General features: G+C 41.5%; 2 protein-coding genes and 1 long non-coding RNA gene across 8 annotated transcripts in view; 2 read left to right on the forward strand and 1 right to left on the reverse strand.

Moving 5' to 3' along the window:
• Positions 1–34,213: 34,213 nt before the first annotated feature.
• LOC116376539 (hepatocyte cell adhesion molecule-like) lies at positions 34,214–97,593 on the forward strand. Of its 3 annotated transcripts, XR_004211967.1 has the most exons (5): positions 68,005–68,134; positions 82,869–83,034; positions 95,815–96,147; positions 96,541–96,816; positions 96,959–97,593. XR_004211967.1 is itself a non-coding variant. In XM_031837658.1 (4 exons), exons 1-4 carry the CDS (start codon positions 34,287–34,289, stop codon positions 97,069–97,071), a joined length of 774 nt encoding a protein of 257 aa, XP_031693518.1. In that variant the 5' UTR covers positions 34,214–34,286; the 3' UTR covers positions 97,072–97,593. The 3 variants fall into 3 exon arrangements, 2 of the variants coding, with proteins under 2 accessions (XP_031693518.1, XP_031693519.1); XM_031837658.1 differs by lacking the exons at positions 68,005–68,134; positions 82,869–83,034 and adding an exon at positions 34,214–34,338; XM_031837659.1 differs by lacking the exon at positions 82,869–83,034 and having other exon boundaries at positions 67,999–68,134.
• Positions 42,177–44,424, forward strand: LOC109900349 (uncharacterized). The gene is made up of 3 exons (XR_002256589.2): positions 42,177–42,265; positions 42,684–42,754; positions 43,649–44,424. It is a non-coding gene; the product is annotated as an uncharacterized LOC109900349 (long non-coding RNA).
• Positions 97,594–131,053: 33,460 nt separating the features above from the next.
• Positions 131,054–144,179, reverse strand: part of LOC109901082 (leucine-rich repeats and immunoglobulin-like domains protein 1) — a 14,134-nt gene continuing 1,008 nt past the window's right edge. The window contains exons 2-6 of one of the 4 annotated variants that reach the window (XM_020497106.2): positions 135,196–135,513; positions 134,823–135,104; positions 134,591–134,707; positions 133,492–133,562; positions 131,054–133,031 (exon numbers count right to left, since the gene is read on the reverse strand). In XM_020497106.2, the coding sequence (XP_020352695.1) occupies positions 132,912–133,031; positions 133,492–133,562; positions 134,591–134,707; positions 134,823–135,104; positions 135,196–135,513 (908 nt within the window). In that variant the 3' untranslated portion in view covers positions 131,054–132,911. Of the gene's footprint in view, positions 133,032–133,491; positions 133,563–134,586; positions 134,708–134,822; positions 135,105–135,195; positions 135,514–144,179 lie in introns of all 4 variants that reach the window. The other 3 variants (XM_031837662.1, XM_031837661.1, XM_031837660.1) reach the window with 3 other exon arrangements.

Raw genomic sequence — 144,179 nt, forward strand, 5'->3', positions numbered from 1 at the left:
AATGTCCACGGACTGGCGGAGATGGGCGCCGCGAGGCGTCCGGTAACGCAACCGATCCAGGAGAAGCTGGCGGGAGCCCCGGGGAGAGTTCCCTTTTCTTTGTGAGGGGCAGGGAGCTCTGGAATGGGTTCGCCCTGAGAAAGGGGCCTAAGCCTTGGAAAGCATTGCGGTTTCGGCAGCGTCCGGTGAGCTCTCGCTGGCCCTTGAAACCCCGGGAGAGAGTGTGTAAATCTCGTGCCAGGCCATACCCATATCCACAACATGTCTCCAAGGTGAACAGCCTCTGGCATGTAAGAACAATGTAGCTAAGTGAAGATAGCAAAGTCAGATCCATAACTTCCGGATAAATAGTACCATAGCCCGTGGAGGGCTCTTCCAACCCTTACTCTGTGTGTCACCTGTTTTGAGGGAGTCTCGCCAACGGCTAGGAGACAAACTTTCTCTAGCATGTTAGTACAGGGGGGGTAAGGGAGATAACGAGGTAACCTTCTAGCAGGGCTCTTCCAATCCCTCCTTGTATGTCACCTGTTTTCAGGTGTCACTAATGATGTAAACCAAACAGGAGTTACTTCGGTACTAGTCCGTATGCAAAGAGAGTCTTGCAGATGGTGACGGCTGTTGATCGTTAACGGAAGGCGGCAGTCGGTCCTGGAATATGGGGCTTTCGGTCAAACATGAAAACGTGAGGGCGGTTCCACCAGACTCAATGATTTGCTGTGGTGCTCTTGTAAGTGAATCCTGACCTTGACAGGAAGCCAATCAGAGAATGATGGCTTTAGCACATCCCTGGCTTTAGCTAGGAGGGGGGGTTAAGACCTGGGAGACGGCTGATGAAAGTGTACTACTGGCATCAGTCTGATCACAGAGCGGATGTGGTGAAACGTTTAAACACGCGTCCCCTGTACACTTAGCTAACTCTAAACTTCGAAAGTTTGAAACGAACGCTGGCTTCGGCTGGACCCGTTAACAGTGGAGCACTAAATGGAGATGGAATGTGCTCAGCGGTTATAGACACTGCCAGGTCTCAGGTCATCCTGGGTGCGGGACTCTATACATTCTATGCGGGAGCTCTCCTCTACGCTCCTTGGAGCATGTAGTGGAGATGGCATGTGCCTTACCATTTGCTGACACTACCAGGCCTTAGGCTTACCTGAGTGTGGGACACCACACATTGTAGGTGGCGAGGTCTCCTCTACGCTCACAAGACTCGAGATGCGGAGAGGTAGCTACAGCTCATCTGGGGAGGGAGGCCTACATCTGATGTGGGTAGTACCATCCATGCCAATTGATTTGCTGTGGACCCATAAAACAGACGAAAGAAGCCTAGGTTCCCACCGGGCACAGATCACTGAATGTCAACTTTGATCAAATTCAAAGGAGCATATCCACCTGTTGCGTTTGCACTCAAATCACCCAAGTACATATGTGCTTGGCTGAGGAGCCAATGGTGCGAAGCTACCATCTGTGGAACTATGACTGAACGCCTCTAAGTCAGAATCCCGCCTAAATGTAATGATACCGTAGCGCCACGGACCTTTGGTTGGCCTGGGATAGCCTGCCTCTTTTGGCAGGTGAGTAGAGCCATTCGTGATGGGGTTGGGGTGCGGCCGGATGAGTTGCCACCCCTCTCCTGAGGCGCACAGCATGTTTGTGGAGATTCTGGTGCTAAACCACTTGTAGATGACCTGATTCTGGGTCAGGGTTTCATACGTAGCAGAGCAGCTCATTCGCTGCGATCTATTGAAAGTCAGCCCTTGATCCCAGCTTTTGTCAGGGACGGAAGGTGTCTTCCTCCACCATCCTCATTTTTTACTTAGGGGTTACCAGGTGCACGCAGAGGGGCCAGGGGCCAGACACAGAGTGTCAGAGAAACCAGGCAGGCGGGTAGAAGGCCTAATATATTGACATGGGGCTATGGATAGGTAGGGGGCTAGGTGATGGTCGCCCATCCAACCAGGCCCATCCTCTAGTGTGACTGTGAGTCAGGTTGGGACTCGCTGTCGAAGTCAAAGGGTCATCAGGTGCACGAGTAGGCCTCCGTACAAGGAGGGGGCACTCAGAGTCCGAGCACTGGCAGCCGGACTTGGGGGCTATGGGCAGCACTCAGGCCATGGAGGTTGGAGTGGGGACACAAATAAGTGGGCAGATCACCAGGTGCACATGTCCTGTTTCGATTTTCCAGGTGCACGTGGTTCCTGACAGCGGGAATATAGACATCTTAGTGTCCGGGGAGGGGTGCTTAAGTGTGGGTGCCCTGGTTCACCTGGTTGGCAAAGTTATGGAGCTGGCTGAGCCCCGGCCGGGACACGGTGATAGATGATGCCCAGTGAGAGGGGTGTTGACCGTGTAGGGAGAATAAGGGTGGAGGCCTAGAGGTCTGTAGTTCCAGGGAGTAAGCTATACACTCTTAGGCCCAGGGAGAGGTTAGGCAGGCGGGCATGGAGTGTAGGCTTAGAGGCCTGGAGTCAGAGGTCACCAGGTCAATGGGGGCCTGCCTAGAGGTCAGGAAGGCTCCAGGGAGAAGGCCAAAGTGAATAGGTGTGTGAGTGACACTGTCTTTCAGCGGGGCAGAGCAGGCAAATTAATGTAAAATCGTGTGCAATACAGGATAGTCAGTGGACATTCCGAACCTTGGTTGAGTCCAGTAGGTCACAAAACCAAGGAGGTATTGAAATTAGAAAATGTACAAAATGTATGTAACAAATTGTGATATGAAAATGGACAAACTAAAGGGTGTGCAATGTGTAGGTGTAACAGTATAGACTTTACGTCCGTCCCCTCACCCCGACCTGGGTGCGAACCAGGGACGCTCTGCACACAAACAGTCACCCTCAAAGCATCGTTACCCATCGCTCCCCAAAAGCCATGGCTCTTGAAGCAGTGGTTCCCCTTGCTCTGCAAGGTCTCAGCGCAAGTGAAGTCACCGATTGAAACACCACTAGCGCGCACCACCGCTAACTAGCTAGCCATTTCACATCGGCGCACTGAATGTACATTCTGAACTGTGTTTGAGGTCAGTAGGTCACATGACCAAGGAGCTATTGAAATTAGAATGTAAAAAAAGTGTGTACTTTGTTTGCGCTCCCTAACTAATTCAACTCAGAATACGGAATGCTGCTCACATTTCCACATGTTTATTAGCTTTGGAAAGCAAATTAATGTCAAAATTGTGAAAATAAGACCTGTGCAATGTTATGCACCATTTTTCTAACATCATGATACTTATTTGGAGTCTGTGGCCTAAGTGGTTTAAAGCTATTGAGGTTTGAAAGCCCGAATATCTGGTGAATATCAAACTTGAAACTGTTTTTACCTTGATCCTAAGTTAGTAGGCTAAATAGTGCACACAAAACGAAAGAAAACAGATGGCTATAGACTACATGGCGCAAAAGCGCTCTCTGTTAAATTATTATAATTAGAGGTAGTCAGTCAGCACAAGATAGTCTACATGTCCATCTCCATGTGTCGGGGTTTTGCTTCTGAAAAAAATTAAAGTCCATAAGGCATAATACAAATATACACATTTTGATCTTATCCGATGATAAGTCATAGGCATAGGCTATATGAATAATCTAGTCTACATTCAAATTTGACACCAATTATTTTTGGAATGCTTTTTACAATTTGCTGATAGCCCATGTTTGGTTAGCCTGATCAGGTATGACATTCCACTCCTTGTACTCCGTGTCATCTGGTATCATAACTGGCGATTTCCCCCTGGCAGTGAGAGCTGTTCAGTGGTGTGTTGTGTGAGAGATGTGACTCTGTCGTGGTACGGTAGAGATGAGAGACTGAACCAGACTAACAGCACTGTTCTCACCCACAACCTCTTTCCGGGGAAATGGCAGGTTTTGATACCAGAGCTGTATACTTTTTGTGCGAGATTATTCGTGGGGAATGGTGTTAAAAAAGGACAAGGACTATAGGCTAAACAATAGATTGACAACAAATTAAATGTATAAATGAATAACAGTAGGTCTAATAGGCTAGCCTATACATTATGAGAAGACATGCCTATATATTACAACAGTAATCAACACAAAGTACAACTTCTACAGGAATAGCCTACTTACCGATGATGAAACGTACTGATATTCCCAAATATTGAAGCGTTGTCATTTTCTAGTTCTCCATTGCTGGGACTTTAGAGGTCTCTTCACAGCCGCTGTATTTCCAATAATCTTTTAGGCGGGCTGAGTTATGTACTGTTGTGCTGTGGATAACCCGTTTAAATAGCAGCCGCTGCACTACTTCCACTTCCTTCTCTCGGCGTGTTCCAGGAAGGGCTCGCTTGGTAAGAGCTCAATGTTGGAGTGTATAAGCGCAGAAGTATAGGATACCGGCATCTATTCAATAGCTTGGAGCAGCAATCAAGCTAGCCTCCATCAGGGTGCTCTGCTGTCCCCCCACTCGGTGTCGCTTGTGCCATCGTTTGGGTTGTGTCCTTGTTTTTATTACTTGTGACAGTGTACCAACCTGTGTGCTGACGGGTTGGAGGATATAGGTACAAAAGTATCTATATCCACAGCAAAACGAGTCCTATATCGACATAAACTGAAAGGCCGCTTAGCAAGGAAGAAGCCACTGCTCCAAAACCGCTATAAAAAAGCCAGACTACGGTTTGCAACTGCACATGGGGAACAAGACCTTTTGGAGAAATGTCCTCTGGTCTGATGAAACAAAAATAGAACTGTTCGCCATAATGACCATTGTTATGTTTGGAGGAAAAGGGGGAGAATTGCAAGCCGAAGAATACCATTCCAACCGTGAAGCACGGGGTTGGCAGCATCATGTTGTGGAGGTGCTTTGCTGCAGGAGGGACTGGCACACAAAATAGATGGGCAGGAAAATTATGTGGATATATTGAAGCAACATCTCAAGACATCAGTACAACACAGCTCTTAGCTCCCTCAGTAGATGTCTACTGGAGAACTTATTTGTATTGCTTTTAATCTTTTTAATGAATTTATCTTATTAACACTTTGTTCTAGCTAGCTATTTGTGTAGGTAGGTATCAAGTAAACACAATGATAGTTAAAGCTTGGTTGCAAATGGGTCTTCCAAATGGACAATGACCCTAAGCATACTTCCAAAGTTGTGTCAAAATGGCTTAAGGACAACAAAGTCAAGGTATCACAAAGCCCCGACCTCAACCCTATAGAAAGGTTGTGGGCAGAGCTGAAAAAGCGTGTGCGAGCAAGGATGCCTACAAACCTGACCAGCTCTGTCAGGAAGAATAGGCCAAAATAAAATAAAAACGTATTGTGGGAAGCTTGTGGAAAGCTACCCGAAATGTTTGACCCAAGTTAAACCATTTTTAAAGGCAATGCTACCAAATACTAATTGAGTGTATGTAAACCTCTTACCCACTGAGGCTGAAATGTCAGGAATTGAGTTTAAATGTATTCCCCTAAGGTGTATGTAAACTTCCGACTTCAACTGTATATACAGTGGGGAGATTTAGCAGGTTTTACCTACTTACAAAGTATGTAAAGGTCTGTAATTTTTTTATCATAGGTACACTTCAACTGCGAGAGACGGAATCTAAAACAAAAATCCAGAAAATCACATTGTAAGATTTTTAAGTCATTCATTTGCACTGTGTCAGTGAGTTAATGTGGTATTGAGTTGCACAGACCACCTGAGTTTGATACCCGGCCTGATGTCACTACAACCAGTTTTGCCCAAATGAAATGTTTGGGTTGCACAATGAGACGCCATTGGGTGCAACTGTCTCCAGATGTCTAGTAAATTGAGTTCTTTCATGAATGACATGGTGAGCTTGCCGGCTTTGGTAAGAAGTGAGTGTTTATCAGAGGACCTATCAAGAACTGTATCTAAACAAAAATTAAAATCTCCTCCAACCAGTAGCCATCCTGGTGGTGCTTGAGCGACCTGAAGAAAGACATTCGGAATAAACATATGGTCATCGAAGTTAGGAGCATAAATATTCAATAGGGTCCAAGACTCTGAAAACATATGCCCCTGCACCAAAACAAACCTGCCAGAGGGATCAGAGATGGTGTTGTTGACGCATAAGGGGATGTGTCTAAAATTGCAGTTCCTCTTGCTTTGGAGTTAAAAGAGGACGCAAAACCTTGTCCTCACCATTCCCTCTTCAATTTCTTGTGTTCGTTCACTGCCTGTAAGATGTGTTTCTTGTAAAAACACAATGTCAGCCTTTAATTTCTGGGGGTATGTTTAGACTCTTTTCCTTTTAATCGGGCTGTTAAGACCTTTTACATTGAATGTGACATATTTTGTGACATATTTTAGTGGATTAAGCATAGGTTGGGTTTCAAATATGTAACTGAATGGAAATCTGTAAATAGTTAGGAAATGTTTCATCTTTGGTTTGAACACAGAAGTGACCTATGTGTCTCTTTAGGAAGGAAACGATAAACATGGAAAAAGGAGGGGAAAAAATCCCGCCCAACCCGATTGTCAGACTAAAACAGCAATCCCAACAATCAAACATGAATACACTTGTAGAGATACATTGCTGCTCGCCTTTCATCTTGCTCTTACTAGCTAAACCTTGGCGTAAACTAATTAAAACCTACGAGCTCTCTAAGTTGAAAACAAATGTTGTGAATAGACATTTATGGCTGAATATATACAGCCCACGGTAAGGGCTGCTTGAGTCTCTTTTCGAAAGATGAACATAAATGGGGGGAGGAAGCAGTGGGCCTAAGCCCACTTATTTGCTTCGCCCCGTGGATATGGACTAAACCAAAATATACTCTCCTGTAAATGTAATAGAACTCACCCCGGAAAAATACGGTTAGTTGAAAATGTACAAATCAATTATAGCGACCGGAAGATATCAGCAATTCAGTACGGATAAGAGAAAACAAACAAACTGCATCTTATCCGTCCTGGCTCAGACGCTGTTCGGTTCTTTGAGAAAAGTGTACACTTCTCCCGGTGTGTTGAAGAGATGGCTTCAGCCTTTGTACTGAACTTTCATCCGCGCAGGGTGGATGAGGTAGTCGGTGATGTTCTTCTCCTTCAGTGCTTTGGCGGCAGGTCTGAACTGCGTGCGACGTCTGACCCTCTTTCCATCAATGGTGATGTCCCCTTTGGCTCTTGCGAGTTGCAGTATCTTCTCTCTGTCTTGGAAACGGAGGAACCTGATCAGGACGACCCGTGGGGGCTCATCTGGCCGGGGTTTCGGCGCTGATGTTCTGTGGGCGCGTTCGATTTCCAGTGGCTTGGTGAAGTTGATTATGCCTAGGACATCCGGGATCCATTGAGTGAAGAAACGGACCGGCTCACGGCCCTCGCTGTCCTCTTTCAATCCCACCACACGGATATTACTACTTCTACTCTGGTTCTCCATCTGATCTACCTTGTTTTTGAGGTAGGCATTATCCTTTTGCAGTTGTATCAAGACGTGGTCATGTGGAGCGATGGTATCTTCAACTGTGCTAATGCGCAACTCAGCCTCAGTCGTTCTCAAAAGGAGATCCTCCATGGAGGATTTCAGGTCATCAATTTTCATAGAAAGACCTTTGTTACCACCCTGAATTTCCCGGAGGAGTGTAGCCAGCATGTCGGCAGGCTCGCAAGAGCAACAGTCTGGAACTGTCGTCTGAGTTGTGAGGGCTAATGCTAATCTTGCTAGCTGTTGCGTTATTGTTATCTTGGGAATCAACAAAGTTTTGGTCGTCCTTCTTGCCTCTCGGTCGGAGGTCCATGGCTGTTTGGGAAGGTAAGTACTTGACAATTTATCAGCCGATGTTAGAATATTGTTTCAACATTGTTTAATAACTTTGAAGAGCTCGGTGTCTGCTCAGCTCCGCGGCATCACATGCTGCTCCTCTCTGAGCTCTTTGTCCAGTACCGGAACTAAATTGCATGAAGATGATGTACGGCATAATTAAGTACGTCACAATGGATGTTGTTTTGCAGTAAGTTTGTAGTAACTGCAATCTATGCATTCCTACTGCACTGCAATATAGTTGTAGTGAAGGGATGGCTTATCCAAAGATTGCTTAGCCTACTCTCTGAATAGCCATCAATATTTCAAGATCAATGCAAGAATTCAAGATTTATGTGTTTTCAGATAGGCCTAACAAGAACCAGGTGTTACAATTATACAGCAGTCCCGACGACGCTCTGTGTAAACTTTAATAATCCTCGGTTGCAATACGGTTTTGGAAACCTTTGAAACTTTACTTTCAAATCATTGAGAAATCATTTTCAAAAGCAAAAAGGATCCCACGGCCATATTTCCATGTTACACCAACTGTCACCCTCTGACCTTAGTATTCTTTATTTTTTTGGTTATTTTGGTTAGGTCAGGGTGTGACATGGGTGGAGCATGTGTTTTTTGTCTTGTCTGGGGTTTTTGTATGTTTATGGGGGTGTTTTCTATTCTAGGTGTTTTTGTAAGTCTATGGTTGCCTAGATTGGTTCTCAATTAGAGGCAGCTGTCTATCGTTGTCTCTGAATGGGAACTATATCAAATCAAATCAAATTTATTTGTCACATACACATGGTTAGCAGATGTTATTGCGAGTGTAGCGAAATGCTTGTGCTTCTAGTTCCGACAATGCAGTAATAACGAACAAGTAATCTAACTAACAATTCCCAAAAAAAACTACTGTCTTATACAGAGTGTAAGGGGATAAAGAATATGTACATAAGGATATATGAATGAGTGATGGTACAGAGCAGCATAGGCAAGATACAGTAGATGATATCGAGTACAGTATATACATATGAGATGAGTATGTAAACCAAGTGGCATAGTTAAAGTGGCTAGTGATACATGTATTACATAAGGATGCAGTCGATGATATAGAGTACAGTATCTACGTATGCATATGAGATGAATAATGTAGGGTAAGTAACATTATATAAGGTAGTATTGTTTAAAGTGGCTAGTGATATATTTACATCATTTCCCGTCAATTCCCATGATTAAAGTGGCTGGAGTAGAGTCAGTGGCATTGACAGTGTGTTGGCAGTAGCCACTCAATGTTAGTGGTGGCTGTTTAACAGTCTGATGGCCTTGAGATAGAAGCTGTTTTTCAGTCTCTCGGTCCCAGCTTTGATGCACCTGTACTGACCTCGCCTTCTGGATGACAGCGGGGTGAACAGGCAGTGGCTCGGGTGGTTGATGTCCTTGATGATCTTTATGGCCTTCCTGTAGCATCGGGTGGTGTAGGTGTCCTGGAGGGCAGGTAGTTTGCCCCCGGTGATGCGTTGTGCAGACCTCACTACCCTCTGGAGAGCCTTACGGTTGAGGGCGGTGCAGTTGCCATACCAGGCGGTGATACAGCCCGCCAGGATGCTCTCGATTGTGCATCTGTAGAAGTTTGTGAGTGCTTTTGGTGACAAGCCGAATTTCTTCAGCCTCCTGAGGTTGAAGAGGCGCTGCTGCGCCTTCTTCACGATGCTGTCTGTGTGAGTGGACCAATTCAGTTTGTCTGTGATGTGTATGCCGAGGAACTTAAAACTTGCTACCCTCTCCACTACTGTTCCATCGATGTGGATGGGGGGGTGTTCCCTCTGCTGTTTCCTGAAGTCCACAATCATCTCCTTAGTTTTGTTGACGTTGAGTGTGAGGTTATTTTCCTGACACCACACTCCGAGGGCCCTCACCTCCTCCCTGTAGGCCGTCTCATCGTTGTTGGTAATCAAGCCTACCACTGTTGTGTCGTCCGCAAACTTGATGATTGAGTTGGAGGCGTGCGTGGCCACGCAGTCGTGGGTGAACAGGGAGTACAGGAGAGGGCTCAGAACGCACCCTTGTGGGGCCCCAGTGTTGAGGATCAGCGGGGAGGAGATGTTGTTGCCTACCCTCACCACCTGGGGGCGGCCCGTCAGGAAGTCCAGTACCCAGTTGCACAGGGCGGGGTCGAGACCCAGGGTCTCGAGCTTGATGACGAGCTTGGAGGGTACTATGGTGTTGAATGCCGAGCTGTAGTCGATGAACAGCATTCTCACATAGGTATTCCTCTTGTCCAGATGGGTTAGGGCAGCGTGCAGAGTGGTTGAGATTGCATCGTCTGTGGACCTATTTGGGCGGTAAGCAAATTGGAGTGGGTCAAGGGTGTCAGGTAGGGTGGAGGTGATATGGTCCTTGACTAGTCTCTCAAAGCACTTCATGATGACGGATGTGAGTGCTACGGGGCGGTAGTCGTTTAGCTCGGTTACCTTAGCTTTCTTGGGAACAGGAACAATGGTGGCCCTCTTGAAGCATGTGGGAACAGCAGACTGGTATAGGGATTGGTTGAATATGTCCGTAAACACACCGGCCAGCTGGTCTGCGCATGCTCTGAGGGCGCGGCTGGGGATGCCGTCTGGGCCTGCAGCCTTGCGAGGGTTAACACGTTTAAATGTCTTACTCACTTCGGCTGCAGTGAAGGAGAGACCGCATGTTTTCGTTGCAGGCCGTGTCAGTGGCACTGTATTGTCCTCAAAGCGGGCAAAAAAGTTGTTTAGTCTGCCTGGGAGCAAGACATCCTGGTCCGTGACTGGGCTGGGTTTCTTCCTGTAGTCCGTGATTGACTGTAGACCCTGCCACATGCCTCTTGTGTCTGAGCCGTTGAATTGAGATTCTACTTTGTCTCTGTACTGTCGCTTAGCTTGTTTGATAGCCTTGCGGAGGGAATAGCTGCGCTGTTTGTATTCAGTCATGTTACCAGACACCTTGCCCTGATTAAAAGCAGTGGTTCGCGCCTTCAGTTCCACACGAATGCTGCCATCAATCCACGGTTTCTGGTTGGGGAATGTTTTAATCGTTGCTATGGGAACGACATCTTCAACGCACGTTCTAATGAACTGGCACACCGAATCAGCGTATTCGTCAATGTTGTTGGCTGACGCAATACGAAACATCTCCCAGTCCACGTGATGGAAGCAGTCTTGGAGTGTGGAGTCAGCTTGGTCGGACCAGCGTTGGACAGACCTCAGCGTGGGAGCTTCTTGTTTTAGTTTCTGTCTGTAGGCAGGGATCAACAAAATGGAGTCGTGGTCAGCTTTTCCGAAAGGGGGGCGGGGCAGGGCCTTATATGCGTTGCGGAAGTTAGAGTAACAATGATCCAGGGTCTTTCCACCCCTGGTTGCGCAATCGATATGCTGATAAAATTTAGGGAGTCTTGTTTTCAGATTAGCCTTGTTAAAATCCCGAGCTACAATGAATGCAGCCTCCGGATAAATCGTTTCCAGTTTGCAGAGAGTTAAATAAAGTTCGTTCAGAGCCATCGATGTGTCTGCTTGGGGGGGATATATACGGCTGTGATTATAATCGAAGAGAATTCTCTTGGTAGATAATGCGGTCTACATTTGATTGTGAGGAATTCTAAATCAGGTGAACAGAAGGATTTGAGTTCCTGTATGTTTCTTTCATCACACCATGTCACGTTGGCCATAAGGCATACGCCCCCGCCCCTCTTCTTACCAGAAAGATGTTCGTTTCTGTCCGCGCGATGCGTGGAGAAACCCGCTGGCTGCACCGCTTCGGATTGCGTCTCTCCAGTGAGCCACGTTTCCGTGAAACAGAGAACGTTACAGTCTCTGATGTCCCTCTGGAATGCTACCCTTGCTCGGATTTCATCAACCTTGTTGTCAAGAGACTGGACATTGGCAAGAAGAATGCTAGGGAGTGGTGCACGATGTGCCCGTCTCCGGAGTCTGACCAGAAGACCGCTTCGTTTCCCTCTTTTTCTGAGTCGTTTTTTGGGTCGCTGCATGGGAACCATCCCGTGGCGCTGGTTGTAAGGCAGAACACAGGATCCGCATCGCGAAAAACATATTCTTGGTCGTACTGGTGGTGAGTTGACGCTGATCTTATATTCAGTAGTTCTTCTCGGCTGTATGTGATGAAACCTAAGATGACCTGGGGTACTAGTGTAAGAAATAACACGTAAAAAAACTAAAAACTGCATAGTTTCCTAGGAACGCGAAGCGAGGCGGCCATCTCTGTCGGCGCCGGCAGCCATATTCTTTGGGTATTTTGTGGATGATTGTTCCACTGTTCACGTTATGGGACTGTTTCGTCTTCGTTCCTTTTGTCGGTTTGTTGTTTTTGTTTGGTGTTTAAGTATTCCCATTAAATATGGATTATCATCACGCTGCATCTTGGTCCTCCTCTCTTTCACCCGAAGACAATTGTGACACCAACTCTGTGATTTTTTAAATATTTTTTTTATGTAACAGAAAGTCAACCAAAATTAGCTATCCAGCATTTCAGAACACCTGTGTGTAACAGAAGAGGGAAGCCAGAAAAGTGTTGTAACTGAAAATACTCGCAGACTGTTTTGGCTGCCAGAGCCAATTCACCTGTGGACATAAAATATCAAATTTGTGGACGGTAAAGGAGTAGACTAGCCATCATGGGCTAGGCTACCAGTTGCTTGCCTATCAGCAGATTAATTTCTCTTTCCACTGCTGTTATAGAGACATCCTCTTGTTTATCCTATCTGAGCATAGGCCTGTCTATGGCATTTTATTACACTAGTATTTACAGAGGAGGTAGAGAGCATGGGTGTTGTTGTGTGAGTGCAAGGGTAGTGGTGTGTGTGATGGCAGGGCGGACTTGGTGATTTGGAGGCCATGTCTGAGGTACCCACCCATGTCTATTTAAACACAATCATAATTGCTGAACGAAGGGCAGTTCAGAGCCGGCTCTTTTAGGTGAATGAAGCAGAATGAAACCGCTAGCTGATAATACATTTTCTGACAGATTTCTATGTTAAAATCTGTTTGCGGTCCATGAAAAGGGCAGTTATTTAAAAATATATAGGTCCATTATCATTTCTACATATTTTCTATCTGTTCTCTTTCAGTCGGTCTTTTGGTATAACATACTATGGGGAGTTAACGACCAATCATATTTATCTGAAAACGGAAATCACGCCCAACGGGTCAATGGATGCCGAGCCCGCACTTGGAAGCCCTGCCTTCCTGGCTCTAATACTGGGGCACGCATTTATTTCTTCAATTGTTTGCTCTTCAGATCGCCCGAAGGAAGAATGGGTCAAGGAATTTACAAAATGTTCATTCACACAAAGACCAACAAAATTAGACTCTGACTTAGGTCTATGTTAGTGGTTTGAGAGTACTCGTGCCCCTAGATGTTGTGAGTTTTGTGTCTAACTATTTTCTGCTCTGCTAATGCTTCCTTGCTTGGGAAGGATTTGTGTTTGCTAAAAACCCACTTCTTTCAGCTCTGCTTGTGTAGCCAGTGCTTCCTTGCTTGAGTAAGATGGTGGTAAGTGTAAGTTCACAAAGCTAACCAGCCGAGTTTGTACCTCCGGCCATACACTAAGGCATGTGGTTTCATAATGAAAACAAAATATACTCAGGAGTGCTGTCCTGTTTGCCTGGAGTAGAAACACACACAGGAGGCTTTGGCTCGTGCCAGTTTGTGTGACCATTGCCTCCGGCTGCGATCAGCTTTCATTGAGCGTTTGGCTAACTTTGTGAAAGAGATGGGGCTGCTGGGAAAGGGTCTTCCGGTGAAGCAACCTCAGGAATGGGGTTGTCTGAGAGCAGAGCCGATTTCTCTGGCAGTGTTTAGAGTACGGATTCTGGGATGATATACTATCCCTGGTTGGCTCTGGAGGATTTTCAGAGTGTGAATAGGATTAACTCAGTCCAGGGCAGCCTAAAGCCCCGGCTATGGATTCAGTGGGGGAGAGTTAACTATTGGTCTTCTCCGCCACAGCAGAGTTCCACCAGCTTTGGGGGAAGGTATTTACCTCCTGTCCCTACAGTGGTGAAGTGTTGCTTAGCTACAGTGGGGCAAAAAAGTATTTAGTCAGCCACCAATTGTGCAAGTTCTCCCACTTAAAAAGATGAGAGAGGCCTGTAATTTTCATCATAGGTACACTTCAACTATGACAGACAAAATGAGAGAGAAAAAATCCAGAAAATCACATTGTAGGAATTTTTATGAATTTATTTGCAAATTATGGTGGAAAATAAGTATTTGGTCACCTACAAACAAGCAAGATTTCTGGCTCTCACAGACCTGTAACTTCTTCTTTAAGAGGCTCCTCTGTCCTCCACTCGTTACCTGTATTAATGGCACCTGTTTGAACTTGTTATCAGTATAAAAGACACCTGTCCACAACCTCAAACAGTCACACTCCAAACTCCACTATGGCCAAGATCAAAGAGCTGTCAAAGGACACCAGAAACAAAATTGTAGACCTGCACCAGGCTGGGAAGACTGAATCTGCAATAGGTAAGCAGCTTGGTTTGAAGAAATCAACTGTGGGAGCAATTCTGAGGAAATGGAAGACATACAAGACCGCTGATAATCTCCCTAGATCTGGGGCTCCACGCAAGATCTCACCCCGTGGGGTCAAAATGATCACAAGAACGGTGAGCAAAAATCCCAGAACCACACGGGGGGACCTAGTGAATGACCCGCAGAGACCTGGGACCAAAGTAACAAAGCCTGCGATCAGTAACACACTACGCCGCCAGGGACTCAAATCCTGCAATGCCAGACGTGTCCCCCTGCTTAAGCCAGTACATGTCCAGGCCCGTCTGAAGTTTGCTAGAGAGCATTTGGATGATCCAGAAGAGGATTGGGAGAATGTCATATGGTCAGATGAAACCAAAATATAACTTTTTGGTAAAAACTCAACTTGTCGTGTTTGGAGGACAAAGACTGCTGAGTTGCATCCAAAGAACACCATACCTACTGTGAAGCATGGAGGTGTAAACATCATGCTTTGGGTCTGTTTTTCTGCAAAGGGACCAGGACGACTGATCCATGTAAAGGAAAGAATGAATGGGGCCATGTATCGTGAGATTTTGAGTGAAAACCTCGTTCCATCATTGAAGGCATTGAAGATGAAATGTGGCTGGGTATTTCAGCATGACAATGATCCCAAACACACCGCCCGGGCAACGAAGGAGTGGCTTCGTAAGAAGCATTTCAAGGTCCTGGAGTGGCCTAGCCAGTCTCCAGATGTCAACCCCATAGAATATCTTTGGAGGGAGTTGAAAGTCTGTGTTGCCCAGCAACAGCCCCAAAACATCACTGCTCTAGAGGAGATCTGCATGGAGGAATGGGCCAAAATACCAGCAACAGTGTGTGAAAACCTTGTCAAGACTTACAGAAAACGTTTGACCTCTGTCATTGTCAACAAAGGGTATATAACAAAGTATTGAGAAACTTTTGTTATTGACCAAATACTTATTTTCCACCATAATTTGCAAATAAATTCATTAAAAATCCTACAATGTGATATTCTAGGATTTTTTTTCTAATTTTGTCTGTCATAGTTTAAGTGTACCTATGATGAACATTACAGACCTCTCATATTTTTAAGTGGGAGAACTTGCACAATTGGTGGCTGACTAAATACTTTTTTGCCCCACTGTATGTTTAAAGGTTTTGGCGACCTGGGATACACCTCTTTTAGCCAGGCTGGTGAAATTGTGTGCCGGCCTATGGGACTCCCAATCACGTCTGGATGTGATACAGGGACTGAGATGCAGTGCCTTACAACGCTGAGCCACTCAGGTGCCGTGTAGGGGGTATAGAGGAGGCTGGTCTCATTTGCACACCACTGATGAATGGAAAGCTGGCAAGTTACTTAGCTCCAGAGGCTATCAAGGGGGCTAATCCTAGCGCGGTGCTTCCAAATAAGCAGTGCCGGTTCTCAGAGGATCAGCTGGACAAAGTGTTGCTGTTTTCAATCAGGATCTCAGCGATCACTGCCTCTGCCTGCATCCACTATGGGTCCGTGGTAAAATGACCACCCCTCATCACTGTCAAACGCTCCCTAAAACACTTCTGCGAGTGGGCCTTTCTAATCGACCTGGCCCTGGTGTCCTGGAAGGATATTGACCTCATCCCGTCAGTCAAGGATGCCTGGTCGTTCTTTAAAAGTAATTTCCTCACCATCTTAAATAAGCATGCCCATTTAAAAAAACTAATATAGCCTTTGGTTCACTCCAGACCTGACTGCCCTCGACCAGCACAAAACATCCTGTGGCGGACTGCAATAGCATCGAATAGTCCACACGATATGCAACTGTTCAGGGAAGTAAGGAACCAGTACACGCAGTCAGTCAGGAAAGCAAAGGCTAGCTTTTTCAAACAGAAATTTGCATCCTGTAGCTCTAACTCCAAACAGTTTTGGGACACTGTAAAGTCCATTGAGAACAAGAGCACCTCCTCCCAGCTGCCCACTGCACTGAGGCTAGGTAACACTGTCACCACCGATAAATCCACGATAATCGAGAATTTCAACAAGAATTTCTTTATGGCTGGCCATGCCTTCCTCCTGGCTACCCCAACCCCGGCCAACAGCTCCGCACCCCCTGCAGCTACTTGCCCAAGCCTCCCCAGCTTCTCCTTCACCCAAATCCAGATAGCAGATGTTCAGAAAGAGCTACAAGACCTGGACCCATACAAATCAGCTGGGCTAGACAATCTGGTCCCTCTCTTTCTAAAATGATCTGCCGCCATTTTTGCAACCCCTATTACCGGTCTGTTCAGCCTCTCTTTCGTATCATCCGAGATCCCTAAAGATTGGATAGCAGCCACGGTCGCCCCCCTCTTCAACCGGGGTGACACTCTAGACCCAAATTGTTACAGACCTATATCCAGCCTGCCCTGCCTTTCTAAAGTCTTCGAAAGCCAAGTTAATAAACAGATCACTGACCATTTTTAATCCCACCATACCTTCTCCGCTGTGCAATCTGGTTTCCAAGCTGGTCACGGGTGCACCTCAGCCACGCTCAAGGTACTGAACGATATCATAACCGCCATCGATAAAAGATTGTACTGTGCAGCCGTCTTCATTGACCTGGCCAAGTCTTTAGACTCTGTCAATCATCGTATACTTGTCGGCAGACTTCACCGACTCGGTTTCTATAATGACTGCCTCGCTTGGTTCACCAACTACTTCTCAGACAGAGTTCAGTGTGTCAAATTGGAGGGCCTGTTGTCCGGACATCTGGCAGTCTCTATGGGTGTACCACAGGGTTCAATTCTCGGGCGACTCTTTTCTCTGTATACATCAACGATGTTGCTCTTGCTGCGGGTGATTCCCTGATCCACCTCTACGCAGGCGACACCATTCTGTATACATCTGGCGCTTCTCTGGACACTGTGTTAACTAACCTCCAAACAAGCTTCAATGCCATACATCACTCCTTCCGTGGCCTCCAACTGCTCTTAAACGCTAGTAAAAATAAAAACATGCTTTTCAACCATTCGCTGCCTGCACCTGCCCGCCCGACTAGCATCACTACTCTGGTCGGTTCTGACTTAGAATATGTGGACAACTACAAATACCTAGGTGTCTTGCTAGACTGTAAACTCTCCTTCCAGACTCATATTAAACATCTCCAATCCAAAATTTAATCTAGAATCGGCTTCCTATTCTGCAACAAAGCCTCCTTCACTCACGCTGCCAAGCATACTGTAGTAAAACAGACTATCCTACCGATCCTCGACTTTGGCGATGTCATTTACAAAATAGCTTCCAACACTCTACTCAGCAAACTGGATGCAGTCTATCACAGTGCCATCCGTTTTGTCACCAAAACCCCATATACCCCCCACCACTGCGACCTGTATGTTCTGATCGGCTGGCCCTCGCTACATATTCGTCGCCAGACCCACTGGCTCCTGGTCATCTATAAGTCTTTACTAGGTAAAGCTCCTTCTTGTCTCAGCTCACTGGTCATGATAACAACACCCACCAGTAGCACGTGCTCCAGCAGGCATATCTCACTGGTCACCCCCAAAGCTAACACCTTCTTTGGCCGCCTTTCCTTCTAGTTCTCTGCTTCCAATGACTGTAACGAATTGCAAATTGCTGAAGCTGGAGACTTATATTTCCCTCACTAACATTAAACATCAGCATTCCGAGCAGCTAACCAATTGCTGCAGCTGTACATAGCCCATCTGTAAATAGCCCATCCAATCTACCTACCTCATCCCCATATTGTTTTAATTTACTTTTCTGCTCTGTTGCACACCAGTATTTCTACTTGCACATCATCATCTGCACATCTATCACTCCAGTGTTAATTTAGCAAAATTGTAATTACTTGCTACCATAGCCTATTTATTGCCTTACCTCCTCACGCCATTTGCGCACACCGTATATAGACGTTCTTTTTTTCTATTGTGTTGTTGACTGTATGCTTGTTTATTCCATGTGAAACTCTGTTTTTGTTTGTGTCGCACTGCTTTGCTTTATCTTGGCCAGGTCGCAGTTGTAAATGAGAACTTGTTCTCAACTAGCCTACCAGGTTAAAAACGGTAAATAAATAAATAAGTGTACCAGGCTGCGGGTATCGTGGCCCGGTTCTTGGTTGTGGGCACAATGCTGCAGATGTATCATATCGATTTGCTGCAAGACTTGAACAAGGACATGGAGGTGGGCTTCTCATGGGCCGGGTAGTGACCACATGGTGATCATGATGGAAGTATCCATACTGGGATGGGGAGCGATGTGTGTGTGCTACTCAGAAAAGGGATTTGGTAAACAGCGCAAAGGATGCTGCATATCAATTACCTAGAGCTACAGACAGTTTTGTGAGACATTTTCTTCTGATGTTGGAGGGCCAGTATGTGTTGGTAACATCTACGGAGTGGAGCCTGCACCCCTCTGTGGTTGAGTTTCTCCTTTTCAGAACTCTTTGGTTGACATTTTGATGTTCTTGCAAGAACCTTTTGAGTAGGGCCTTTCTTTTTCCACATTGAAGCTTTATATGGCAACCATCTTGGTGTGTCATGTAGGGGTTGATGGCTCTACCCTGGGGTTTTATCCTCTTGTGTGCAGTTCCTGAAAGGTGTGCATCAGCTCAGACCAGTGTCTAAGCCTATGGCACTTATTGGACTCTGTGGATCTGAAGATCCTTTCCTACAAGACTGCCCTGCTCATGGCCTTGGTGTCGGCCAAGCGTGTTCGGGATCTCCACATGCTATCAGTACAACTTTCCTGTTTGTAGTTTGCACCTGGCGACTCCAAAGTGATATAACATCCTAATGCAACTTTTGCTCCCATTGTTTTGCCTGTGTCTTACAGGTCCCAGCTTTCAAACTATTCCCTTTCATATCTCTTCCTTATGGGTGTGGCAGAATCTTGGCCATTGTTCAGGGGCATGACGATTGGTGATATCTGTGATGCAGTGAATTGGGGTTCCACACATACCTTTTGTGGTTTTATCGCTTGGATTTAACTGCTCCCAGTGTTGCTCAGTGTTCTTATGGCTGGGTCCGGGAGTGGGTGTTAGGCAGCGTACATGTTATGCATCTATCCGAGTTACCACAGTTCCCTGTGAGTTTGAGCCTTGTGCTGCCTTGGGGTGTGGCAGCACTTAAAGTGCACATTATCAGGGTTACCTCAGTCTCCATCATAGCACTGAGACTGCACTTGTGAAGGTGGTAAATTACCTTTTAATGGCATCAGACCGAGGCTCTGCATCTGTCCTCGTGCTCCTAGACCTTAGTACTGCTTTTGATACCATCGATCACCACATTCTTTTGGAGAGATTGGAAACCCAAATTGGTCTTACACGGACAAGTTCTGGCCTGGTTTAGATCTTATCTGTCGGAAAGATATCAGTTTGTCTCTGTGAATGGTTTGTCCTCTGACAAATCAACTGTAAATTTCAGTGTTCCTCAAGGTTCCGTTTTATGACCACTTGTTTTCACTATATATTTTACCTCTTGGGGATGTCATTCAAAAACATAATGTTAACTTTCACTGCTATGCAGATGACACACAGCTGTACATTTCAATGAAACTTGGTGAAGCTCCAAAATTGCCCTCGCTAGAAGCATGTGTTTCAGATATAAGGAAGTGGATGGCTGCAAACTTTCTACTTTTAAACTCGGACAAAACAGAGATGCTTGTTCTAGGTCCCAAGAAACAAAGAGATCTTCTGTTGTATCTGACAATTAATCTTAATGGTTGTACAGTCGTCTCAAATAAAACTGTGAAGGACCTCGGCGTTTCTCTGGACCCTGATCTCTCTTTTGAAGAACATATCAAGACCATTTCAAGGACAGCTTTTTTTCCATCTACGTAACATTGCAAAAATCTGAAACTTTCTGTCCAAAAATGAATGTTAATGATTAAAATGAATGAATCCATGCTTTTGTCACTTCTAGGTTAGACTACTACAATGCTCTACTTTCCGGCTACCCGGATAAAGCACTAAATACACTTCAGTTAGTGCTAAATACAGCTGCTAGAATCCTGACTAGAACCCAAAGATTTGATCATATTACTCCAGTGATAGCCTCCCTACACTGGCTTCCTGTCAAAGCAAGGGCTGATTTCAAGGTTTTACTGCTAACCTACAAAGCATTACATGGGCTTGCTCCTACCTATCTCTCTCATTTGGTCCTGCCGTACATACCTACACGTACGCTACGGTCACAAGACGCAGGCCTCCAAATTGTCCCTAGAATTTCTAAGCAAACAGCTGGAGGCAGGGCTTTCTCCTATAGAGCTCAATTTTTATGGAACGGTCTGCCTACCCATGTCAGAGACGCAAACTCGGTCTCAACCTTTAAGTCTTTACTGAAGACTCATCTCTTCAGTGGGTCATATGATTGAGTGTAGTCTGGCCCAGGAGTGGGAAGGTGAACGGAAAGGCTCTGGAGCAACGAACCGCCCTATGCTCTCTCTAATTCTCTCTTTCTCTCTTTCTCTCTCTCGGAGGACCTGAGCCCTAGGACCATGCCTCAGGACTACCTGACATGATGACTCCTTGCTGTCCCCAGTCCACCTGGCCGTGCTGCTGCTCCAGTTTAAACTGTTCTGCCTTATTATTATTGGACCATGATGGTCATTTATGAACATTTGAACATCTTGGCCATGTTCTGTTATAATCTCCACCCGGCACAGCCAGAAGAGGACTGGCCACCCCACATAGCCTGGTTCCTCTCTAGGTTTCTTCCTAGGTTTTGGCCTTTCTAGGGAGTTTTTCCTAGCCACCGTGCTTCTACACCTGCATTGCTTGCTGTTTGGGGTTTTAGGCTGGGTTTCTGTACAGCACTTTGAGATATCAGCTGATGTACGAAGGGCTATATAAATACATTTGATTTTATTTCCTGTGGATTTGAGCCTTTGGCTGCCGTGGCAGCATGCAAGTATACAGTTTTTAGGTTATTGCTGATTTCCTGTGTGTTTAAGCCTCGGGCTGCCATGGTTCATCAAATCTAGTCGATGCTATGCAGCGCACGTGTGCGTTTTACCAAGTCACGACAGGTGTTCTAATGTTTTAAGGTTCTAACATTTTAGACTCGCAAGCTGAGTATTGTTTTTGAAAGCATGGGGTCTATGGAATTGGGCTGCAGTGTCTGTGTGCCTAGCCAAGTTGCAGCAGGTTCTGGTTCCCTACATGTGGCTCTGACAGTTCAGGCTTCTTGGGAAGTACTAGTGAGAAAGGTGGCTTCTGTAACTAGGGCTACACGATATTCGCAAAAAATCATATTGCGATTATTATAATTTTTTAAACCAAATGTTACAATTGAAATTTGACTTGCAATAGATATCAAAACACTTGGGTGAACTGTTGGAATAATAGAAGTAGGATGATGTATATTTAGAAGCAAAGTGGAAATGTCACGCCTTGGTCTTAGGATTTTGTGTTTTCTTTAATTATTTGTTCAGGCCAGGGTGTGACATGGGTTATTGTGTTGTCGTATTGTTTTTTTTTGTAGGCATTGGGATTGTGGTTGATTAGGGGTGTGTCGAGTGTAGGCTTGGCTGCCTGAGGCGGTTCTCGATCAGAGTCAGGTGCTTCTCGTTGCCTCTGATTGGGAACCGTATTTAGGTAACCTGAGTTCACTTTGTATTTCTTGGGTGATTGTTCCTGTCTCTGTGTAGTTTCACCAGATAGGCTGTATTAGGTTTCACGTTCCGTTTGTTGTTTTTTTGTATTTATTAGTTAGTTCATGTATCGTTCCGTCATTTGTTTTCATTAAAGATCATGATTAACCACCACGCTGCATTTCGGTCCTCTCCTTCAACAAACGAAGAACGCCGTTACAGGAAAGCAGCATCATTCTTCTTTGGATCAATCTGCTGACTGAATTTGACCTAACAGAACAGCATGCAAACTTATAGTAAACATTACAGCGAGGAGGAGGAATTTTGCTGTTTGAGTGGCGGGGCCGGGCTTGTGTGTGAAAAGCAGCCGCAAGAGGGGAAAAAAACTGAGTAAGAAAAAAGGACGCGATACATGGCCGGGTGGCGTTTCAAAATATTGCATGCCATATGGATCTCTTGTGATATGGATATCTGATTTCAATTAATTGTGCAGTCTTATCTGTAATCTCTTTTTGGAGCCAGTGGAACCTGTGTGTGCTTGGACTGCCGTAGGCCTTCTAGTTTGGTACCCTCTAAACCTGCTTGGGTTGTGACCATTATCCCGGAAACCCTTGACCCACCCCATTTTGCATACCTTCCCAACAGGTGCACAGATGATGCAATCTCTATTGCACTCCACACTGCCCTTTCCCCCCTGGACAAAAGGAACACCTACATGAGAATGCTATTCATTCACTACAGCGCAGCGTTCAACACCATAGTGCCCTCAAAGCTCATCACTAAGCTAAGGACCCTTGGACAAAACACCTTCCTCTGCAACTGGATCCTGGACTTCCTGATGGGCCTGCCCCAGATGGTAAGGGTAGGTAACAACATATCTGCCATGCTGATCCTCAACACTGGGGCCCCTCAGTGGTGCGTGCTCAGTCCCCTCCTGTACTCCATGTTCACCCATGACTGTTTGGCCAAGCACGACTCCAACACCATCATTTAGTTTGTTGACAACACAACAATGATTAGACAGCCTATAGGGAGGAGGTCAGAGACCTGATGATCAAGACAAAGGAGATGATTGTGGACTACAGGAAAAGGAGGACCAAGCACAGCCACATTTTCATTGACGGGGCTGTAGTGGAGTAGGTTGAGAGCTTCAAGTTCCTTGGTGTCCATATCACCAACAAACTAGAATGGTCCAAACACACAAAGACAGTTGTGAAGAGGGCACGACAAAACATATTCCCCCTCAAGAGACTGAAAAGATTTGGCGTGTGTCCTCAGATCCTCAAAAGGTTCTACGGCTGCACCATCAAGAGTATCCTGACTGGTTGCATCACCGCCTGGTATGGCAACTGCTCGGCCTCCGACCGCAAGGCACTACAGAGGGTAGTGTGTACAGGCCAGTACATCACTGGGGCAAAGCTTCCCATCCAGGACCTCTATACCAGCTAATAAAATGGCTATCCGGACTATTTGCATTGTCCCCCACCCTTTTACGCTGCTGCTACTCTCTGTTATTTATCTATGCAAAGTGCTTTACCACTACCTACATGTACAGATTACCTCAATTACCTTGACCAACCTGTGCCCCCGCACATCGACTCTGTACCGACACCCCCTGTAGCCTCTCTACTGTTATTTTTCAAATTTTTCAAATGTTTTATTTATTTTTGACTTATCTGTTTTTGACTTCAGTAAATAACTTTAACGCTTATTTTTCTTAAATCTGCATTGCTGGTTAAGGGCTTGTAAGTAAGCATTTCACTGTAAGGTCTACACCTGTTATATTCGGGGCATGTGGCGAATAACGTTTGATTTGATATGATTGTTAGTCCCCATAGTTTATACCGAGTGACCGACTGAAAGGGAACATGCAGTTATGAATATATCAAATGTTCCCTGAAGGAGGGAACTAGGTACAACATATTTTGTCCCTTCACCGTCAGGGGACTTGAACTCGCTGAAGAGCGGTACTGAATTGAGGAAATGCATGCGAGCCCTGGTATTATAACCAGGAAGACAGGGCTTCTGAGGATGGGCTCGGCATCCATTTTCCCGTTGTGCATGATATCAGTTTTTTTCAGGTGAATTTGATTGGTCGTTGACTCCCCATTGTATATTGTACCTAGTCCCTTCCTTCAGGGAACAGTAGTTATATTCATAACTGTACGTTATTACAAGTTTTCAAGTTACGGATTTATGATGTGTAAATTCTCTGACTTTTTTCATTGCATTATCAACCAATACTGATATTTGTACTTTTGAACCATTCTGGCACAGACTGCAACCTGGTTTCTATTTTAATAAGGCTAATTACAAAATATATCAAATGACTTGAATCTGGGAAAGATGTAACAATTTGTATTTGCATCAACAAGTGAGTGAAATGCATAAGAAAGGTATTGGAAATTCGGGAAAGTTAATCAGGTAATAATTGTGTTTGTGGAAAAAAAGATCTGCATTGCCATCTTTTTCAATTGCGGTTTTGTCATAGTCTCATCTAACGGTTCCTGTGTGTCACGTTCTGACCATAGTTCTTTTGTGTTTTCTTTGTTTTAGTGTTGGTCAGGACGTGAGTTGAGTGGGCATTCTATGTTGTGTGTCTAGTTTTCCCGTTTCTATGTTTGGCCTGATGTGGTTCTCAGAGGCAGGTGTTAGTAATTTGTGTCTGATTGGGAACCATATTTAGGTAGCCTGTTTTGTGTTGGGTTTTGTGGGTGGTTGTCTTCCGTCTTCGTGTGTCTGCACCAGACAGAACTGTTTCGGTTTTTTCACATTTGTTGTTTTGTATTTTGTAGTGTTCACGTTTATCGTCTTTATTAAACATAATGAACACTAACCACGCTGCGCTTTGGTCCTTTCCTTCATCCACAGAAGAAAGCCGTTACACTGTGTGGCTTGTGAGCATCGTGGAGGGAGATAGAAGACACGTGCATGTTCCTGAGAGTCATAGCTTTCAGGCATCATAATAGCTAATATCCCCAACCATTCACCATTCATCACCAAACCCAGGGAAAAAAACTGAAACTAATATATTTGTCACAACTGCTACAATAGTGCACATCAGATTACTAACAAGCAGAGGAGGGGGGGACATCCCTTGACCTACTTTTTTTATTTAACCTTTATTTAACTAGGTAAGTCAGTTAAGAACAAATTCTTATTTACAATGACGGCCTACCTCGTTCAAACCCGGACGATGCTGGCCCAATTGTGCGCCGCCCTATGGGACTCCCAATCACAGCCAGATGTGATACAGCCTGGATTCAAACCAGGTACTATAGTGACACCTCTTGCACTGAGATGCAGTGTCTTAGACCGTTGCACTACTTGGGAGCTCAATTTTGCCTCTCTTTTGAAGATTGCTCAACTGACAAAGCTCACACTTCCTCTTGAACTTTTTCTGACACTGTAACATGAACAGTGAGTTGGTAAATGCCCCCAATATGTATTATAGAAGGAGAATTATTATGTTGTTTTATTTAACCTTTGTTAATCCAGGTTAGTCTCATTGAGATAAAATACATTTTTCAAGAGAGACCTGGTCCAACCAAGACCGAAACGGGGGAGCAATGTTTGATACAGATACCAGACATACTGTAGCAACTTACAGACATAGACACACCATAAAAAAAAGAACATTTACATAGCAGACATGCATTTCAATTACAGAAACATACAATTGTCTTAGAATTTTTTTTACCATATGTACCACAGCATCAAGTCCGAATGACAATCACATTCCGCAGTAAAATGTGAGTCAACCACATGTTTACACTCCTCCAAGGAAACCAGATCCTGGAGTTTCAAGATGGTCTGGAGAGAATTACAAAACCACAGAGCTTAGTTTCTAAAACCGTTCTGATTTTAGGAACCGTTAAAAGTAAGTAGTGAGACCCTAACTGATATTTATTTCCTGACCTTATCAAAGAAGAACAGCGATAAAGTGGCAGTTTTCCCAAAATTCCCTCATAAATCCTAATATATCTAGACTTGGTTTCCTCTATCATTATCACTCCTCTTTCACCCCTGCTGCCAAACTAACCCTGATTCAGATGACCATCCTACCCATGCTAGATTACGGAGACATAATTTATAGATCGGCGGGTAAGGGTGCTCTCAAGCGGCTAGATGTTCTTTACCATTCGGCCATCAGATTTGCCACCAATGCTCCTTATAGGACACATCACTGTGCTCTATACTCCTCTATAAAATGGTCATCTCTGTATACCCGCCGCAAGATCCACTGGTTGATGCTTATCTATAAAACCCTCTTTGGCCTAACTCTGAGATATCTACTGCAGCCCTCATCCTCCACATACAACACCCATTCTGCCAGTCACATTCTTTTAAAGGTCCCCAAAGCACACACATCCCTGGGTCGCTCCTCTTTTCAGTTCGCTGCAGCTAGCGATTGGAACGAGCTGCAACAAACACTCAAACTGGACTATTTTATGTCAATATCTTCATTCAAAGATTCAATCATGGACACTCTTACTGACAGTTGTGGCTGCTTTTTGTGATGCATTGTTGGCTCTACCTTCTTGACCTTTGTGTTGTTGACTCTGCCCAATAATGTTTGTACCATGTTTTGTGTTGCTACCATGTTGTTATGTTGTGTTGCTGCCATGCTATGTTGTTGTCTTAGGTCTCTCTTTATGTTGTGTTGTCTCTCTTGTTGTGATGTGCGTTTTGCCCTAATATTTATATAGTATTTTTATTTTATTTGAAATGAGGGCTTTTGGTAGGCCGTCATTGTAAATGATAATTTGTTCTTAACGGACTTGCCACCTTGGGGGGGGTACTGTCACGTTCTGACCATAGTTCTTTTGTTTTCTTTGTTTTAGTGTTGGTCAGGACGTGAGCTTAGTGGGCATTCTATGTTGGGTGTCTAGTTTTCCCATTTCTATGTTTGGCCTGATATGGTTCTCAATCAGAGGCAGGCTTTAGTCATTGTCTCTGATTGGGAACCATATTTAGGTAGCCTGTTTTGTGGGTGGTTGTCTTCTTCTTCTTCTTCGTGTGTCTGCACAAGACACAACTGTTTTGGTTTGTTCACATTTGTTGTCTTGTATTTTGTAGTGTTCATGCTTATCGTCTTTGATAAACATGATGAACACTAACCACACTGCGCTTTGGTCCTCTCCTTCGTCCACAGAAGAAAGCCGTTACAGAACCACCCACCAACCAAGGACCAAGCGGCGTGGTAACAGGCAGCAGGAGAGGCAGCAATGTCAGGACTCCTGGAAATGGGAGGACATTTTGAATGGCAAGGGTTGCTACACATGGGAGGAGATCCTGGCTGGAAGGGATCGCCTGCCATGGGAACAGGTGGAGGCAGCTAGGAGAGCAGAGGCAGCCGGAGAGAGGAGCCAGCGATATGATGGAACACGAATGGCAAGGAAGCCCCAAAAATGTATTGGGGGGGGGCACACAGGGAGTGTGGCGAAGCCAGGTAGGAGACCTGCGCCAACTTCCTGTGCTTACCGGAGAGTGAGAGAGACCGGGCAGACACCGTGTTATGCTGTGGAGCGCACGGTGTCCCCGGTGTGGGTGCATAGCCCGGTGTGGTACATTCCAGCTCCTCGTATCGGCTGGGCTAGAGTGAGCATCGAGCAGGTGCCATGAAGCCGGCTCTACGCATCTGGTCTCCAGTGCGTCTCCTTGGGCCGGCGTACATGGCACCAGTCTTACGCATGGTGTCCCCGGTTCGCCAGCACAGCCCAGTACGGCCTATTCCATCTCGCCGCACTGGTCGGGCTACGGGGAGCATTCAACCAAGTAAGGTTGGGCAGGCTCGGTGCTCAAGAGCTCCAGTGTGTCTGCACGGTCCGGTCTATCCAGTGCCAGCCCCCCGCACCAGGCTGTCTCTCCGTCTTCTGCCTACAGGTGCTTCCTCTCCAGTGCTGCCAGAGCCTTCCACCTTTCCTGAGCCACCAGAGCCTTCCGCCTGTCCAGAGCCGCCAGAGCCTTCCGCCTGTCCAGAGCCGCCAGAGCCTTCCGCCTGTCCAGAGCCGCCAGAGCCTTCCGCCTGTCCAGAGCCGCCAGAGCCTTCCGCCTGTCCAGAGCCGCCAGAGCCTTCCGCCTGTCCAGAGCCGCCAGAGCCTTCCGCCTGTCCAGAGCCGCCAGAGCCTTCCGCCTGTCCAGAGCCGCCAGAGCCTTCCGCCTGTCCAGAGCCGCCAGAGCCTTCCGCCTGTCCAGAGCCGCCAGAGCCTTCCGCCTGTCCAGAGCCGCCAGAGCCTTCCACCTGTCCAGAGCCGCCAGAGCCTTCCGCCTGTCCAGAGCCGCCAGAGCCTTCCGCCTGTCCAGAGCCGCCAGAGCCTCCCGCCTGTCCAGAGCCGCCAGAGCCTCCCGCCAGTCCGTCCTTAGCAGTCAGTCAGCCAGGAGCTGCCAGAGCCATCAGCCAGTCCCGAGCTGCCCCTCAGTCCCGAGCTGCTCCTCAGTCCAGTGGGGCCCTTTAGTAGGGTTGCCAATCCAAGGTCGGTGGCGATGGTCGCCGTTCCTAGAAGGACACTAAAGCGGAAAAAGACTATGGTGGGGTCCACGTCCTGCGCCAGAGCCGCCACCGCGGACAGATGCCCACCCAGACCCTCCCCTATAGGTTCAGGTTTTGCGGCCGGAGTCCGCACCTTGGTAGGTGGTACTGTCACGTTCTGACCATAGTTCTTTTGTGTTTTCTTTGTTTTAGTGTTGGTCAGGACGTGAGCTGAGTGGACATTCTATGTTGTGTGTCTAGTTTTCCCGTTTCTATGTTTGGCCTGATGTGGTTCTCAATCAGAGGCAGGTGTTAGTCATTTGTCTCTGATTGGGAACCATATTTAGTTAGCCTGTGTTGGGTTTTGTGGGTGGTTGTCTTCTGTCTTCGTGTGTCTGCACCAGACAGAACTGTTTTGTTTTTTTCACATTTGTTATTTTGTAGTGTTCACGTTTATCGTCTTTATTAAACATAATGAACACTGACCACGCTGCTCTTTGGTCCTTTCCTTCGTACACAGAAGAAAGCCGTTACACTGTGTGTCTTGTGAGCATCGTGGAGGGAGATAGAAGACACGTGCGTGTTCCTGAGAGTCATAGCTTTCAGGCATCATAATAGCTAATATCCCCAACCGTTCAAAAACGATCACCAAACTCAGGTAAAAAAACAGAAACTAATATATTTGTCACAACTGCTACAATAGTACACATCAGATTACTAACAAGCAGAGGGGGGGACATCCCTTGACCTACTCTTTTTTTATTTAACCTTTATATAACTGGGTAAGTCAGTTAAGAACAAATTCTTATTTACAATGACGGCCTACCTCGTTCAAACCCGGACGATGCTGGCCCAATTGTGCGCCGCCCTATGGGACTCCCAATCACAGCCAGATGTGATACAGCCTGGATTCAAACCAGGTACTATAGTGACACCTCTTGCACTGAGATGCAGTGTCTTAGACCGTTGCACTACTTGGGAGCTCAATTTTGCCTCTCTTTTGAAGATTGCTCAACTGACAAAGCTCACACTTCCTCTTGAACTTTTTCTGACACTGTAACATGAACAGTGAGTTGGTAAACGCCCCCAATATGTATTATAGAAGGAGAATTATTATGTTGTTTTATTTAACCTTTGTTAATCCAGGTTAGTCTCATTGAGATAAAATACATTTTTCAAGAGAGACCTGGTCCAACCAAGACCGAAATGGGGGAGCAATGTTTGATACAGATACCAGACATACTGTAGCAACTTACAGACATAGACACACCATAAAAAAGAACATTTACATAGCAGACATGCATTTCAATTACAGAAACATACAATTGTCTTAGTATTTCTTTTACCATATGTACCACAGCATCAAGTCCGAATGACAATCACATTCCGCAGTAAAATGTGAGTCAACCACACGTTTACACTCCTCCAAGGAAACCAGATCCTGGAGTTTCAAGATGGTCTGGAGAGAATTACAAAACCACAGAGCTTTGTTTCTAAAACCGTTCTGATTTTAGGAACCGTTAAAATTAAGCAGTGAGACCCTAACTGGTATTTATTTCCTGACCTTATCAAAGAAGAACAGCAATAAAGTGGCAGTTTTCCCAAAATGGCCTCATAAATCCTAATATATCTAGACTTGGTTTCCTCTATCATTATCACTCCTCTTTCACCCCTGCTGCCAAACTAACCCTGATTCAGATGACCATCCTACCCATGCTACATTACGGAGACATAATTTATAGATCGGCAGGTAAGGGTGCTCTCAAGCGGCTAGATGTTATTTACCATTCGGCCATCAGATTTTCCACCAATGCTCCTTATAGGACACATCACTGCGCTCTATACTCCTCTGTAAACTGGTCATCTCTGTATACCCGCCGCAAGACCCACTGGTTGATGCTTATTTATAAAACCCTCTTTGGCCTAACTCTGAGATATCTACTGCAGCCCTCATCCTCCACATACAACACCCATTCTGCCAGTCACATTCTTTTAAAGGTCCCCAAAGCACACACATCCCTGGGTCGCTCCTCTTTTCAGTTCGCTGCAGCTAGCGACTGGAACGAGCTGCAACAAACACTCGAACTGGACTGTTTTATGTCAATATCTTCATTCAAAGATTCAATCATGGACACTCTTACTGACAGTTGTGGCTGCTTTTTGTGATGCATTGTTGGCTCTACCTTCTTGACCTTTGTGTTGTTGACTGTGCCCAATAATGTTTATACCATGTTTTGTGCTGCTACCATGTTGTGTTGCTACTATGTTGTGTTGCTGCCATGCTATGTTGTCGTCTTTAGGTCTCTCTTTATGTTGTGTTGTCTCTCTTGTTGTGATGTGCGTTTTGCCCTATGTTTATATAGTATTTTTATTTTATTTTAAATGAGGGCTTTTGGTAGGCCGTCATTGTAAATAAGAATTTGTTCTTAACGGACTTGCCTAGTTAAATAAAGGTTTAAATAAAAGAAAAAAAGAAAAATATGTAAGTGTAGTAGAGTCAACGACGACCAGCCAACAGCACTATAGAGATCACAGTGATGTGTCAGATGCTTTTGGTTGCTAATAAACCTAAGAGCTGCATGATACACGAAATCAGGGTTGTGCTTGAGGTCTGTTTATACATTACATCACTGTAGTCCAAGACAGACAGGAATATACTCGGTACCAGCTATTTTCTGGCCTCCAAAGAAAAACAACCCTTATGCTGGTTATAAAAACCTATTCTCAACTTGATCTTCTTTACCACGTTCTCAACATGATTATGGGAACTCAGCTTCACTCGCTCTATGGAATTTCCTTCCAAGGAAGTAATGACACGGTTTTCAGAGTGTTTAGTATTGGAAAAGACAATGTGTTTTGTTTTAGAGGAATTCAGAAGAAGTTTCAAATCATACTGATTCTGTTGACGGATGTTAAAAGCGGTTTGAGCTTTTTCAAAATTCAAAGTCAAACTGCTGCCACTTGAATAGAGAACAGTATCATCCTCATAGAAATGTACTGTACATCAAATCAAATGTATTGGACACAGACACATATTTAGCAGATGTTATTGCAGGTGTAGCGAAATGCTTGTGCTCCAACAGTGCAGAAGTATCTAACCATTCAGAACAATACACACAAATCTAAAAGTAAAAGAATGGAATTAAAAAATATCTAAATATTATGACAAGCCATGCCTGAGTGGCATTTTCTGAAAATACAGTATGTACATTATGAAATGAGTAAAACAGTATGTAAACATTATTAAAGTGACTAGTGTTCCATTTAAAGTGACCATCAGCTGTATCAAGTCTTCCAATGTTGTTGGGTCCACCAACAAAATGAAGAACCCTTTGGATCAAATTAAAAGTATGGCAAGTATTTGAGATGCATTTAATGGTATCAGACTGTTCTTCAAAAAGGAAATGTCTGTCACATAGAGAAGCTAGATAGCAGAGCGATAGACAAGTGGTTGAGGAAACAGGCAGTGGTCTTCATGTAAAACGTCAATGTGGTCAGAACAGTAAATGAGAACGCTGTGAATGTCTCAATAATGATACTGTTATAGCGTGAGAAGAAAAAAGCTGTGGGTTATGAGGGTATCGCAGTTATCATAGTGTCATAGTTGAGTGTATGAACGTGGTGAACTGTTCTTGTTCTGGTTAAAAACACTCCCGTAGAACAAGAAAAGAGACGTCTTTAGTGCCATTAGTACATCTGAATTAACTGACAACTGCTAAATGGTAACATAACCCTCTCAAAATAGGTTTCTAACAACAACGGCCTGGTTAAAGGATAAATAAATACAATACTCATCACTAATTGGTAATATTTTTTTTCATAAATGTGTTTTTTAGAGATATGGTAATGAGTCAATATAAACACTGTTTACTGGCAACATATCCATGTTCCATTCAAAGAAGCCTAGTATTTACCAACTATCCTGTATGTGAATGACTGCCTTGGATGTCAAAATGATTGTGGTATTAATTTCAAGATTCAAGATTTTAAAGGTTCAAGATTTACAATATTTCATAGTGTTAAAAGTTATACTTACCCAGTCCTCTTATTCCCATGTGGGACATTAAGCTGCAACAATCTTCTTCTGGAGTCTGTCTTTGACCACAGCTTGTGCCATCTGTCCCATGACCATTAAAGACCCATCTACATCCAGCTCAGCAGCCACCACTGTCTATCGCCATGTCATTTGTGTCCGGTGTATCTTATAAAAGTTATAGTTCACCCTATTACATAAATGTGTCCGTTGTTGTCTTACCTCGGTCTTGTCCTGATTCCAAGGGATCTACTCCACAACCTCTCATAAATCACAAACTACAGACTCTTCTCCAAAATGAATGGGAAAAGAAAATGCTCCACAATGTCCCTTTCCTAACGTCACAAAAGTTGAGAAAACCATTTAGAATGCAGGTGAAACCTGTCTGTCCAGCTAACTTTCACAAATGTGTCAGTTCAGGCATTATACGAATGCATTTAATGAGCTGTGAGGAATGTGAAGAATAAATGAACGTGTCTGTGACAAAGCTTATCTGGTAGACATATTTGCTTGATATTATTTTAAGAGTAACAGTAATCAATAATAATACATTTAGTTTCTTAACCTGCATTCAATTAAAAACAATCTCAAAGTGCTAAAAAGTAGGGATATTGTTACTATTGAGTGTACAGTGTACAGTAACTGATTTGAAATTGCTATTATTAGCTTTAGGTGTTGGGTTAGGTAGTTTAGATCTTACAGGCTCTGATTCAGACGGAGATACATTGACATAAAATTAACTTAAGCCCCCAAAAATGTACTTAAGTCCATTTTAAATCAACGTATCTCAAGTCTGAATAGGGTCCCCATTTGCCTTCTGAATTTATTTAACTATGCAAGTCAGTTAAGAACAAATTCTTACTTCCTTGTTCAGGGGCAGAACTACAGATTTTTACCTTGTCAGCTCGGGGATTCAATCTAGCAACCTTTCAGTTACTGGCCAAACAACTCTAACCACTAGGCTACCTGCCGCCCAACATACTCTTGCGCAGTTTTCACATTTTGCCGCCTTAAATTAAAATATTAAAAGGGATTAAATTGGGATTTATTTTCACACAACCTACAACACATTTTCAAACTAAAAGAAAAATTGTAGAAATGTGACAATACTTTTGGTCCCGTAAAATAGAGGAACTATGTGCAAGAAGTGCTGTAATTCCTAAACGGTTCTCCCAATGTGGATGAAAATACCCTCAAATTAAAGCTGACTGTCTTGCACACACAGACACTAAACACATTATGCCCTGTTCAAATGGATCATTATTGTGTCACCTGGTCAAATTGTTAACAAAGCAGGATGGTGAACCCTTCACAAACATACAATATCCTTTAAATAAATGCACGTCGCTACACCCGCAATAATATCTGCTAAATATGTGTATGTGACCAATAAACATTTAGTTAATTTGATGTAAAAAAAAAAGGTTAAGAAATAATGTTTAATCAAGAGTGATTAGAGAGTGTTTCTGGCTGTTTTCTCTCTCCACCCCTCTCTCTCTCTCACTCTCCCCCTCTCTCACTCTCCCCTTCTCTCTCTCTGTTCTCTGCCTCGAAATGGAATGCTCATCCATCATCACTAAACATTCAAAAATTCTCTGGAGAAGAAAGATTGCACACAGGATAAGTTCCTCTATAACAGTCTTTTGAGAGACAAATTAACAGGTGTTACCTTTGATGCGGTTTCATCATATTGAAAAACACAGCAAAGATTCCTGGGTACACCACCAAGGATGCTGCTGGGATAACAGGATAATATCTCCCTCCATGCCCCTCCTCTTTTTTATGTTGTATGTGAAAAGCAAATACAACTGTAGATGGAATTGTAGTCGTTTCAAAATTAATGCAATCATTTTTTTTACCCCTCACAAACTCCACCCACCCTGCCCCTGGGACAGCTTAAACTAACAAAGTCAATGTCTGGTTGAGTATCTCAGACTATGCCATGTTATTTGTAGATGATTTAGTGGAACCAGTTGGATGATTGTATGGACTGTAGGCTACAATGCTGTTTTCTCAAAGAAGAAAACTGAAGGTGACGCTGCTGCATCTCTTCGGTATGTGCCCCTTGATTATTGTGACTGTGGTTGTGGAGACTTGAGACTAGAGACAGCTGTGTTAAACTCATGTGTGACACATTTAGACATTTTTCCATGTGATACAGAAACCTCATATATATATATATATATAGGTAAGCTATACATGTAGAATTATTAGTCTTATTAGTTATGTTCGCAAATGTAATTACTGTGTCTGCAGGCTTGGCTACCTGATGCTTTATACAAAGTTATGGGACTTCCACTGTTGTTCCAGGCGTAGCCTACACCCTCAAGTTACACAACTGATATAAAAAGGGGGCATCGACCCATTTGCTAATGTTTTAAGGAGTTTTTATGTGCAAAAGCATTTAGACAAGCATAGCCGCAAAAAGCAGTTTGATGGTGGGGGCTGGACGCTGTTTTGTTCGTTTTTTTTCTTTTTTTTTTATCTTTCAGGGGGTGCTACAGCACCCCTATTTCCCGTGGCTATGTTCACAAGCGTTGATGGCTACACCTAACAGTTGTGTGAAAAAATTTGTGCAGACAAACTGTTGTGTCTGTTTTATCAACTTGAGTAACTCATTTTAACAGGCAGGTGACTTTATCTATTTCTCTTGGACTAATGATCTGACTGCAACCAATTAGCCTCTTATTTGAATGTTGGGCTTGAATGTGAGCTCACACGTATCATTCCCCTCTGTGTTCAGGATGGAGAAGAGAGAGCATTTTCTCTTGGTAATGAGATTTTATTGTCCAACTTGCTTAAAGCGCTGATCTCGAACAACTTCCCTTTTCTGAAACTGCATTATTTTTTATAACATTATTGTCATGATAAGAACTAGAGTTGGGAATCTCCTCCATGGTGTTGTATCATTGAATGACAATGAGCATACTGTAGGTCCATCAACTAAATGAAGAACCCCCATAGATCAATCATCCAGGGCCTGTTTCCTGGACACAGATTAAGCCCTGGACTAAAAAGTATGCACAATGTAGAATCTCCATTGAAAGAGTTTTAGTCAAGGACTAGGCCTAATATGTGTCTGGGAAACAAGCCCTCAAAGTATTTAAGACGTAGTATGAGAAGGAAATGATGTGGGTTTTCAGGTTTGGGTTAAGTCTGTCAGCTCTATCTTGAGTTTCTTGACTGAGGTGCTTGTGAACTGTTAAGGGACTGTAAGGTATTTATAATGAGGGATACTTGGAGAAAATAGGACCTCTCTGAAATGAATATGGATGACCCTTCGGTAAAATATACTTTTACCCTCCCTAAATGCTTGAAAAAAAACCCAAGTAATCCCCTATACCCAAAATAATAATTAAAACAATGTGGATAGCAGAGAGCCTGCCTACCGTTTACCCTCAACCCTAGGACAGACCAGAGCCTTTAGATACGCAGTTTCAGAAAAGTTGTCAGAAGATTGTGGATACACATTCCACCACGAACAAGTATAAATGAAAATATCTCCATTATAATAAAAGCACTGAATGAATCTATCATATTATTCGAATTCTGAGAAAAAAATGCCTTTTGTAGATGCATTTCATGCAATTCTACATAATTTTAAATGACTGAATACATGCAGAATCTTTTAATACCACAATAGAACATGACAACGAATGAGCGCATTGCTGCAGCACCAGAGAGGTTTTAATTTCCATACAGGCTACTGTTTAAAAAGAGGATAGTCTAAGTTTGGACCAGTGCTAACAGTGTAAAAATGAACCAATTACATCTGAAGTATCTAATTGTTGAATTTGAGAAAAAGCCTCTTTTTTACACAGAGCCGCATATCATAAGGTAGGCCTACGGTATATGCACTTGTAACTTTTTTTACATTCAGGATACTATCTACTAATTTATCATATTTTTTTCCATGATATTGTCGTTACAAAATACATTAGTGTTGAACATCTGCTATGCTACATTAACAAACTGCATGCATAGCTCAACACATGATCCTCAAACCAAAGACTGGCCAAACTCGTGTTTCTAAAGTGAATTCAAAGGCACTGTAGAATAACTGTATAGCTTAATAAGGCATGTTTTGTTTCATTATTGTTTAATTCTAAGTAATTGTTTTTGGAAATGTCTATTTAAACAGCCCAAATGCAAAATGTATAGGCATGTTGTTAAGGATCGATTTTCACCTAAAATGACATACCCTAATCAAACTGCCTATAGCTCAGGACCTGAAGCAAGGATATGCATATTATTAATACCATTTGAAAAGAAACACTTTGAAGTTTGTGGAATTAACACTTTAGATCTGGTAAAATATATACAGTGCCTTGCGAAAGTATTCGGCCCCCTTGAACTTTGCGACCTTTTGCCACATTTCAGGCTTCAAACATAAAGATATAAAACTGTATTTTTTGTGAAGAATCAACAACAAGTGGGACACAATCATGAAGTGGAACGACATTTATTGGATATTTCAAACTCTTTTAACCAAGCAAAAACTGAAAAATTGGGCGTGCAAAATTATTCAGCCCCTTTACTTTCAGTGCAGCAAACTCTCTCCAGAAGTTCAGTGAGGATCTCTGAATGATCCAATGTTGACCTAAATGACTAATGATGATAAATACAATCCACCTGTGTGTAATCAAGTCTCCGTATAAATGCACCTGCACTGTGATAGTCTCAGAGGTCCGTTAAAAGCGCAGAGAGCATCATGAAGAACAAGGAACACACCAGACAGGTCCGAGATACTGTTGTGAAGAAGTTTAAAGCCGGATTTGGATACAAAAAGATTTCCCAAGCTTTAAACATCCCAAGGAGCACTGTGCCAGCGATAATATTGAAATGGAAGGAGTATCAGACCACTGCAAATCTACCAAGACCTGGCCGTCCCTCTAAACTTTCAGCTCATACAAGGAGAAGACTGATCAGAGATGCAGCCAAGAGGCGCATGATCACTCTGGATGAACTGCAGAGATCTACAGCTGAGGTGGGAGACTCTGTCCATAGGACAACAATCAGTCGTATATTGCACAAATCTGGCTTTTATGGAAGAGTGGCAAGAAGAAAGCCATTTCTTAAAGATATCCATAAAAAGTGTCGTTTAAAGTTTGCCACAAGCCACCTGGGAGACACACCAAACATGTGGAAGAAGGTGCTCTGGTCAGATGAAACCAAAATTGAACTTTTTGGCAACAATGCAAAACGTTATGTTTGGCGTAAAAGCAACACAGCTCATCACCCTGAACACACCATCCCCACTGTCAAACATGGTGGTGGCAGCATCATGGTTTGGGCCTGCTTTTCTTCAGCAGGGACAGGGAAGATGGTTAAAATTGATGGGAAGATGGATGGAGCCAAATACAGGACCATTCTGGAAGAAAACCTGATGGAGTCTGCAAAAGACCTGAGACTGGGACGGAGATTTGTCTTCCAACAAGACAATGATCCAAAACATAAACCAAAATCTACAATGGAATGGTTCAAAAATAAACATATCCAGGTGTTAGAATGGCCAAGTCAAAGTCCAGACCTGAATCCAATCGAGAATCTGTGGAAAGAACTGAAAACTGCTGTTCACAAATGCTCTCCATCCAACCTCACTGAGCTCGAGCTGTTTTGCAAGGAGGAATGGGAAAAAAATTCAGTCTCTCGATGTGCAAACTGATAGAGAACACACCCCAAGCGACTTACAGCTGTAATCGCAGCAAAAGGTGGCGCTACAAAGTATTAACTTAAGGGGGCTGAATAATTTTGCACGCCCAATTTTTCAGTTTTTGATTTGTTAAAAAAGTTTGAAATATCCAATAAATGTCGTTCCACTTCATGATTGTGTCCCACTTGTTGATTCTTCACAAAAAAATACAGTTTTATATCTTTATGTTTGAAGCCTGAAATATGGCAAAAGGTCACAAAGTTCAAGGGGGCCGAATACTTTCGCAAGGCACTGTATATATAAAAAAAATGTCATCTTTGAAATGCAAGAGAAAGGCCATACATACATTGTCGATTGGGATACTGTAGAACTCTAGGTGTAATTTAGATATTGTTCACAGGATGGCAGCAGTGTGTGAAAGGTTTCAGACTGATCCAGTGAATAATTAATTCACTACACAAAATGTTGTATCAAGTCTGCCATGAGTTTGCCAAAATGTGCCAAATTGGTCAATTTATACATTTAAAGTAACTAACTACAGAGAACATACAAAAATGCTCTGGCAATAAAAATTGTAAGTTTACACACTCTGGGTGTTGCCAGAGAGCTGTGGGGTCAAACTGTAGAACCCAGTTTCTACATTTAAATATAAAAGTAGATTTTATTAAACAGAACTATGCTACATTTGATCTATGTGACCCTCAGGATGACAAATTAGAGCAAGATTACTGAATGTAAGTACATTACCAGTTACCATGATAAGTTTTTTTATCCTCAAACAATAGCATGGTATTTTTTTTCTGTAATAACTACTTTAAATAGTACATTGCAGTTAGATTAAGAAGAATGTAAGCTTTCTGCCCATATTAGACATGTCTATGTCCTGGAAAGTTGGTTGCTGTTTACAACGTCATTCTTGTCACATTATCGCATATTAATCAACAACAGTCCCGTTTTAGCCACACCTTATGACGTACAGGTTTTAAAGTGTTGTTGTTGATGTCTTGTTGAAATGCTGAGTGCTCCTTCCTGCCTGTAGTGTCACAAATGCTTCACAATTAATTTCTTAAATGGCATTTTTCAACTTGCTTCTAGCATACAGCATTGCGGAATAAAACATTGGTATAGATTGCTTTATATAATCAGGTCCATCATTTTTTTTTCTAAATCTTAATCTAACAAGGGGTTATACCGCAATACCCTCACACACATGTCCTCAATCCGAGTCCTGGTTTTAACTTAACACACCAAGCCTTTCACTTGGGGTGGCAGGTAGCCTTGTGGTTAGAGCGTAAAGGTTGCAAGATCGAATCCCCGAGGTGACAAGGTAAAATCTGCCGTTCTGCCCCTGAACACTGGACATGCTCTAATATACTGCTGAAATGCCCAAATGTCTGGCTTGTTGATCTCGGGATGGCCTAGCAGTGATAATGGTTCCTCTCCCTCACTTGTTGGTGGTGATTTCAGTCTGTCCATTTGGTGATGGTAAGTCCTTCGTTAAATACATTGGAAATGTACAAATCCACAGTGTCCATTTGCAATATATTACAATGGGCATTTGCCTTCATGAATTGGACATGCTCTAATATACTGCTGAAATGTTCAATACAGACACCTAACTCACTTTGTCCAACTCATTTAGAAGCCAACTATCACATAACCATAAAAAAATGTCCACATAACTCACAGTGCTCTACTGACCTAAGCTCTAGAACAGGTTACACAATTTCAGAGCTCTAGGTCTGAAGGTTCTTTGATGGGGCGAATGCCAGTAACTATTAGGGCTCCTGAGTGATGCAGTGGTCTAAGACACTGCAGTACTTGGTTTGAATCCAAGCTGCATCACATCCGTCTGTGATTGGGAGTCCCATAGGGTGGTGCACAATTGTCTCTGGATTTAGCTGGGGTAGGCCTTCATTGTAAATAAGAATTTGTTCTTAATTGACTTGCCTAGTGAAATAAAGGTTAAATAAAAATAAATATACTAATTATTGCAGGCTCTGTGTGTCTGTAACACAGAACCCAATTCGGCTGTGCGCTAAATAGACTGGACAATAGTTTTTGGAGAGATTGAGAGATTTTCTGTGTCTGTCCAGGGGCAGTTCTGTTCAGCAGAAGGAAAGATGTTTTACCAGCTTGTGAGCTGCAGGTGAGGAAGCTTTGAGTGTGGGCAGAAAGGCAGACAGACTCCACTCTGATTATCGGCTACACATCGCGCAGACGACTCGTGCAGTTGACTTTCTTTGCCTGGTTAAGAAACACAAGCTGCTTTACGAAATTAAAACAATAGGAGCATTGATTTAAATAGTGATGCAACAGTCTAACTATGATTTTCTCTTTCTTGAGTATAGAAGTAGGAAGTTATTTATTGAGTAATAATATTTCAGATATTGTGCCATTAACATCAGAAGAAGAATTTGCTGAGACAGTCTTTATTTCCATGTGAACTTAATTTCGGTGTGTAGAACCTAAAACAGTTCTTCAGCTGTCCCCATCCTTTGGTTTTTTGGTTTCAGGTAGAACCTTTATCCCAGGGAGCTCTACATGGAACCCAAAAGGGTTCAACCTGGAACCTAAAAGGTTTTTCTGCATTGGTGATCTTTGGTCAAATAATTTTAGGGAAAAGGAATACAGCCCATGCTGTTGTATGTTTCGTTGTCTTTTATGGTGCATACTATAATTATACTATCAACAAATGTCACAGAAATATGAAATAGGGTTAACCATGTTAGGGTATATTGATAGCTGTAGTTAGCATTTATTGGGCCATTGTGTAATGATTTATTGAAATTACTTTTCATTAGATAACAAGCTGTATGTTTTGATGGAGGTAGTTGATTTTGAGTCATGTATTTAATGTTTTGAGAGTCTTAATGAATTTTGCAAATTAAATGTGTAATTTTGGCCAACGTGCTTCAATTTGGGGCTGACTGTTAATTTTTTAGAAGATAACAAGCAATCGAGAAACTGAAATTTGCTACATTGCTATGTTAATAGAGAATAACTATGCTATTTAAATCAGTGCTTTGATATTGAGTCTCTCTTTCTCTCCACAGTACTCTGTGCAGCCCAGCATTCAGCTCAGCCTGAGGCTTCCCAGGTGAAAGGCCTTGTGGGAAAGATTCACTGTTTTCCAGTGATGGTGTGGAAGTCTGGCAATTTACTTTATGGACACCGTAGCAATATTGCACACGTGTTCCTTGGTAAACAAACTTCTACCAACATTGAGAAGAGATTTAAAAACCGCCTTCACTGGAATAATGTCACTAGATTCTTCACTTTGACAGATCTACAAATAGACGATTCTGGGGTTTATACTGTGGAGAATACAGATGAAGGGAAGACAACACATACATTTCAGCTGACTGTGTACTGTAAGTGTGTGTGTGTGTGTGTGCTGTAAATGACAAAATCATAAAAGTGGCAATGAGCAGTAGAAACAATACTGAAGCTGTCGCTTTGTTGGTTCGGTAAAAAGCTGAGGGATGTTTCTGGAGAAACGTAACCACTCTCAAATTCATAGACAGAGCTATGGATGCAAGGACTGATCAGGCATTCTATAAAGATTGTAGTTTATAGTTATATAGTGTTTGTTTTACAATGTCTTTGTTTACAAACACCAGAGTAAAACAAGCTTATGGGTTCTCTGATTGGGACTAAGGTCAAGAGGCAATTTTAAATATACTTCAAGAATCAATGAGTCCAAAAATGAATGTACCAACTGCTCTTTGCCACTTTAAAGATAAGATCCATTTCACTAATTCAACATTTTTCATTATTTGTCATCCAGATGTTCTGTCCAAACCTCAGGTGACGGTCCATGATAACATCTCCTGTAGCGTGGTGTGTTCTGTGGAGAACGGGAGAGATGTGACCCTGTCCTGGTACAAAGGAGGGGAGATACTCAACCAGACCAGCAGCCCTGACCACAACATCACCCTCTCTCTACCTCTCAAGGTGGATGAACAGAACAGAGACTCTTACAGATGTGAGGCTGCCAACCCAGTCAGCAAGGAGACAGCTGTTGTTCCACATTCCTGTATAGAGAGTGATCCCTTCAAGGTGAAAGGTAAACACATGTACAGTAGCAATGTTACATTGCAGACATCCAGACAATACCAACTTCTATATGAAACAATAAGTATGGTAGAGCTCATTTTATGAAACCCAATGTTTTAATTCAAATATTGTTTTCTTTCATTTTATATTAGATGGTGATGAGAGGACTCGAGATTGTCTTATTATTGCTGTAATCTGTGTTCTGGTTGCTTCAGGACTTGTTGGTCTTGCAATATATCTTAAGAGGAGAAACGGACACTCACATGCAGGTATTTGGCTTTTAATGGGGTGAGGTCATTCTCCTTGTCAAAGTCAAAACATCTTGTGCACAACCTTTATTAATTACCATTGATAGTGTTTTATAAATGTAGGAAATGTTTGCCTGAACAACAGATGCAGGTCAAATGAAGTGGTGTATCTTCCACACTTCCTCTGCTTGGTCAGACAGTTGCATTGTCTCAGACCACTTCTCTAAATGTTGATAAAGGAGAAGGCACACACACACAAGCACAGTCTGATAATTACTTTATAGCTTCTCTGGTGACAAAACCACTGCTAGTACAGGCACCCATAGTAACATGATTCTTTAGTGTTTGTAGAACCTGTCTTGGGGGTGAGCATGTGTGCATATCTGTCAGTAACTCCCACCCACACTGTATATTTCATTTACTTTATTTGCCTTTATAGATTCACCTGAAAGAAAGCAAGATGATGTTCAGTATGCAGAGATAACTCACATTAAACCAGCAGAAAACCAGGTTAGTAATAATTCTACAGGCTGATAAACATAGGAGATGTAATACAGCTGCTTTATCAGCCCTCATGTCTACAACTGTTGGCTTTATCTCTGTGTCAGTGGGTTCATGTGGTATTGAGTTGCACAGACCACCTGAGTTTGATAACCGGCCTGATGTCACTGCAACCAGTTTTGCCCAAATGAAATGTTTGGGTTGCACAATGAGACGCCACACTGCATATTGTACATACAGTACCAGTCAAAAGTTTGGACACACCTACCCATTCAACTTTTCTCACAACTGCAGACCACATGTAACCATTCCAACCAGGACCTCCACATCCGGCTTCTTCACCTGTGGGTCGTCTGGGGAGGGGGGGGGGGTTCTGTCTGTAAAAATGCCCTTTTGTGGGGAAAAACGAATTCTGATTGTCTGGGCCTGGCTCCCACGTGGGTGGACCTATGCCCTCCCTGGCCCACCAATTGATGCGCCCTTGCCCAGTCATGTTAAATCCATAGATTAGAGCGTAATTGATTTATTTAAATTGACTGTCCTTTAATGAACTGTAATTCAGTAAAATCTTTGAAGTTTTATATTTATATTTTTGTTCAGTATAGCAATGCCTTTGATCTTCCTATGTCTTTTACAGTATTTGCCAAGTCAGTGGACTTAAGCTTGGCTTCATGGTTCCTCCCACTCGATTTAGGAATGGTTCTAGATGTGTTGACTGAGTTACTTACTGCAGAACAATGAGATTAAACAACAGAGCGTCATTTGTCTTGTTTCCTTCCTCTGGTACAAAGTATCTAATAACGTAACATATGATCAGTTTTACTTTTTGTTGTTGTTTTCCTACATCCCCCCCCCCTTTCCTTGTCCCTGTCAAACCTTTCTTCCCTCCCTCTCCCTGTCTAGGAGGAGCGAACAGGTATACAAGGACTGAAGTCACTTAGAGACAACCCTAACCTGACAGTTTATGATACACTCCAGTTACATCGCATGGCTGCCAGCGAGGATGTTGACACTGCTTAAAGGTGCAAAACAGGAAGGTTCTGAGAGATCGACATGGTAATTCACATCCAAGAGAAGGTGTTACATCATAAAGTGGACGTTGAGACAGAATTATAGTAAATATTAGATTAGGAAACCTAATGGAGTCACAGTTGTTATTGGAGAAAATTCCCATTGAACCATTGCGCTATCAGTTCAGACTTCCTGTGTTGGTCATTCTCACATTCTTTTGTTGAATTGGGGCCTCGATGAGATTAACTGATACAGACAAATTCAATAGCTATGCCTAGAGTTATTAGTAGGGTGATCCCTCTTTTCAAGTGCCCATTGTCCCAATGTATAGGTTAAAACAAATGGAACCTCTTAATACAATTCACTAGTGTGTTTGATATGCTATTACTGGGCCAAAGCTTATTTTCAGTATTGTCTGTTCTGTTGTTTAACATGTAGGGGAGGGTTACAATCACTCCCTCCTGCAGACACTCCTTCTATTAGAGCATTTTGTGCTCCACCTACATTAGCCAAGATACAGAATATAACTGTGAAAAAATACCAAATCTACCAATACCATAGTGAATTGTTGCACTGGAGGCTTTCATTTTCATAGTAGTTACCGGGTAGTTACCAAGACTGAATATTAAGACAATATACTTCACATTTCACAATAATAAAATGAGCTTATGACTTATTCAAACGGATAAAATGTCTTTACTGACCTTCAATATATTAAGGCAGACTTACAGTGGGGCAAAAAAGTATTTAGTCAGCCACCAAATGTGCAAGTTCTCCCACTTAAAAAGATGAGAGAGGCCTGTAATTTGCATCATAGGTACACTTCAACTATGACAGACAAAATTAGAAAAAAATCCAGAAAATTACATTGTAGGATTTTTAATGAATTTATTTGCAAATTAAGTTGGAAAATAAGTATTTGGTCACCTACAAACAAGCAAGATTTCTGGCTCTCACAGACCTGTAACTCCTTTTTTAAGAGGCTCCTCTGTCCTCCACTCGTTACCTGTATTAATGGCACCTGTTTGAACTTGTTATCAGTCTAAAAAGACACCTGTCCACAACCTCCAACAGTCACACTCCAAACTCCACTATGGCCAAGATCAAAGAGCTGTCAAAGGACACCAGAAACAAAATTGTAGAACTGCACCAGGCTGGGAAGACTGAATCTGCAATAGGTAAGCAGCTTGGTTTGAAGAAATCAACTGTGGGAGCAATTATTAGGAAATGGAAGACATACAAGACCACTGATAATCTCCCTCGATCTGGGGCTCCACGCAAGATCTCACCCCGTGGGGTCAAAATGATCACAAGAACGGTGAGCAAAAATCCCAGAACCACACGGGGGGACGTAGTGAATAACCTGCTGGGACCAAAGTAACAAAGCCTACCATCAGTAACACACTACGCCGCCAGAGACTCAAATCCTGCAGTGCCAGACGTGTCCCCCTGCTTAAGCCAGTACATGTCCAGGCCCGTCTGAAATTTGCTAGAGAGCATTTGGATGATCCAGAAGAGGATTGGGAGAATGTCATATGGTCAGATGAAACCAAAATATAACTTTTTGTTAACTCAACTCGTCGTGTTTGGAGGACAAAGAATGCTGAGTTGCATCCAAAGAACACCATACCTACTGTGAAGCATGGGGGTGGAAACATCATGCTTTGGGTCTGTTTTTCTGCAAAGGGACCAGGACGACTGATCCGTGTAAAGGAAAGAATGAATGGGGCCATGTATCGTGAGATTTTGAGTGAAAACCTCCTTCCATCAGCAAGGGCATTGAAGATGAAACGTGGCTGGGTCTTTCAGCATGACAATTATCCCAAACACACCGCACGGGCAACGAAGGAGTTGCTTCGTTAGAAGCATTTCAAGGTCCTGGAGTGGCCTAGCCAGTCTCCAGATCTCAACCCCATAGAAAATCTTTGGAGGGAGTTGAAAGTCCGTGTTGCCCAGCAACAGCCCCAAAACATCACTGCTCTAGAGGAGATCTGCATGGAGGAATGGGCCAAAATGCCAGCAACAGTGTGTGAAAACCTTGTAAAGACTTACAGAAAACATTTGACCTCTGTCATTTCCAACAAAGAGTATACAACAAAGTATTGAGATAAACTTTTGTTATTGACCAAATATTTATTTTCCACCATAATTTGCAAATTCATTAAAAATCCTACAATGTGATTTTCTGGATTATTTTTTTTTTCATAGTTGAAGTGTACCTATGATGAAAATTACAGGCCTCTCTCATCTTTTTAAGTGGGAGAACTTGCACAATTGGTGGCTGACTAAATACTTTTTTGCCCCACTGTACCTATACATTTCATTTAAAGTTATACTATCTTTATAATATTTCCTAATGTTAAATGGTCATCAATCCCCCAAAGTTATTTTATTTATTTTACCTTTATTTAACTAGGCAAGTCAGGAAAGAACAAATTCTTATTATCAATGACGGCCTAGGAACAGTGGGTAAACTGCCTTGTTCAGGGGCAGAACGACAGCTTTTTTATCTTGCAACGTAACCTTCTGGGTACTACTCCAATGCTCTAACCACTAGGCTACCTGCCGCCCAGTTACAGTTGAAGTCGTAAGTTTACATACACCTTAGCCAAATACATTTAAACTCAGTTTTTCACAATTCCTGACATTTAATCCTAGTAATCCCTGTTTTAGGTCAGTTAGGATCACCACTTCATTTTAAAACTTTTTAAGGCTAGTCGACAACATCCGGTGAAATTGGAGGGCGAGCAATTCAAGTAAATAATCGTAATATTAAACATTCATGAACATACAAGTATTTTATATCATTTAAAATTCTCAATTCTTGTTAATCTAACTGCGTTATCTGATTTACAATAGGCTTTACAGCGAAAGCGTACGATGCGATTGTCTGAGGACGGCGCCCCACATCAACATATTTTTCAACCAGCACGGACTTCACAAATAGCGATTAAATAAATCACTTACTTTTGAAAATCGTCCTCCATTTGCAGTCGCAATGGTTCCAGCTTCAACATGAATGGTCGTTTTGTTAGATAAATCCTTCTTTATATCCCAAGAATTCTGTTTAGTTGGCACCCTCGATTTCAGTAATCCACGCGTTCAATGTGCAGACAAAGGAATCCAAAAAGCTATTGCTAAACTTCATCCAAACAAGTCAAACAATGTTTCTATTTAATCCTCAGGTACCCTAAAAAGTAAATAAACAATCATATTTAATACGGAAAGTAGTATGTTCAATAGGAAAGTAAAATTAGTAAGCGTGCGATCTCTTCCTCGCACATCGAAAGTCTGATATGGTTCCGGTGGTCTCTATGCAAAAATTCAAAATTCTTAGTCGTTTTTGAAGAAACAAGCCTGAAACATTGAACAATGACTGTTGACATCTATTAGAAGCCATTGGAATTGCAATCTGGGAGCCCGAATTACAGTGCCTTGCGAAAGTATTCGGCCCCCTTGAACTTTGCGACCTTTTGCCACATTTCAGGCTTCAAACATAAAGATATAAAACTGTATTTTTTTGTGAAGAATCAACAACAAGTGGGACACAATCATGAAGTGGAACGACATTTATTGGATATTTCAAACTTTTTTAACAAATCAAAAACTGAAAAATTGGGCGTGCAAAATTATTCAGCCCCTTTACTTTCAGTGCAGCAAACTCTCTCCAGAAGTTCAGTGAGGATCTTTGAATGATCCAATGTTGACCTAAATGACTAATGATGATAAATACAATCCACCTGTGTGTAATCAAGTCTCCGTATAAATGCACCTGAACTGTGATAGTCTCAGAGGTCCGTTAAAAGCGCAGAGAGCATCATGAAGAACAAGGAACACATCAGGCAGGTCCGAGATACTGTTGTGAAGAAGTTTAAAGCCGGATTTGGATACAAAAAGATTTCCCAAGCTTTAAACATCCCAAGGAGCACTGTGCAAGCGATAATATTGAAATGGAAGGAGTATCAGACCACTGCAAATCTACCAAGACCTGGCCGTCCCTCTAAACTTTCAGCTCATACAAGGAGAAGACTGATCAGAGATGCAGCCAAGAGGCCCATGATCACTCTGGATGAACTGCAGAGATCTACAGCTGAGGTGGGAGACTCTGTCCATAGGACAACAATCAGTCGTATATTGCACAAATCTGGCCTTTATGGAAGAGTGGCAGGAAGAAAGCCATTTCTTAAAGATATCCATAAAAGTGTTGTTTAAAGTTTGCCACAAGCCACCTGGGAGACACACCAAACATGTGGAAGAAGGTGCTCTGGTCAGATGAAACCAAAATTGAACTTTTTGGCAACAATGCTAAACGTTATGTTTGGCGTAAAAGCAACACAGCTCATCACCCTGAACACACCATCCCCACTGTCAAACATGGTGGTGGCAGCATCATGTTTTGGGCCTGCTTTTCTTCAGCAGGGACAGGGAAGATGGTTAAAATTGATGAGAAGATGGATGGAGCCAAATACAGGACCATTCTGGAAGAAAACCTGATGGAGTCTGCAAAAGACCTGAGACTGGGACGGAGATTTGTCTTCCAACAAGACAATGATCCAAAACATAAAGCAAAATCTACAATGGAATGGTTCAAAAATAAACATATCCAGGTGTTAGAATGGCCAAGTCAAAGTCTAGACCTGAATCCAATCGAGAATCTGTGGAAAGAACTGAAAACTGCTGTTCACAAATGCTCTCCATCCAACCTCACTGAGCTCGAGCTGTTTTGCAAGGAGGAATGGGAAAAAATTTCAGTCTCTCGATGTGCAAAACTGATAGAGACATACCCCAAGCGACTTACAGCTGTAATCGCAGCAAAAGGTGGCGCTACAAAGTATTAACTTAAGGGGGCCGAATACTTTCGCAAGGCACTGTACATAGGACCCATAGCTTTCCATTATAAGACCCTGGGACTTCAAAAAAGAAAAAACATTCTGGTTGTTTTTTCTTCGGATTTTCACCTGCCATATCAATTGTGTTATACTCTCAGACATTATTTTAACAATTTTAGAAACGTCTAAATGTTTTCTATCCAATGCTACCAATAACATGCATATCCTGGCTTCTGGCCTGAGTAACAGGCAGTTTACTTTCAGCACGTCAGTCAGGCAGAAATTCTGAAAAAAAGGACCCTAGCCCTAACAATGTGAAATGTCAGAATAATAGAGAGAATGATTGATTTATTTCAGCTTTTATATCTTTCATCACATTTCCAGTGGGTCAGAAGTTTACATACACTCAACTAATATTTGGTAGCATTGCCTGTAAATTGTTTAACTTGGGTCAAACGTTTCTGGTAGCCTTCCACAAGCTTCCCACAATAAATTGGGTGAATTTTGGCCCATTCCTCCTGACCGAGTTGGTGTAACTGAATCAGGTTTGTAGGCCTCCTTGCTCGCACATGCTTTTTTTAGTTCTGCCCACAGATTTTCTATAGGATGAGGTAAGGGCTATGTGATGGCCACTCCAATACCTTGGAATTATGCTTGAGGCTGTTGTCCATTTGGAAGACCCATTTGCGACCAAGCTTTAACTTCCTGACTGATGTTTTGAGATGTTGCTTCACTATATCCACATCATTTTCTGTCCTCATGATGCCATCTATTTTGTGAAGTACACCAGTCCCTCCTGCAGCAAAGCACCTCCACAACATGATGCTGCCACCACCATGCTTCACGGTTGGGATGATGTTCTTCGACTTGCAAGCCTCCCCTTTCTCTTCCAAACATAATGATGGTCATTATGGCCAAAAAGTTCTGATTTTGTTTCATCAGACCATAGGACATTTCTCCAAAAAGTACGATCTTTGTCCCCATGTACAGTTGCAAACCGTAGTCTGGCTTTTTTATGACGGTTTTTGAGCAGTGGCTTCTTCCTTGCTGAGCGGCCTTTCAGGTTATGTTGATATAGGACTCATTTTACTGTGGATATAGATACTTTTGTACCTGTTTCCTCCAGCATCTTCACAAGATCCTTTGCTGTTATTCTGGAATTGATTTGCACTTTTCACACCAAAGTACGTTCATCTCTAGGAGACCTGTCTCCTAGAACCTAGATCCTGTCTCCTAGAACCTGTCTCCTTCCTGAGTGGTATGATGGCTGTGTACTTCCATGGTGTTTAAACCTGCGGACTATTGTTTGCGGACTATTGTTTGTACGCTACCTTCGGGCGTTTGGAAATTGCTCCCAAGCCTGAACCAGACTTGTGGAGGTCTACAATTTTTTTCTGAGGTCTTGGCTGATTTATTTAGATTTTCCCATGATGTCAAGCAAAGAGGCACTGAGTTTGAAGGTAGGCCTTGAAATACATTCACAGGTACACCTCCAATGCACTCAAATGATGTCAATTAGCCCATCAGAAGCTTCTAAAGCCACGACATCATTTCCTGGGATTTTCCAAGCTGTTTAAAGGCACAGTCAACTTAGATGTCCTGACCGACTTGCCAAAACTATAGTTTGTTAACAAGAAATTTGTGGAGTGGTTAAAAAATGAGTTTTAATGACTCCAACTTAAGTGTGTTAACTTCCGACTTCAACTGAACTTGAAAAATATTCTTACCTTACCACAACCCACAATATGGTTTAAGTTTACTCCATTGTTTATATTTTTGTTGTCATTTGAGTTTTTGTAAACAAACAATGTATTGCTACAATATACCTGTGAAAACTGTCAGTCTTTGCAGCCAAAGTTGCGTTCAAGAGTTTGAGAGTGGCAACGTTTCTCCAGAGACACACAACCTCCAGATGCTGGTTTTAATGTTTGACCTAGATCATTTGTGTGTATGTATTGATATGTAGGCTTAGTGTGCCTTCTTTTTATTGATGTAGTTCTGTCCTTGAGCTGTTCTCGTCTATTAATGTTCTGTATTATGCATGTTTTGTGTGGACCCCAGGAAGAGAAGCTGCTGCTTTTGCAACAGCTAATGGGGATCCTAATAAAGTACCAAATGGAGCTTACTTCTAGGGTCTAGGGGAGACCACTGTAATAGTTTGGTGGTTTTGAAGTGTGTTTCTGTATTTATTGAGTTTAAGTGTATTTGGGATGTTTTGTCCTGTTCTTTTTAATGCCAGGCAGTTGTTCATTTATAATTTGAAAAGAATGATGACTAATCCTATTACATTTCAAGCATTGCTTTCAAGGAAACAATGTTTTTCTTCTAATGTATTTTCCTCATCTAGTGGTTGAATGTTTTTATCATTCAGCATACTGCAGACTGTACTTTACATACTACATTATTTTGTACTCTGAGCCAGTGTACTGTATATTGTAAGTGTAACTTACATCATGTGTCAGCAAAATGTTTTCAAACCTTTCTATGCTTTTACATTTGAACTGTGCTCATGCATTATTGTGCCAATTTATATTTTATATAAAAACATGTCTTGTAAATTATGCCATGCCAATGATATGTTTAATCACATTTGGTCAGAAAACATGAGTGCTTCATTTATCATTCTGTGTATCTATGTGATGTATTTTTCCACAAAGTTCAGATTTTGCAATGTTGTGACTCCAGTCCCAACACCTTACCACTGCTACACCTGGCTATCAGTAGAGCCTTGTCTGGCAGCGAAACAGTTCATTCAGCCTCATTTACTGCCTTTGAAAAAACATAGCTGATAAGGCTGACTTGCTGAAACAAATGTGGTTTCTACTGACAATTGAGATGTACAAACTGTGGCATAACGGGACGACAAGCGGATAAGAGGCAATACGTAATTTCTATTAAGTCATGACTTTCTCTTCATAAGGATTAAAAAGGATTTGCCAGTAGATTGTCAACTTGATTTATGATGATGACCGCTAGCTAATATTTTGAAAGTAAGATGTTGACATGATCAGACCAATCAAAGCTGCTGTACATATAACGTGATTTGATGTCATTTTATCTGTGGCCAATGACCTTAAGCCTTCTTGGAAGGGCACTTATAATGTAACTCTATGGCAGGACCCAAAGGGCTTAAATGTTTGATGTCTACCCTTACTAAGGACTTAGACCTGGTGGTGGCGTAGTGTCCCCATGAGTGACAGATCACTGAGCTAATGCTCCTATTTTTTCCTGGCTTGCCCCACCACCACAGAAAGCACTGAGCTAGGCTGAAACACCTGCATTTTGGCGCAACCTTACTCAAGAAAACAAAAAAGAGACCATGTTTGTATGCGGTTTCATTAACTAAATGATATATATACACACTACCGTTCAAAAGTTTGGAGTCACTTAGAAATGTCTGTGTTTTTGAAAGAAAATCTTTTTTTTGTCCTTTAAAATAGCTTCAAATTGATCAGAAATACAGTGTAGTCATTGTTAATGTTGTAAATGTCTATTGTAGCTGGAAACTGCTGTTTAAAAAAAATGGAATATCTACATTGGCGTACAGAGGCCCATTATCAGCAACCATCACTCCTGTGTTCCAATGGCACGTTGTTAGCTAATCCAAGTTTATAATTTTAAAAGGCTCATTGATCATTAGAAAACCCTTTTGCAGTTATGTTAGCACAGCTGAAAACTGTTGTTCCTGATTAAAGAAGCATTAAAACTGGCCTTCTTTAGACTAGTTGAGTATCTGGAGCATCAGAATTTGTGGGTTCAGGCTAAAATGGCCAGAAACAAAGAACTTTCTTCTGAAACTTGTCCAGTCTATTCTTGTTCTGAGAAATTAAGGCTATTCCATGCGAGAAATTGCCACGAAAATGAAGATCCCATACAACGCTGTGCACTACTCCCTTCACAGAGCAGCATAAACTGGCTCTAACCAGAATAGAAAGAGGAGTGGGAGGCCCCGGTGCACAACTGAGCAAGAGGACAAGTACATTAGAGTGTATAGTTTGAGAAGCAGACACCTCACAAGTCCTCAACTGGCAGCTTCATTAAATAGTACCCTCAAAACACCAGTCTCAACGTCAACGGTGAAGAGGCGACTCCGGGTTGCTGGCCTTCTATAATTTGTTTTGCATTTGCAAAAATTCCTAATCCTGTCTTCCATTTGCAAAAATCCTAAACCTGTTTGTTTTTTTGCAATTGCAAATATTCCTGAACCTGTAAGTATAGGGTATTGTGTGTAGATTGATGAGGGAAAAAAACGATTTAATCAGTTTTAGAATAAGGCTGTAACATGACAAAATGTGGAAAAAGTCAAGGGGTCTGAATACTTCCCGAATGTGCCGTATATCCTCCAAGCTGTATGATCATTTACATCATCCAATTCGTAAGAACTATGATACCGTCCTCCTGATAATGTACACAAGCTATTCCAATCATACTGTAATGTAATGTAGCATAAAGTAATGTATCATACTAAATGGTTGGGAACATATTTATATAGTAGTCCTACAAATTCCCTGAGACCATGTTAGAGATATTGTGCAGACCACAACCCTTCCTTCTCCCACAAAAGAGCTCTATTTAATACCCTATTTACCTCTATCTTTCTCTCTCCAACATAAGAGCGGAATGGCTTGCAGTGATGCAAATACAACACATTGTTTCAATACAATAAACCAACAACCTGTAGTTAAAATAGTAGGAAACATCTATGTTGCAATTAAATTAATTTAAATTAAAGTCTGTATCTACTCAACCTCTGCACCATCTTTCTTATATCAGCATAACTAGATCATTATTTAAATATTACTTGATTGACGAAATGAACTATTTATTTATTTTACAGCGCCCTCTCCCACAGAGGGAGAGAGGGGTGAAGTTGGCCCTTTTATGATGGTCGTAAATACCTGCAGGAACTCTCTCTCTCCCATTCTGGAGGAAGGGAAGTTAAACATCCCTTTGTTACAGCAGTTTGTGACATCCAAGATTGGATAATGAAATAATATGTCTGTAATCCAAACAGTTGGAATGGTCCGTGGGTACGTAAAGAACAATTATGTCAGATCAGTTGTTGTTTTGGGATCTCATTAAGGATGGTATGACAGCATAACTGTATCTCTGAATGTGTATATTTAACAGTTGTCAGGTTTACATCCAAATGCTGTGGAACTCACGGGATTAAATATGAAACTATTTGTGAAAAGACGAAATGTGATGTTAGCCTTCTAAATGAGAATTGTTTATCATATAAAAGTTATACCTAGTCAGTGACCACACTCACATTATGTCGGCATTATGGAACCATGGAACTTTTACCAGAGTGCATAAAACCCCTCCTAACAAAATGTACATTAGACCAAGCAGGTGGACGGTAAGCCGGACGTCACAAATGGTTAGACTCTACAAGACCAGTACACAGACAGCGTGAGCTGCAAGGTACGAAATGGTTAGAAACTCTGAAACTTTCAACAGTGAAGAAGATAAAGACTACACATTCACAGTCTGCAGCTGTATATATAAAATAGTCTAGTACACTCGACCGAAGACAAGAGACAAAGATCTATTTCCTCTATTCTAACGAACAGAGCCCGCTGAACAAGCTACAACTATGAAATAATTTGATCTCTGGTGGACAAACCAGAGACTTCCGTCGAACTACTCTCCACAGATGGACCGGCGATTTCAACAGAGACCACACATGCAAGTGTAAATATGTACATTGCATTTCTAAATCCGAATGAGCGGTTGTTAGGGTGCTAAATATCCACATTTACAATGGTCCACATGTATGTACAATAAGCCCACTCTCTGTCTCTCCCTCTCTTTAACTGCCCCCACCCCTTTCCATTGTCTACCACGCCATCATATCGGGTTAGTCCACTAGGGACCCATCATTGCATTATGTTAGTAACTAATGTATAATCTAACCTGTGTGTGTGTTTATGTCCTTCTGTGTGATTATTTAGTTAGTCAGTAAATAAATAATTAAGCCAATATGTGTATCGCTGATTCATCATGGAGACTAGGGTTCGTGCAGATTTCAAAGAGTTTTGCGACATTCCAGAATGAGACTGAAGGTAAATAAGAATGAATGAATTGACTGTGACTGATGTAAGTGATATTTATATCTTTAGAGTTTAGTTTAGGAGATAGTAACTCTTTAAAAAACTTTTCCTGTGGGGCACCAGATTACTACTTAATTAATTGTTATATTGTTAATTTAATCGCATAATAATTGAACGTGGTATGTAATTATTTGACAAATAACAGTCTAAGATATTAATAATAGTCAAGACACAACATGGGCCTACATACCAAGTTAAGTTAAGCCCTCTATAGCATGTCCTACCGGTTAGGACCTTACAGGTGCACGTGAGATCTCAACAGACCTGGGGCCTCATTTATAAATGTTGCGAAAGTACAAAAGAAGAGGTACACCACTTTCTAAGCAAACTTTGGGATTTATAGAAAACAAACTTGACGGGAGAATGTGCGGTCCTCCACGGACACTTTGACCCATACATATGCACATAAACTGGAGAAATTAGAAACTGCGACTTTGATGGCAGAAGGATGAAACTCGGGAAACGCTTTGAAATTGATACCATTGTGTAAAATAAATAGCTCTCACATATTATATATGAAGGGTTCCCTGGAGTGCACAAAAACATGATTTAGGATAATAAATATCAATGGAGATATCTGTTTTTGCAAAAGAACCCCTCAAATATGTTGTACAGTTTAATCGGGAATCACATTTTATTGGATCTGTAATTATTAAACAATACCTGCATGTTATTAAATGTATTATCATAAATAATGAGGTGAACAGTAGGACAAATTGCGTTTAAACTGATGCAGTTTTCGATGCCTCAGGCTGGAAGATACGAGTGCACAGTTTTATAAATTGTTATCACATGGTCGTTGCGCAGAACTGTCAATGTGATAATGGCCCTCTCATTGTCAGTTTACAATCAGGGTAATTACCACACCTGAAGGTGTTACGCAATTGAGTAGCTTTGACAATCAAATGGGTGGATATAAAAAGGCATGCAATTACAATGTGTAATGATGCACAATGGCTTCTTCGGCACTGTTGGAAGATTTGGCAAATGGAAGAATTAGACAAATATGGGCGTTAAACGGGTGGGACAAGACGCTCGCTCAGGTCGATGAGGCTCTCTTGTTCAGATATCGGTAAGTGGGCTGGAAGCAGGGCATGAAAGAGATAACGAATCCAGTTGTTTGTGTCATCCCTTTCGGGAAAGGAGCTGCGTAATTGCGCACCCAACTCACTCAGATGCTTCGCTAATTGGTGGATAAAAAAGGCATGCAATTACAATGCGTAATGACGCACAATGGCTGCTTCGGCACTGTTGTAAGATTTGGCAAATTGAAGAATTAGACATATGGGCGTTAAAAGGGTGGGACAAGACGCTCGCTCATGTGCGCCAAATGTCAATTTGATTGTGATTTATAAAGTGAAACCGGTGTGGGACGTGTGTGTGTGCCACTCTTATAAATCAGAATATTTTTGCGAGTAAGCACTTTCTGTTTCGTCTGTACGTGAATCGTCCGCACAGTTTTATAAATGAGGCCCCAGATCTCACCACCAACCTCTCACTCCCCCTGGAGGTAGAGAGAGAACATTACAACTCCATTTACAGCTGGTAGGCTGTCATCCCGGTCACTAAACAGACCATCACCGTTATCATCACTAAAATAAATCATTATCCTTTATTGCCATCAGCTCTAAGCTCAATACACTATTGTATAAATCTCTCTTGAGACAATGGCTTAGTATACTTGTTGTATTGTGATGAATCTGAGCTTAGATTGGTCAAGAGCACCTTCTATTGGAGAAAGTTTAGAATTTCACTGTGAACTTGTACAATTATATACTTGAACTTGTGGACACCAGGAAGAATATCTGCTGCTTCTTCAACTGTTTGCAGTTTACATTACCTTGTATGCTTCTGTGTTGTATTATGTGAGGTACACTATGTAATGTATTGTATTTGTTTTTCACCCACACAACAAAGATGAGAGGCATGGAAGAAGATACTATACTCTTATCCCAGCAGCCTTTGTGGTGTACCCAGGAATCTTTGCACGTGTTCTTAAAAGGTCATTTTAAAACTGTCCCGCAACTCTTGCCGTGTCCACAGACATCCCCAAAATAATCAAAAACCGACTCTCGGGGAATGAATGCACCAGAGGAGGCTAGTGGAAGGAGCTATAGGAGGAGGGGGCCATGAAATGGAATGGTACCAAGCACATGGAAACAAAGTGTTTGTCTCAGTTCCACTAATTCCATCCCTGCCATTACAATGAGCCCGTCCTCCTATAGCTCTTCCCAAAACCTCCTCTGGAGTGCACAACTGGTAAATAGTCACTCATAGATATTTCAGTCAGTCAGGTGGCTAGCTGCTTCCAGATACTTGTATTGCAGTAATGTTGAAGGGCTCTGGCTAGTATTACTTACCCAGCTAGAAGGATGAAGTAAGAAGCTAACATTAAACAGAGCCTACCTCAGCAGGAGCAAAGAAATACACTACTAAGTTCTAATAACTTTGCTTTACAGAGAGTAGAATACTGAGACAAACATTGAAGTAGCTCTCAGTGGTGAAGCTGAGGCAGGCTGCAATACATGCAGGAGGAAGCAGAGGACACAAAGTGGAGGGAGGAAGTAAGCAGAGAGAAGTTAGTACATTGGTTCCCAAACTTGGGGTCGGGGCTCTGTGGGAACTAAGTTAGGAACTTTAAAAAATGTATATGTTTCAATCTGTACATTTCCACATGGCCTATCTTCCCTATAGGTTTACATTAAAATGCAAACATTACAGTTCTAACAATGTAATACTCTGCTGATGCTACGTGTCAGTGTGAATCATTTCTCATATTTCCCCCTTTTCAGAGGTAAAACATTATATAAAATGTAGGTGGACCAAAATGTTGGCACTCAAATCATATTTTAATTATCATAAAAGCATAGCATACAGAATACCCTACTGTAGTGGTTACCAAACCTTTTATAGCCCCGTACCCCTTTAACCCTTTAAACATTCAACCTCCAGCGGCGTACCCCCTCTAGCACCAGGGCCAGCCCACTCGCAAATGTATTTTTTTGCCATCATTTTAAGTCTGCCACACACACTACACTATACATTTATTAAACATAAGAATGAGTGAGTTTTTGTCACAACCCGGCTCGTGGGAAGTGACAAAGAGCTCTTATAGGACCAGGGAACTTATAGTAATAATAATCAATAATTTTTCTCTTTATTTAGCCAGTTTACATATAAAACGTTTTGTTCATTGAAAATTGTGAATAACTGAGAAGGGTGCGCTTGAAAGAATGCACACAATTCTGGAATGTTGGGTTGTATTGGAGAGTCTCAGTCGTAAATCATTTTCCACACAGTCTGTGCCTGTATTTAGTTTTCATGCTACTGAGGGCCGAGAATCCACTCTCACATAGGTATGTGGTTGCAAGGGCATCAGTGTCTTAACAGCACGATTTACCAAGGCAGGATACTCTGAGCGCAGCCCAATCCAGAAATCTGGCAGTGGCTTCTGATTTAAATTCAATGTTCACAGAACCGCTTGTTGCAATTTCGATGAGGCTCTCTTGTTCAGATATCGGTAAGTGGGCTGGAGGCAGGGCATGAAAGAGATAACGGATGACACAAACAACTGGATTCGTTTCGGGAAAGTAGCTGCGTAGTTGCGCACCCAACTCACTCAAATGCTTCGCTATATCACATTTGACATGGTCCGTAAGCTTGTGATCATTTGCACACAAGAAATCATACAATGATGGAAAGACCTGTGTGTTGTCCTTGTTAATAATGCAGTCAGAGAAGAGGTGCAGGAACTCTTAGTAGAGGAAAATATGAGGTGCTGGTACTCAGTTCCGGTGAGCTCCTGCCTAAGTATTGTGTTTAGGTAAAAAGATAATGTCCCGCTTGGAACACTGACAATTGTTTTTTTATTTTTTTCTCTTTTTGCCCATCCTTGCCTTCACTTATGGTCTGTTGATCAACTCAGGTGAATAAACTGACAGCAGCCAAGGTGATAATGGCTAGGATAAGTTCTTGTTTTTGCTGTTCTCCAAATACATTTTAAATTTTTTTATTGTATAGAAATGCAGTAAATGAGCTTTAACTTTCCCCAAAAATTCCTGCGGGGGCAGGGGGGGACATTTCCCTTATTCCTGTCATCACCAAAACTCAGACCCTGGTTACGGCCATGGTAATGGAGATATTAATTGCTTCCCCTGGTCCTATATAATGTACATATAGTACCAGTCAAGTTTGCACACCTACTCATTCAAGGGTTTTCATTATTTTTACTAGTTTCTACATTGTAGAAACTATGAAATAACACATGGAATCATGTAGGAACCAAAAATATTTTATATTTGAGATTCTTTAAAGTAGCCACCCTTTGCCTTGATGACAGGTTTGCACACTCTTGGCATTCTCTCAACCAGCTTCACCTGGAGTGCTTTTACAACAGTCTTGAAGGATTTCCCACATGTGCTGAGCACTTGCTGGCTGCATTTCCTTCACTCTGCAGTCCAACTCATCCCAAACCATCTCAATTGGCTTGAGGTCGGGTGATTGGATGCCAGGTCATCTAATGCAGCACTCCATCACTGCCCTTCTTGGTCAAATCGCCCTTACACAGCCTAGAGGTATGTTGGATCATTGTCCTGTTGAAAAACAAATGATAGTCCCACTAAGCGCAAACCAGATAGGATGGCGTATCGCTGCAGAATGCTGTGGTAGCCATGCTAGTTAAGTACACCTTGAATTCTAAATAAATCACCAGCAAAGCACCACCACACCTCCTCCATGCTTCAGGGTGGGAACCACGCATGCGGAGATAATTTGTTCATCTACTCTGCGTCTCAAAGACACGGCGGTTGGAATCAAAAATCTAATTTCAACTCATCAGACCAAAGGACAGATTTTCACTGGTCTGTCAATTGCTCGTGTTTCTTGGCCCAAGCAAGTCTTCTCATAGGTGTCCTTTACTAGTGGTTTCTTTGCAGCAATTCGGCCATGAAGGCCTGATTTCAAGCATGAATGATTCAAGCATTCTCCTCTGAACAGATGATGTTGATGTGTCTGTTACTTGAACACTGAGAAGCTGAGGCTGGTAACTCTAATGAACGTATCCTCTGCAGCAGAGGTAACTCTGGGTCGTCCTTTCCTGTGGAGGTCCTCATGGGATCCAGTTCCATCATGGAACTTGATGGTTTTTGTGAATGCACTTAAACTATCAACGATTTTGAAATTTCCCAGATTGATATACCCTCATGTCTAAAAGTAATGATGGACTGTAATTTCTCTGCTGTAATTTTTTTGATGGACTGTAATTTTTTTCTAAGAACTTTCCACAACTGCGTTGTGCAGTAATTGTCCATTACTCTTATCAAAAATCTTGCTAAACAACCATTTTCAGGTTTTACAAATTTTAAGTCGCAACTAACTCGCATAGTCAGGAACATTCACTGTCTTCTTGGTAAGGAACTCCAGTGTAGATTTGGCCTTGTGTTTTATGTTATTGTCCTGCTGAAATGTGAATTAATCTTGTAGTGTCTGGTAGAAAGCAGACTGAACCAGGTTTTACTCTAGGATTGTGCCTAGCTCCATTTCCATTCATCCTGAAAAACTCCCCAGTCCTTAACGGTTACGCGCATACCCAAAACCTGATGCAGCCAACAACATGCTTGAAAATATGTTTCTCAGTAATGTGTTTTATACAGTTTTTAGGGCTGTTACGAATCCCTTTTGGCCCGACAGTCTAGGGGGGATGGTAATGAGACCCGTAACATAACTCGTGCAAATTATTATTGTGAAAAAGTGTGAATGAAATAACCACGTCAACAGAAATCTACCATCAAACTCCAGGTTTATTTATAAACACACGGTAATGGGGGGGAGCAGGAAAAGGGGCTGAGCTGGACTCAAGGAAAGAAACAATACATTTACAAAAACACCCCTAAGCTAGACTAGCCTACTTTAACAACAGCTAACTAACTAACCAAAAATACAGTGGGTGGTCCACCCAGTTCTAACTAGTGTATTTAACAAAGTTCACCTACGGGTAGTGTATGCCCATGGGCGACTTGTCTTGGTTTCCCCCTTTTCCCACCAGCAACAAACAAACACCATAACCAAAAACAATACTCACAGGTGATGACAAAGTGCTATGGAGGTGCTCAAACAAAAGAGGTTAAGACACAAAGCGAGAGTGAAACACAGAGACCTACAGACATGGCATTTACAGAGAGATTGAGCTCAAGAGCAAACAACTGATGGGGTTTTTAAACCAAGGGAAAGGAACTGTGATAGGGTAGGAAACAGGAGGAGGTGTGTCTTCTGATTGATGATTGATTGTTGACTGATTGGGGAGTGATGATGAGAAAAGAAACACACACACACACAGGATACCTGTATCCGTAACAAGGGCAAATCCAATAACACTGTATTCAGTGAATTGCTTTACCACAATTTTTTTGTTTGTTGCAGTAACACTTTAGTGTTGTTTTGAGGATGCATGTTTTGGAATGTTTTCATTATGTACAGGCTTCCTTTTCACTGTCTATTGGGTAACTACGATGTTGCTAATCCATCCTGAATTTTCTCTTTTCAGCCATTAAACTAACTGTTTAAAAGTCACCCTTTGCCTAACCGTGAAAACCCTGAGCGGTGTCCTTCCTCTCTGGCAACTGAGTTAGCAAAGACGCCTGTTTCTTTGTAGTGACTGGTGTATTGATACACCATCCAAAGTGTAATGAATAACTTCAAAATGCTCAAAGGGATATTCAGTATCATATTATTTATTTTGCCATCTACCAATAGGTGGTTGTCTTTGAGGCATTGTAAAACCTCCATGGTCTTTGTGGCTGAATTTGTATTTGAAATTCACTGCTAGACTGAGGAACATTACAGAATATCATGTTAAACACTACACTATTATTGCAACACATAGTGAGTCCATGCAAGTTATTATGTGACTTGTTAACCGATGTATAGCACCTGTATTTTCATGATTGTTTATTACTATTTTTGTCATTTGAATTTGGCGCTCTGTAATTTCAACAGATGTTGTCGAGGTGGGACGTTAGCGTCCCAATGAGCCCAAAGAAGTTTTAACCATTGACTGAATAAGAAACAGAGTTGGGGTTTGATGCTTCCTTTTACATACAATGAAACACAAAAAAAGTTTTTTACAACACACTTAGTAAAAACACCAATATGTGGGTTTAGCACTTAATTTGTGTATTAAATCACTTACATTGGGTTTACAACTAAACACCCTCCAAACACCAGATCCCAGTTTACTGCCTATCCTCAAGGACATCTACAGCAACCGGTATCATAGGAAGACCAAGAAGATTATATCAAGGCCCTCAGTCACCCGAGCCACGGCATGTTCACCCTGCTACCACCTAGAAGGTGAAGACAGTACAGGTGCATCAAAACTGTGACCGAGAGAATGAAAAACAACTATTATCCCCAGGCCATCAGACTGTTAAATAGTCACCTCTAGCCGGCCTCCACCCTGAACTGAGTCGCTGTTACCAGCCGGCTACGACCCATTACTCTACCCTGCACCTTAGACTGCTTCCCTGTGTACAGTGTCTTTGAACACTGGTCACATTAATGTTTGCATACGTAAACATATGTACAGTTGAAGTCAGAAAATTAACATACACCTTAGCTAAATATATTAAACTCAGTTTTTCACAATTCCTGACATTTAATCCAAGTAAAATTTCCCTGTATTAAGTCAGTTAGGATCACCACTTTATTTTAAGAATGTGAAATGTCAAATAAGAGAATTATTTATTTCAGCTTTAATTTCTTTCATCATATTCCCAGTGGGTCAGAAGTTTACATACACTCAAATAGTATTTCTTAGCATTGCCTTTAAAATTGTTTAACTTGGGTCAAACGTGTTGGGTAGCCTTCCACAAGCTTCCCACAATATGTTGGGTGAATTTTGGCCCATTCCTCCTGACAGATCTGGTGTAACTGAGTCAGGACTGTAGGCCTCCTTGCTCGCACACGCTTTTTCAGTTCTGCCCACAAATCTTTGATAGGATTGAGGTCAGGGCTTTGAGATGGCCACTCCAATACCTTGACTCTGTTGTCCTTAAGCCATTTTGCCACAACTTTAGAAGTATGCTTGGGTCATTGTCCATTTGGAAGACCCATTTGCAACCAAGCTTTAACTTCTTGACTGATGTCTTGAGATGTTGCTTAAAAATATCCACGTAATTTTCCTTCTTCATGTCGCCATCTATTTTGTGAAGTGCACCAGTCCCTCCTGCAGCAAAGCACCACCATGATGCTTCCACCCCCGTGCTTCACGGTTGGGATGGTGTTCTTCAGCTTGCAAGTCTCCCCCTTTTTCCTCCAAACATAACGATGGTCATTATGGCCAAACCGTTATGTTTTTGTTTCATCAGACCAGAGGACATTTCTCCAAAAAGTACAATATTTGTCGACATGTGCAGTTGCAAACCGTAGTCTGGCTTTTTTTATGGCGGTTTTGGAACAGTGGCTTCTTCCTTGCTGAGCGGCCTTTCAGGTTATGTGGATATAGATACTTTGTACCTGTTTCTTCCAGCATCTTCACAAGGTCATTTGCTGTTCTGGGATTGATTTTGTATGTTCATCTCTAGGAGACAGAACGCATCTCCTTCCTGAGCGATATGACGGCTGTGTGGTCCCATGTTTATACTTGTGTACTATTGTTTGTACAGATGAACGTGGTACCTTCAGGCGTTTGGAAATTGCTCCCAAGGATGAACCAGACTTGTGGCCTGTCATTTTTTCCTGAGGTTTTGGCTGATTTTTCTTTTGATTTTCCCATGATGTCAAGCAAAGACGCACTGAGATTGAAGGTAGGCCTTGAAATATATCCACAGGTACACCTCCAATTGACTCAAATGATGTCAATTAGCCTATCAGAAGCTTCTAAAGCCGTGACGTAGATGTCCTAACCGACTTATGAAAAATATAGTTTGTTAACAAGAAATTTGTGGAGTGGTTGAAAAACAAGTTTTAATGACTCCAAAATAAGTGTATGTAAACTTCCAAATTCAATTGCATATACTTTATTCTGTACATACCTTTTCTATTAATTTACTGTCAATGTCTAAACACACTCTCATATACATAGAGTGCCTTCAAAAAGTATTCAGACCCTTTGACTTTTTCCAGAGGAGATACAGACAGGAGGGAGAAACAGATTGAAGGGCTGGAGCAAGGAATTTAAGGCCTCTCCCTATGCTGAATGACACTGCAAAGATTCCTGGGAACACCACCAAGGCTGCTGTTGGGATGACAGGATAGTATCTTCCTCCATGTCTCATCTTTGTTGTGTAGAGTTGTTTGGGGTACACTGTTAGCTGATGATACTGTAGCAGTTAGAGTAACAAGTCACAAAGAAAAGTTGATATTGTGCAATGTTGCTTGGAAATGGCATACAGTACACTACATCAATACCGTATAATGTAGGCTTCTGTTTTACAATACATGCCACAATACTCCTATATCTGATTTCTTCTACTTATGTACTGTATAAGGATACTGTTTCTGTAAGACTGACATTTTTTCTCAACATGCCCTAAAGTTTGATTAAAAAAAAAGAGAAGATTTGCAGTCAACTTGAGAACTGGTACATAGCTAAAAACTTCATGGAAAATGGTATTTACCCTCTATTATTCCTTCTATTCAGCACATCAAAAAGATCAGTTTTGAAAACTGTATGATGTAGTTTGTGCTATTAGATTAAATGTTAAGATGACTAAATGGTGAGCCTATATCATTAGCTGATATATTGGTGAATTAAAAAAAAAAAAAATCTCATGCTTTTTCATGAATAACTCAGGGGTGAAAGATGTGTTGACAGCCAGTGAATCCTCAATCAAATGTTCAGAACATAAGACAAGGGGCATTAGAAGTGTTGTACCAAGAGTTTTGAAAATACACTTAACATGTGAAGAATGTGCCAAAGTGATTGAAAAAAAACTACAACTTGTCTAGCATTACAATATAGCCTATTAAATAATAATACTAGTAATTATATTCTATTGCCTATAAGTATTTTAATGTGCTACAAAATGGGATGGATTTAACGAGGCACTGGAAAATCTCCCTGGTCTTTGTGGATGAATCTGTGCTTGAAATTCACTACTCGACTGAGGGACCTTCAGCCTATCAGGTACAGAGTAAGTCATTACAAAATCATATTTCACAGAGTATGTGATTTGTTAGGCCAATATTACAACTGAACTATTTTAGGCTTGTCCTAACAAAGGGTTTGAACATTTTATAGAGTGTTCTTTTCACTTTGACATTATGGAGTATTTTGTGTAGATCAATCACAAACAAAATCATATTAGTCTAAATCCATTTCAATCCCACTTTGTAACACAACAAAATGTGAAAAAGTCAAAGGGTGGTGAATATTACAGGCACTGTGTAATGTGTTGTCACATCAAACATAACTGTTTGGCCATCAATGACTGCATTGGGCCCCACATGAAACACTGAAAAAAATATATTAATATATTAAACCAACACTCACCATAGACATTAAGATTGAATTTCTGAGATGTTTTGTGTGTACATGTTTAGCTGATAAACTCCAGAGTTGTAGAGGGTGAGATCCAGTTTCTCTGTCCAGCTGCAGTCTGTCTGGGAATCTTCCTTTGAATTCTGTGATGTTCTCTCCTCTGATGACCTGACTCTCAACTATTGAGGTGTTTGGAATGACTGGACCAAAGAACCAAAATATCTTATCAGCCTGTAGTCCAGTTAGTCCAGTGTGTAGAGTGACAGACTGCCTCTGTCTGTGTAAATATATTTACCTCCGCATTCACAGCACCCCAAAATAATCTTTGTTCAGTAGCAAAGACAAATGGCACAAATCATACTGTGTATTTTGTGTTTTTATAATAGATTAATATTTGATATTCAGTTTAGTTTCAGTTAGTTTTCAGACCCACTTGACTAGTTTTTATTTAGTTTAAGTTTTATAGAAACACTACTTTGTATATTTATTTTAAGTTTTATTGTTGGGGACAGAAAGACAGGCATTTATGTGTTGTATAGTTTTTGTTGTCACTTCTTGCCTTTCTGAGGCAGTAATGCATAAGTTGATGGGTCAGGTCATAGGTTAGGTTTAAAGGTAGACTCAGCCAGATGAAGTACACACACAAAGTAAACTGTAGTAGTGGGTCAATTTCCACAGCAGCCAGGGCCCGGATTCCCAAAGGCATCTTAAATTCTTTGTTCAAACCTTAGTAGGAGTATCGTTAAACATGGTGCGCCTCGCTACACCTCGGTCTCAGGGGAGAACTGCAAGCCAGCTAGAGCAAAGCATACAGTCTCCTGATCTTGCAGTGTAGGCACGGTCTCCGAACCCCAAAGCAAGTCACAAGGACAACAAATCCTCAGCGCCGCAATACTGGTAGCACACAGGTTGGTACACTGTCACAATTAATAAAAACAAGGGCACAACCCAAATGATGGCACAAGCGACACCTAGTGGGGGGACAGCAGAGCACCCTGATGGAGGCTAGCTTGCTTGCTGCTCCAAGCTAGGAACCCAAACTGGCTGTGCACATGCACCATCATGCATACATTTATTTTGTCCCCCCACACCAAACGCGATCACGACATGCAGGTTAAAATATGAAAACCGGCTCTGAAACAATTACATTACTCTTCAAAAAAAGGCTGAGGCGACCATGGTATTAGCTATCGCTGAACACTGTTCCATGCTGGTATGTGATCACATTGGAGGAGCATGTAGAGTTGCTTTCTCAGACGCCACTGCTGCTACCCACTTCAAAGTGCACAGAAATTATTAATGGTGTTCTAGCACCAAGGTTGATGGCAGATGTGGGTGACCAGTGTTTCAGCCTCCTCCTCGATGAGTCCACAGATGTAAGTGTTTCTAAGTACCTGGGGGTTGTGATAAGGTACTTTAGTGACACCAAGCAGACAATTGTATCAACATTTCTTGGGCTTGTTGAGTTGGAGGGAGGAGATGCCAAATCTATAGCCCGTGCTGTTGTGGCTTTCCTCAAAGTGTTGTCTTAAAAAAGAGAAACTCCTGGGGAGAGGGACTGTTAATGCCTCTATGATGGGGATTAACAATGGGGTCCATAATGCTCTGAAGGAGGAGTATGGCCTCAAATCTGGTTCTTATTCGCTGTGTGTTCTTATTCACTCTCTGTAACTTGCTCATTTGTAGTTCTAAACATATTTATTCCTCTCTCATTCTGCGTCCATCACAATTACATGGTCAATTATGCAAAGTAGGTGATGTCATTTAGCAACTTCTAGCGACTTTTTGGACAGCCAATAGCTACTTTCCTCAATGAGAAGTTGGCAACACTGATTTATGGCAATTTAGCTAGCCAGCTTGCACTTGCTTGCTAATTTGTCCTGGTATATAAACATTGAGTTGGTATTTTACCTGAAACAACTCTATGTTTATATCCCAGGACAAATTGCTCCGAGAAATATATTTTCACTTATGGCTGCAAATCATTGCACGTTAGGCTACACATCATGTCTGTAATTTGTCTCAATATATTACAACCTACAAGTATCAAAATATAACACAATTGATTGAACATGAAATATATTTGGATATTATTCTCCCACTGTACTTAATATTTTAATGCAGTCATCTCGGTTTTCATTTGAAGCATCTTTTTATACATCGCTGGTTTGCAAAGACCGTGGCAACTTTATTTGTAGTCCACTTTGAAGTTATCAGCGTTAGATTACGAGCGTGTTCAGGTGCAATATTAATAAAGATCGCTTTGGGAAACAGCTCGGAGATTTAAAGATGTTCCTATGAAGGCCATATAATTGATTTATTTATTTTTCTCCTTTGCACATTCTTCCATTGCAAATCTACCATTCCAGTGTTTTACTTGCTATATTGTATTTACTTTGCCGCCATGGCCTTTTTGTGCCTTTACCTCCCTTATCTCACCTCATTTGCTCACATCGTATATAGACTTGTTTATACTGTATTATTGACTGTATGTTTGTTTTATTCCATGTGTAACTCTGTCGTTGTATGTGTCGAACTGCTTTGCTTTATCTTGGCCAGGTCGCAATTGTAAATGAGAACTTGTTCTCAACTTGCCTACCTGGTTAAATAAAGGTGTAAAAATAAAATAATAATAATAATAATAATAATAATAATAAAAAATATATAGATTAAATGTTTTGGGACACCGGGACCAGGATGTGGCAATTGACCCACTACTACAGTTTACTTTGCATCTACATCATCAGACAACTAAGACAAACCCTCAGCGCCCCAATACCGCGAGACCAAACCGAGTATCGCCCAGGTTGGCATACTGCCACAAGTAATCAAAACAAGGACGAAACACAGTGGCGCAAATAAAGCGGCTGTGAAGAGACCTCTGAAGTCCCAGCAATAGAGAACTCGAAAATGACAACGCTTCGAGATTTGGGAATATCAGTACGTTTCATCATCGGTAAGTAGGCTATTCATGTATAAGTACTTTGTGTTGGTGTTTGTTACTGTTGTAATATACAGGCTAGCCTTTTAGACCTACTGTTATTCATTTATACATTTTAATTCGTTGTCAATCTATTGTTTAGCCTATAGTCCTTGTCCTTTTTGAACACCATTCCCCATGAATAAAGTCTCTCAAAGTATACAGCTCTGGTATCAAAACCTGCCATTTCATGGGAAAGAGGTTGTGGGTGAGAACAGTGCTGTTAGTCTGGTTCAGTTTCTCCTCTCTACCGTACCACAACAGAGTCACATCTCTCCCGATGTCCACAGAACACACCACTGAACAGCTGTCACTGCCAGGGGGAAATAGCCAGTTATGATACCAGATGACACGGAGTTTCAATGTAATACCTGAACAGGCTAACCAAACATGGGCTATCAGCAAATTGTAAAAAGCATTCCAAAAAATAATTGGTGTCATTTGAATGTAGACTAAATGACTCATATAGCCTATGACTTATCATAAGATCAAAATGTGTCAATTTGTATGATGCCTTATTGAAATACTTAATTTTTTTTATATAGAAGCAGTCAGTCACATGAAGATGCCACAACTTGTGCTGACTGATTACCTCATTATAATTTATCAGAGTGCGCTTTTGCCCCCATGTACTCTATAGCCATCTCTTTTCTTTCGTTTTGTGCGCACTATTTAGCCTACTAACTTAGGACCAAGGTAAAGACAGTTTCAGGTTGGATATTTGCCAGATATTTGGGCTTTCAAACCTCAATAGCTTTCAAACCACTTAGGCCACAGACTCCAAATAAGTGTCATGATGTTGGAAAAATTGTGCACAACATTGCACAGGTCTTATTTTCACGATTTTGCCATTAATTCACTTTCCAAGGCTAATAAACACTTGGAAATGTGAGCAACATTCCTTATTCAGAGTTTAATTAGTTAGGGAGCGCAAACAAAGTACAAACTTTTTTTACATTCTAATTTCAATAGCTCCTTGGTCAAGTGACCTGACCTCAAACACAGTTCAGAATGTACATTCAGTGGGCTTAGACATTGCACACCCTTTAGTTTGTCCATTTTCATCTCACACGTTTTTACATAAATTTTGTAAACTTTAGAATTTCAATAGCTCCTTGGTCATGTGACCTACTGACCTCAACCAAGGTTCAGAATGTCCACTGACTATCCTATATTGCACACCCTTTAATTTGCACATCTTCATCTCACACAATTTGACATGAATTTGCCTGCTCTGCCCCCCTGAAGGACAGTGCCACTCACACACCTATTCACTTGGGCCTTCCCCCTGGAGCCTTCCTGACCTCCAGGCAGGCCCCCATTGACCTGGGGACCTTGGACTCGAGGCCTCTAAGCCTACACTCCCTGCCCGCCTGCCTGCCCTCTCCCTAGGCCTGAGAGTGTATAGCTTACTCCCTGGAACTACAGATCTCTAGGCCTCCACACCTATTTTCCCTACCCGGTCAACACCCCTCTCACTGGGCATCATCTATCACCGTGCCCCAGGAGGGGCTCAGCCAGCTCCATAACCTTGCCCACCAGGCACCCCTCCCCGGACACTAAGATGTCTATATTCCGGCTGTCAGGAACCACGTGCACTTGGTAACCCGCCCACTTTTTTTTCCAGCTCAGAGACTAAGTCCCCACTCCAACCTCTATGGCTTGAGTGCTGCCCCTAGCCCCCGAGTCTTGTATGGAGGCCTGCTTGTGCACCTGGTGACCCTTTGACTTCCATAGCGAGTCCCAACCTGACTCCAAACCAATCCATATCCATCTACCTGCCTGCCGGGGCTCTCTCACACTCTGTCTGGCTCTTCTGCGTGCACCTGGTAACCCCTAAGTAAAGAATGAGGATGGTGGAGGAAGACGCCTTTCGTCACAACAAAAGCTTGGATCGAGGGCTGACTTTCAATAGATCGCAGCGAGTGAGCTGCTCTTCTACATACGAAACCCTGACCCAGAATCAGGTCGTCTACTAGTGGTTTAGAACCAGGTTCCCCACAAACATGCTATGCGCATTAGGAGAGGGGCGGCAACTCATCCGGCCGCACCCCAACATCATCACGAATGGTTAATCTCACCTGCCAAAAGAGGCAGGCTATCCCAGGCCAACCGAAGATCCGTGGCGCTACGGTATCGTTACATTTATGGGGGATTCTGACTTAGAGGCATTCAGTCATAGTTCCACAGATGGTAGCTTCGCACTATTGGCTCCTCAGCCAAGCACATACACCAAATGTGATTTGAGTGCAAAAGCAACAGGTGGATACGCTCCTTTGAATTTCATCAAAGTTGACATTCCGTGATCTGTGCCCGGTGGGAACCTAGGCTTCTTCCGTCTGTTTTATGGGTCCACAGCAAATCAATTGGCATGGATGGTACTACCCACATAAATGTAGGCCTCCCTCCTCAGAAAAGCTGTAGATACCTCTCCCCACTTCGTAGGGCATGAGTCAGATCCATGCAATTCCATATCACCGCGGGGCCAATGGGTTTAGTCTCCGCCTCGAGTCTAGTGAGCGTAGAGGAGACCTCGCCACCTACAATGTGTGGTGTCCCACACTCAGGTAAGCCTAAGGCCTGGTAGTGTCAGCAAATGTTAAGGCACATGCCATCTCCACTACATGCTCCAAGGAGCATAGAGGAGAGCTCCCACATAGAATGTATAGAGTCCCGCAGGCACTCTATAACCACTAAGCACATACCATCTCCATTTAGTGCTCCACTGTTAACGGGTCCAGCCGAGGCCAGCTTTTGTTTCAAACTTTCACGATTTAGAGCTAGATAAGTATACGGGGGGACGTGTGTTTTAACGTTTCACCACATACCCTCTGATCAGCCTGATGCCAGTAGTACACTTTCATCAGCTGTCTTCCAGGACTTAACTCCCCCCTCCTAGCCAAAGCCAGGCATGTGTTCAAGCCATCATTCTCTGATTGGCTTTCTGTCAAGGTCAGGATTCACTTACAAGAGTCCTGCAGCAAATCATTGAGTCTGGTGGAACCGCCCTCACATTTTCATGCTTGACCGAAAGCCCCATATTCCAGGACCGACTGCCGCCTTCCGTTAACGATCAACAGCCGTCACCATCTGCAGGACTCTTTGCGTACGGACTAGTACCGAGGTAACTGCCGTTTGGTTTGCATCGTTAGCGACACCTGAAAACAGGTGACATACAGGGAGGGATTGGAAGAGCCCTGCTAGAAGGTTACCTTGTTATCTCCCTTGCCCCCACTGTCCTAACATGCTAGAGACAATTTTTCGCCTAGCCAGTGGCGAGAGGATGGCGAAGGAGCGACTGCTCCCCAGCTGTGACTCGATTCCTGCTTCACACCCCAGCCCAACCGACCCAGCCCTTAGATCCAATCCTTATCCCGAAGTTTAGGATGTGACTTTCCAACTTCCCTTACCTACATTGTTCTAACATGCCAGTGCCTGTTCACCTTGGAGACCTGCTGCGGATATGGCTACAGCCCGGCGCAAGATTTACACCATCTCCGCCGGATTTTCAAGGACCAATGAGAGCTCACCAGACACCGCCAGAACCGCAACGCTTTCCAAGGCTTGGGCCCCTCTCTGGCAAACCCATTCCAGGGCTCCCTGCCATCACAAAGAAAAGAGAACTCTCCCCGGGGCTCCCGCCCGTTCCTCCGGAAACAGTCGCGTTACCGCACTGGACGCCTCGCGGCGCCCGTCTCCGCCAGTCCGTGGACATTCTGAACCTTGGTTGAGTCCAGTTGGTCACATGACCAAGCAGCTATTGAAATTAGAAAGCTTGAAAAACATTGAAAATTCATGTGAAATCAGTTAGTATTATACATAATGTTTTTTCTCTGTCTCTGTGCTTTAAGTGTTAAAGTAAAGAACTACTTTGTTATTTTTTGCAGGGAGGACATGATAGTGCAGATGCCTCAGAGGGTTGAACCCACTAAAGATGACCATAGTCATTGTTCATAATATTGCCTTATTAGGTCTATGGCATTTCATTACTCAGAACTGTCCCTTACGGTCCTGACTTCTGTCAGTTGCTAATCACATTGCTGCATTACTGTAACAGAAGCTGCAATCCGTATTATGTGAGCTTCCATTTCTTTTTAACATTTACATTTTTGTAAACAACATTTTCAGCTTTTCAGAACAACTCGGTATGTGCTTGGGGTATAGGCCTAGCCTGGTATAACCATCCTGATCTCGCAAGCTTTACAAAGCGTTTCACTATCTTTGTAGCGAAACACATTGTAAGATCAGGATGGTTATATGAGGCTAGTGTAGGCCTGCTTCTTCACATTATGAAATCTAATGTCTGGTTATTAGCTTACAAGTGATGTGGGTTGGCAAAGCAGGCATACTGGGTTGACGTTCTTCCCAACTGAACTAGATTTCACAACTTCATTGGTTGTTCTACAATATTTGTGTAACTCGTACTACAGTTTACACATATGCACTCTTGCAAATGAAAGAACACAAATGTGTTTGACATCTTAGAATATAGAGTTGATTATAGAACCCATGGTGAGTACATCACCAAAGGTGGCCAATCCATGGTCTGCTAGGGCTGAAGTTCATGCATGCTTTTGTTCCAGCTCAACTGAATGAATGGTTCTTTTGAATGAAGACCATAATAAGTTAATTGTTTGAATCAGTTTGTTAGTGATTCACTGGAACAAAGCCTGCCGGCTGCTGCTCTCTGGACTAGGTTTGGCTCTCTGGACTAGGTTTGGCCACCCATATTATAATGCATTTTTTATCCTGGCATGTCATCACTTTCATCTGTGATATCAGACTACTCCCACAAAATGATCTTGTAGAGACTTGCACATTATCGTGTAATCAGGCTCATTCAACCTATTAACAATGTTTTGGCCAACCCGAGAATGAGACATTTCCCAATGTTATACCTTTTTTGTGGATGAGAGGAGTGATGCTAGGCTTAAAATGTACTGCACACACCTGACACTTTTTATTAATTAGACATTAATTACAATCTGTCTTATGTCTGGTATTTACTTAGATAGTTTACCATTAAAAACTTGACCATACTTGCTGGAGTATAGACATGGCAGTGTTCTGACTTGAGATCTGCAGATGCAACTCTTAGTTTTGTGTAAACCATTAATTGATGTGAAAGGGAGATTTTTATGGAAATTGAAGTTCCTACTTTTTTTATTTAACTAGGCAAGTCAGTTAAGAACAAATTCTTATTTACAATGACGGCCTACCGGGGAACAGTGGGTTAACTGCCTTGTTCAGGTGCAGAACGACATTTTTACCATGTCAGCTCAGGGATTCGATCCAGCAACCTTTCGGTTACTGGCCCAATCCTTGAAACACTAGGCTACCTGCCGCCCCTTAACTCGTTGATTTATTCCACATTTTGTTGTATTACAGCCTGAATTAAAAGTGGATTACATTTATTTTCCTCTCATCCAGCTACACACAACCCCGTAATGACAAAGTGAAACATATTTTTAGAAATCTAAAAAAAACTGACAATTAAATGCAGAAATATCTAATTTACATTAGTATTCACACCCCTGAGTCAACCAGGTTTTCCTCTAAGATTTTGCCTGTGCTTAGCTCTATTCCATTTATTTTTATCCCCCAAAAATCGCTCTCGTCCTTGCCGATGACAAACATACCCATAACACATTGAAGCCACCACCATGCTTGAAAATATGAAGAGTGGTAGTGATGTGTTGTGTTGGATTTGCCCCAATCGTAACACTTTGCATTCAGGACATGAATTTAATTTTTATTTGCAAAAAAATTTGCAGTTTGTCTTTTTAATGGCTTTTTGCAAACAGGATGCATGTTTTGGAATATTTTTTATTCTGTACAGGCTACCTTCTTTTCACTGTATCGTTTAGGTTAGCATTGTAGAGTAACTACAATGTTGACCTATCCTCAATTTTCTCCTATCACATTAAACTGTCACTGTTTTAAAGTCACCATTGGCCTCATGGTGAAATCCCTGAGTGTTTTCCTTCCTCTCTGGTAACTGAGTTAGGAAGGTCGCCTGTGTCTTTATTGTGACTGTGTATTGATACACCATCCAACGTGTAATTAATAACTTCACCATGCTCCAAGGGATATTTCTAAAAACATAATGCCACTTTGACATTATGGGGTATTGTGTGTAGGTGAGTGACACACAATCTCAATTAAATCCATTATAAATCCAGGCTGTAAAACACCAAAATGGGGAAAAGGGCAAGAGGTTTCAATACTTTCTGAAGGCATTGTAGATCTCAAGTCAAAATACCTACCGCCCATTATGCACATACTGCATTTGATTGTACCAATATTTGAAAATGTTTTGCATGTACACACAAAGGTAATACATGTACTTTCAGAAGACAGCAGCCATCAACTGACTGCCTGAACCTGTTCATCTTATGAACAGGTTTGGACTTGTTGTTTTGTTTCCCCAGTCCTCTGAAAATCTTACTGACTCTGATAGTGGCTACTAAAAGCTTGAGAGAAAGCTTTGTTAATACAGCATTGTTTCTATTTTGTACCACATAATGGACTGGACAGGATGTCATTATACTTGGAAATTAGGCCGAGTGATGGATGGACTTCAAATACTGATTTGTGTCATGGGTGACCTGCTTGATACTAACACATAGCACTCTGCAGTCATTGTGTGAGGATGTGGGTTTGGCATGTAAGAATGTATTGGTGAACCTTTGACCTCTTGGGAAAATCAGACAACAGGAGATGATGCTCGTCGGATGTGGCAATTTCCTCAATTTTCGCCTGACAAAAGAATAGTTTATACATATAAAATACAGTTTAAAAAACTACGAGGGAGATATTTTTGCCAGAACACTAATAGGCTACCTGGCGATCTGATTTATCAGTTTCATATTTCAGATGGGCCTAGTCCAGCAAACATATTACATAACCGCAACCAACCCCAACAAATGGATTGGTAATTATTGGTAATGTCATGACATGACCTTCCCTAATGTTGTGGCAATGTAATCTACCAATAATTACTAATCCATTACATCGGGTTGGTCGTGGTTAGGTAACGTTTGGGTGGCTGCTGGCTATATTGTATGTGTAATATTATGGGATGAAGATGCAACATATTCTGGTGAATTTATTATGATGTTTGTGGAAGAACAGGGCTACCCGGCTGGCAAGGAGCACTCCTAGTTGAAATTGGATCCTAAAATGAATTAATTTCTGCTCCAAATGCAGGTGTAAAACAGTTTATTTCTGTATCTGGCATTTTGAAAATGCATCAACCTTTATTCTGTAATGACAAGCTACATTTGCGCAGCGATTTTGTGCGCATGATTTAGTGTTCACACATACATGGACTTGCGCGCGGGTCCCAAGTTTTGCAACACTACTTTTTGGTGGTAGTGGATCAAAAAGTTTGAAAACCACTGTGATATATGATAGTGGCAACAAATGGAGTTGGGTTGGATATAGTAATGGTATTTCTGACAGTCTTCTATTTTGACTGGAATTGTGTGCCTATTCCAGTTCAAAACAGTTTTGCTAAAGTATTTACTCATCAGATTATGCTGCGTTCCCCTCTTCTTGTAATAATTGCCTAAGAGTCTGTGGGGGTGCAATTTGTTTAGTTTGAGCACATACCCCCCCAAAATGACACCCCCCCCATCAATCAATTATTGTAAGAGCTTTCATTGTCTGCTTATGTCCCCTTTATTTATCCTACAGTTCTGACTTGGTGTACAGGGAGAATACTGTAAGGATGACCCATGTTCTGAATTCTGTCGCTATACATTTCAAAAGTGCTGAACAAATAGTTATATTGACTACGTCCGTCTTAGCTTGCTCATTAATGTCTTAATCGAAATTACGGATTGCCTCTTATCTGCTCATCGTTCCCTTTTGCCATAGTTTGTACATTTCAATTGTCAGTAGAAAACACATTTTGTTTGAGAAAGTCAGCCATATCAGATGTTTTTTTAAAGGCAGTAAATGAGGTTGAATTAACAGTTTCGCTGCCATGGGGTTGAAAATAAAGTTCTGCTGTTGGGACAGATTTATGTAGGCCCTAACAGTTTGTGGGCTCCGTTTGTCACTGTTATAGTGCAATTAATGTATTGTTTGGTGTGGTGTTCTTTAGTGGCTTTGCTGGCATGCATCTAAAAAATAAGTTGAATTTGCCCCACCAATTGCCACTGAAACGGAACGTGCAATAATTATGTAAATGACATATGTGACCGACCGCCTTGACTCGGTCTTATGTAGCAAAATTTGAAATTGTGTTTTTAACGTTGGATAAAAGCAGAGACACAGAGCTACAAAATTGTATATCATACACTGCATTTGAGGAACAATGGGAAAGTAATTATTCTTTGAAAGTTGATAAACTTCTAACCTCACTTTTGAGAAAATGGCCTTTGAATGTTTTGGTACCTACTGGAGAGCTCTTCTTTGTCTACACCCATTCAGCATCATTCACACCCTCTTATGCTTTTGCCCCATCCATCTATTTAAGGGTTGATCTGAGCATTCTGTCCTAACAACAACAGTCAAGCACCCAAGCTAACTGGCTAATGTTGGCTAGCTTGCTAGCTACTTCCAGACACAAATGACAGAACCGCTCACTGACCATTTTACTTGCCTTAGCAGAGCTGGTTAGGCTGTTTTTATGTTATCCAGAGCGTTGGTGATTGCAACTGTGCTGTTGGCAAAAATGTAAGCTTTTTTTGCCAGCATTTACTGACAGCGGCAATATTCAACGGGTGTTCAGCGTTCGTAAATTTGTCAGCTATTCTGCATTCTGGCACACTCAGATGAGAGTGCTCTGAAATAAGAGTAGATGGCCAGATCGACTTTACCAGCTACGTCTATCAACAGTTGTCGCAGTAACATTCTATTGAAATGGTTACTTGCACAGTGGAGTATTTTGTAAGACATGTAGCTAGCTAGCTAGGTAGAACATTAATCATAATCCCAACTCATGACGTTACTATCCTGCATGAATCTGCAGGTAGCTAACCAACCAGGTTTAATGTTAGCTAGCTAACATAACTAGCAAAGCAAATGGCTCTGAGACACGAATAATAAGATAATGACTGTACCGTTAGCTAGCGAGTCAGCCAGCTAATGTTAGCTAGCATGCTAGCAGTACACTTTAACTTGAAATGAAAACAACTTTCTGTTAAAAATTTAAATGTGTAATATCTGAAAATGTAGCTAGCTATACTATCTTACCCAAGTACATCAAGGATGGACGCCTCTCCCGGTCACGGATGCCATGGTTTCCCTTAGTTTCAAGATGTAATCTGGAGACAGTTGTTTTCTCCATCTCTTTAGCTATCATACTTAGCTATCATTCCACTGATTTCAAAACTCTGCTTCTCCAGAAACTGGAGAGCAACACTTATGCAGTTTTACTATGTGATAGATATTTAAAAAGTCGCATTAGATAGGATTACCTACACATACTGACCAGCTCAAATAAACAGAAGCATGCTATATGGCAGACATATCCAAATTCATCTCTCTGCATGTCCAGCCCACTCATTATCTCAGCCAATCATGGCTAGTGGGAAGGTTGAACTTTTTCTGTGGTTTAACCAACAAGGCTCATTATTTAACCATTGTGTTCGTGTTTACAGATGGCATACAAGCTTGTTATTAAGGCACATTAAAGTTCACATGTTACAGAAGGCATTTCTGCCCCCAAAAAACGCATTTTGATTTAAAAAAATATATAAATCCTGTGAAGACGTGACTTGAGATATACGCCTAGTTTCCTGAATCAGGTCACAACTGATGTTAATGCTCTTTGAGTACAAGAGCTGTTTGAAAAGACTGACATTTCAGCTTATTTTGGTGGGATGAAGTTTTGGCCTGTCTGGTAAATGAATTAACTGACCAATAAGAGAGAGAGTCCCAAACCTCTGCCAATATCTCATTTTCAGTTATCCCCTCCCCACTAAGACCACTACCACATAGTCCTAGCAAAATTCTTGCTTGAGAAATTGCTCTTTGCAAATGATCTATTTTGTAATTTTTTTAAACATTTTCAATTGTAACCAATGATTTGATATTGAGATAAAACGGCTGCATTGATCCTTTAAGATAAATCCTATGCAGCCTTGTTTACAATTTCGAAAACTATAATGTGAGATGTAATCTACATCTCCATAAGGCTGATAGAAATCTCATTATTTAATTTCATAATTTTCATTTTGAGTGTCATTATTTTGATATAGCCTACACTTTCTCGTTCTGAACTTCTTACGAGTTGGACAGGTGTGGCTTCATAACAAGATCACAAGAGCAGCTGCTTAGCAATGTGGCAGTTCAACCTCAGACACTGCCAAAACCATTGTATCTAACAACACTAAATCACTCTGATCTGATGATATTCCTGAAAAAATTAACCTTCCCCATTAGTGAGAGAACACCAAACAGACCTGAAGTAAGATCAGTGTCTTTCCCTGCCTTCAAACAGTGCAGCTGATTGAAAAAGCTGTATGTCTGCACTTTCATGAGCTGTATGTTATGAACTAAACTGGGGTATTTGTGTATAAAGAAACATTTAATCATGTTTGAATCTTTCATATAATCTGTATTGCGTATTGCATTGTACTAAAGATTGGATCCTTTTCTCCCTACTCCCCCCCCCCCCCCCCCCTCCCTACATCCCCAAATCTAACTGCCTGAAGCAAGGGTATGTATTTTCTTTGTACCATTTGAAAGGAAACACTGAAGTTTATGGAAATGTTAAACGAATGTAGGATAATATAACACATTAGATCTGGTAAAAGATAGTACAAAGAAAAAAATATATATATTTTTTGTACCATCCTCTTGCAAGAGAAAGGAGAAAGGCCCAAATGTATTATTCCAGCCCAGGTGCAATTTAGATATTGGCCACTAGATGGCAGCAGTGTATGTGCAACGTTTTAGACTGATCCAAGGTCCATTGCATTTCTGTTCAAAATTGTGTATCAAGACTGCCCAAATGTGCCTAATTTGTTTATTAATAACTTTATGTTCAAAATTGTGCACTCTCCTCAACCAATAGCATGGTATAATTTCCCACAGGGGATCCACCAATCCTGAGCAAGTTAATCATTTCTGTGCACATTGTCCTGTGCATTTTGAAGTCTGTAGCAGCAGTGGAGTCTGAGAAAGCAGCTTCTCCAATGTGATCACATGCCAGCATGGAACAGTGTTCAGCGATAGCTAATGCCATGGTGGCCTCAGCCTTTTTTGCAGAGTAATTTTTTTTAACCATAAATGGCAGCTTGTTTTGGGTGGAACTGTTATAAAGCTTTGCATTTTGAGTGTGTTTTTTTACAGTTGTCATGTGTTTTTTTTTACATCACTAAGTTTGGTGGTAGTTGTATGCTGTATCTGGTTAAAATACAATAGTGTCAAATACATACTAAGTTAATATAAAGTGAATAAGTTAATGACTATGACACTTATGTCCAATATGGTTAAGAACACTACAGAAACCTTCCTATCAGGCTTTAATGCAGTTTGGTAAATAGTGGAGAACATAACAGAGACTCTCTAGAGCGGAGATACAGGTAGAACAAACCTACATAAAAGCATTCATCCACACGTTTAAACATGCCCATGAGATCATCAGGTTTGGCTGTCCGCATTTCAGGGAGTGGATGTGGTGCCATGATTTGACTCATTTACTTGTTTACATACTACTAATCATGGTTTTCAAACAAATGTTAATGACCTAAAAAAACAATGATATCGCATTTTCATCAAGCACAATGAAAAAATACACATCGAAAATCACAGTAAAGACATACACACAGCATGCAACTATGCAACTGACAAATAAATACCAGTGCGATACAGTATGTATGTGCAATGAACTCTACTCACTCATATAACAGTCATAATGAAATTAATAAATGTCAGATCTGTACAAAAGCAGTTTTTTTGGTGGAAATGTAATTTTCTGAGCTGGAGCACCAGGATCAGGTCAACGCTGTAGTTGACACGTTAGGATGGAAACAACAACAATTAAGTTGCATTTTTATCAGCCCACTTCTAGCAAAGTAAGGTACAACACTGAAATATACACAAAGACCCTCATCTCCATGAGCTGAAATAAACTTAGTTCATCGTACCCTTTATCTAAAAACTGGCTTATGAGCAAATGCTCTTGCAGTATGTATTTCCATTAAGATGCTATTGTTGAGCTTGTTGTTGTGTAGTTCACAGCAAGTGGAAGATAGCCTGAAGCCTTCACACATGTCAAACACTAAAGCTGCGTTTTTCACAGACAACCAAATTCTGATCAATAATTGGGCAACATATCAGAATTGGGCTGCCTGCGTAAACAGGTAACAGTTGGAAGGCATAAAGGACATGAAACATCTAACATGCTGACCAGACCGGACACGTGCGAGCGTCACATAATAAATGTAGAAATCCATGTTATTCAATTATTGCACCGACATGTGTGCGAGCGTCACAAAATAAATGTAGAAATCCATGTTATTCAATTATTGCACCCACACTGCTCGCGCGCGCCAACGAGCATCTGCGATGCCACCAAGGGCTAAAATAGAACTCCTTTTTATTTCTGACGCAAATCGTGCGGAAAGTCCTGCCTCTCCCATCTCCTCATTGGTTTATAGAAGCAGGTACCCACGTGCCATCTCCTAATTGGTTATACCCACGTGGGTGATTGAAAGACTAACTGTTTTGCAGGTGGTCGTGGTAATACTATAAAAGTTTAGATGCAATCACCATATAAGTTCAAAGATGAAAAACCCTGGAAGGAGGAGAGATGACTAGAAACGATTTGGTTGGCCGTTTTTATGTGTGGATTAATAGGTGGAGTAGAGGACCTTGTACTTTTCAGGTAAAATAACAACTCAATGTTTATCTCAGAACAAATTAGCTAGCAAGTGCAATCTAACTAGCTAAATTGCCATACATGTTTAATGCTTTTCGACCTGTCCCCAAATTGTCATTGGTTCAGAGTTTGTTTAGATATTTTAACCTGCGTGTCGTGATCGCTTTTGGTGTAGGGGGACAAAATAAATGTATGCAAGATGGCACACTGCGCAGCCAGTTTGGGTTCAGTGTTAGCGAATGCTGGCTGTGTGCTGCAGGTGGCCGTCCTATTGCCTCTAACCGCAGAACATTGGCCATTGTTTTTGTTCTTTTCATTTCCCTTTCTGTACAGGTTAAACTAAGGTTAACCACACGCTATCATAGATGGCGATAGAGTAGCACACAGACACACGTGCACAATAATATGGGGGTGTTGTGGAGGTTGATGGAATCCATGTATGTTGACGTGTTCATTTAGAAACATGTACACTCAGTGGCCAGTTTACTTGGTACACCATCCTCTTCATGAAAATGGTTTGCTCCTACAGTCACATGGCTTGCTATATAAAGCAGACAGACATCGAGAGACTCCGTTAGTGTTTGATCGACAATTAGAATGGGCAACACGAGTGACATAAGCGACTGAGTGTGGTATGATCATCGGTGCCAGATCGCTGCTCCCAGTATCTCTGAAACGGCCTGGCTCCTTGGCTTTTCATGCATGGCAGTGTCTAGGCTTTAAGTAGATGTCCTAACCGACTTGTCAAAACTATAGTTTGTTAACAAGAAATTTGTGGAGTGGTTGAAAAACGAGTTTTAATGACTCCCACCTAAGTGTATGTTAACTTCCGACTTTAACTGTATATGATTAATGTGAGGACAGTCCTAGAATGTATCCACGATAAATGTCCCTTTGTCTCTATCTCTCTTCCCCTCTCCATCTAACGTTATGTTGTAATAAGCCTTCATATTAATGAAAGTCTCGTCATGACAGTTTTAGCCAGCGAACTGTCAAACACTTTGTGGTGAATATGACCACAAAGAGCAACTGAGGCCATACTTCAAAAAAGCCCTGGAGGACTGCTTAACCTGTGATGCGCTAATTGATTCAGGCTCGACAATATCACTCATCTCTCAAACATTGTTCAATGATCTCAAAAGGGCTTTGAACCCAGCTAAACGTTGGTTAAAAACGGAATGATGCGACACTAAACTTTGAGGTTTCACTCAGAGTACCTCACCTCTCACAATGCGACTCATGCTGAAACTACAATTCCAAGACGTATCGCTTGTTCACTCTGTATCTTACCAGGAATCTAAACTGAACAACTGCTACTCGGAGCAGACTTGATGGATAGATTGGTCCCACTGATGTATTGAAAATTGTGGTCACAGGTAACCTTGCCGTCTCCACTGACAACACTGTCTTCTCCTAACGCTGACTGCGACATCTACAAGAGGCACCTGTCGACAGTACCCCTTGGGAAAAAGATGTTTCGACACCTCTTGGTGCAGAATGTGACTCAAACAGATATTATGATATCACATTCAATCAGCAAACCTGATTGACTTCTCTTTTCATGATTTCGAGCCAGTGGTCTCTGAGTGAACAACTTCCCTCCTCCTTAGAGTCATGCGATATTGTAGCTAAGGTGAACTTTTCTTGTCCTACGGTCACTTCTGCAAGCATTGCGGCCATCTCAGGAAACAAAGCATCAAGTGCAGAGTGGACTCTGCTTCCTATGATACATTTTCTGCTTTGAAAGGGACATGTGAATTTAGTGCTCTGATTGATTGACTGTATATTTGTTTCTAATAATTTATTTGAAATGTTGAAACTGTAGTGATCATGTTTGAATTGTTGCTCACATTGTTAAACTGTTGTTCTCAGGGCACCATTGGAAGTAAGAACCTGGTCTCAATGGGTTCTTTATTAAATGTGTGTGAATAAAGCCTCATGAGACTGTCTGTGGTCTGATCTGTCTATGGTCTGATCTGACGGAGGATAACAGGAGAACACACTTCAGAGCTATAGTGACCATTCACTCTACTGTCATGTGAGTAATAATGCCTCCAAATAATATCTCCTACTTCCTGAAGTGTGCACTTGTTTAATACTGCCCACAAATGTAAATGCTTTGGATTGGTGTAGGGCTAAACCAGTAATTTCCTTTTAAATCCATGGTGGGAAATTAACAAGTGCACACTTCGGTAGAAAAGAGAGATTATAGAAAGGATTTTAGGGATGCAACCATTCACTCTTATACAGTATGCAACCATCTTTGATGCTAGGGTTGCATGGTAACCTCTCTTGGGCAGTATGTGACTATTATGTGGTTCTCTTCCGTTTTCCCAGGAATAAGCCGTTTCTAATTACTTGCTTGGGGACAGCAGTGTCACTTGATAACAGATCTCTATCATTTTTTTGCCTTTGTATTCTATATGTTGCTCCTGCTATAGCCTAAAGCACTTTATGGACTACGAGAGAGAGGATGAGCTGTGGTCTGAGGGACTTTTGGGAGCACTATACAGCAACACGTAGTGTGTAATGTCTGCTTCCCACAACTTTTTAGTCATCTCTTTGGCTCACGCTCACTGACCACCAGACGATCACTGTACCACTTCCTTTGTGGATTTCGTTAAAAGTCCAACCCCGTAGACGATAGTATTCAACACTGCCGCATTCTTTCCTCCAGTTCAGTGTGAAGAGGGCTTTTGCGCATCTTGCATGTGTATTCCTTTTTCCTGGTTTCTTATTTCCACTTTTCAGTTGTTCCTCTTATTTTGTTCCCTGTATCGCAGGGTTTATCCCCTCCCCCCTCCACCATGGGAAAGAGACAAATAAAGCACTTACCATTTCCTCAAAAGTTCCAAATCTATATAATTCAACACTACTTCATTTGGCACTAGGTCTACTGAGAACCCCACATTTTAACACTTTCAATGGATCTAGTTTGAACAGTTTTTTTTGATGTTTGTCACCTTGGTCATGTGGACGATGCTATTAGTCAGAGATGGTGTATATTTCTCTATGCCTCCATCTATACTCTCTGTTGCTCCTCCACATCCGGTCTCGCTTAGAGACAGAGACCCTCACTACACATCTCCATAAACATCATTCATCATACCCTCTTTTTGTTCAAATGGGCTTATGAGAGAATGATCTTGCAGTACAGGTTTCAATTAAGATGCTATTGGAGAGCTTGTCGTTATGTATTTCACAGCAAGTGGAAGATTGCTTTAAACTTTCACACATTTCAAACACTAAGACCCCATCCGTCTGCTCTACTGCATGTGCATGGCAACCACACACTTTCCAGTTTCGGGCTAAGCCTGGCAAACCACTTTTTACCACACGATTCAAGCGAATTCTGGTTATATGTAGCGGGTGGCCGTCCTATTGCCTCTGACCCCAGAACATTGGTCGCCATTTAGCTCTGTTCATTTTCCTTTCAAAGCAGGGGAAACTAAGCTTGAAAGTTAGGCACAGGGGTCTATAATTTGACTAGCTTACTAGCACAGATTCTTACTAGCACAGAACTTGCTGATGGTGGTTATTTTGGAATGATTGTGATACTGTATGTTGTCATACCTACTGTACTTTAGTTGTAGGCACTTACTGTGAGTAAGTGTCTGCTAATGTAGGTGCAGGGGACTGAGCGCATTGTTTCTGGTGTCGGCTCTCTTGCTTGAGAGAAGCTGTGCAGAGCTTTTTTATTTATTTATTTTTATTTCACCATTATTTAACCAGGTAGGATAGTTGAGAACAAGTTCTCATTTACAACTACAACCTGGCCAAGATAAAGAAAAGCAGTGCCACACAAACAACAACACAAAGTTACACATGGAATAAACAAGCGTACAGTCAATAACAAAATAGAAAAAAAGACAGTCTAGGAGGTAAGGCAATAAATAGGCCATAGTAGCAAAGTAATTACAATTTAGCAAATTCACACTGGAGTGACAGATGTGCAGATGATGATGTGCAAGTAGAAATACTGGTATGCAAAAAAGTAAAAAAAAACAATATGGGGATGAGGTAGGTAGATTGAATGGGCTATTTACAGATGGGCTATGTACAGCTGCAACGATCGGTTAGCTGCTCAGATAGCTGATGTTTAAAGTTAGTGAGGGAAATATGAGTCTCCAGCTTAAGTGATTTTTGCCATTCGTACCAGTCACTGGCAGCAGAGAACTGGAAGGAAAGGCGGCCAAAGTAGGTGTTTACTTTGGGGATGACCAGTGAGATATACCTGCTGGAGCGTGTGCAACGGGTGGGTGTTATCGTGACCAGTTAGCTGAGGTAAGGCAGAGCTTTACCTAGCAAAGACTTAGATGACCTGGAGCCAGTGGGTCTGGCGACGAATATGTAGCGAGGGCCAGCCGATTAGAGCATACAGGTCGCAGTGGTGGGTGGTATGGGGCTTGGTGACAAAACGGATGGCACTCCAATAGACTGCATCCAATTTGCTGAGATAGCGGGAGGTACCACATCTCCCATATAAGCAAGTGAGAATGACAGCGACTGACACAGGTTACTGACCTCGGAGAGAACAAATAAGTAATAACCATACGCTGACATAGATGGCGATAGAGAGGCGTACATGCACACACACAGACAGACACTATGGGTGTATTGTGGGGGTTGATGGAATCCATGTATGTTGACACGTTAATTTTGATACATGTATTTGTGTGCTTTACTTGAGATATAGCAACCACAAGGCTGTTGTTGAGACTAACATCCGGGCCGTATTCAAAGAACATTGCAGAGTGATGTACAGAAGAGGTGTCTGTACAGTATGTTCTATACAACACATTTCTATCAGGACCACACCATGCTCATGAGACATGCTACTCTGATCTGATAGAAGCAACATGTGTAACAACCTTCAAATACATTATTGAAAAGATGTAGCAGCTGCACTTTTTATAGCATTTTCTTTTGAACTGCATTTATTTGTCTTGACACATGAACTATCATTTACCGTTCTCTCTAACGGACATTAACATTCAGTAACCTTCTTTGTAATCTACATAATACCCTGGCCTGATACGCAGGCCTTCAGACAGTTTTCCATTCTATCTATTGCATCATATTTCATAGGCTGTTTGAAAATATGATCAATAGATAAGCTGCAAAGCAATCTGTCATCTAGAGGAGGGTTTCACAAACTCGGTCCTGGGGCCCCCAGCACTGTATGTCTGATTGTGGACAGGGTAAATTATGAATTTAAACGTTAAATCAGTTGAGATCTTTGCCAAGGAACATTTCATCCACCCACACAGCTTGTTTATCCCACCCACCCCTAACAAGTATAATCTTCAAGGTTTCACTTGACACAACATACGCACACGGATCTCTGGTTACTCCATACAGGCCCCAAACCCTCCCACGATCTGGCTGCTCCTCCAAAACGTATTCCTGAGTTCAGTCACCCGCAGACAAGCTTTATATCAGGGAGATTCCAAAGGCTTCCAAACAGCGTTGTGTTACTAGCCCATTTGGTTTCAATTTCAACCAACCTACTTTCTCTCACTAACATTGATCTCTGCTCCATCAACATTCAAAGATTCTCTGGAGAATATGAAGTGAGAGGATGAATGCACACAGAATAAGTTAGACAGAAACAGCTATTTTTGAGGGACACGTACAGGATAAGTGAACTGTGTTACAGTAAATGTATCTTACCTATGATTTCCATAAGTATTCAGGCCCTTTGCTACGAGAATCAAAATTGAGCTCAAGTGCATCCTGTTTCTATTGATCATCTTTGGGATAGTTCTACAACATCAAATCAAATTGTATTTGTCACATGCGCTGAATACAACAGGGGTAGACCTTAGTGAAATGCTTACTTATAAGCCCCTAACCAACAATGCAGTTTTGAGAAAAATACTTAAAAATATATATAATAATATTAAAATAACAATAGCGAGGTTATATACAGCCTTGCGGTCGGAGGCAGTGATGCCACCATTTAGGATGCTCTCTGGTGCAGCTGTAGAACCTTTTGAGGATCGGAGGACCCATGCCAAATCTTTTCAGGCTCCTGAGGGGGAATATGTTTTTGTCATGCCCTCTTCACAACTGTCTTGGTGTGCTTGAACCATGTTCGTTTGTTGGTGATGTGGACACCAAGGAACTTGAAGCTCTCAACCTGCTCCACTGCAGCCCATTAATTAGAATGGGGGCGTGCTCAGTCCTCTTTTTCCTGTAGTCCACAATCATCTCCTTTGTCTTGATCACGTTGAGCGAGAGGTGTATATCCTGGCACCACACGGCCAGGTCTCTGACCTCCTCCCTATAGAGGTTGTGTCATCTGCAAACTTAATGATGGTGTTGGAGTCGTGCCTGGTCGTGCAGTCATGAGTGAACAGGGAGTACAGGAGGGGACTGAGCATGCGATGTGTTGTTACATACCCTTATCACCTGTGGGGTGGCCAGGATCCAGTTGCAGAGGGAGGTGTTTAGTCCCAAGGTCCTTAGCTTATTAATGAGCTTTGAGGGCACTATGGCGTTGAACACTGAGCTGTAGTCAATGAATAGCATTCTCTCATAGGTGTTCCTTTTGTCCAGGCAGTCTTCCGGAACAGCTGGTGCTCTCATGTATATTTCAGTGTTATTTGCCTGGAAGTGAGCATAGAAGTAATTTAGCTCGTCTGTTAGGCTCGTGCCACTGGGCAGCTCTCGGCTGTGCTTCCCTTTTGTAGCCTGTAATGGTTTGCAAGCCGTGCCACATCCGACGAGCGTCAGAGCCGGTGTAGTACGATTTGATCTTAGTCCTGTATTGACCCTTTGCCTGTGTTTTGGTTTGTCAGAGGGCATAGCGGGATATCTTATAAGCTTCCTGGTTAGAGTCCCGCTCCTTTAAAGTGGCAGCTCTAGCCTTTAGCTCAGTACCGATGTCTGTATCCATGGTTTCTGGTTGGGGAATGTACATACGGATACTGTGGGGACGACGTCATCGATGCACTTTTTGATGAAGCCAATGACTTATGTGGTGCCACATGCCACATACTCTTCAATGCCCTCGGAGGAATCCTGTAACATATTCCAGTCTGTGCTAGCAAAAGATTCCTGTAGCTTAGCAACTGCTTCATCTGACCACGTTTTTATTGATCTAGTCACTGGTGCTTCCTGCTTTAATTTTGTGCTTGTAAGCAGGAATCAGGAGGATAGAATTATGGTCTGATTTGCCAAATGGAGGGCGAGGGAGAGCTCTGTATGCGTGTCTGTGTGTGGAGTAAAGGTGGTCCAGAGTTTTTTTCCCCTCTGGTTGCACATTTAACATGAGAGAAATTTTGTAAAACGGATTTAACTTTCCCTGCAGTAAATTCCCTGGTTACTAGGAGCGCTGCCTCTTGGTGAGCGTTTTCTTGTTTGCTTCTGGCGCAATACAGCTCATTCAATGCTGCCTTAGTGCCAGCCCCAGTCTGGTGGTATGTGAACAGCTACGAAAAATACAGATGAAAACTCTAGGTAGATAGTGTGGTCTACAGCTTATCATGAGATACTCTACCTCAGGCGAGCAATAGCTCCAGACTTCCATAGATATCGTGCACCAGCTGTTATTTACAAAAATACATAGTCTGCCGCCCCTTGTCTTACCAGACATTGCTGTCCCATCTTGCCAGTACAGCGTATAACCAACCAGTAGGTCATCGATTTTATTCTCCAAAGATTGCACGTTTGCTCACAAAATGGAAGGAATTGGGGGTTTATTTGATCGCCTACGTATTCTCAGAAAGCAGGCTGCCCTCTGGCCCCATTTCCTCTTCACGCAAATCACAGGGATCTGGGCCTGTTCCCGAGAAAGCAGTATATCATTCGCGTAAGGCTCGTCAGACTCGTTAAAGGAAAAAAAGGATTCTGCCAGTCCGTGGTAAGTAATCGCAGTCCTGATGTCCAGAAGGCAACATTATGTACAAAATAAGTTACAAACAACGCAAATAAACAAACAAAGAAACACAAATCGGTTTGGGAGGTGTAAAACGTCAGCCTTTTTCTCCGGCACCATTTCTGTCTGTAATAAAGGTATTTTGCGGGGAAAAACTCATTCTGATTGGCTGGGCCTGGCAGTTTCCCGTGCGTATAAAGAATGGTCCACCACCGAAAGTACATCCAACCAACTTGACACAACTGTGGGACGCATTGGAGTCAACATGGGCCAGCATCCCTGTGGAAAGCTTTTGACACCTTGTAGAGGCCATGCCCAACAAATTGAGGCTGTTCTGAGGGCAAAAGGGTGGTGGGGGGGGGGGTGCAATGCTTGGTGTACTCCGTGCTTAGGCAGCCAGCCAGCCAGGCCTGCACAGAATTTTGTATGCAACCCTTCTTCTGATTTCAACAGACGTCCCTCATTTACCCAATATCAGTGACTGGTTCAATTCCAGCTACCCAATTCAAATACCCAAGTTTAACAACTTTACAATTCAGGCAATACAAGAAAGATACAGAACTAAACACCTACAAATGGCTGAGTATATATCTGGAAAATCTGAAATGTGCAGGACGTGATCAAAGAGGCAACTAGAGAACTACAATTGAAATCGGAAGTTTATTAAAACTCATTTTTCAAGCTCTCCACAAATGCATTGTCAACAAACTATAGTTTTAGTAAATCGGTTAGGACATCTACTTTGTGCATGACACAAGTAACGTTTCCAATAATTGTTTACAGACACAAAACATTCACCGTATCACAATTCCAGTGGGTCAGAAGTTTACATACACTAAGTTGACTGTGCCTTTAAACAGCTTGGAAAATTCCAGAAAATTATGTCATGGCTTTGAAAACTTCTGATAGGTTAAGTGACATCATTTGCACAAATTGGAGGTGTACCTGTGGATGTATTTCAAGGCCTACCTTCAAACTCAGTGCCTCTTTGCTTGACATCATGGGAAAATCCCCCCAAATTTGTAGACCTCCACATGTCGGGTTCATGCTTCAGGGGTGAAGGTACCACGTTCATCTGTACAAACAATAGGATGCAAGTATAAACACCATGGGACCACGCAGCCGTCATACCGCTCAGGAAGGAGATGCATTCTGTCTCCTAGAGATGAATGTACTTTGGTGCGAAAAGTGCAAATAAATCCCAGAACAACAGCAAAAGACTTTGTGAAGATGCTGAAGGAAACGGGTACAAAAGTATCTATATCCACAGTAAAACGAGTCGTATATCGACATAACCTGAAAGGCCGCTCAGCAAGGAAGAAGCCACTGCTCCAAAACCGCCATAAAAAAAGCCAGACTACGGTTTGCAACTGCACATGTGGACAAAGATCTTATTTTTTGGAGAAATGTCCTCTAGTCTGATGAAACAAAATAGAACTGTTTGGCTATAATGACCATGCTTATGTTTGGAGGAAAGAGGGGGATGCTTGCAAGCCAAGGAACACCATCCCAACCGTGAAGCACGGTGGTGGCAGCATCATGTTGTGGGGGTGCTTTGCTGCAGGAGGGACTGGTGCACTTCACAAAATAGATGCCGTCATGAGGATGGAAAAATGTGGATATAGTGAAGCAACATCTCAAGACATCAGTCAAGAAGTTAACGCTTGGTCACAAATGGGTCTTCCAAATAGACAATAACCCCAAGCATACATCCAAAGTTTTGGTAAAATGGCTTAAGGACAATGAAGTCAAGGTATTGGAGTGGCCATCACAAAGCTCTGACCCCAAACATATAGAATATTTGTGGGTAGTACTGAAAAAGCATGTGCGAGCAAGGAGGCCTACAGTCCTGACTCAGTTACACCAGCTCTGTCAGGAGTAATGGGCCAAAATTCACCCAACCTATTGTGGGAAGCTTCTGGACGGCAACCCGAAACGTTTGACCCAAGATAAACAATTCAAAGGCAATGCTACCATACTAAATGAGTGTATATAAAAGTCTGACTCACTGGGAATGTGATGAAAGACATTTTCACATTCTTAAAATAAAGTGGTGATCCTAACTGACCTAAAACAGGGAATTCTTACTAGGATTAAATATCAGAAATTGTGAAAAACTAAGATTAAATGTATTTGGCTAAGGTTTATGTAAACCTCCGACTTCAACTGTATGTATAAACGCAATCGATGTGGCGGCGCCGCCACACCAGATTGAAAACTACTTGGGCATGCTCTCTCACCACACATTTTCCTGCAGCTCTGGTTTATAATCTACCTGACAGAGGACACAGTGTTGTCTGATATTGTTAAATCGTGTTTCCTTGATATTACGAAAGGTGTCCCACAGGGGTTGATTTTAGATTCTGTCATTTTTACTGGTTATGTAAATAATTGTCTATCTGCAAAAAATTAACATACGCCTGTATGCAGGTGACAATTTTTTGCATGCTATTTATTGCCCCCACTGTTAACCAGACTTTTTCAGAGCTGCGATCTGCCTTTGTTGAACTGAAATTAACACTTTTTGAATTTAAAACCAAGTTCATTATGTTTTCCAATACACCTAAAAATGTATCTTATGATATATGCATATGTACATTGGATAGTGCCCGTGTTGATCGTGTCTCGCTTATAAATATCTGGGCATCTGTATTGCCAAAACGTTATATTTTAAAAAGAATATGGATGAGTTAGTTAAGAAGTTGAGAATAAAAATTGGCTTCTTTTTTTGTAATAGATCATGCCTCTCCTTGAACAGCAAAAAGCAGATAATTCAGTCAACTTTCCTGCAATTACTAGACTACGGTGACACCGTTTATATGAATGCAACTACCACTACACTGAAACCATTAGATGCAGTTTAGAATAGCACACTTCGCTGTATTACGGGTGACGGGTTCATTACAAATCATTCCATTCCATATCAGAAAGTAAGCTGGCCCTCACATAAGTCTTGTAGATCAATACACTGCTCTCTTTTTGTTTATAAAGCCCTCTTGTGCAAACTTCTGTCATACCTTACCTCATTGTTCAATTACAGAGCTACGAGTTACCGGACCTCGAAAAAGGCCTCTTGCCGGGACTGGGGCTGGGATAAATAAAAATGAAACATACAAATATAGGACAAAACACACATCATGACAAGAGATACCACAACACTAAATAAAGAGATGTTAGACAACCACATAGCATAGTAGCAACATGACAACAACATGGTAGCAACACAACATGTTAGCAGCACAAACCATGGTACAAATATGATTGGGCACAGACAACAGCACAAAGGGCAAGAAGGTAGAGATCACTACAGATCACTGCAATCCTTCCTTATTCATGCGTTAGAGGTCACTCACCTCTGAATTGCTGTTTGCAAGAATGGACCGAGGAAGAGGAGGTATAAGGATACAAGGATATTTCTTTCTTCTCTGCATTGCAAGGGAAAACAACCAGGGTGATGTTGATGAAAACATGTGGCCTGATCGACAAGAACGAATGGAGATGAATGTGGTATACTGTATGTTGTTGAATTTTTGTTTTTGCAGCGATTTGTTAGCTAGGTTTAGGTTTATTTTTATTCTCTGTATATACTGTACAGCATCATTGAATTTGTGAAGGACAACATGGAAAAAGGTCAAATAAATTAGCCTTTTTTGCATATTATTTTTGTATTAATACGTGTCACATCAGTTTGCAAACAGTGTAAAAAATGTATATTGAGTTAATAATGTTACGTACAAATAGGAATCTCCAAAACGCATGTGTTTCAGCCTAGCTCAGTGCTTTCTTTGGTGGTGGGGCAGGCCAGCAGAAAATAGGAGCATTTGACCATGATTGGCTCAGAATTGCACCATGATTGGCTCAGTGTTCTGTCACTCATGGGGACACTACGTCATCCACCTTTAGTAAGAGTAGACATCAAGAATGTGAGCCATTTGGGTCCTGCCATAGACTTAGATTACAAGTCCCCTTCCAGAAGGCTCAAGGTCATTGGTCACAGATAAAATGACGTCAAATCAAGTTATATCTACAGTGGCTTGGATTGGACTGATCATGTCAACATCTTACTTTCAAAATCTTAGCTAGCAGTCATAATCATAAATCAAGTAGACAATCTGTCAAATCCTATTTAATTCTTGTTATATGAAGAGAAATAATGAAGATAAATTATAGATAAAACATATCGGTGCTCATCGGCTATTGGACAAAGATTACACAAGTTGGAAATCCCAAATTGAACAATGTGTCACGCCCTGATCTGGTTCACCTGTTTTTGTGATTGTCTCCACCCACCAAGGTGTCACCCGTTTTCCCCAATAGTCCCTGGATATTTATTCCGATGTTCCCTGTTTGTCTGTTGCCAGTTCATCTTGTCAACCAGCGTGTTCTTCTTTGCTCCTGCTTTTTTCTAATCGCTATAACGGCTGTTGGTGGAAGTAGGTGAGGACCAAGGTGCAGTGTGGTAAGAGTTCATCATTTTAATGGTAAAACTGAACACTATCAAACAAGCAACAAAAGAACAACCGAAACAGCTCCGTCAGGTGCAACACAGTGTCACGAACCCCGCTTCCTGAGTCTGTGTTTGCCTGTGTTTCTGTCCTGGAGTGTGTTTCCGGTGTCCTGGAACGCACCCTGTCTGGTTGCCGGGCAGATTAGCTTGTTGGGAGATCGATGTTCACCCGCACCTGTATCCCATCAGTAATCTGCACACCTGTCCTGATCATCACCTCTCCCCTTCAAAAGCTCTGACCTGACATCCATTCCCTGCCGGATCGTTAGCCATGAACAGTATGTTGTGCCATAGTATCAGCCTCAAGTTGGATAGAATTTGTTTTGTTGTTTTGTACGTCTTGCTTGCCTTCAACTTACCTCCGTTTGTTCTGTCTTCAGTTACTCACCCGGATCATTTACCCCATTCCCGCCTGGTCATCGGAGGATTCCGCTTCCCCATTGGATCCACCTATTTACTCCCATCAACTCACCACCGCTGCCCGCTACGCCACCTGGATGTATCTACCCACTCACATTCACTTGTAAATAAATACTCACCTTCTTCCTACTCTCCTTGTCCTGGTCTGCTTCTGGGTTCGATTTTGAAGAAACGTGACACACACACTAAACAGAAAATAACTACCCACAAACACAGGTGGGAACAGGCTACCTAAGTATGGTTCTCAATCAGAGACAATGATTGACAGCTGCCTCTGATTGGGAACCATACCAGGCCAAACACAGAAATACAAAACAATAATGAAAAACATAGAATGCCCACCCCAACTCACGCCCTGACCAAACCAAAATAGAGACATAAAACAGGAACTACGGTCAGGACGTGACAATCGCTCTTTTGCTAGTCCTCCCATTTTTGACCGTTGACTCTCAGCCTGCCTTGACTCTGAGCCTGCCTGCCACTCTGTACCTCGTTATGATATTTTGCCTGTCTGTGACCATTCTCTGGCCTGCCCCTTGGATTATAGTAAATATCAGACTCGAACCATCTGCCTCCCTTGTATGCATCGGTTTCACCCTGTGCCCTTATACAATGAGTCGTTTGGAAGGAATCAGTGGTGCAGTGCAAAGCAACCAATAAAATTAGCCTGCTATTCAATGGAGTGCCTGATTTATTTATTTTTCTTTCCTGAGCTCCCACCATAAATCCAGAGAATGCCAGACTGATGATGAAACCGTGCCACATTCATGTTTCAGTGAGCACATCACAAGCCAAGGAGTCCAAAAATGTATTGTATGCTGCTGCATAAAGTGTAATATGCAAGGGAGATGGCTACAGTATACATAAAGTAATGCTAAGTGTAGTAAGGTGTTAGTAGCCCATGTGCTTCACCCTAATAATTTGGTCTATTTTCACCTCTTCATTTTGCTTAAGGTTACTGTTCTGACCTGGTGGTGCTGCACATGTAGCCTGTAACCTGTTTTTGAGATGTCAATCTAATATTGTAGGATGTTTCATTGTCTTTATTCCCCTTTATTTATCCTACAGTTCTTACTTGGTGTACAGGGTAAATACTGTAAGAGCAGCCCATTGTTAGGAATTGTTGCTGTACATTTCAAAAGTGCTGAACAGTTATATTGACTATGTCCGTCGTCGCTCACTCTTTGTCTATTGAAATTATGGAATGCCTCTTATCCATTATCGTTCCCTTATGTCGTAGTTTGTGCATCTCAATTGTCAATAGAAACCACATTTGTTTAGGGAAGTTAGCCATACCAGATGTTTTTTAAAAAGGCAGTAAAGCAGGCTGAATTGTTTCGCTGATAGCCAGGTGTAGCAATGGTAAGGATTCAATCCATGGTGCTGAAAAGAGAGCTCTGCTGATGGGACAGCTTTATGTAGGCCCTAATAGTTTGTGTGCCCCACTTGTTGCCATTTATAGTGCCCTTAATGTATTGTGTACATTAGGGTCTTTGCTGTCATGCATAAAACATTTTGCCCACCAAGATTTACATGCTAAGACTGCCGCTGGTCTTAATGCTTTATTGCAAATTATGTTTTGGCCAGCGTTGTCATGTCTACTCCTGCGCTGGCATCACCAGAATACTAACCACCAGTCCTGGCAACTCATTACGCACACTTGCGCCTCATTAGGCACACCTGGGACTTCATCACCTCCCTGACTACTTCCCCTGTATATAGCACTCTGTTGTCATCACTCACCAGGCAATATTGTTCATGTTTCCATATTTTTAAGCTTCTCTTTTTGTATTGTTCCATGTGCTTTGTTAAACTAACTGCATTTGCTTCCGGACTCCCTGTGTCTACGTTACAAACGTGTTTCAGCTTGGGGCTGCATGTACATTTTGTTTTAGGAAAAGTGACTTCTGTTCTCAAGCAATCGAGAAACTAAGTTGCGACAGTATGTTAGAGAACTATGATATTTAAGTCAATACGTTGATATTGAGTCTCTCTCTCTCTCTCCACAGTACTCTGCTCAGCCCAGCATTCAGAACAGCATTCAGAACAGCCAGAGACTCGGCAGGTGAAAGGCATCGTGGGAACGTTTTTCTCTTTTCCAGAAAGGGTGTTGACATCTGGCAATTTACTTTATGGAGACCTTGGCAATATTGCACATGTGTACCCTGGTAAACAAAGTAATACAAACCTTGAGAAGAGATATAAAAACCACCTTCACTGGAACAATGTTACTGGATTCTTCACTTTGTCAGACCTACAAATAGACGATTCTGGGGTTTATACTGTGGAGAATGGAGATGCTGAAGAGAAGATGAGACATACATTTCAGCTGACTGTGTACTGTAAGTGTGTGTGTGCTGTAAATGTCAAAATCATTACAGCTGCAATCAGCAGTAGAAACCATACTAAAGTGGTCGCTTTATTGGTTTGGTTAGAAAGCAGAGGGCCTGGAGAAATTTAACCACTCCCAAACTCATAGAGCTATGGATGCAAGGCCTGATCAGCCGTTATATAAAAAGTATAGTTTTAACCATGTTTTGAGACCATAGCTTTTGTTTGCAATTTCTTTGTTTACAAACACTGGTGTAAATCAAGCTCATGTGGCGTTAAGTTGTATTCATCAAGACTCAATGATTCCATATCATTAATTTATATGTCCAAAAAATGATGTAACTGCTCTTTGCCACTTTAAAGAAATTCCATTTCACTAATTCATATTTCATTTTGCCTTCCAGATGTTCTGTCAAAACCTCAGGTGACTGTTCATGAGAACATCTCCTGTAGTGTTGTGTGTTCTGTGGAGAACGGGAGAGAGGTGACCCTGTCCTGGTACAAAGGAGGGGAGATACTCAACCAGACCAGCAGCCCTGACCACATCACCCTCTCTCTACCTCTCAAGGTGGATGAACAGAACAGAGACTCTTACAGATGTGAGGCTGCCAACCCAGTCAGCAAGGGGACAGCTGTTGTTCCACATTCCTGTATAGAGAGTGATCCCTCTAAGGTGACAGGTAAACACATGTACAGTATTAATGTTACATTGCAGACATCCAGACAATACCAACTTCTATATGAAACAATAAGTATGGTAGAGCTCATTTTATGAAATGCAATGTTTTAATTAAAATATTGTTTTCTCTCTTTTTATATTAGATGGTGATGTGAGGACTCTTATTGCTGTAATCTGCGTTTTGTTGGCTTCAGGACTTGTTGGACTTGCAATATATCTTACATTGAGATGCATACGCTCACGTGCAGGTATTTAGCTTTTAAAGGGGTGAGGTCATTCTCCTTGTCAAAGTCAAAACATGTTGTGCACAACCTTTATTAATGACCATTGATAGTGTTTTTATAAATGTAGGAAATGTTTGCCTGAACAACGGATGCAGGTCAAATGAAGTGGTGTATTAAGGGAATTTTTACCTATGACTAATTATGTATATTTCAATCAGGCCTGATGAGTCAGAATACTATTATGTTACTGTACATGTATGAATTTTCTTGATCCCAGTACTGAATATAATGTGATCAAGAGTTTAGAACATTGACGGTCTGTTCCTTGGTACAAATGAAGAACTATATCTCCAGACTGACTAGAATGCTTATCTACACTGGCTGACCTTGGCTCTAGGCAAGGAGGGAAGGCTTGAACTATAGAGCCTTTCTACCAGGGTCAAGAAGAGACGGAACATTTAGAAAATGCTGACGTCATTTTCAGTTTACAACCTGTGGTAAAATGTGTAAGTACTCAGTACTCTCGAGAATAAACTCTGCTGTTTTGATTTTGAGACTGGGCTCTGTCTATTATTATAGAATAAGGGTCTTACAAGTCCTTATGAATGGACAGTGTTTAATTTTAATTGGATATTAAAACAGAGTAATTTAATTCCTTTAACAATTATCTTCCACACTTCCTCTGCTTGGTCAGACAGTTGCATTATCTCAGACCACTTCTCTAAATGTTGAAAAAAGCAGAAGGCACACACAAGCACAGTCTTACAATTATTTCGTAGGTTCTCTGGTGCCAAAACCACTGCTAGTACAGGTACCCATAGTAACATGATTCTTTAGTGTTTTCAGAACCTGTCTTGGGGATGAGCATTTGTGCATATCTGTTAGTAACTCCCACCCACACTGTGTATTTAATTGACTTTATTTGCTTTTATGGATTCACCTGAAAGAAAGCAAGATGATGTTCAGTATGCAGAGATAACTCACATTAAACCAGCAGAAAACCAGGTTAGTAATAATTCTACAGGCTGATAAACATAGGAGATGTAATACAGCTGCTTTATCAGCCCTCATGTCTACAACTGTTGGCTTTATCTCTGTGTCAGTGGGTTCATGTGGTATTGAGTTGCACAGACCACCTGAGTTTGATAACCGGCCTGATGTCATTGCAACCAGTTTTGCCCAAATGAAATGTTTGGGTTGCACAATGAGACGCCACACTGCATATTGTACATACAGCACCAGTCAAACGTTTGGACACACCTACCCATTCAACTGGAATCACAACTGCAGACCACATGTAACCATACCAGCCAGGACCTCCATATCCGGCTTCTTCACCTGTGGGTCGTCTTGGGGGGGGGGGGGGGGGGGGTTTCTGTCTGTAAAAAAAAAAGCCCTTTTGTGGGGAAGAATTCATTCTGATTGTCTGGGCCTCGCTCCCGCGTGGGTGGATCTATGCCCTCCCTGGCCAACCAATTGATGTGCCCTTGCACAGTCATGTTAAATCCATAGCTTAGAGTGTAATTGATTTATTTAAACTGACTGTCCTTTAACTTCTTGGATATAGGGGGCGCTCTTAATTTATGGATGAAAAAACGTGCCCGTTTTAAGCGCAATATTTTGTCACGAAAAGATGCTCGACTATGCATTTAATTGGCATCTTTGGAAAGAAAACACTCTAAGTTTTCCAAAACTGCAAAGATATTATCTGTGAGTGCCACAGAACTCAGGTGCTACAGGTGAAACCAAGATAAAACTTCAACCAGGAAATGGGCAGAATTTTTGAAGCTCTGTTTTCCATTGTCTCCTTATATGGCTGTGAATGCGCCGGGAATGAGCCTGCCCTTCCTATCGTTTCTCCAAGGTGTCTGCAGCATTGTGACGTATTTGTAGGCATATCATTGGAAGATTGGCCATAAGAGACTACATTTACCAGGGGTCCGCCCGGTGTCCTTTGTCTAAATTGATGCGTAATCTACAAGCTGCACGCAGTCATCCAGTGATTGAGAGGAGAGAGGAGGCTTTCAACAAACGATATATCATGAAGAGATATGTGAAAAACACCTTGAGGATTGATTCTAAACAACGTTTACCATGTTTCAGTCTATATTATGGAGTTAATTTGGAAAAAAGTTCTGCGTTTTGAAGACTGAATTTTAGTTTTTTTTTGGTAGCCAAACGTGACACACCAAACGGAGCAATTTCTCCTAAACAAATAATCTTTCAGGAAAAACGGAGCATTTGCTATCTAACTGAGAGTCTCCTCATTGAAAACATCATTGAAAACAAGTTCTTCAAAGGTAATGATTTTATTTGAATGATTTTCTGGTTTTTGTGAAAATGTTGCCTGCTAATGCTAATGCTAAATGCTACGCTAGGTGCGCTAGCTGTTACACAAATGCTTGTTTTGCTATGGTTGAGAAGCATATTTTGAAAATCTAAGATGACAGTGTTGTTAACAAAAGGCTAAGCTTGAGAGCTAGCATTTTCATTTCATTTGCGATTTTCATGAATAGTTAACGTTGCGTTATGGTAATGAGCTTGAGGCTGTATTCACGATCCCGGATCCGGGATGGCTCGATGCAAGAAGTTAATGAACTGTAATTCAGTAAAATCTTTGAAGTTGTTGCATTTATATTTTTGTTCAGTATAGCAATGCCTTTGATCTTCCTACGTCTTTTACAGTATTTGCCAAGTCAGTGGACTTATGCTTGGCTTCATGGTTCCTCCCACTAGATGTAGGAATGGTTCTAGATGTGTTGACTGAGTTACTTACTGCAGAGCAATGAGATTAAACAACAGAGCATCAGACATGTCTTGTTTCCTTCCTCTGGTACAAAGTATCTAATAACGTAACATATGATCAGTTTTACTTTTTTGTTGTTGTTTTCCTACATCCCCCCTTTCCTTGTCCCTCTCAAACCTTTCTTCCCTCCCTCTCCCTGTCTAGGAGGAGCGAACAGGTATACAAGGACTGGAGTCACTTAGAAACAACCCTTACCTGACAGTTTATGATACACTCCAGTAACATCGCATGGCTACCAGCGAGGATGTTAACACTGCATGAAGGAGCAAAACAGGAAGGTTCTGAGAGGATGACATGGCAAATTCACACATGAGAAGGTGCTACATCTTAAATTGGATGTTGAGACAGTTATTTAAAATATTAGTTTAGAAAAATTAATGTAGGCACAGTTGTTACTGGAGAAAATTCCCATTTAACCATTGCGCTTTTATCATTTCAGACTTTCTGTGTTGGTCATTCTCACTTGTTTTTGTTGAATTGGGGCCTCGGAACTTCACTGATACAGACAAATTCAATAGCTATGCCTAGGGTTACTAGTAGGGTGATCCCTCTTTTCAAGTGCCCATTTTCCCAATGTAGAGGGTTAAAACAAATGGAACCTCTTTTAATACATTTCACTAATGTGTTTTGTTATGCTATTACTGGGCCAAAGCTTCTTTTCAGTTCTGTCTTTTCTGTTTAACATGTAGGTGCCTCCCCTTTATCTTTTTATAGCTGGTCATTGTTTAGCTTGCCAGTGGATAGCAGCGGTGTATATAAAGGCTGTTAGGCTACGTTGGAAACAAAGTCCACAAGTTTATATTTTCACCATGTAGATTCTATTGAAACATTTTTGAGTGGTCGATCTTGATTTGCATTTTGACTCAAATGATCTTTGGTGACATGCTCTTACTGCTTTTTGCAAAATTATCCGATCTTGCTTTGACAACAAGTGTGTTCATGCAGTTTGAATGTACAAAATCAACTGTTTAGTTTATTATGATGGACCATTTATTGCTTGTCTTTATCTACAAAGTATGTAGCTAATCTCTTAAGAATGCAATCCGTGGGGGAGTGTTTTAAGCCACTGCATCGCAGTGCTAGCTTTGCCACTAGAGATCCTTGTTTGAGTCCAGTCTCTGTCGACCCAGGGGGAGGTGCACAATAGGCCCAGTGTTAAGGGAGGGTTACAATCACTCAATCCTGCACACTCCTTCTAGAGCATTTTGTGCTCCACCTACAGTGGGGCAAAAAAGTATTTAATTAAGTCAGCCACCAATTGTGCAAGTGCTTGCACTTAGATGAGAGGCCTGTAATATTCATCATAGGTACACTTCAACTATGACAGACAAAATGAGAATAAAATTCAGAAAATCACAATGTAGGATTTTTAATGAATTTAATTAGCAAATTATGGTGGAAATTAAGTATTTGGTCACCTACAAGCAAGCTTTCAGGCTCTCACAGACCTGTAACTTCTTTAAGAAGCTCCTCTGTCCTCCACTCATTACTTGTATTAATGGCACCTGTTTGAACGTCTTATCAGTATAAAAGACACCTGTCCACAACCTCAAACAGTCACACTCCAAACTCCACTATGGCCAAGACCAAAGAGCTGTCTAAGGACACCAGAAACAAAATTGTAGACATGCACCAGGCTGGGAAGACTGAATCTGGAACAGGTAAGCAGCTTGGTTTGAAGAAATCAACTGTGGGAGCAATTATTAGGAAATGGAAGACATACAAGACTACTGATAATCTCCCTCGATCTGGGGCTCCACACAAGATCTCACCCCGTGGGATCGAAATGATCACAAGAACGGTGAGCAAAAATCCCAGAACCACACGGGGGGACCTAGTGAATGACCTGTAGAGAGCTGGGACCAAAGTAACAAAGCCTACCATCAGTAACACACTACGCCGCCAGGGACTCAAATCCTGCAGTGCCAGATGTGTTCAGGCCCGTCTGAAGTTTGCTAGAGAGCATTTGGATGATCCAGAGAATGTCATATGTTCAGATGAAACCAAAATATAACTTTTTGGTAAAAACTCAACTCGTTGTGTTTGGAGGACAAAGAATGCTGAGTTGCATCCAAAGAACACCATACCTACTGTGAAGCATGGGGGTGTAAACATCATGCTTTGGGGCATTCTGCAAAGGGACCAGGATGACTGATCCGTGTAAAGGAAAGAATGAATGGGGACATGTATCATGAGATTTTGAGTGAAAACCTCCTTCCATCAGCAAGGGCATTGAAGATGTAACGTGGCTGGGTCTTTCAGCATGACAATGATCTCAAACACACCGCCCGGGCAACGAAGGAGTGGCTTCGTAAGAAGCATTTCAAGGTCCTGGAGTGGTCTAGCCAGTCTCCAGATCTCAACCCCATAGAAAATCTTTTGAGGGAGTTGAAAGTCCGTGTTGCCCAGCAACAGCCCCAAAACATCACTGCTCTAGAGGAGATCTGCGCCAAAATACCAGCAACAGTGTGTGAAAACCTGTGAAAAAGACTTACAGAAAACGTTTGACCTCGGTCATTGCCAACAAAGGGTATATAACAAAGTATTGAGAAACTGTTATTGACTAAATACTTATTTTCCACCATAATTTGCGAATAAATTCATTAAAAATCCTACAATGTGATTTTCTGGAGAAACAAAATCGAATTTTGTCTGTCATAGTTGAAGTGTACCTATGATGAAAATTACAAGCCTCATCTTTTTAAGTGGGAGAACTTGCACAATTGGTGGCTGACTAAATACTTTTTTACCCCACTGTATGTTAGCCAACATACAGTATATAACTGAAAAAAACAAATCTACTGATACCATAGTGAGTTGTCGCACTGGAGGCTTTCATTTTTATAGTAGTTATCGAAACTGAATATTAAGATTCACATTTCACTATTGTAAAATAAGCTTATGACTTCAATCTGAAATATTTGTTACAGAGCTTTTTTTTAACTGACCTTCAATATATTAGGTCAGACGTGTGTATATATATATGTATATGTATATGTATATGTATATGTATATGTATATGTATATATATATATATGGTCAGTTAAAAAAACAACTTTTGTTTAAAGTTATACAATCTTTGATATTTCCTAATGTTAAATGGTCGTCAATTTCTCCCCCCTCCCCCCCCCCCATATATACAGTTGAAGTTGTAAGTTTACATACACCGTAGCCAAATACATTTAAACTCAGCTTATCACATTTCCTGACATTTAAGCCTAGTAAAAATGTATTGTCTTAGGTCAGTTAGGATCACCACTTTATTTTAAAACTTAAGACTAGTCGACAACATCTGGAGGGCGCGCAAATCAAAGAAATTGCAATATTAAACATGCATGAACGTACTTGTATTTTATATCATTTAAATGCTTAAATTCTTGTTAATCTAACTGCGTTGTCCGATTTACAATAGGCTTTACAGCGACAGTATACCATGCAATTGTCTAAGGACGGTGCCCCACATCAACATGTTTTTCAACCAGCACAGGCTTCACAAAATTACAAATGGCGATTAAATCACTTTTCAAAATCTTCCTCTGTTTGCAATCCCAAGAGTCCCAGCTACAACATGAATGGTCAATTTGTTAGATAAAATCTTTCTTTATATCCCAAAAAGTTAGTTTAGTTGGCACCACTGATTTGAGTAATACACTTGTTCAAAATGCAGACACAGGAATCTAAAAAGCTAGCGCTAAACTTCGTCCAAACAAGTCAAATGACATTTTTATTAAATCCTCAGGTACCCTAAAATTAAAATAAGCTAAATAAATATTAAAAATAAATATTTCATACTACTTTCCGTATGTTCAATAGGATAGTAAAATTAGTAATCGCGCCTCTTCTTCGCATGCCAAAAGACTATTGTTACTGTGGTCTCTACACAAACTCCAAATTCTTACTAGTTTTTGAAGAAACAAACCTGAAACCTTGAACAAAGACTGACCTCTAGTAGAAGCTGTGGGCTCTGTAATCTCGAATGACATAGGCCCCAAAGCTTTCCATTATAAGAGCCTAAAACCAAAAAAAATACATTGGGTTATTTCTTCCGATTTTCGCCTGCCATATCAATTGTGTTAGCCTCATACATTATTTTAACATTTTGAGAAACTCAATGCTACCAATTATATGCATATCCTGGCTTCTGGGCCTGAGTAAAAGCCAGTTTTACTTTGGGCATGTCAGTCAGGTGGAAATTCTGAAAAAAAGGACCCCAAATTTAAATTTGGGTCAAACTTTTGGGGTAGCCTTCCACAAGCTTCCCACAAGAAATTGAGTGAATTTTGGCCCATTCCTCCTGACAGAGCTGGTGTAACTGAGTCAGGTTTCCTTGCATCCTTGCTCGCACACGCTTTTTCAGCTCAGCCACATTTTCTATAGGATTAAGGTCAGGGCTTTGATGCCCACTCCAATAACTTGACTTTGTTGTCCTTAAGCTATTTTTCCACAACTTTGGAAGTATGCTTGGGGTCATTGTCCATTTGGAAGACACATTTGCCACCAAGCTTTAACTTCCTGACTGTCTTGATGTTGCTTCATTATATCCACATTTTCCGTCCTCATGATCCCACCTCTTTTTTTTGAAGTGCACCAGCCCCTCCTGCAGCAAAGCACCCTCACAACATGATTCTGCCACCCCCGTGCTTCACAGTTGGTGTTCTTCGGCTTGCAAGCCTCCCCCTTTTTTTCCCAAACATAGAACTGTTTGGCCATAATGACCATCACTATTTTAATTTCATCAGACCAGAGGACATTTCTCCAAAAAGTATGATCTTTGTGCCTGTGTGCAGTTGCAAACCAGTCTGGCTTTTTTATGGCGGTTTTGGAGCAGTGGCTTCTTCCTTGCTGAGCGACCTTTCAGGTTATGTCGATATAGGACTTGTTTTACTGTGGATATAGATACTTTTGTACCTGTTTTCTTCAGCATTTTCACAAGGTCCTTTGCTGTTCTGGGATTGATTTGCACATTACGCACGAAAGTATGTCAATCTCTAGGAGACAGAATACGTCTCCTTCCTGAGCGGTATGACGGCTGCGTGGTCCCATGTCGTTTATACTTGCGTACTATTGTTTATACAGATGAACGTGGAACCTTCAGGCGTTTGGAAATTGCTCCCAAGGATGAACCAGACTTGTGGAGGTCTACAAAAAAATGTTTTTATTTTTTTCTGAGGTCTTTGAGTTCTTTTGATTTTCCCGTAATGTCAAGCAAATAGGCATTGCGTTTGAAAGTAGGCCTTTGTCAGGAGAATTCTATACTCCTGCTGATTTATCAATTCAATTAAGTTACCCGTAGTCTGTTATATCAGGATTTGTAAGATCCTGATAGAAAAGGAAACAGACCGAGGCCCAGTCTACCAAAGTTAAATGTTTATTCACGGGAACGTTCTCCCGTGTACAGTACAAGAACTTCAATTTATAGCGACACACATACTTCCACACCAACCATCAAATCCGCCCGCCAATATAGCCTAGGGGAGTACGTGAGAATAGTGTCTTCCTACCCTCCCCTAAGATAGGGAGAGACCTTCGACTGGGAAGTTCTCAGTGTCCCAGCCAAGGTCTCCCCGGATCTGGCTCAGACAGATAATCTGTTCTCAAAACACTAGACACATTGTTCTCAAAACGTTGATTCTGACTGAAACCACACACAGTATTATAATCATCGAATGAGTTTAACACTTACATGTATTATAGTAATCTATTGATTCAAAATAATTTCATACAATCACATGGTATCAGACCTATGGTTTCAGGACTGTAACATTCTAATCATTTATTAAAACACATTTCCTTATCAGCCTTGAAATACATCCACAGGTACACCTCCAATTGACTCAAATGTTGTCAATTAGCCTATCAGAAGCTTCTAAAGCCATGACATAATTTTCTGGAATTTTCCAAGCTGTTTAAAGGCAGTCAACTTAGTGTATGTAAACCTCTGACCCACTGGAATTGTGATGCAGTGAAATCTGTCTGTAAACAATTGTTGGAAAAATTACTTGTCATGCACTAAGTAGATGACCTAACCGACTTGACAAAACTATAGTTTGTTAATAATTATCCTCTTAGAGCTACCCCCTACTTATTTCAATTCCCGCTTGAAGACATACCCAAATCTAACAGCCTGTAGCTCAGGCACAGAACCAAGGATATGCATATTCATGGTACCATTTGAAAGAAAACACTCTGAAGTTGTGTAAATGTGAATTGAATGTAGGAGAATATAACACAATAGATCTGGTTTAGATAATAGAATGAAAAAACCATACGTTATTGTTGTATCATCTTTAAAATGAACAAGATAAAACAAACAGTCAGATAGGATGATGGGGACAATTTCAGTGAAAAATAGAAGAGGGCAACAGTACTTGTGCAAAGTTTCAGAATTAAAACTTCCAAAATGAGTGTGCTTCATGACATTTATCATGAAGTCACCCAGGTGTCCCACACAAGTAGCCCAAATGTACCCAAGTGGCCAAATTGGGGAAGTTATACATTTTGAATGGAATAACTATATACAAAATACCAAAATGGTATTCTACACATTTACAAAATAACACTTTCAATATTTGGAAGTCCCTCAGTCCTCTACACAATATTGTGCTGCTGATGCCAGGTGCCATAGCAGTCTCTTTCTGCTGTAAAGCAGAGGGTCACCAAGCATGTGGTGCAGGTAATGTGGGACTTCATTTTGCAAAGAACACAGCGACGCCTCCATGCTGTGCCCTTTTGGCCCTGAGGCACATCCATGCCTGCAGAAATAAATTTGGGCAGATGAACACCACTTGTGGCAGGAGCTGGATGAACCAGCTTCAGTGGGGGATGGACACCTTGGCACTGGGGGCTCCCATTCGGAGTCAGTGTCACTGTGAAATAAAATGTTCAGTTAGAATAGTTTCACATATGAGCCCTGTATCAACAGGCATAATAAACAGATATATATATATATATGTACAGGGAACATAAGGTTGAATATATTATTATAGACCTGCTAGATCTACTGTCTCATCTATATTATGACATTTCAGCTAGATCTACTGTCTCTATATTATGACAGACCAGCTAGATCTGTCTTTATTATATTACAACAGACCAGCTGTATCTACTGTCTCCATTTCACTTTGGCCATTGTTGTGGGCCTGCCCTCCCCTCAACAGCCTCAAATAGGCTATTTCATTTCACAAATAATATTTTATATTATTAATTTCAAACAACGGCATTAGCATGAGAAGAACTTACCAGTCAAAAATGATGTCCTCTCCGTTCAAAAAATATTCCTCCATTTGGGAATCGCTAAATGAATGGTCCTCGATCAATTTCTTCTAAAATTGTGTGTACATCTGTATATCTAGACTTAGATTTAACTTTCCCTGACTTAGTCGCCATACTGATTTGATATATAAACAGCTGAAGATGCGCTTTACCAAAACCATGCTGCGCGCAACATGCGTGGCTTTTTCCGGTATGAATCGTCATTGGCGAATGAACCTCTTTACGCCGGAGTTTACTACATGGGTTGGTCTTCCAACACATAAACATTACATATTGCCATTTAACTCAGCTCATTGGCTATCTACCCAGCCAGATTTCAAGACGATCAGCAGTCATTGGGTTAAAATACAGTCAATAAACGAAACAGCGGGCAAATCATTGGTGCACAATGATGTCATTACTTGTCTTGAAATCGTTTTCTTTCAGTCAATACGTTCCGCGAAATGACCCATCAGGTTTGGTTGTGTTACAAACAAACCAGTTGATTGCAATGAAACCAAACATGACTGGAAAAGTCACGTTTTGTGTGTGTATTTACCTCGAATGTGTCGTCAAATGGAATGAGACGGAATTCACGACACAAGCGGTTCACAAAATGTTTCGTGTTAGGCTATAAAAATGGATTTTATCAAACAAAAGACCATTCATTGTGTAACAATGAGCATTGGGATTGCAAACAGAGGAAGATCGTCAAAGGTAAACTATTTATTTTTTTGCAGTTTGTGATTTTGTTACACCTGTGCTGGTTGAAATAGTTGTTTTTTATGGGTCAGATAATTTTTATCCTCAGATAATCGCATCGTATTCTTTCGCAGTAAATCCTTTTTTTAAATCTGACAGCGCAGTTGGATTAGCAAGATTCTGGGCTTTCGAAACATGTGAGAGACTTGTGTTTCATGAATGTTTAATATGACTATTTATGTAGCAATCACATGTTGTCAAATTTCAACCCGCTACCGGGTTCGGTGCGCAGAGAGGTTAACAAGAAGTTTGGAGTGATTGAAAAATGAGTTTTAATGACTCCAAGTGTATGTAAACTTCCGACTTCAACTGTATACTTTAAAAATATACTTACCTTATCACAATATGATTTAAGTTTACTTCATTGTTTATTTTTGTATTGCAACAATATACCTTTGAGAACTGTCAGTCTTTGCAGCCATAGTTGCGTTCAAGAGATTGAGAGTGGCAACGTTTCTCCAGAGACACACAACCTCCAGATTCTGGTTTTAATGTTTGACCTAGATCATTTGTGTATGTATTGATATGTAGGCTGTGTGCCTTTTTTTGTTTTAGGTCTGTCCTTGAGCTGTTCTTGTCTAATGTTCTGTATTATGTTTCGTGTGAACCCCAGGAAGAGTAGCTGCTGCTTTTGCAACCGCTAATGGGGATCCTAATACAATGCCAAATGTATCCTACTTCTGGAGTCTAGGAGAGACCACTGTAATTGTTTGTGTTTCTTGATTTATTGAAGTGTATTTGGGACATTTTGTCGTGTTACTTTTAATGCCAGCCAGCTGTACATTTCTAATTTGAAAGTGACTAATCATATTACATTTCAAGCATTGCTGTCAAGGAAACAGTTTTTCTTGTAATGTATTTTTCTCATCTAGTGGTTGAATGTTTATATACTGTACATACTACACCATGTTGTACTCTGAGCCAGTCCACTGTATATTGTAAGTGTAACAAATGTTGTCAAACATTTCTCTGCTTTTACATTTGGACTGTGCTCATGCATTGTTGTGCCATTTTCTATAAAAACATGTCTTGTAAATTATGCCATGCCAAATATAATTTGAATCACATTGGGTCAGAACATGAGTGCCTCATTTATCATTCTGTGTATTTGTGATGTATTTTTCCATAGTTCCGATTTTGCAATGTTGTTACAGGAAATTCGTAATATTCCTGTATAAAACACAGATTAGCCATACACTCTTTCAGTCTGCAGCAGCATGTACAAGGTAGCTAGTACCTTTTACATTTTAACTTTGATTCCTGATCTTTAGCATTATGGTCAGTGTGAAGAACTGTCTTCTCCCCTAAAACAGATGTTTCTGCAGCACACTGACAACCCCTCCTTCTAGTGCAGAGGTGTCTGGGTGTTGAACTTTTACACCAGAAACCAGCCGATATGTATTATTATGTGTATAAAATATATGTAATGAACAAAGTGAACCAAATTAAGTTGAGCCTATATGTTGTGAAGAATTTATTCATATAATCAAGGAACTCAGGGAACAGACAGGAATCCGATTGGGAGACCTAATATAGGAGAGTTGGCAGATCAGTTGTCCTATACTAAAATGTAAACATTTCATCTTATTGATTTAATTGAATGATGATAATGTGCAAATTTTATGACATGTCAGACTTTATCGTAAAGTTTTTTTTTTACATCACCATCGATAAATTGTTCTATTCAAAACACACACGTTCAAATTGACATCTCCTCTCTCCATCTGTATTCTCCACCGTTTTTAAACCCCAGAATCTTCTATCTGAAAATGACAGAATTAAGTATCCTGTAACATTGTCCCAGTGTAGGTGGTTTTCAAATCTCTTATCAAGGTTGATACCTGTGCAATATTGCCCTTCATAAATTGAAATACCCACTTCCAACACCTGCTCTGGAAAAAAGACTTTCCCACAATCTCTTTCACCTGCTAAGTTTCAGACTGGGCTGAATGCTGGGCTTGACATAGTAGATAGCTTAGATATCTGAGTATCAGCACACTTGTCACAAAGTACCGTATATTTTAAATACTTAAGCTAAAGACAACATTGTCTTTTTTCCACTTAAGACCCCAAAACTGCAGTCTTTACAACACTTGTCATGAAACTAACTGTAGCATTTTCACCCATCTCACTTCTCTGCCCATGATCTATTTAATAAATCACATTACCTGCTCCTCAACCACTCGTCTTTCACTCCACCATCTGGCCTCTACATGACAGATAGACACTCAGTGGAGATTTTAGCATGTAAATGTTGGTGGGGGAAAAAATGCCAGCAAAGCCACAACACTAAGCAATACATGATTTGCACTAGAACACTGACAAACGTTGCCCACAAACTGTTGGGACTGCTGTTGAGACTTTATGTAAGCCCTAACACCTTACCACTGCTACACCTGGCTATCAGTGGAGCCTTGGCTGGCAGCGAAACAGTTCATTCAGCCTCATTTACTGCCTTTTAAAAAATATGGCTGACTTGCTTAAACAAATGTGATTTCTACTGACAACTGAGATATGCCATAGTTTGTACAAGGGGATGACAAGCGAATAAGAGGCAAGCCCTAATTTCGATCAAGACATTAATTTCTCTTCATAAGGATTAAAAAGGATTTGCCAGTAGATTGTGGTCTTGATTGATGATGTCCGCTAGCTAAGATTTTGAAAGTAAGATGTTGACATGATCAGACCAATCAAAGCTGCTGTACATATAATGTGATTTGATGTCATTTTATCTGTGGCCAATGACCTTAAGCCTTCTTGGAAGGGCACTTATAATGTACAGTAACTCTATGGCAGGACCCAAAAGGCTTAAATGTTTGTCTACCCTTACTAAGGACTTAGACTTGGTGGTGCGTAGTGTCCCCATGAGTGACAGAACACTGAGCCAATGCTCCTATTTTCTTCTGGCTTGCCCCAAGACCACAGAAAGCACTGAGCTAGGCTAAACACCTGCATTTTGGAGGAGCCTTACTCAAGAAAACAAAAAAAGAGACCATATTTGTATGCGGCTTCATTAACTTCATTCAATTATGTATATATATATATATATTACTACAATTCAAAAGTTTGAAGTCACTTAGAAATGTCCTTGTTTTTGAAAGAAAAAACTTTTTGTCCTTTAAAATAACATCAAATTGATCAGAAATACAGTGTAGACATTGTTAATGTTGTAAATGACTATTGTAGCTGGAAACGTCAGATTTTTTTTTAATGGAATATCTACATAGGCGTACGGATGCCCATTATCAGCAACCATCACTCCTGTGTTCCAATGGCACGTTGCTAGCTAATCCAAGTTTATAATTTTAAAAGGCTAATTGGTCATTAGAAAACCCTTTCGCAATTATGTTAGCACAGCTCAAAACTTTTGTTCTGATAAAAGAAGCCATAAAACTGGCCTTCTTTAGACTAGTTGAGTATCTGGAGCATCAGCATTTGTGGGTTCGATTAGAGTCAAAATGGTCTATTCTTGTTCTGAGAAATGAAGTCCATGTGAGAAATTGCCAAGAAACTGAAGATCTCGTACTACTCCCTTCACACAACAGCACAAACTGGCCCTAACCAGAATGGAAAGAGGAGTGGGAGACCCCAGGGCACAACTGAGCAAGAGGACAAGTACATTAGAGTGTATAGTTTGAGAAGCAGACACCTCACAAGTCCTCAACTGGCAGCTTCATTCAATTGTACCCGCAAAACACCAGTCTCAACGTCCACAGTGAAGAGGCGACTCCGGGATGCTGGCCTTCTATAAAAAAAAAAAAAATCTTTTGCAAAATCCTTTTTTTTTTTTAAACCTGTTTTTGCTTTGTCATTATGGGGTATTGTGTGTAGATTGATGAGGAAAAAACTAGTTAATACATTTTAGAATAAGGCTGTAACATAAAAAAAGGGGTCTGAATACTTTCCGAATGTGCTGTACATCCTCCGAGATGTGTGATCATTTACATCATCCAATTCGGAAGAACTATGATACCGTCCTCTAATTCGTGTGATAATATACACGCTATTCCAATCATAATGTAACCTAACATAAAGTAATGTATCATACTAAATAGTGGGGAACATATTTGTATAGTAATCTTGCGAAATCCCTTGAGACCATGTTAGAGATATTGTGCAGACCCCAACCTGTAAGAGCTTCCTTCTCCCATAAAAAAGCTCTATTTATTACCCTATTTACCTCTCTCTTTCTCTCTCTCCAACAGAAGTAAAGACAGGAATGGCTTGCAGTGATGCAAATACAACACATTGTTTCAATACAATAAACCAACAACCTGTAGTTAAAATAGTAGGAAACATCAATGTTGCAATTAAATTAATTTAAAATAAAGTCTGTATCTACTCAACCTCTGCATCATCTTTCTTAAATCAACATAAATTGATCATTATTTAAATATTACACGATTGACGAAATGAACTATATATTTATTTTACAGTGCCCTCTCCTGCAGGGGGGAGAGGGGTGAAGTTTCGCCATTTTATCACGGTCGTAAATACCTGCCGGAACTCTCTCTCTCCCACTCTTCATTATCCAATCTTGTGACATCCAAGATTGGATAATGAAACAATATTTCTGTAATCCAAACAGTTAGAAGGGTTTGTGGGTACTTAAAGAACGATTATGTCAGATCTGTTGTTGTTTTGGGATCTCATTAAGGATGGTATGACAACATAACTGTATCTCTGAATGTGTATATTTACCAGTTGTCAGGTTTACATCCAAATGTTGTGGAACTTACAGGATTAAATATGAAACTGTTTGTGAGAAGAGGAAATGTGATGTCAGCCTTCTAAATGAGAAATGTGTTTCATATAAAAGTTATACCCAGTCAGTGACCACACCCACGTGAGCACAGACATTACGTCGGCATTATGGAACGCCCCCTTTTACCAGGGTGCATAAAACCCCTCCTAACAAAATGTACATTAGACCAAGCAGGTGGACGGTAAGCCGGACGTCACAAATGGTTAGACTCTACAAGACCAGTACACGGCTAGCGTTAGCTGAAAGGTACAAAATGGTTAGACTCTACAAGACCAGTACACGGCTAGCGTTAGCTGAAAGGTACAAAATGGTTAGACTCTACAAGACCAGTACACGGCTAGCGTTAGCTGAAAGGTACAAAATGGTTAGACTCTACAAGACCAGTACACGGCTAGCGTTAGCTGAAAGGTACAAAATGGTTAGACTCTACAAGACCAGTACACGGCTAGCGTTAGCTGAAAGGTACAAAATTGTTAGAAACTCTGAAACTTTTAACAGTGAAGAAGATAAAGACTACACATTCACAGTCTGCAGCTGTATATATAAAATAGTCTAGTAAACTAGACCAAAGACAAGAGACAAAGAACAATTTCCTCTATTCTAACGAACAGAGCCCGCTGAACAAGCTTCAACTATGAGAGACTTTGAGACTTTGATCTCTGGTGGACAAACCAGAGACTTCCTTCAAACTACTCTCCACAGATGGACTTCAACAGAGACCTCAAAGACATGCAAGCGTAAATATGTACATTGCATTTCGAGATCCGAATGAGCGAATGTTAGGGTGCTAAATATCCATATTTACCATGGGCGTATTTTCCACATGTATGTACAATTATCCCACTCTGTCTCTCCCACTTTGGGTGGCGACAGATAAAGAGCGGGAATGACAGAGTGGGAGAGACAGAGTAGCCTAGTGGTTAGAGCGTTGTAACCGGAAGGTTGCGAGTTCAAACCCCCAAGCTGACAAGGTAGAAATCTGTCGTTCTGTCCCTGAACAGGCAGTTAACCCACTGTTCCCAGGCCGTCATTGAAAATAAGAATTTGTTCTTAACTGACTTGCCTGGTCAAATAAAAAAAATAAAAAATACAATTAAATTATCTGTCGCCACCCATTTCCATTGTCTACCAAGCTGTCATATTGGGTTAGTCCACTAGGGACCTGTCATTGCATTATGTTAGCAACCAATGTATAATCTAACCTGTGTGTGTGTTTATGTCCTTCTGTGTGATTATTTAGTTAGTCAGTAAATAAATAATTAAGCCAATTTGTGTATCGCTGATTCATCATGGAGACTAGGGTTCGTGCAGATTTCCAAGAGTTTTGCGACATTCAGAATGAGACTGAAGGTAAATAAGAATGAATGAATTGACTGTGACTGATGTAAGTGATATTTATATCTTTAGAGTTTAGTTTAGGAGATAGTAACTCGTTAAAAAACTTTTCCTGTGGGGCACCAGATTACTACTTAATTAATTGTTATATTGTTCATTTAATCGCATAATGAATGTGGCATGTAATTATTTGATCAAATAACAGTCAAACATATCAATGATAGTCAAGACACAACATGGGCCTACATACCAAGTTAAGTTAAGCCCTCTATAGCATGTTCTAACGGTTAGGACCTTACAGGTGCATGTGAGATCTCAACAGACCTGGGGCCTTTTTATAAACGTTGTGAAAGTACAAAAGAAGATGTACACCACTTTCTAAGCAAACTTTGGGATTTATTTAAAAAAACACACTTGATGGGAGGATGTGCGGTCCTTCACATACACTTTGACCCATATGTATGCACATAAACTGGAGACATTAGAAACTGCAAATTTGATGGCAGAAGGATGAAACTCGGGAAAGGCTTTGAAATTGATGCCATTGTGTAAAATAAATTGAAATATTACCTCTCACGTATTATATATGAAGGGTTCCCTGGAGTGCACACAAAAAACATGATTTAGGATAATAAATACAAATGGAGATATCTGTTTTTACAAAAGACCCCCTCAAATGTGTTCTACAGTTTAATCGGGAATCAAATTTCATTGGACCTGTAATTATTAAACAATACTTTGCATGTTATGAAATGTATTCTCATAAATAATAAGGTGAACAGTAGGACAAATTGCATTTGAACTGATGCCGTTTTCCATGCCTCAGGTGGGAAGATACGAGTGCACAGTTTCATATTGTTTTCACATGTTCGTTGCGCAGAACTGTCAATGTGATAATGGCCCTGTCATTGTCAGTTACAATCAGGGTAATTACCACACCTGAAGGTGTTACGCAATTGAGTAGCTTTGACAATCAAATGGGTGGGTATTTAAAAGGCATGTAATTACAATCTGTAATGATGCACAATGGCTGCTTCGGCACTGTTGGAAGATTTGGAGAATGGAAGAATTAGACAAATATGGGCGTTAAAAAGGGTTGGACACGACGCTCACTCACGTGCGCCAAATTTCAATTTGATTGTGATTTATAAAGGGAAACCGGTGTGGGACGTGCGTGTGTAATCTTATAAATCTGAATATTTCTGTGAGTAAGCACTTTCACTCCCTCTGGAGGTAGAGGGTAAACAAACCCTACACCCTGTGAAGATGGAGGCCCAGGAGATGAGGAAGGGAAGGTAAATCCATGATCCTTTATTGCCATCAGCTCTGAGCTCAATACACTATTGTATAAATCTCTCTTGAGACGAGGGCTTAGTGGACTTGTTGTATTATGATGAACCTGAGCTTAGATTGGTCACCTTCTATTGGAGAACATTTCACTGTGAACTTATACAATTAAATACTTGAACTTGTGGACACCAGGAAGAATATCTGCTGCTTCTTCAACTGTTTGCAGTTTACATTACCTTGTATGCTTCTGTGTTGTATTATGTGAGGTACACTAAGTATGTTATGCATTGTATTTGTTTTTCACCCACACAACACCACACCACAAAGATGAGAGGCATGGATGAAGATACTATACTCTCTCTTACAGAGAGTAGAATACAAATATTGATGTAGCGCTCAGTGGTGAGGCTGAGGCAGGCTGCAATGCATGCAGGAGGAAGCAGAGGACACAGAGGGAGAGAGAGGAAGTAGGCAGAGAGAAGTTAGTACATTGGTTCCCAAACTTGAGGTCGGGGCTCTACTTGGGGCCTGAGAAAATCAGTACAAGTTAGGAACTTAAAAAATGAAGATCTGTACATCTCCACATGACTTATCTTCCCTATTTGTTTACATTAAAACACTATCAAAATGCAAACATTACAGTTCTAACAAAGTAATACGCTGCTGATGCTACGTGTCAGTGTGAATCATTTCTCATATTTCCCCCTTTTCAGAGGTAAAACATTATATAAAATGTAGGTGGACCAAAATGTTGGCACTCAAATCATATTTTAATTATCATAAAAGCATAGCATACAGAATACCCTACTGTAGTGGTTACCAAACTATTTATAGCCCCGTACCCCTTCAAACATTCAACCTCCAGCTGGGTACCCCCTCTAGCACCAGGGTCGGCACACTCGCAAATGTTGTTTTTTGCCATCATTGTAAGTCTGCCACACACAAACTATACGATACATTTATTAAACAGAAGTTTAATTTAAAACCCGCCTCGTGGGAAGTGACAAAGAGCTCTCATAGGACCAGGGAACATACAATAATAATCAATAATTTTGCTCTTTATTTAGCCATCTTACATTTAAAACTGTATTTGTTCATCGAAAATTGTGAATAACTGAGAAGGGTGTGCTTGAAAGGATGCACATAATTCTGCAATGTTGGGCTGTATTGGAGAGAGTCTCAGTCTTAAATCATTTTCCACAAACAGGCTGTGCCTGTATTTAGTTTTCATGCTAGTGAGGGCCAAGAATCCACTCTCACATAGGTATGTGGTTGCAAAGGGTTGCAAAGCATCAGTGTCTTAACAGTGAGATTTGCCAAGGTAGAATATTCTGAGCGCAGCCCAATCCAGAATCTGGCAGTGGCTTCTGATTTAAATTAAATGTTCCCAGAACCGCTTGTTGCAACTTCGATGAGGCTCTTGTTCAGATATCGGTAAGTGGGCTGGAGGCAGGGCATGAAAGGGATCACGAATCCAGTTGTTTGTGTCATCCGTTTCGGGAAAGTAGCTGCCTAATTGCGCACCCAACTCACTCAGATGCTTGGCTATATCACATTTGACATGGTCCGTAAGCTTGAGTTAATTTGAACACAAAAATCATACAATGATGGAAAGACCTGTGTGTTGTCCTTGTTAATGCCGACAGAGAAGAGGTGCAGGAACTCAAGTAGAGGAAAATGTGAGGTGCCGGTTACCGTAAGTACTCAGTTACCGTGAGTAACTGTAAAATATAAATAATGTCCCGTTTGGAACACTGACAATTGTTTTTATTTTTTTCTCTCAATCTGATTGGGTGAACCTGGCCCACCAAGGTCCATCCTTGCCTTCACCTATGGTCTGCTGTTCTCCAAATAGCATTTTAAAGTGTATTTTATTGTATAGAAATGCAGTAAATGGGGGGGGACGGGACATTTCCCTTATTCATGTCATCACTAAAACTCAGACCCTGGTTACGGCCCTTGAAATGGGGATATTAATTGCTTTCCCTGCACCCGTGGCCATTGCTAAGGTCAACGGCATCATGGACTTTACCCTGTTCGAATACATTTTTGCCAAAAACCTGCTTGCCTCTGCAATAAGGCTGACAATTGGCCACAAGTGGATCTTCCAGCAAGACAATAACCTCAAGCACACATCAAAATCCACAAAGAAATTATAAACTGACCACAATCAATATTGTGCAATGGCCATCTCAGTCTCCAGACAAAACATTTTAGAAAATGGATAAGGGCCGTTATCCTTGCAAGGTGAGATATTGAAGGGTTTTGACCATTTTCATTTTTGAAAAATATTTTTGACTTGATAAACAAAATCTCTTTCTCTGAGAAATTGTATTAGTATAAAATACAAATACAGCTCAATATTTGTTTTATTTATTTCATACAGATTTTTTTTTACATCTTTGCCAAGGGTGCCAATACTTTGGTTTAGATTGCTATGGTCTGAAAAAACGAAATCTGTCGATACCATAGTGAGTTGTTGCACTCTATGCTATTTCATTTCAGTATTTTTCTGTAGGTCGTTATCAATAAGACGTCACAATAGAGTGCAGAGTGTTCGATTAGCCTGCTGGGGGTCGAGGAGACCACAGCTCTGCTAAAACCGTTGACAACTGCATAACATTTAAGGGATTGTAAACATTTATTGAATTGTTTGGTTGTAATATCAACACCTCCTGAAGAGCATACAGTGCCTTCAGAATGTACTAAAACCCCTTGACTATTCCACACTATGTTGTGTTACAGCCTGAATTAAAATAAAATAAAAATATATATACAGTTGAAGGCGGAAGTTTACATACACCTTAGGCAAAAGTATTTAAACTCAGTTTTTCACAATTCCTGACATTTAATCTAAGTAAAATATTTCCTGTCTTAGGTCAGTTAGGCTCTCCACTTTTTTTAAAGAATGTGAAATGTCAGAATAATAGTAGAGAGAATTATTTATTTTTACTTTTAGCTTTTACTTCTTTCATCACTTTCCCAGTGGGTCAGAAGTTTACATACACTCAAATAGTATTTGGTAGCATTGCCTTTAAATGGTTTAAACATTTCAGGTAGCCTTCCACAAGCTTCACACAATAAGTTGGGTGAATTTTGGCCCATTCCTCCTGACAGAGCTGGAGAAACTGAGTCAGATTTGTAGGCCTACATGCTCGCACACACTTTTTCAGTTCTGCCCACATATTTTCTATGGGATTGAGGTTCAGGGCATTGTGATGGCCACTCCAATACCTTGACTTTTTGTTGTCCTTGTTTGTTGACCTGTTAAGTATGTATGAAATGCTGCAAGGTTTTATAAATCAATCAGAATCATGTTCAAAATCATTATACGTTGTCTTTCTATGTAGTAATGACACATTTCACACAAAACAAATTCCTTTTGAATTGGAACCAAATAATTTAATGGAAATGGGAGTAGAGGACAGAATTGCTGTTACTGTCTGTCTATGTGTGTGTGTGAGGGAAACCACAGCATCAGTTCCTTTTGGTATCAGAACAGCATTGGTTTATGAGGGAGAAACTGGTCAGCTGGAAAGACTAAGATAGATACAGTAGGACCAAATCAGGTGTATATTATATTTGTTTCTCAACACCTGCAGGACTGACACTTGGGAATCAGAACTGTCAGCCTTACAGACTGGCCTCAGTTTCTCTGGGACTGCATTGTCTTCTCTTGCTGACCAGTCATAAGTCTCTCTGTACACTGTGACTATTCAAAAATCACGGGTGGTAGGGTGTGAGTGTGTATGTCCGTGTGTGTTAGCGTCAGTGTGTGTGTAAAGAAACATAAAATTGTACATTTGTTCTCTGTTCCATCACAGATGACGATCACTACAATCAACTGTCCAGAACTCTCTCTTTTAACGGCCAACCATACTTCAGAAAAGGAAGAACTAGTTACAAAAACCTGACTAAGGAGAGAGACCAACTGGAGACTTCTTTCAACGCCTTGAATAAAGACAGAGACCAGTTTCAGGCACATTTTAACACAATGACTAGAAACAGAGCCCAGCTACTAACCCGTTACAACACCTTGGCTGAAGAGAAACACCAGTTACAAAGGAAAATATCAGAGCTGTAAGCACGACGCTGGATATGAGAAGCAGGTACAGGGAGTGAACATTTAATTAACCAAGGACAATGGACAGGACAGAACAGTGTCTGGACAGGAACACAACGACATTAATGCTGACACCGGGATCTAACCAAAGAAGCAGACAGATAAAGGGGCAATCAACAAGGTAATGGAGTCCAGGTGAGTCCAATGATGCACAGCTGCGCGTAATGATGGTGAAAGGTGTGCGTAATGAAGACAGTCTGGCCCCCTTGAGCGCCAGAGAGGGAGAGCGGGAGCAGGCGCAACAGTACCGCCACCTCTAGGGGCGCCACCCGGCATACCACCTGGGCGAGCCTGACGGGCCAGCCGAGGCATGGGCGCTGGACAAGCCGGCTGGGGAGTAGAATCCCGACAAACCGGCAGAGGCGTGGGAGCCTAACGAACTGGCTGAGGTGTGAGGTGTGGGAGCCTGATGGCCAGCTGAAGCATGACGTGGGGTGGGCACCGGCCGAGCCCACCGAGGGAAAACAAGCTCTCGAGCCAGCTAAGGCGTGGAAGCTCGACGAGCTAGCTGAGGCACCACTGGTTCCCTAGGCGATAGCATCCGGACCCGACGTCACCAAATAAAACTAAACTCCCTGATGCTTCCAACAGTCTTTGAGGACAGACACTGGGAGACAAGAAGCATGTACAAGGAGTGACCCTTTAATGTCAACGGACATGGAACAGGACAGTGTCTGGACAAGAACACATAACGACAATAATGCTGACACTGGGATCTAACCAAGGAACAGATAAATATAGGAGGGGCAATCAACAAGGTAATGGAGTCCAATGATGCGCAGCTGTGCGTAATGATGGTGAAAGGTGTGCATAACGAAGGCAGTCTGGCGCCCTCGAGCGACAGAGAGGGAGAACGGGAGCAGGCGCAACAGTACTGCCACCTCCAGGGGCGCCACCCGGCATACCACCTGGGCGAGCCTGACGGGCCAGCCGAGGCATGGGCGCTGGACAAGCCGGCTGGGGAGTAGAATCCCGATGAACCGGCAGAGGCGTGGAGCCTGACGAACTGGCTGAGGTGTGAGGTGTGGGAGCCTGATGGCCAGCTGAAGCATGACGTGGGGTGGGCGCCGGCCGAGCTCACTGAGGGAAGACGACCTCTCGAGCCAGCTAAGGTGTGGAAGCTTGACGAGCTAGCTGAGGCACCCCCGTTGTATAGTATCCAAATAACTGAGAATTTGAGTTGATGTGAAAAAAGTATTGTGATATATTGAAGTTATATGACTGCATTGACCAATATGCTGTCCTTCTGCAGGATGCTGCCCTGTCGGTTGGAGGAGATTCAAGTCTAGCCGTTATTACCTCTTTAAAGAGAAGAAAACTTGGAGTCAGAAGAGAGCAGAATGTATAAAGAGAGGAGCGGACCTTGTGATCATAAACAGTTGAGACAAACAGGTGAGAGAGAAGGTGAAAGAGAGGGAGAGCGACAGATACAGACAGGCAGAGATATTAAACATACTAAATATGTTTTCCCCAGGTGTTTCTGAGTAAACTGGCTAACAATAAGAAGTTCTGGACTTGATTGACTGTGTCACTGAAGGAAGGCACCTGGAAATGAGTGGATGAAACAAATCTAACTAAAACATAGTTTGTAAAATACAAATGGATCCTGTAGACACTTGGTTCTTGTACTAAATGCTGAAGACTTAATATAATGACTTAATATAATGTCTCTAAACTTGTTGGTTCGTAGGTTCTGGAGACAAGGACAGCCAGATATTCATCTGTGTAGTAGGGATTTGTGGTATTAACTAGGGGGCACTATTTTCATTTCTGGAAAAATAATGTTCTCAAAGTAAATGGTCTATTTTTCAGGACCAGATAATAGAATATGCATAGCTTAGGATAGAAAACACTCTAAAGTTTCCAAAACTGTAAAAATATTGTCTGTGAGTATAACAGAACTGATATTGCAGGCAAAAGCCTGAGAAAAATCCAATCAGGAAGTGACTCTAATTTAGAAACCTCTGCGTTCCTATGCGTCCCTATTGAGCAGTGAAAGGGATATCAACCAGATTGATTTTGCTATGGCTTCCCTAATGTGTCTAGTGTCACAAGACATAGTTTCAGGCTTTTATTTAGAAAAATGAGCGTGAGCGACAACATTGCGTAAGTGGTCACCTGGTGGCTCTCAGAGTGATTTGTGCGTAATAGACAAATCAAATCAAATGTATTTATATAGCCCTTCGTACATCAGCTGATAATTCAAAGTGCTGTACAGAAACCCAGCCTAAAACCCCAAACAGCAAGCAATGCAGGTGTAGAAGCACGGTGGCTAGGAAAAACTCCCTAGAAAGGCCAAAACCTAGGAAGAAACCTAGAGAGGAACCAGGCTATGTTGGGTGGCCAGTCCTCTTCTGGCTGTGCCGGGTGGAGATTACAAATGCGGCCATTGTTTCTCTCGCTCCTACTAAGAAGCCAACTGACCGGGTTGATATATAATCTAATAGATATTTGAAAAACACCTTGAGGATTGATTATAAAAAACGTTTGCCATGTTTCTGTCGATATTATGGATCTAATTTGGAATATTTTCCGGCATTGTCGTGACCGCAATTTCCGGTCGATTTCTCAGCCAAACGTGAAGAACAAACGGAGCTATTTTGGCTACAAAAATAATCTTTATGGAAAAAAGGAAAATTTGCTATCTAACTGGGAGTCTCGTGAGTGAAAACATCCGAAGCTCATCAAAGGTAAACTCTTTAACTTGATTGCTTTTCTGATTTTCGTGACCAAGCTGCCTGCTGCTAGCTAGGCATAATGCTATGCTAGGCTATCGATAAATGCTTGTCTTGCTTTGGCTGTAAAGCATCATTTCAAAATCTGAGATGACAGGGTGATTAACAAAAGGCTAAGCTGTGTTTCAATATATTTCACTTGTGATTTCATGAATATGAATATTTTCTAGTAATATTTTTTGTCCGTTGCGTTATGCTAATTAGTGTCAGTTGATGACAATTCTCCCGGATCCGGGAGCGGTAGTTCCAAGAGGTTTTTAACAGTTTCAATGATTAACATCAGTACATTTAATTCTGATTTCATTGATTTAATAGAATGGCAATTAGTAGTGCATTTTTTAAATATTATAGCTAATGTAGTATCTACAAGTTAAATGCACAACCTTTAAACAGTAATTAAGTTAATGTCAGATGTGATAATATTACACACATACACTGAGTGTACAAAAAATTACTTAGCCTGATCAGGTAAATCCAGGTGAAAGCTATGATCCCTTATTGATGTCACCTGTTAAATCCATTTCAATCAGTGTAGATGAAGGGGGTGGACAGGTTAAAGAAGGATTTTTAAGCCGTGAGACAATTGAGACAATGGATTGTATTTGTGTACATCGCTGCTGGGTTTTTCACGTTCAACATTTTCCAGGGTGTATCAAGAATGGCCCATTTGTTTAATGCATTTACTGTTAATTTGCTCCTGCAATTTTTTTTTTGGGGGGGGGGTTGCATATATGTATTTGTAAGTCTGTCACCATATAAAATACCCCCATGATTTCAAAAGTTATACCAATTAAGTTATGGCATGTACAGTGTATTTGTTATGGCCTTTTGAAAACCAACTCACAAGGATTTGGAAAGAGTGAGTGTGGGTGATATTGGCCGATTCATGGGTGGAAGTTGAGGGTCAGTGCACGCTGGGTAGTAGTTGGGTAGTAGTTGAATCTCAATAGTTTCCTTTCCTTAATCTGAATTAATGTGGGTAAAAAACAGAACTGCTGAGAGCAAATACATCCACAATATTGCTTTACCTGTCCCATGTTTCAGATCAGTGTATTTGAAGCAGAGGAGAGGAAGCCACTGAAAACAGATAGACCAGTCTTTAATTTGATCGATTATTAACGTTTAAAAATACCTAAAGTTGTATTCCAAAAGTATTTTGAAATGTTTTGGCAAAGTTTACAGGTAACTTTTGAGATATTTTGTAGTGACTTTTCGCAAATTGGAAGCTGTTTTTCTCTGGATGAAACGCGCCAAATAAATGGACATTTTGGATATATATGGACGGAATTAATCAAACAAAATGACTATTTGTGATGTTTATGGGACATATTGGAGTGCCAACAAAAGAAGTTTGTCAAAGGTAAGGCATGTTTTATATTTTATTTCTGCGTTTTGTGTAGAGCCTGCAGGGTTGAAATATGCTACTCTCTTTGTTTACTGCTGTGCTATCATCAGATAATAGCTGCTTATGCTTTCGCCGAAAAGCCTTTTTGAAATCTGACATGTTGGCTGGATTCAGAATGAGTGTAGCTTTAATTTGCTATCTTTCAGTACGATCTGTGGTGATGTCTCCCTAATAGACCATTCATACAGCAATGATGTCTTTCTAGTAGACCTGCCAGTGTTTGTCCCCCAGTACAGTCTGCATCCTCCACATGCTCATTCGGCGCATCCAACTCAAACGTTCCATCTCCATAAACACTTCCCTCTCCATCTCCCTGCCTGCCCAAAGCATGTCCGCCAGCTCCCAGCATTGGTCGGGCACCAGCAGGAACCCCCACCGGGACTCGGAGGTCAGGTAGCGTCGGACCTCCCTGCCCAGCGAGGCGTCCCCTAGCTCCGGCAGACTGCGGAAAAGTGCCACGGCGTGATCTCTGTGATCACCTTGGCGCCTGTGACCTTTAAACCTTTCCCTAGACATGCTAGATCTAAGAGAGTCTGGTTGGGTGTTGTTGAGAGGCCAAGGAGGAAGCAGAGGAAGATGTCATAAGTTCCGTGCATGTTCCGTAAAACCCTGTCCACGGAGCATCTGTGGAGGTCTAAAAGGGTTGCTCTCCTGAACGTCCCTTTCAATTGATCAAAGAGTGTAGTAGGTTGGAGTAGTAGGTTTCTCCTTTTATTTGTGTAGGTGAGAAACACGTGCAGGGCAGCTAGGTAGTCTTGAATGCCTGTGTACGCAAAGCGGTACATTTCCTCCAGGTACATCTCACACCCTGCGATGAGCAGCCTACACAACCTGTGGAATATGGAACTTTTGGAGATGTAGATTCCATGTTCCATCACATCACTCTCGCTGAATATGATGCTTCCTCTTTCCAGTTATAGAAAAGCCAGCATCCCAAGCTTACGAACAACCTCTCTGATTGATTCTGAGTGTTCACCATTTCGATCGTTCTTCAAACCGATATGAACAAGCAAAAAGTGAGTGTATAGTTGCGTCAGAGTGTCTATCTCGACACACACTCCCGCCTCAGTGTTTTCTAAAATGGCCGCCAACATCTCACAGCACAATGGTGTTTGATACAGGATGCAGAGGTTCTGTGATGACTCTAGGGCAATAGCTTTCATGACTAGAGAGATAGCTTTGTGCACCAGACTCTGATCGCCAAACCTCTTTCTAAAGAACTCCCTCTTCTGGGTTTCGTCAAAGCCCCTTATCTCTGTCAAGCACTGTTGTTGGGGGAGGACGTCGATGGGGATGAAACTGGCGGACGCAGGCCTGGTGATCACCCAGACGTAGGCGGAGGGAAGAAACAGCTGACACCAGATGAGGTTCGCTAGGAGGATGGGCAAAGGCATCTCCTTATTGATGTCAGACTCCACTGATATGCTTTCAAAGTCCAGGGGAAGGTTGAATTGGTCCAAACCGTCCAAGATGAAGTCCACTTTAGACCGACTCAGATCCAGACCAGGGTTCTCGTTCTCCGACGTCATGGATGAGTGATAGTGGCAGATGAGGCCACTCAGACTGAAGCTCCGGTCCATTAGCCAATTGAGTTCACTGAAGGGAAAGACAAACAAGGAGTCAACTTCCTGATTGGCTCTGTCCTCGGCCCAGTTAAAGACAAACTTCTGGACAATTGCCATCTTCCCTGAGCCTGCGGGTCCCTTCATCAGGATGTTTTTTACTTCCTCATTAGCAGTGGGCATATCTGATGCTATCGTTGTGCCATTGGATGTTGCTTTCGGTGATGAGGAGTTCCACATAGGAGTGGGCTCCGCACCTCTTGTCCTGCTGGGGTTCCATCACACAATGACGCGCACTTCCCTCTCAGCTCTGATTGGAGTTTCTCGCTGACTCCTACTGCTGAGAGAGAGAGAGAGAGAGATTCTGACAAACTAAATCTATTATTGTATCTAGTGAACTTAGCTCTAAATGTTGTGTGCACAGTGAGATGAGCTACAGAATAAATGTCAATAGGAAGTAGATTCAGTATACAATTACAGGCATATGAAAATCATGAAGAGATATAGTACTTACACTTGCTCCTCTGTGTAACGGCTGTATGTTCTCCCTCGGTGGCAAGGTCGCCCCCTGTTGGCCAGAATTCTCCTTCGCAGTCTGATGTCACAATCTGTGGCGTTGGTCTGGGGTACACTTGTGATTTCCTCCCGGGAAGAGATACACAGCAGGGTTGGGCTCAATTCAGCATGCTCTTGAATACAGGGTGGGAGTCATGTTGTCTGTTAAATGTACTAAAATGAGAACACAATCGAAATGCAAACTTTCAAATGGTACCTCAAAGATGTTTGGAGGGTCACATCAGAGAATGCTGACCCTAATGGGAATTTCAGTTGTTTTAAATGATACTGTCAATCTTCCATAGGAAACAGGGTTGGGCTCAATTCAGAATTGAATTGAGAATGTCTGATAAATTCCAATAAAATTATTGAATTTGAATTGAATTCCAATTGAAGTAGTAAACAGGATATGGAATTGAATTTAAGGAAATAGAATTGAATTCAGTGAAATGAAAATGTCTCTTCTATTCTATATTAGCTGTATACTTGTTCACAAAACATCAAACGTGTTGTTATATACATGCACATACAATTTTGTTGAAACAATAAAATTAATGATCAAGGTTAACAAAACCAGCATGTGAATATTCCAACAACTTAACTAATTACTTACATTTCGTTCAATATGGGGAAAATATTACATTTCCCAGAATACATTATTTTAACCCACAAGTTGATCCTGGCTTGAGGGCTTCAAAAAGAAGAGATCAAATTTGGTGGAAATATAATTGTCTATTCCAAGCACTGAGGTTAAAAGAGTATATGAACATTGTTTCCAGAGAAAAGTTACATATTTTTTGGTATTTGGAAGTGTGACCTGTCAGATTCAATGAAACTCTCATGTTTTATAACTGAGTGGAATTTATTTTAATTGCACTAGAGGATTTACTCTGCCTGCAAAATCTGTCCACAAAAATAAGCCCATGAAGTGAGAACATTTTGTATTGAGGTCCATGAGGGTATCGAATTTGGTCAACAAAAAACGTAATTGCTAATTTGCTACGTGAGACTTAGTTGATTCAATAGAAGTTTCGTAATGGTTAGGTTGTTATGAATGCACAGAAGTGGACACACGTGGCATTTGAGCAACTTTGAAAAAAAATGAGTTTATCCAAGTTGTGGCTGTTGTCATAGAGATAGAGGACTCATCATTGATATAACCTGTTTCAGCATGGACATTGCCAATGATGGATTCAACCACTTTAGGGTAGTCAACTGGGTGAGGATTCCTATGAGATTGAAGCAATCAGCCAATGAAGAAGAAAAGTGGTCACTTGACCATCTTGTCAATCAAATCAAATTTTATTGCTCACATACATATGGTTAGCAGATGTTAATGCGAGTGTAGCGAAATGCTTGTGCTTCCTAGTTCCGACCATGCAGTAATATCTAACAATTTCACACCAACTACCTAATACACACAAGTGTAAAGGAATGAATAAGAATATGTACATATAAATATATGGATGAGCGATGGCCAAACGGCATAGACAAGTTGCAGTAGATGGTATAGAGTACAGTATATACATATGAGATGAGTAATGTAGGGTATGTAAACATTGTATAAAGTGTCATTGTTTAAAGTGACTAGCGATACATTTATTACATCCAATTTTTTATTATTAAAGTGGTTAGAGATTTGAGTCAGCAGCCACTCAATGTTAGTAATGGCTGTTTAACAGTCTGATGGCTTTGAGATAGAAGCTGTTTAACCAGTCTCTTGGTCCCAGCTTTGATACACCTGTACTGACCTCGCCTTCTGGATGATAGCGGGGTGAACAGGCAGTGGCTCAGGTGGTTGTTGTCCTTGATGATCTTTTTGGCCTTTCTGTGACATCGGGTGGTGTAGGTGTCCTGGAGGGCAGGTAGTTTGCCCCCGGTGATGCATTGTGCAGACCTCAATACCCTCTGGAGAGCCTTACAGTTGTGGGCGGAGCAGTTTGCCGTACCAGGCGGTGATACAGTCCGATAGGATGCTCTCGATTGTGCATCTGTAAAAGTTTGTGAGTGGTTTTGGTGACAAGCCAAATTTCTTCAGCCGCCTGAGGTTGAAGAGGTGCTGTGGCGCCTTCTTCACCACGCTGTCTGTGTGGGTGGACCATTTCAGTTTGTCTGTGATGTGTACGCCGAGGAACTTAAAACTTTCCACCTTCTCCACTACTGTCCCGTCGATGTGGATAGGGGGGTACTCCCTCTGCTGTTTCCCGAAGTCCACAATCATCTCCTTTGTTTTGACATTGAGTGTGAGGTTATTTTCCTGACACCACTCTCCGGGGGCCCTCACCTCCTCCCTAAAGGCCGTCTCATCGTTGTTGGTAATCAAGCCTACCACTGTAGTGTAGTCTGCAAACTTGATGATTGAGTTGGAGGCGTGCATGGCCACACAGTCATGGGTGAACAGGGAGTACAGGGGAGGGCTGAGAATTCACCCTTGTGGGGCCCCAGTGTTGAGGATCAGCGGGGTGGAGATGTTGTTTCCTACCCTCACCACCTGGGGGCAGCCCGTCAAAGTCCAGGACCCAGTTGCACAGGGCGGGGTCGAGACCCATGGTCTCGAGCTTAATGACGAGTTTGGAGGGTATTATGGTGTTAAATGCTGATCTGTAGTCGATGAACAGCATTCTTACATAGGTATTCCTCTTGTCCAGATGGGTTAGGGCAGTGTGCAGTATGATTGCGATTGCCTCGACTGTGGATCTATTGGGGTGGTAAGCAAACTGGAGTGGGTCTAGGGTGTCAGGTAGGGTGGAGGTGATATGGTCCTTGACTAGTCTCTCAAAGCACTTCATGATGACTGAAGTGAGTGCTACGGGGTGATAGTCGTTTAGCTCAGTTACCTTTGCTTTCTTGGGAACAGGAACAATGGTGAACCTCTTGAAGCATGTGGGAACAGCAGACTGGGATAGGGATTGATGGAATATGCCTGGAAACACACCAGCCGGCTGGTCTGCGCATGCTCTGAGGACGCGGCTAGGGATGTCGTCTGGGCCGGCAGCCTTGTGAGGGTTAACACGTTTAAATGTTTTAATCATGTTGGCTGCGGTGAAGGAGAGCCCGCAGGTTTTGGTAGCGGGCCATGTCAGTGGCACTGTATTGTCCTCAAAGCGAGCAAAGAAGTTGTTTAGTTTGTCTTGGAGCAAGACGTCGGTGTCCGCGATGAGGCTCGTTTTCTTTTTAGATTTAGGGAGCCTTGTTTTCAGATTAGCCTTGTTAAAATCCCCAGCTTCAAAAAATGCAGCCCCAGGATATGTGGTTTCCAGTTTACACAGAGTCCAATGAAGTTCTTTCAGGGCCATCGAGGTGTCTGCTTGGGGGGATATATTTGGCTGTGATTATCATCGAAGAGAATTCTCTTGGTAGATAACGCGGTCGGCATTTGATTGTGAGGAAGTCAGGTGAACAAAAAGACTTGAGTTCCTGTATGTTGTTATGATCACACCACGACTCGTTAATCGTAAGGCATACACCCCCACCCTTCTTAGGGATGTTTGTTTCTGCCGGCACGATGCATGAAGAAACCGGGTGGCTGTACCGACTCTAAGGAATCCCGAGTGAGTCATGAAACAGAGACTGTTACAATCTCTGATGTCTCTCTGGAAGGCAACCATTGCTCGAATTTTGTCTACTGTTAGAAATTGGATATGTAGACGGGCGAGTCGGTCAAGGATCGATTCAGACAAGGTGGTAAATTGTATGACAAGCAACAGTTTATTCAGAGTGAAGATATCTAGAACAGCGTAATTACGGCTCTCCCGCTGGTTCGTACGGAACTGCAGACAAAGAGACCGATACAATCAGTACACCACTTATATATAGAACAGAAAGTAGGTTGATTCTGGAAGATCGGATCTTTGGATTGGTTCAGCTGGGGGTGTAGTCTGTAGTCTTCCGCCATTGGCTCAGTTGTCTGTCTGTCATCGTAGAATCCTCTTCGGGCACACAATGTTCAGCTACAAAGGAGATTATGTGTGTGTGCGCTGGTTTTGGCCAGTTAGTGTAATGCGGGAGCTATCCTGTAGGGGACCCCACAGGCTTTACTTTGAGTTGTAGCCCTGTATTAACAATAGTTTGGTCACCTGCATAAGAAATAGCATTTCTCTACACTACCTTGTTGTCAAGAGACTGGACATTGGTGAGTAGTATACTCAGGAGCGGTGAGCGATGTGCCCGTCTACGGAGCCTGACCAGAAGACCGCTCAGTCTGCCCCTTCTGCGGCGCCGTTGTTTTGGGTCACGTACTGGGATCGTCTCCCTTGTCCTGGGTGGTGGTCCAAACAGAGGATCCGCTTCGGGAAAGTGGTATTCCTGGTTGTAATGTTGGTAAGTTGATGATGCTCTTATATCCAATAGTTCTTCCTGGCTGTATGTAACAAGACTTAAGATTTCCTGGGGTAACAGTGTAAGAAATAATACATAAAAGCGATGCGACCATCTCTGTCGGCGCCATCATCAATATCATAGACCATCTTCGATTGCAATGAATTACATTCTACTTTACTCCAACTCAAATTCAAATTCTACATTCTTTAGAGGTTTTAGGAGTGTGGTGAATTTCAATTTATGAATCAATTCCAAAAATCTTAATTGAGCCCAACCCTGATTCACAGCTAATAGTTCAAACCTGAGATACAACAGAGGATCAGATAAACACCATGACCTTGTTTGCACCCTTTTCATTGTAAACCTGACTCTAGGACTTGGGGGGTAGTTTTCAGCTCAAATCGTTCAGACTAGACAGACGACCTCTCAATGCGCTTGTATGAAATGAGACTTCTTAAATCGCACATCATCAGGCACATCGAATCCCAAAAGAAATGTATAGTGAAAAAAACGAATCTAGCATTTACACATAAAAGGATAAGTAGCATATCGTTTTTAAATGTTTGCATGGTTTTCTCCTATGAGAAAACAACAGCTGATTCAAATGGGGTGAGGCAGATTTCAAACTCTTCAGAGAATTGGTAGGATTCTCTTGTGCATTCTCGCCAAAAGGAAGAGAGGAACGATAACATAAGGAAGTTACATTTCATGGTAACTTTGTGGAGTTATGCTAGATCAGGAATCAAATTAAAGTGTAAAGGTAGGCTACTCACCACTTTGTCCATGCTGCTACAGACGGAAAGCTAATGTGTTTTATATATGAAGGTTACTCATTTCCTGTAACAAAACATTGGAGTTAAACAAATTACAACATTGCGCAATCTGATTTTCTTGGAAAATTACATAACATTTGTATTTATTCCAGACCCACATTAGCTACTCTTCCTGGGGTCCAGTGACCATTGCGCAATTATATACAAAATAAAACAGTATATAACACAACATATTATTATGCTATACTCTACCACAACATATAAATAATACATAATCATTAACCCAGCAATATTACAATATTAAAATTAAAATAAATAACAAATACACAGAATGATAATTGAGGATCATGTTTAAGTACCAAATGGGATATAAACAATAAAAATTGCATATTTCACAAATGTTTTAATTTTTACTCACAATAATGTCATAAATAATGGCACATTAGCCCAAAAATGGTTGACCACAGTCTAAAGCACAGAAAGGTTGTTAGAGAACATTTTGGTTGAACTTGATTTAAGATACACTTACACAATTCACAGTACACTGTCTCAGAGCGAAACACTATGCATTATGTACAGTGTACTGAAATATTTTTTTAAAACAATCAACCACTAGATGGGAGAAAAGGCCAATGTTTTCTCAAAACAAAGCTGTAAATATTATAGGATTTTTAAATAAAAAGTTAGAAATTCACTATTTGAGGTCATTATTGTAAATACATTTTTTTAAATATACAGCTGCCTGGCATGTGACAGGACAAAAGGTCACACACACTTAAACTCACTAAATAGAGAATCCACCAACCAATTACAGTTGTCTCTCCTATTTGACCCTAGAAGTAGGCTACATTAAAACCACAATCTGGAGTTGTGTCTCTGGTGAAATGTTGCCACTCTTAAACTAATAGAAGCAGCAAAGGTTTCAAGGAATGACAGTTTACACAGGTATTCTGAAGCAATACATTATTTGTTTACATAGATTTAAATGACAACAAAAACAAATGGGGAATGGAGTAATCTACCATCATATTTTGAGTTGTGCTAGGGTATGTAAAACATTAATATATTTCAAGCATGGGCATTGATGTATTGATGACTGTTAAACATCAGGAAATATACACATTTTATGACTTTAAATTAAATGTATGGGTAAGTTTTTGATTTAATATATTGAAGCTCAGTACAACATGTTTATTTTCATCAGTTTGAATAAGTGAAGAGATTATTTTAAAATAGTGAAATGTGAATTACATATTCATATTCAGTCTCAGTAACTACTCTGAAATAGAGAAGTGTAACAACGCCTACAGTGCAACAACTCACTATGGTATCAACAGATTTGGTATTTTCGGGTCACAGTAACCTGTGCTCGCACAGATATATACAAAGGCTGCACTAATGTAGGTGGAGCACAACATGCTCTGATAGAAGGAGAGTCTACAGAGTCTGCAGGAGGGAGTTATTGTATTCTTAAGGAAGGATGTGCTTCATAGATAAGGACAACCATTAAATGGTCCATCATAATAAACTAAACAAGCTAATTAAGAGCTACAATTTAATTAAATCAAGATCTATCCCTCAGAAAGTTATTTTCAATACAACATACACGGTGAAAGGAAGAAGCCTAACAGCCTTTGCTTCTAAGGAGTAGGTGGCTTTATCTCAAACACCTGCTCTTTTTATATGATGTACACAGCTGCTATCCACTGGCAAGCTAAACAATGATCAGCTATAAAACGATACAGGGGAGGCACCTACATTTTAAACAACAGAACAGACAATACTGAAAATAAGCGTTGGTCCAGCAGTAGCATAGAAAACACACCAGTGAATTGTATTAAAAGACATGTTCCATTTGTTTTAACCTATACATTGAGATTTGGGGAAAAAGGCACTTGAAAAGAAGGATATCCTGCTACTAATTCAATGGATAGCTATTGAATTGGTCCTTATCAGTGGATGTCATCGAGGTCTCTATTTGACAGGTTTGTGAGAATGACCTACAAAGGAAGCCTGAAATTCTAATATCAGAACAACAGTTCCAGGGGATTTTTCTCCCATAACAACTGTGCCTCTAAAAGGTTTTCTGGGTGAATAATTTTTTACTTTCGTTTTGTTTCAATGTCCTCTTCATGATATACTGTCCCCTACATTATGTGAGATATCCTATTGACTTCACATTTGTCTCTTTCATGCTGTGTCAACATCCCCGCTGGCAGCCATGCGATGTAACAGGAGTGTATCATAAACTGATGTCAGCTTAGGGTTGTCTCTACGCCACTCCAATTCTGGTATATCTGTTCGCTCCTCCTACTCAAGGAGAAGGGGGTAGGTAGGGGAAGGAGGGACAGGGAAAGAAGGGGCAGAGAGTGGGGAGATAAGAGGTTAGAAACGTTTTTTAATTTAAAATAAAAGAGGATTTTATGCTTCTTTATTATAAACTTTGTGCCAGAGGAAGGAAACAGGACAAACCTGACGATCTCTTGTCTACTCTCATTGTTCTGCAGTACGGAACTCAACAGTCAACACAACACATCTAGAACCTTTCCTAAAGCTAGTGGAAGGAATCACGAAGCCTAACTTTAAAATTCTACAGACTTTGCAAATACTGTAAAAGACTACATGAAGATCAAAGGAATTGACCGGGTATCAAACTCAGGTGGTCTGTGAAACTCAAGACCACATGAACCCACTGACACAGAGATAAAGCCAACAGTTGTAGACATGAGGGCTGCTGTATTGTCAATCAGCCTGTAACATTTTTACTAACCTGGTTATCTGTTCGTTTTTTAGGAGTTATCTCTGTATACTCAATGTCAACCTGCACTCTTTCGGCTGAATCTAAGAAGACAAATAAAGGAAAGTAAATATAGGCTTAAGGGGAGGTGTGACTAACTGACAGAGACATATACAGTGCCTTGCGAAAGTATTCGGCCCCCTTGAACTTTGCGACCTTTTGCCACATTTCAGGCTTCAAACACAAAGATATCAAACTGTATTTTTTTGTGAAGAATCAACAACAAGTGGGACACAATCATGAAGTGGAACAACATTTATTGGATATTTCAAACTTTTTTAACAAATCAAAAACTGAAAAATTGGGCGTGCAAAATTATTCAGCCCCCTTAAGTTAATACTTTGTAGCGCCACCTTTTGCTGCGATTACAGCTGTAAGTCGCTTGGGGTATGTCTCTATCAGTTTTGCACATCGAGAGACTGAAATGTTTTCCCATTCCTCCTTGCAAAACAGCTCGAGCTCAGTGAGGTTGGATGGAGAGCATTTGTGAACAGCAGTTTTCAGTTCTTTCCACAGATTCTCGATTGGATTCAGGTCTGGACTTTGACTTGGCCATTCTAACACCTGGATATGTTTATTTTTGAACCATTCCATGATTGTGTCCCACTTCATGATTGTGTCCCACTTGTTGTTGATTCTTCACAAAAAAAATACAGTTTTATATCTTTATGTTTGAAGCCTGAAATGTGTCAAAAGGTCGCAAAGTTCAAGGGGGCCGAATACTTTCGCAAGGCACTGTAGATGCTCAACCCACAGCACAGGTTCTGTAAACACTCAGGAGCTATTTTGGTGTCAGATAAGCCAAGCTATTCAAGTGATCATTGTCAGAGAGTGTGTGTGCCTTCTGCTTTTTCAACATTTAGAGAAGTTGTCTGGGATAATGACACTGTCTGACCAAGCAGAGGAAGTGTGGAAGATACAACACTTTATTTGACCTGCATTCTGGGTTCAAGCAAACATTTCCTACCTTTTCCAAAACACTACCCTTGATTGTATTTTTTTTTTTTTTTAAAGGCTATGCATGTTTTGACTTTGGGGAGTGACCTCACACCTGTAACAGATAAATACCTGCCTTGTGAGTGTTCATTTCTACTCTTCCTTAGATAGATTGCAAGTCCAACCAGCCCTGAGGCAACCAGAACGCAGGTTACAGCAATAATAAGCACACCCAGAGTCCTCTCGCCACTGTCTGAAATAAAACATAAGGAAATTATTTTTGTAAAATATGTTTTGAATGAGCTCAACTACACTTTCACTTAGTAATTGCTATTTTCTGGATGGTTTTAATTCAAAATGTGTCTTACCTGCATCATTAGCACTACCATCTTCACTGCAACATTTTGGGACAAGAACTGTCTCAATGCTGACAGGGTTGGAAGCCACACAGCTGTAGGTGGAGTTGTAGTTATTACCCTCTACCTCCAACCGAAGAGAGATATCGGTGGTGAGATCAGGACTGCTGGTCTGGTTTAGTATTTCCTCTCCCCTGTACAAGGTCAAGGTCACCTCTTTTTCGTTGTGCACAGAACACACCACACTACAGGAGCTGCTGTCACACTCTGTCACCTGAGGTTTGGAAACAAAATCTAGAAGAAAAAATACAAACAAATTGAAATTGGAACCTATATTAAATGTTTTCGAAATATACAACACACAGATACGCACACAAACACTTACTGTATACAGTGAGCTCAATTTTTTTTCTTTTTTTCCCTTCGTCTGTATTCTCAACAGTATAAACCCCAGCATCGTCAATCTGAAGGTCTGACAGAGTGAAGTATCTTGTAACATTGTTCAAGTGGAGGCGGTTTTCAAATCTCTTCACAAGGGTGATTTTGCCTCGTTTCCCAGGGTACACATTTGCAATACTGCCAAGTTCTCCATAAAGTAAATTGCTAGAATTGATCACCCTCTCTTGAAAAGAGAAAGACTGTCCCACGATGCCTTTCACCTGCTGAGTCTCAGACTGGACTGTTTGCTGGGAAGCACAGAGAACTGTGGAAAGAGAGAGACTAAATATTAACACAATGACTGCAGTCGCACACTAAATCTCACAATACCTGGATAAGTGTTTAACATGTCAGTAACTGCATCCATATGATATAGTGATCTGATGTCAAACTGCACTGAAGATGACAATGAAATTCAATCATTAGTTAATGTTTTCTGCACGTCTGCATTGTAGTCGTCTGGAATGACACTACTGGCTTGAGTATCACAGTCATTCTTAGTTATTTACAGGCGTAATGTGATGGTTGGGGTCAGGAAATAATTCTTAGGAACTACTAGTTGAATATTTTGCCTGAAATTAAGTTCACATGGAAATGCATTCTCTGAGTGAGGGAAGTTCTTCCCCCCAAAAAGTCAAGGATATCACTGAAAAAGCACATGACTTTACAGAGATATTTCAAGTAACATAACTTTCCACTACAGCCTCTCAAATAGCCTAGATCGAATCCTTTGAATTTCAGGGTCAGAGGAACATTTCAACCTGATAGAGGACTATTGTAGGCGTTAGCCTATGTGTTATTTGTTCAATCAAGGTTTTGTGTTGAGAAAACAGAAAAATAGATCAGGGGCATGATGGTTGTCCTACTAGCAGTAGGAAAGAGGCAGGTTATCTGTACAAATGGACACTGTAAAAATATTCTAATTATAAGCAGCTGTAGCCTGTAGAAATGTGTCTGCTAAATTACTCAGATGTAATTATCTAGACAGATGTAATGTATATCAATAATCATTGGTGGAAAAAGTATCAAATTGTCATACTTGATAAAAGTAAAGACACCTTAATAAAAAATAAAAATGAGTCACCCAGTAAAATACTACTTGAGTAAAAATGTAAGTGTTTGGTTTTAAATCTACTTAAGTATCAAAAGTAAATGTAAAGGCTAAAATATACTTAAAAAGTAAAAGTATGAATCATTTCAAATTCCTTATTTCAAACAAACCAGAGCTCATTTTATTTATTTTTAAATAGTTTTTATTTACGGATAGCCAGGGACACACTCCAACAGTCACACATAATTTACAAACTAAGCATTTGTGGTTAATGAGTCTGCCAGATTATAGGCAGGAGGGATGACTAGGCATGTTCTCTTGATAAGTGCGTGCATTTGACTTTTTTTTGTCCTGCTAATCATTGAAAATGTAATGAGTACTTTTGGGTGTCAGGGAAAATGCATGGAGTAAAATGTACATGATTTTCTTTAGGAATGTAGTGGAGTAAAAGTAGAAGTTATCAAAAATATAAATGGTAAAGTACAGATACTCCCCAAAAACAAATGAAGTAGTACTTTAAAGTATTTCCTTTTTTTCCCTAAATAATATCTTCTTCTTTTTCATAAATAAAAAAGTCTTAACTGCAAAATATTTGTGGATTTTAGGCCCAGTTGCAGGAAGTAGTTTGGGGGTGGGGGTGGCTATATCGGCACTACAGATGGCTATATCGGTCCGCTTATACAGGACGATTAAATGCCCAGTGCACTACTTCTGATTTTTCAGAGGGTGCTGCAGCACCCCTACTTCCCACAGCTATGGTTTAAGGTGTTGAGTAAGGTAGAACAAATGTTTCAGTGTCACATCCTCTGTGGAGACATAGTCTTAATGTAGGCAGCAGGTGGGCTCAATTAGGCATTAGGTTACCCAGGTCATTAGCTTAATAATCTGGTTATTGGCTCATAGGCCCAAAGGCATATTATTGGGCTTGTACAAGAGCAGCTTTTCAGTATTAGTTCTACAGGTGAATAGAAGAAAACTCATGCACACCCTACGAACATAATGTATTTGTCCTCCAATAGCGAACTGTATACATAGTCTATCTGAATATGTGACTGTGTCTCTGCTTGTGAACACAGAGTCGTTTCCTTTCCCATCAGTCTGTCACATCGTGTGGTCCGCCTTCTTCTGTCACGTTAGTGGTTTGACCACACTGAGAAGCAGCCCCACACAGTCTTTCCTGTGTACAGGAGTCCCATCTCACTAACAGGTCTACTGTATGTGGTGAAATACGTTTCCACTGCAATGAATACTTTTCATTGCTGCGAACAGAATAGTTCTCAGTAATGCTAAAGGTCACCCGTGACTTATAATTCTTACAGTTGTCAGATCAATGTATACCTGATAGGGGTGTTTGGATTTCTAAAAATGAAAGTGAAATTGCCCCGGGAAAAGGAAGGCTATTTTACATGTGTGGGTAGGCCTAGGAGTGTAACTACAGTACTTTTGTACAACATTGTTTTCACATTCTCTAAGTAAATTAACTATATAAATTGGTGATGAGATGAAGAACACTGTGGTGATAGCCTCCCTAGTGTTGCATGTTCTTCAGCACAAGGAAGCTATACTCCAGCGTACATACTCCAGACACAGCCAGAAGAGGACTGGCCACCCCTCATAGCCTGGTTCCTCTCTATGTTTCTTACTAGGTTTTGACCATTCTAGGGAGTATTTCCTAGCCACTGTGCTTCTACACCTGCATTGCTTGCTGTTTGGGGTTTTAGACTGGGTTTCTGTATAGCACTTTGATGTATCAGTTGATGTAAGAAGGGCTATATAAATACATTTGATTTGATATTAAGTATGCATACGAAATAAGCCTAATATCTTTCTGCGTTTATGTCTCACCCACACATACTCACATACCAACGTTTTGTTCATTTAGGATAAACATACTTCTCAGCATCGCCATAGGGATTGTAACAAAGGATAGACAACACACAAACAGTGACTTGTTATAAGAAAAACAGTTTTAAAAAATGTATGCAAATGTTGAGGGGCTATTTCTGCAGCTGGCTACTGTAAAAGTAAAACTGTCAATTAACAACAAAGCATTGGCTGTGCCATCAACTTGTAGTTCATTTGAATTGTGAAACTGCAGTTACAGTATATGCAGTATAATGGTTATTTTGAAAGCAGCAATTGCAGTATAACTGCAAAATAACCAGAGTTAGGACATAACCACTACATCAGGGGTTAGGCAACCATGATCCTGGAGTGACGCAGGTGATTGATGTTTTTCATTTAACCGACCTGGAAGGACAGGTGTGTTGAATTTAGGCAATAACTGAACTGATCAATTAGCTCAGTTGGTCAGGTGTGGTGCCTAGTTGGAACAAAATCCTGTAGTACCTGCGGCCCTCCAGGAAGAGGATTGCCTACCCCTGTACTACACAATTACTGAATTGTACTGAATTGTACAGTATAATCTAACATTAACCCTGTGTTATTTTGGACACAGCTATTGCAGTAGCCATATAAAAAAAGCATGTGCAACTGCAATGATTTTTGCTGGGAAATATATTTTTCATTGGAAAATGACAGATCACTTCAAAACATCAGTTAAGAGTTATTGAGTTATTGTTCCAAGTTCCAAGAGCAGCTGGTAAAATGATGAGCTCCTAATATCTAGTATTAGATATCATATTTCAAATGATTTTGAGGAAGAGTACATTTGAGAAAAACAAGTGAGTGAAAGATAAAGAAGGACTAAGAATACAACATCAGAAGACAACTTTTATCCAGATAACTCAACTGGATAGCTAACAAGCTAACAGTTGTTTACATGTTGTTATGGAGTTGCTAAGAGTTTCTAGCTACTGGCTACCTGCTGTTAGCAAAAAAAACTAGCTAGCTAACAAATAACAAAAAGGACAATCAAAAGGACAAAGGACAGGACAAAGGACAGGGAAACTAGAACCTAAACTTACACAAGCAAGAGAAAACAATTCAGACAGAAAACAATCGAGGTAGGCTTTGTTTACATTCAAAAACATCTAGCTACAACTAGCCAACTGCAAACCAGCTGTAACATATACTATATCCAGCTGTAATGAACTAAGACAGATACATTTACAAGCCCCAAACTCAGCAACCTTGCAATCCAAAATGCAAAAGGTATTGCCAGTGAAGCAAAGGTTTTAAAAGAGCACACAGAGACCATAAGAGCAGACTTTATACAACAAAAAATACAAAGAAATCAAGGTGGATCTTCTCAAATTCTTGGCATGCATCCCTGCGCAAGGCAAACAAACATCTTAAATTGTCTGGAAACAAGACCGACCATGAGACAATTGTATGTGGACACAACCCCAAAATGTAATATTAAAGAATATAATAACAGAACAGTAATGATCCAAGGCTCTGAGGTCTTATAGGCAGAAACTCAAACAGGATGTACCAGTGACGAGAACCATTCAACGCTGGTCCGACTAATCGGAAGCCAAGCTTCAAGATTGTTAATTAAGATTGCACGGACTGGAATATGTTCGGGTCAGCCTCAGAGAACAACATCGACCTATAACCTGACTCGGTGAGTGCGTTTATAAAGAAGTACATTGGAGATGTCGTACCCACTGTGACTATTAAAACCTACCCTAACCAGAAACCGTGTATGGATGGCGGCATTTTCTCAAAGCTGACAGCGCGATCCAACGCTTTTAACCATGGAAAGAGGACTGGGAATATGACTGAATATAAACATTGTAGTTATTCTCTCCGCAAGGCAATCAAACAAGCAAAATGCCGGTGCAGTGACAAGGTGTGGTCGCATTTCAATAGCTCAGACACGAGACGTACAGTGGGGCAAAATAGTATTTAGTCAGCCACCAATTGTGCAAGTTCTCCCACTTAAAAAGATGAGAGAGGCCTGTAATTTTCATCATAGGTACACTTCAACTTTGACAGATAAAATGAGAAAGAAAATCCAGAAAATCACATTGTAGGAATTTCTATGAATTTATTTGCAAATTATGGTGGAAAATAAGTATTTGGTCAACTACAAACAAGCAAGATTACTGGATGATTTGGATGATCCAGAAGAAGATTGGGAGAATGTCATATGGTCAGATGAAACCAAAATATAACTTTTTGGTAGAAACTCAACTCGTCGTGTTTGGAGGACAAAGAATGCTGAGTTGCATCCAAAGGGGTGGAAACATCATGCTTTGGGGCTGTTTTTCTGCAAAGGGACCAGGACGACTGATCCGTGTAAAGGAAAGAACGAATGGGGCCATGTATCGTGAGATTTTGTGTGAAAACCTCCTTCCATCAGCAAGGGCTTTGAAGATGAAACGTGGCTGGGTCTTTCAGCATGACAATGATCCCAAACACACCGCCCGGGCAACGAAGGAGTGGCTTTGTAAGAAGCATTTCAAGGTCCTGGAGTGGCCTAGCCAGTCTCCAGATCTCAACCCCATAGAAAATCTTTGGAGGGAGTTGAAAGTCTGTGTTGCCCAGCAACAGCCCCAAAACATCACTGCTCTAGAGGAGATCTGCATGGAGGAATGGGCCAAAATACCAGCAACAGTGTGTGAAAACCTTGTGAAGACTTCCAGAAAACCTTTGACCTCTGTCATTGCCAACAAAGGGTATATAACAAAGTATTGAGATAAAGTTTTGTTATTGATTATTTTCCACCATCATTTGTAAATAAATTCATAAAAAATCCTACAATGTGATTTTCTGGATTTTTTTTCTCATGTTGTCTGTCATAGTTGAAGTGTACCTATGATGAAAATTCATCTTATCTTTTTAAGTGGGAGAACATGCACAATTGGTGGCTGACTAAATACTGACTAAATACTTTTTTTGCCCCACTGTATGTGGCAGGGTCTACAGGAAATAATGGACTACAAAATAGAAAACCAATCACGTCACGTACAACAACATCACGCTTCCAGGCAAACTAAACACCTTCTTTGACCGCTTTGAGGATAATACAGTGCCACTGTCGCAGCCCACTAACAAGGACTGTGCCCCCCCTCACCTTCTCGGTGCCTGATGTGAGTAAAACATTTAAATGTGTTAACCCTCGCAAGGCTGCTGGCCCAGACGGCATCCCTAGCCTTGTCCTCAGAGCATGCGCAGACCAGCTGGCTGGTGTGTTTACGGACATATTCAATTGCTCCCTATCCCAGTCTGAAGTCCCCACATGCTTCAAGATGGCTACCATTGCTCCTGTACCCAAGAAGGCAAAAATAACTTAACTAAATTACTTCTGCCCCGTACCACTCACTTCTGTCATCATGAAGTGCTTTGAGACTAGTCATCGATCATATCACCTCCACCTTTCCGGCCTCCCAACAAATCAAATCACATTAGTCACATGCTCCAAATACAGCAGGTGTAGACACTACAGTGAAATGCTTACTTACGAGCCCCTAACCAACAATGCAGTTTCAAAAAATAAGGATAAGAATAAGTGTAGCAAGTAATTAAAGAGCAGCAGTAAAATAACAATAGCAAGACTATATACAGGGGGGTACCGATACAGAGTCAATGTGCGGGGGCACCGGTTAGTTGAGGTAGTATGTACATGTAGGTAGAGTTATTAAAGTGACTATGCATTGATTATAACAACAGAGAGTAGCAGTGGTGTAAAGAGGGGGAAAGGGGGTGAGGGGGCAATGCAAATAGTCTGGGTAACCATTTAATTAGATGTTCAGGAGTCTTTTGTCTTGGGGGTAGAAGCTGTTTAGAAGCCTCTTGGACCGAGACTTGACGCTCCGGTACTGCTTGCCGTGTGGTAGCAGAGAGAACAGTCTATGACTAGGGTGGCTGGAGTCTTTGACAATTTTTAGGGCCTTTTTAGGCCCTTCCTCTGGTATAGAGGTCCTGGATGGTAGGAAGCTTGGCCCAGTGATGTACTAGGCCGTTCGCACTACCCTCTGTAGTGCCTTGCGGTAAGAAGCAGAGCAGTTGCCATAACAGGCAGTGATGCAACCAGTCAGGATGCTCTCGATAGTGCAGCTGTAGAACCTTTTGAGGATCTGAGGACCCATGCCAAATCTTCTCAGTCTCCTGAATGGGAATACGTTTGGTCGTGCCCTCTTCACGACTGCCTTGGTGTTCTTGGACCATGTTAGTTTGTTGGTGATGTGGACACCAAGGAACTTGAAGCTCTCAACCTGCTACACTGCGGCCCTGTCGATGAAAACGGCCGCGTGCTTGGTCCTCTTTTTCCTGTAGTCCACAATCATTTCCTTCTTCTTGATCATGTTGAGGGAGAGGTTGTTGTCCTGGGACCACATGGCCAGGTCTCTGACCTCCTCCCTATAGGCTGTCGGTAATCAGGCCTACCACTGTTGTGTCATCTGCAAATGTAATGATCGTGTTGGAGTCGTGCGTAGCCGTGCAGTCATGATTGAACATGGAGTACAGGAGGGGACTGAGCACGCACCCCTGAGGGGCCCCTGTATTGGGCTTGATTACCAACAACGACGAGACGACGAGCCTACAGGGAGGAGGTGAGGGCACTCAACCTCTCACTCAACGTCAACAAAACAAAGGAGATGCTAGTTATAGCCATATGTTAGCTAGCTGGCTAACATTGAACCTAGTTGGTTAGCTTTAGCTACCTGCAGATTCAAACTTCATGGATGGTCGCTAGCTATATCAATCCGTTTGTACTGAAGCTATGGGTTGGTGTTATGGTTCATTGTTTAGCTAACTTGCTATTTCATGAACATGTCAAGACAATAATGACCCAACCACAGCTAGATGTGGCTGGGGGGGTGGTTATAGCATTGATTTTCCCATCAATTTAGTGTCTGGGTAAGCATCATCCAATAATTATTACATATTTTTATCTGGACACTTTCATAGTCAGATTAAGATCTAGACCAAGGAGTATATGAAATATATTTTTACGTGGAGTATTTCCTTATTGTAGACTACTACTTTCACCAGTTTTAGTCTTGAAATCAGTGGTTGGGTGGGGCTAAGGCTTAAGAGTGTGTGTACGATGCTGAAAATGTGTAGACAAAGAACTCTCCAGTAGGTGTACCAAAACATTCAAAGGCCATTTTCTCAAAAGTGGGGTTACAAGTTTATCAACTTCAAAGCAGAATTATGCATGCAAGTATAAAAAATATGTTGACTCAACCTACTTGAAGAGAAACACCAATGATATCCTTCTCTTTCATGTTGGAAACGGTCATACAGTAGGCTACACACTTTTAGGTTATGTTGTTCTAGGCTGCCTGGCTAAAATGCTTGCTAGCTAGCCTAACTTCCTTTCATTGGCAATGATGTGCCAGGCCAGCTAGTTAACGTTAGCCTATAGTAGGCCTATAGCGTGTAAAAATTGTCTGTCCTCGGTTTCAACACTCACTTCTGAGTTCCAATATGCCTCTGGAAGCAATGTCAGCACAAGAACTCTTCATCGGGAGCAACCCGATGGGTTTCCATGGCCGAGCAGCCACACAAACAAGCCTAAAATCACCATGCGCAATGCGAAGCATCAGCTGGATTAAAGTAAAGCTCACTGCCATTGGACTCTTGAGCATTGGAAATCACGCTTCACCATCTGGCAGTCTGATGGATGAATCTGGGTTTGGCGGATGCCAAGAGAACGCTGCCTGCTTGAATTCATAAGGCCAACCCCAAAAAACTACTAAAGTAGTACTTTAAAGTATTTTTAATTAAGTACTTTACACCACTGCTGACCACATACTTTTGGTCATGTAGAGAAGCTCTTATTTCTCTTGAACGTCTTCATTCTCAGTTTTAAGACATTCAAGCGAGACACTTACACCCTAAAAAAACACCACTTTTTTGTCTCACGCTATGAACAGAGGTACATCACATTTGTGGTGAGCTGACTTGTGACCAGACCATGAACTTCATCAAAAAGACATTGCCTGTTCCAACGACCTGCCTCG

Source organism: Oncorhynchus kisutch, linkage group LG12 (genome assembly GCF_002021735.2).
Source record: "Oncorhynchus kisutch isolate 150728-3 linkage group LG12, Okis_V2, whole genome shotgun sequence".
Lineage (NCBI taxonomy): Eukaryota > Metazoa > Chordata > Actinopteri > Salmoniformes > Salmonidae > Oncorhynchus > Oncorhynchus kisutch.

Bases quoted from the DNA above. Each gene is read 5' to 3' on its own strand.
- LOC116376539 (XM_031837658.1), top strand. From the start codon at position 34,287: ATGCTGTTTTCTCAAAGAAGAAAACTGAAGGTGACGCTGCTGCATCTC. The intron at 96,148-96,540 runs GTAAGTGTGTGT...TTTGCCTTCCAG, and splicing joins ATTTCAGCTGACTGTGTACT to ATGTTCTGTCAAAACCTCAG. The intron at 96,817-96,958 runs GTAAACACATGT...TTTTTATATTAG, and splicing joins TGATCCCTCTAAGGTGACAG to ATGGTGATGTGAGGACTCTT.